Genomic DNA, 137,402 nt, shown 5'->3' with positions numbered 1-137,402 from the left:
GTGCTCTGCATGATCCAGGTGTGATCTGCAGGGCCCAGGTGTGCTCTGCATGATCCAGGTGTGCTCTGCATGATCCAGGAGTGCTCTGCAGGGCCCAGGTGTGCTCTGCATGATCCAGGTGTGTTCTGCATGATCCAGGTGAGCTCTGCATGATCCAGGTGTGCTCTGCAGGGCCCAGGTGTGCTCTGCATGATCCAGGGGTGCTCTGCAGGGCCCAGGTGTGCTCTGCATGATCCAGGTGTGCTCTGCATGATCCAGGAGTGCTCTGCATGATCCAGGTGTGCTCTGTAGGGTCCAGGTGTGCTCTGCATGATCCAGGTGTGCTCTGCAGGGCCCAGGTGTGCTCTGCATGATCCAGGTGTGCTCTGCAGGGCCCAGGTGTGCTCTGCATGATCCAGGAGTGCTCTGCATGATCCAGGTGTGCTCTGCAGGGCCCAGGTGTGCTCTGCATGATCCAGGTGTGCTCTGCAGGGTCCAGGTGTGCTCTGCATGATCCAGGTGTGCTCTGCAGGGCCCAGGTGTGCTCTGCATGATCCAGGTGTGCTCTGCAGGGCCCAGGTGTGCTCTGCATGATCCAGGAGTGCTCTGCATGATCCAGGTGTGCTCTGCAGGGCCCAGGTGTGCTCTGCATGATCCAGGTGTGCTCTGCAGGGCCCAGGTGTGCTCTGCATGATCCAGGTGTGCTCTGCAGGGCCCAGGTGTGCTCTGCATGATCCAGGAGTGCTCTGCATGATCCTGGTGTGCTCTGCATGATCCAGGAGTGCTCTGCAGGGCCCAGGTGTGCTCTGCATGATCCAGGTGTGCTCTGCATGATCCAGGTGAGCTCTGCATGATCCAGGTGTGCTCTGCATGATCCAGGAGTGCTCTGCAGGGCCCAGGTGTGCTCTGCATGATCCAGGTGTGTTCTGCATGATCCAGGTGAGCTCTGCATGATCCAGGTGTGCTCTGCAGGGCCCAGGTGTGCTCTGCATGATCCAGGGGTGCTCTGCAGGGCCCAGGTGTGCTCTGCAGGGCCCAGGTGTGCTCTGCATGATCCAGGAGTGCTCTGCATGATCCAGGTGTGCTCTGTAGGGTCCAGGTGTGCTCTGCATGATCCAGGTGTGCTCTGCAGGGCCCAGGTGTGCTCTGCATGATCCAGGTGTGCTCTGCAGGGCCCAGGTGTGCTCTGCATGATCCAGGAGTGCTCTGCATGATCCAGGTGTGCTCTGCAGGGCCCAGGTGTGCTCTGCATGATCCAGGTGTGCTCTGCAGGGTCCAGGTGTGCTCTGCATGATCCAGGTGTGCTCTGCAGGGCCCAGGTGTGCTCTGCATGATCCAGGTGTGCTCTGCAGGGCCCAGGTGTGCTCTGCATGATCCAGGAGTGCTCTGCATGATCCAGGTGTGCTCTGCAGGGCCCAGGTGTGCTCTGCATGATCCAGGTGTGCTCTGCAGGGCCCAGGTGTGCTCTGCATGATCCAGGTGTGCTCTGCAGGGCCCAGGTGTGCTCTGCATGATCCAGGTGTGCTCTGCAGGGCCCAGGTGTGCTCTGCATGATCCAGGAGTGCTCTGCATGATCCAGGTGTGCTCTGCAGGGCCCAGGTGTGCTCTGCATGATCCAGGTGTGCTCTGCAGGGCCCAGGTGTGCTCTGCATGATCCAGGTGTGCTCTGCAGGGCCCAGGTGTGCTCTGCATGATCCAGGAGTGCTCTGCATGATCCTGGTGTGCTCTGCATGATCCAGGAGTGCTCTGCAGGGCCCAGGTGTGCTCTGCATGATCCAGGTGTGCTCTGCATGATCCAGGTGAGCTCTGCATGATCCAGGTGTGCTCTGCATGATCCAGGAGTGCTCTGCAGGGCCCAGGTGTGCTCTGCATGATCCAGGTGTGTTCTGCATGATCCAGGTGAGCTCTGCATGATCCAGGTGTGCTCTGCAGGGCCCAGGTGTGCTCTGCATGATCCAGGGGTGCTCTGCAGGGCCCAGGTGTGCTCTGCAGGGCCCAGGTGTGCTCTGCATGATCCAGGAGTGCTCTGCATGATCCAGGTGTGCTCTGTAGGGTCCAGGTGTGCTCTGCATGATCCAGGTGTGCTCTGCAGGGCCCAGGTGTGCTCTGCATGATCCAGGTGTGCTCTGCAGGGCCCAGGTGTGCTCTGCATGATCCAGGAGTGCTCTGCATGATCCAGGTGTGCTCTGCAGGGCCCAGGTGTGCTCTGCATGATCCAGGTGTGCTCTGCAGGGTCCAGGTGTGCTCTGCATGATCCAGGTGTGCTCTGCAGGGCCCAGGTGTGCTCTGCATGATCCAGGTGTGCTCTGCAGGGCCCAGGTGTGCTCTGCATGATCCAGGAGTGCTCTGCATGATCCAGGTGTGCTCTGCAGGGCCCAGGTGTGCTCTGCATGATCCAGGTGTGCTCTGCAGGGCCCAGGTGTGCTCTGCATGATCCAGGTGTACTCTGCAGGGCCCAGGTGTGCTCTGCATGATCCAGGAGTGCTCTGCATGATCCTGGTGTGCTCTGCATGATCCAGGAGTGCTCTGCAGGGCCCAGGTGTGCTCTGCATGATCCAGGTGTGCTCTGCATGATCCAGGTGAGCTCTGCATGATCCAGGTGTGCTCTGTAGGGCCCAGGTGTGCTCTGCATGATCCAGGTGTGCTCTGCATGATCCAGGTGTGCTCTGCAGGGCCCAGGTGTGCTCTGCAGGGCCCAGGTGTGCTCTGCAGGGCCCAGGTGTGCTCTGCAGTGCCTAGGAGTGCTCTGCATGATCCAGGTGTGCTCTGCAGTGCCCACGTGTGCTCTGCATGACCCAGGTGTGCTCTGCAGGGCCCAGGTGTGCTCTGCAGGACCCAGGTGTGCTCTGCATGATCCAGGTGTGCTCCTTATTATCCAGGTGTGCTCTGCAGGGCCCAGGTGTGCTCTGCATGATCCAGGAGTGCTCTGCAGAACCCAGGAGTGCTCTGCATGATCCAGGTGTGCTATGCAGGACCCAGGTGTGCTCTGCATGACCCAGGTGTGCTCTGCATGATCCAGGAGTGCTCTGCAGAGCCCAAGAGTGCTCTGCATGATCCATTTGTGCTCTGCATGACCCAGGTGTGCTCTGCATGATTGAGGAGTGCTCTGCAGGACCCAAGAGTTCTCTGCATGACCCAGGTGTGCTCTGCATTATCGAGGAGTGCTCTGCAGAACCCAAGAGTGCTCTGCATGATCCAGGTGTGCTATGCAGGACCTGGGTGTTCTCTGCATGATAAGGAATAAGGAAAGAGTATGGTGGGTACCGTGTGGGGGTATACTCCAAGGGGCGCAAAATATGTGCTGTTTTTTTATATAGCAGCAGCTGCACTAGTGGGCTAGTTAAACCCGATATAGAGTACAATGGATAAAGGGGGTGGAACACGTGGTTCCGTGGCAGCGCTTAATTGGTAAAGAAATAAAGTTTAAGGATTGGAAGATCCTTGCAAATTATTTAATGGATATTAAATACAATAAAACCAACTGTATATTGATAGAGTTATAGTACTTAACATTATTTTATTTATATTTATTTATTTGCAGTTTCTTATATAGTGCAGCAGATTCCGTTGCGCTTTACAATAGTAAACAGTGATAAAACAAACTGGGTAACAACAGACAGACATGGAGGTAGGAGCAGGGCCGCCAAGAGAAATTCTGGGCCCCGGTACAACAACTTCCTGGGGCCCCCACGGGTGGAGATCCCCGCACACTCTGCGGACCTTGTGTTACGCCACTGTTTCCAAGGTGGATACACGTACAAAAATTTACACTGTAATGTCTATTACACATGTCACACATCCATTACATATTATACCACATGCCATAATGCTCATTACACGTTATGCCACACACCGTAATGCTCATTGCATATTAAGAAGTTAACATGCTCTACCAGGGGTTAACATGCTCTGCCAGGGGTTAACATTCTGTGCCAGGGATTAACCTGTCTGCCCTGATTTACATGCTCTGCCAGGGGTTAACATGCTCTGCCAGAGGTTACATGCTCTTTGCAAAGGATTTGCACATACCATCCAACATGGCCCATTTCATTAGGTACAAAATGCTCTGTTCCTGGACTTCCCTGCCAGTGGCAATTACAGATGTGAGCCTGCAGCACAGTCCAATATTCAAAAGGGGGGTCACATATACTGCCACCCCAAGCATCACTGTCCTGGACTCACTGGCAGTTGATGTGACTGCCCCTCTTTGAATTTTGGACTGTGCTGGAGTCCAACCTCTGTAATTACCACTGGCAGGGAAGTCCAGGAACAGAGCATTTTGTACCTAATGGAATGGGTCATGTTAGGGGTACTTGCCACCAAATAAAAAAAAAAACCTGTGTGTCCAGACCAGGGCCCCCCTGACAGGCCCGGGCCCGGGTAAATTGTACCTGCTCCCCCCCTCTCTCGGCACCCCTGGGTAGGAGGGCCCTGCTGCAAGCTTACAATACATTATATTTCTTATATCATATTAGACTTGCTAGCCAGTATTAAGTATTGCTGAAACGTATTGTATCTCTCTCTCAGACTGCTGAAACAGTTAAATATAAATGTACCTATCTCTCTAAGTCCAGTTTCCATTAGAAAAACTAGACATTACTGAAAATGGGCCCCTTTAATGTAAACCAAGATAGTACAGGAATGTGAGACCTCATATGTTTAAACAAAAGACGTATGTTCTACTTAGACTTACTGCAAGAGTCAGCATAATATAGAAGCAACTCCCAGTCTATAGAACTTCGCTCCTTTAATGGATATAAGAGATACCATTTATCTTACGTTTTCTTACGTTACTCAAGTCGAACCAAAGTTTTAATTGTTAACCCCACCTTAAGGGGTGTGTTGTATATGAATATGCATGTTTTTTTGTAATGAACACTCCTTTATGGGAGTAAAGAAATGGTGACTTTATGTATAAAAAGGCAACAGCTGATATTAAAAACACATCTCCTTCACCATCATCTGTCTGACGGTCAGCGTAACTGTGTGGTGTGATGTCTAAAGTACTTCAACTATCCTGGGGCTCAAAATACAAGCCATCATTTGGGGATCTCGTTCGGGATTGAAAATTTGAAGGAATAGAACTGTGTATTGTTCTCTGCTGAAGCTACGTTACATATCTGAGTGAGTATAATCTGTTTTCAATTATAAGACTGCTTTGCTCGCTCAGATCTGTTAGTTACCTATGTAGTAAGCAGAGTGTAAATGTACATTTCAGTTCTTCCTTGTAGACTTCATTATTATAGAACCAGAAGTACTTCGATATCACACAACATTAAGTATAGCTGTAATATTTTTGTACTGTGTTTGTATTGTCATTGTAACTATGTGTGTCTACTGTGTGTCAGTAACTGTATGTTTTATGTTGGATGACTGGACGCCATCTTCACGAGGCGTGACTGATGATCGATAAACACTGAGTATTACTTCTGGTTAACGCTCAGTTGAAAAGATCTAAAGCGTATTTGTTTGTTTGTCTGTTTGTCTGGTAAACACAATATAAGTCATAAGGTGTAACAGTGTTCACAAGACTGTTAAGACTTTGATAGAAGCTGTAATAGGCAGGACCTGGCTTTCATCAAAGACTGACCCTGGCAGTCAGTTTGAACCAATTAGGATACAGCCCTTATGAAACTAAGTGTGTTTTACGTACATGTTAAGTGTTGCCTGATTGTCTGTCTATGTGTCATTTAAACATCAATAAGCGTAAGGTGTATATAAATCAAGACAGACCTGGGACCACCAAAGATATTTCTACTTTGTAGCCTCTTATAAAGGCTAGGAACTGTCTCTTTTGTGATTACCTGGTCAATTTCATCTTGAAAAAGCCCTTATGATATAGTGTCTTGTGTCTATGTAATCATGTCTCATAATGTATCACATGGAACATGTTCAGAATGTAAATGCAGCATAGTTCTAGAATTTATTTTACCTGGCCTGCAATATAGAGAACCAAAAGTGCTTGCAGTAAAACCACAAGCACATTTTAAAGTACAAATGAAGAAATTGATATTGACAGTGTGCAGACTTTGTTAAGTGATCAAACAAACCCACACTTTAGCAATTGTTATAAGCAGCAGAGGAAGTGCTTAAACAGAAATAGACGACATCAGCACTTTGCATTAAGGACACAACACGCTCTAGATCATATTTAAAGTGCTCAGAACAGGGTGCCTGCCCAGGTTATGACAGTGGTATCATTGTATTGTCCTGATAAGTGGTTATGATATTTTGACTTAGATTGAATACAGGGAACTGAAAGCCGCATCTATATTAAACTTCAGCCAATAGGGCACAGTATACCTTTCTGCACAACATTACACACCGCTTTACGCACGTGGATATAGGCCACACCCAGAGGAAGTAATTAATCCAATGGGAGTGAACGGTGGAAGGATAATGGAGCGCTCCCCTAGAGGTTGTGGCAGAAAGGGAAGGTAAGAAATCGATCAAATCGATCGGTTTGATTTTAAGAAGGGCAAATTTTTCTAAGGATGAAATTTTAAATCCTGTCGCATGGAAGCAATTTCAAGTGACGAACGCTCATTGGCTACAGAAAAAAAGGTTATATAGATACAGTTAATATATGGCTTACAGTGTCACAAGAATTAGATGATGAGAAAAGAAAAGTTAGGGAGTTGTAATAACTTGCCAAGACATAATGCACCACCACAAGTAGATAATCAGGTAGATAATGCACCATTTGTACATCAACCACCACAAGTAATTGAGCAACCCCAGGCAATGGAGGGGACAGAGCATAGAAGAACTAGACTTGTTTGCAGCAGGGGGCACCACTCCCAAAACCACAAGTACAGCAGCAGGTAGAAATACAACTGGTATAGCCAGGTCAGGCATAGGGACTGAGGAATTGTATCCAACTTCAGATTTGCAGGCCCTTAAAATTGAAAAGTATTGTCCACAGAGGAAGTGTCCATTATGTGTGTTTTGTATACCAGAAGGAGGCACAAAATGTCCTAATTGTGGGAATTGGGTAGGGTCAGAGGTTTCTTTGTTTTTCATGTGACCCAGAAGTAAGATCTGTAATAAGGCTAAAAGATTATAACTAAAGTCCACCCAAAGATGGGTTATCTGAGGCTAGGACACGCAAGCAATTAAGAATAAAAATAAGTATCTTAAACAAAGACAGACAGTATAAAAATCCAGATAAAAATAATGGCAACCAAAGTAACTATAAGAAGAAATTAAAGTTTTGTTTTTTATTTAAAAATCCTAGGAATAAATAAATATGTGCCCAGATCAAATAACTGATCTGAGAGAAAAAAAAAAAAAACTTTATGTTTGAAAGTCTGTAAGTTGGTAATTTTGGAAAATATCCTGGCCAGGAGAATAAATAAATATTTTAAATTTTCCCTATATTACCAATGAGCAGAATCAAATGTACAGTTTTGTGTTCAAAGTAATGAACTAAAAGTATCAAGTTTGTGACATTACATGTGTGTAATGTTTAGTGTACATTTCAAATTCATATGTATGCAATTATGATCTTTGCATTTGGTGAATTTTAATACTAAAGTGTATTTGAACATTCAGTATTTAACATTTAAGCACGTTAAGGATTTAACTGACTGCATGACAGCCAAAGGTCATGAAAGGTTACGTAGCTGCAGTATGTAACAGTGAATGTCTTTTTATGTTCAATGCATATGACGTCGACAACAGCTGCTATTGTAGTACGCTAGCTAAAAGAATCATTCTTTAGAATTGAATGCGCTAACTTTAAAATTGTTTTTTTTATTTTTATTTTAGAAATCTGATCAGTATTTAAGTTGTATGTTTTATTTGTTTTTTTAAAACAATTATGTGACAGTAACATTTGTTTTTTGTCTCCTTAGTAGAGAGTTAAAGATACGAGCTGACTGCTATTTGCTGTTCTTTCTTTTATAGAATCATAGCAAACTTCAGTACAATTAAGTGTATTTTTTTGCATATCAGATATTTCTTATTTTTCATTGGGTATTACTACTTGAATTTTTCCTTAAAGTAAGAAAATATGTGGGTACATGCACACATACTCAAACACATGTGTGCATTTAATAAGAACTTAGTATTTGAAGGGAATGTTATACTTCTTTACTATGACATTATTTGGAAATTAAGTTTTTCGTTAAAAAAATGTAGTGCTAAGATAAACACAGTTCCTTTTGTTGTTCATATGTGACTATGTTATCTTTCATAGCCTAATATGAACAATGATACTTTACTGGAACATTGTTGCAAGCCACAGAGTGGCTCATTCCTGTTTTGGATATTTCGTTAGAAATTTTATGTTCTGTGTTTAGTTTGTATGGTCTCTCCGGATTAGTTTTCTAGGTTTTGCATTAATTTTTGGGGTTTTACCTTATTCAATCGTTCTTGTATCTGTGAGCACAGTTGCTCCTATGGATCTATAGCTTAAGTGTTCTGTTAGGCTGCACAAGTGTAGCTTGTGTGCTCATTAGTGGATTTTATAGTCTGTTTTGTGTCATTTGTGGGTATAGGCAGTTTCTCATTTATCACCTTACAGTCTCCACTGCTACTTTGTAACAAATATAAATCCAATATATCCAAGGACTTACTACCTCAAATAGAGGCTGTATGTGTTTCTCTCCCAATCATCTATCACAGATTCTGCTGAAGTTATCCTCCCAGACTGGATCACATCCCAAGTACTGGACAAGCTGTGGTCTAAGGGGAAGATAGACACTGGCAAGCTGAACGTACAACCTGTCCAACTACGATTAAAGTCAGGAGCAGTGCCAGTATCCGTAAAGCAATATCCACTGAATCCTGTTTAAAGAGTCGCCATCACCAAGCAACTACAAGCTTATCTACAGTCCGGCATCCTTGTTCAATGTAGATCCGAATGGTCGACGCCTTTGTTTTACGAATAATTCATGATCTAAGAGAGGTCAACAAGAGACTGTTAACTAATTGTCCCATTGTGCCTAATCCATACACCTTGCTGAATCAGATCCCACCATCAGGGGCCTGTTTTACGGTGACAGATTTGGCAAATGATATGCCTATCACTAAAGACTCTCAAGATACCAAAGACTGTTAAACAAGTCAGGTCATTTCTAGGCCTGGTGGGCTACTGCAGGGACTGGATACCTCTTGCATCAGTTTACATGCAAACATTATACAATGCAATCAAAACAGATGGTCCACATCCAACAGATGAAGAAATGGCTCAAGCAGTTCAGCAATTAAAGTTGGCCATTGCCTCTTCACCTGCCCTAGGCCTACCAGACTATTCTAAACCTTTTACCTTATATTGCCATGAGGAAAGAGGACATGCTTTGGGAGTGTTAACAACAAAGCTACGGAACAAGACAAAGACCTCTTGCTTACTATTCCAGCAGGCTTGACAACATCATTCAAGGATCACCTACATGTATTAAAGCTGTAGCAGCGGCTGCTGTATTGAAGGATAAGTGCATAGACATTGTTCTTAATCATGAACTAACCATACAAGTACCACATGCTGTAACAGAAATCCTACAACAAGCAAGAACCAAACATCTTTCAGCAGCTAGACTCACCAAGTACGAAGTGTCCCTATTGAGTGCACCCAATGTGACAATCAAGAGGTGTCTCACTCTAAATCCAGCAACGCTTCTCCCCGCCCTGTTGCCAGAACGGAAGGAGTATGAACATCAAATGTTCAAAAGGAGGGAGAATGAGAAAGAATGAGGGAACAAGCACCTTCGGGCAGCACAGTATTGTCTACAACAGCCCAGAGAATGGAAGTAGATGCAGAAGGTGACGGTGAGGACAAAGATGAAAATACTTGTACTCAAAATTTTTCTCATTACTGTCTTGCTTTGATGGAACAAGAAACCCAGACATTGCCACACGTCCAAGATATGCCGATACCCAATGCTCATTACGAACTATATGTTGATGGGTCCAGGTACTATGAAAATGGCACACCCTACACTGGATATGCCGTCACTACCGACACTGAAATAGTAACTTCTGGAGCCCTACCAGCACACTTATCAGCACAAGCAGCTGAACTTGTGGCCCTTACTAAAGCATTGGAGCACGCAGAGCATACAACAGCGAACATTTATACAGATTCCAGATATAGCTGGGGAGTGACAATGGACTATGTGTTGATCTGGAAAAAGCAGAGACTTTAAAACAGTTACAGGTAAACAGATACAACATGCTGACCTCATTAAAAAAACTTTTTCAAGCATTAATGAAGCCATACAAAGTTGCCATCATCAAGATTCAAGCACACACAAAGAATCAAACAAAAGAAACAAGAGGAAACACTCTTGCAGATGCAGAAGCTAAGAGAGCAGCAAAAGCCCAGCCAGTAGGAAAAAGACACAGATTCTACAGTAGAGAACAATCCTCATCATCTCCAGCCAGGAGATTGGGTATATCTCAAAAGACACGTTCGGAAATCACTTGAGCCCAGATTTGATGGTCCATTCCAGGTTCTACTGACTACACCAACATCAGTGAAGCTAGAAGGAAGGGATACACTCATCCCATTGTCATCAATTATGAGTTAAGTTTGATGATGCAGTTTGCTGAAATGTTATTGGGGCCCAAATCCGATAAAAGTCTATGGGGATGTATTATGTGTTTGGCAACCACAATAGTGGCAATAATATGGTTATGTACAGTACTAGAGGTACCAGATTATGCTAATAACAACAGTACAGTACAAAGCACCTCCATAGTCTATCCCAGACCACATTATGTGAGAAAAAGGGAAGTAGCAAACCCTGATCATGAATGTAGAAATTTACCACACATCTCAAGGTGTATTTGTGAGTATTGTAAACAGTCACCTGAGGAGACATGTATAGAATGGTGTAAGGCCCCTACTGGAGAAAACCGAAATATGTTGTTGCAATTACATAATTTGGTAGGGAATGCCCTTAACACTACAAACTGTTGGATCTGCTCACAAGGTCCTACCTCAGGAGGAGGAGAGTGGACATTTATCCCCATCACATATGAAGAATGGGCACTATTTGAAGATAACCGTGCAGATAGCGAACCATTCAAAGCATCAGTAAGCCAATACTTACGCAAGGAATCCCCTAAACTGCTAGCACACCTAATTACCCCAAATGTATCTTTTTGCATTGAATTGAAAAAAAAGAAAAAGGGTGAAACCATACTTGGCTTTAATAATCAAAAAGGTTTCCCCCTCAAACACCTACTTAGGAACATTTCATCCTTGCTCAAAGGCCCCTTTTAGAGTTGGTAGTGCCCCTGACACCTTCAAATTAGGAGTACCTCCATACCAAATGTTTTTAACACCATATGATGATAAACCTGCACTAAGGGAAATGTTAAATATTGGAGTGTGGCCAGGGCCAGGATTTCCTAGTTGGATGAATGAGACAGGAAGCAATCCTGACCAGTTCGTAGTTAATGGTACAGTAGCAGGAAAAGGATTGGTTAACCTAAAACAAATGTGGGATAGCATACCTCCAATTCTTCCAAATAATTTGTATTTTTTATGTGGGAAATACGCCTACAAGTGGCTTGTTTATGGCGACTATGGAAATTGTACACTAGGACGCATAGTACCTGCAGCGCAAGTGATAAAGCATGAAGATCTAAAAAACATAATCAAAGGCCAAGAAGGCCTGGTAGGGAAGTATAATCCCATACACAGGGACAGAAGGGAAATAAAAGAAGCAGGGAAAAAGGCAAGAAAGCTAATCTACACACCCTGGCATGAGAGAATGGGATTTTTGGACCTATTTGGGTCAAAATCATATTATAGAGTTGAATCACTTGCAATGTTATTAGATAACATTACTGAAATATATGATAACACCTTCAGATATGTAGGTAGAAAAATCCAAGAGGTAATAAAAAGAACAGTTACAACACAGATTAGTTCTGGACCATTTAACGGCACAGACAGGGGGCTATTGTATGACCTTATATACTCAGACAGGAATATTGTGTTGTACATTTATTACCAATGAGACTGACAATGCTCAAGAGACAATAGAAAAACATATACAAGAGATAGAAGAGGAAAAACGGATTTATGCCACTGAGCATAATACACCTGACACTCTAGGAGGAAATTGGGGCTGGCTATCATTCTTGAATCCATCCACATGGTTTTCAGGAATCAGTGGATGGTTTATGGGAATTCTCATGTTCAGCCTAAAAATTATAGGATTATGCATATTGGTTTATATTGCTTTCAAGATATTGATGTGTGTTTTCTCTGTTTGTCTGAAACAGTGTCAGTCTGCGGCAAACACAACCAAGTTCAATAAACTCATATCTGGAAGGACACAGAAAACAGAGGATCAGTCTATTCCGATGGATGTGAGCCAACGGCCAGTTTCCTTCTGACCCCAGGAAATAGTTTCCTGGTCTCAGGACTATAACCCACTAGACCCATCTGATGTGACTAGTCCTTTGCATAGTTAGGCAGTTTGTATTGTAAGATGTCCAACCACTATGAGTTTTTTCTTACATTTATAATAATTTTTTTGTGTGTTTTGTTTACTACTGTATGTAAACAATGTAATCTCAATTGTAATGTTTAATTATTATAAAAAGGAGGGAGTAAATGATAGAGTTATAGTACTTAACATTATTTTATTTATATTTATTTATTTGCAGTTTCTTATATAGCGCAGCAGATTCCGTTGCGCTTTACAATAGTAAACAGTGATAAAACAAACTGGGTAACAACAGACAGACATGGAGGTAGGAGGGCCCTGCTGCAAGCTTACAATACATTATATTTCTTATATCATATTAGACTTGCTAGCCAGTATTAAGTATTGCTGAAACGTATTGTATCTCTCTCTCAGACTGCTGAAACAGTTAAATATAAATGTACCTATCTCTCTAAGTCCATTTTCCATTAGAAAAACTAGACATTACTGAAAATGGGCCCCTTTAATGTAAACCAAGATAGTACAGGAATGTGAGACCTCATATGTTTAAACAAAAGACGTATGTTCTACTTAGACTTACTGCAAGAGTCAGCATAATATAGAAGCAACTCCCAGTCTATAGAACTTCGCTCCTTTAATGGATATAAGAGATACCATTTATCTTACGTTTTCTTACGTTACTCAAGTCGAACCAAAGTTTTAATTGTTAACCCCACCTTAAGGGGTGTGTTGTATATGAATATGCATGTTTTTTTGTAATGAACACTCCTTTATGGGAGTAAAGAAATGGTGACTTTATGTATAAAAAGGCAACAGCTGATATTAAAAACACATCTCCTTCACCATCATCTGTCTGACGGTCAGCGTAACTGTGTGGTGTGATGTCTAAAGTACTTCAACTATCCTGGGGCTCAAAATACAAGCCATCAATATACAGTATAAAAGGGGATGGGGGGGGGGGGGTGCATGACATTTCACATAAAATAAAATATATTGAATTAAAAACCACGGTACTTGTGTATTATCTGGGCGCATAGGTGCCGATTTATGTTTTTCGCTGGTGGGTGCTCAAGCCAAAAATATAGGGGAGTGGCATCATGGGAAAGAGGCGTGGTCACAAAATAATACTGATTTATATTATGCAGCACAGTTGTCTCCAATATTCAAATTAGTGCCAAATACATAAATGCCCCCACAGTGCAGGTACAAAAATCCCCCCCCCCCCCAGTGCCAAATACATAAATGCCCCCACAGTGCAGGTACAAAAATCCCCCCCCCCCCCAGTGCCAAATACATAAATGCCCCCACAGTGCCAAATACATAAATGCCCCCACAGTGCCAAATACATAAATGCCCCCACAGTGCCAAATACATAAATGCCCCCACAGTGCTAAATACATAAATGCCCACACAGTGCCAAATACATAAATGCCCACACAGTACCTGTGCCAGCGACGAGGGAGGGGGAGTGCAGTGGGACACGGGCAGGATGGGCCGCTGCTGAGCGGGTGGGTGCTCATCAATTTATGTGGGTGCTCGGGCCCTCAAGCACCCACAGAATTGGCACCTATGTCTGGGCGCCCGCGAAATCGGGCGCAAATCGCATGCAAAAATCGGTTGCGATTTAGCGGCCCGATTTATGGCCGATTTTCTGTGTTTTCCGGCCGATTTGCATGCTATTCCATCATTGCACACCCCCACTATCCAAGTCAGCCCGATGCGTGGCGAGCGGACGCGGTACGTGTCCTCCCGACTGGTTCATACCCCCACTATCCACGTCGGCGTGGAGTTGATATCATAAAGCATGGCGAGCGCAGCGATCCCCGCGCGGGAATGCGTAAAATGATCCCGAAGCGTGGCGAGCGGACACGGATTACTTGACGTGTATTCTGCATCTCCTCGCCATGCTTCTGGATCGTTTTCCGCGTCCACTTGCCACGCTTTGGGCTGACTTGGATAATGGGGGTGGGTACTTGTTTCCTAGCATGGTGCCCCCGATTTCCATTGCATCGCATCGCATCACATGCAATATAGCGGCATGCGATGCGATTTTTAATTTTACAAGCACCCTGATGGGTGCTTACAATGTTAAATGCACCCCCATTGTCAACGCCACCCCCACTATCAACGCCAACCCGAAGCGTGGCGAGAGCAGTCGAGCCCGCGAGGGGCGGCGGTACGCGTCCTCCGACCTTTCTGACATGGAATACATGTAAAGTAATCTGCGTCCGCTTGCCACGCTTCGGGCTCGATGGCTCGCTGCGCTCGCCACACTATCTAAAATCAACTCCACGCCGACGTGGATAGTGGGGGTATGAAAAGGTCAGCGAACGCGTACCGCCGCCTTTCGCGGGTAGCGTTGACAATGGGGGTGCATTTAACATTGTAAGCACCCATCAGCGAGCTTGTACAATTAAAAATCGAAGCGCATCGCATCACATGCCACTTGCTTGCATGCCTTGCTATGCGATATTTAATTGTACAATCAGGGGCATTTTCCCGAAAATCGCATCGCATACCATCGCATATGTTATGCGATGGTATGCGATGGGCGCCGTGCTAGGAAACAAGTACCTGGGGGTGTGCAAGGATGGAATAGCATGCAAATTTAATGTAAATCGCATACGATATTGCATACAATTTATCGGCCGATTTGCGATTTTTGCATGCGATTTTCGGCCGATTTTCGGCCAATTTCGCGGGCGCCCAAATAATACACAAGGACCGAATTGCTCTGCATGACACAGGAGAAGTGCTCTGCATGACACAGGAGAAGTGCTCTGCATGACACCAGGCGCCTGTCAATGCAGAGGATTGTGAATCACTTTTCCATAATGTTTCTGACCCTGGGTGTCTGGTTTGCAGCTGTGCCTTTGTGTGTGCACCGTGCAGTGTGTGCGCCGTATGGCAGATCTGAATTGCGCCAATGGGGGTAAATTTACGAAAGCTTCTGAACATGGAGAGAGATGATGTTCCCCATATCAACCAATCAGATTATGTCTAACATTTTCTAGGATGCAATAGGATCCCATTGTTTTCTCTGGGCAACATCATCACTTGTAGTTTTTCAGAAGCTGTAGTTATAGTAAATGTACCTCTGTGTGCGCCCTGTTGTCTCAGTGTGCGCCCTGTTGTCTTAGTGTGCGCCCTGTTGTCTCAGTGTGCGCCCTGTTGCCTTAGTGTGCGCCCTGTTGTCTCAGTGTGCGCCCTGTTGTCTCAGTGTGCGCCCTGTTGTCTTAGTGTGCGCCCTGTTGTCTTAGTGTGCATCCTGTTGTCTTAGTGTGCGCCCTGTTGTCTTAGTGTGCGCCCTGTTGTCTTAGTGTGCGCCCTGTTGTCTTAGTGTGCGCCCTGTAGTCTCAGTGTGCGCCCTGTTGTCTCAGTGTGTGACCTGTTGTCTTAGTGTGCGCTCTGTTGTCTCAGTGTGCGCCCTGTTGTCTCAGTGTGCGCCCTGTTGTCTTAGTGTGCGTCCTGTTGTCTTAGTGTGCGCCCTGTTGTCTTAGTGTGCGTCCTGTTGTCTTAGTGTGCGTCCTGTTGTCTTAGTGTGCGCCCTGTTGTCTTAGTGTGCGCCCTGTTGTCTTAGTGTGCGCCCTGTAGTCTCAGTGTGCGCCCTGTTGTCTCAATGTGCGCCCTGTTGTCTCAGTGTGTGCCCTGTTGTCTTAGTGTGCGCTCTGTTGTCTCAGTGTGCGCCCTGTTGTCTCAGTGTGCGCCCTGTTGTCTTAGTGTGCGTCCTGTTGTCTTAGTGTGCGCCCTGTTGTCTTAGTGTGCGTCCTGTTGTCTTAGTGTGCGTCCTGTTGTCTTAGTGTGCGCCCTGTTGTCTTAGTGTGCGCCCTGTTGTCTTAGTGTGCGTCCTGTTGTCTTAGTGTGCGTCCTGTTGTCTTAGTGTGCGCCCTGTTGTCTTAGTGTGCGCCCTGTTGTCTTAGTGTGCGTCCTGTTGTCTTAGTGTGCGCCCTGTTGTCTTAGTGTGCGTCCTGTTGTCTTAGTGTGCGCCCTGTTGTCTTAGTGTGCGTCCTGTTGTCTTAGTGTGCGCCCTGTTGTCTTAGTGTGCGCCCTGTTGTCTAAGTGTGCGCCCTGTTGTCTTAGTGTGCGCCCTGTTGTCTTAGTGTGCGCCCTGTTGTCTTAGTGTGCGCCCTGTTGTCTAAGTGTGCGCCCTGTTGTCTTAGTGTGCGCCCTGTTGTCTTAGTGTGCGCCCTGTTGTCTCAGTGTATGCCCTGTTGTCTCAGTGTGCGCCCTGTTGTCTCAGAGTGCGCCCTGTTGTCTCAGTGTGCGCCCTGTTGTCTTAGTGTGCGCCCTGTTGTCTCAGTGTGCGCCCTGTTGTCTTAGTGTGCGCCCTGTTGTCTCAGTGTGCGCCCTGTTGTCTCAGTGTGCGCCCTGTTGTCTCAGTGTGCGCCCTGTTGTCTCAGTGTGCGCCCTGTTGTCTCAGAGTGCGCCCTGTTGTCTTAGTGTGCGCCCTGTTGTCTTAGTGTGCGCCCTGTTGTCTTAGTGTGCGCCCTGTTGTCTTAGTGTGCGTCCTGTTGTCTTAGTGTGCGCCCTGTTGTCTTAGTGTGCGCCCTGTTGTCTTAGTGTGCGTCCTGTTGTCTTAGTGTGCGCCCTGTTGTCTTAGTGTGCGCCCTGTTGTCTTAGTGTGCGCCCTGTTGTCTTAGTGTGCGCCCTGTTGTCTTAGTGTGCGCCCTGTTGTCTTAGTGTGCGCCCTGTTGTCTTAGTGTGCGTCCTGTTGTCTTAGTGTGCGTCCTGTTGTCTTAGTGTGCGCCCTGTTGTCTTAGTGTGCGCCCTGTTGTCTTAGTGTGCGTCCTGTTGTCTTAGTGTGCGCCCTGTTGTCTTAGTGTGCGTCCTGTTGTCTTAGTGTGCGCCCTGTTGTCTTAGTGTGCGTCCTGTTGTCTTAGTGTGCGCCCTGTTGTCTTAGTGTGCGCCCTGTTGTCTAAGTGTGCGCCCTGTTGTCTTAGTGTGCGCCCTGTTGTCTTAGTGTGCGCCCTGTTGTCTTAGTATGCGCCCTGTTGTCTCAGAGTGCGCCCTGTTGTCTTAGTGTGCGCCCTGTTGTCTTAGTGTGCGCCCTGTTGTCTTAGTGTGCGCCCTGTTGTCTTAGTGTGCGCCCTGTTGTCTTAGTGTGCGCCCTGTTGTCTTAGTGTGCGCCCTGTTGTCTTAGTATGCGCCCTGTTGTCTCAGAGTGCGCCCTGTTGTCTTAGTGTGCGCCCTGTTGTCTCAGTGTGCGCCCTGTTGTCTTAGTGTGCGCCCTGTTGTCTTAGTGTGCGCCCTGTTGTCTTAGTGTGCGCCCTGTTGTCTTAGTGTGCGCCCTGTTGTCTTTTTATTTCTTCAGTTCTACATCAGGAATTGACCATTAAGGACCCAACTTTCAGATACATAAGAAACTGACGTTACTGGAACATCCCCCACGCTCCTTACACTCGTACACTTCCCATGGTACCGCAGCTCAGTACAAAAGTTTTTTTCCTGGCCCAATCCTCAATAATATAGTGTTGCCCACCTTGGAAGGAATGCCACCTTATCATATACGATGGGGTGGCCAAGCTTAATTCTTGTAGCAGTCCCGGGCAGTGCTGGGGATGGGCCAGCAGTACATTACTTACCAGTGCATTCTGGGAACCATTAGTGCGGAAGCCGCAAACTGAGATTCTTCTTGGTGCATTCTTATTGGTACCACCCGCCGCCCCACCAAATGCCTCGCCCGCCTCCCCTCTCTATCATGCAAGGGAATGTGTACAAGAACACACCCACTCACATGTGGACAATGGGGCGAGACCATCACTGACCATCAAATGATTTGTCTGAACTGACTTTTATTACAGACGGAGATGGCCGAATTTGGGGCGGGTGCTGGCGCCATGTGACCAGCGTGTTTTCCACTGCTCCAGCCCCCTGCCCGCTCCTTCCCGCCTCCTCCGGAGCGAACTGACCTTGTGTGAAACTCGCCAAAGCCGTTCGTTCCTGGGGCTTGTGCATGTGGATATTCGTGCATGCACATATGCAAACGATATTTTATTGTACAACATCGTATACCTTATTTAGTGTAATGGTATTCGATGCGATGGGCGCCGTGCTAGGAAACAAGTACCGGAAATAGAATTATGAATTGCTATACATGGGGAAACAATCACAAAGTTTAGAGAAAGGGAGAGCACGCTGCTTCCTCGGTCTTATTTTTAGCCGCCATTGATAAGTACACACACGCAGTGCGCTGAACAGCTTAGGGGTGTATGGTGGAAATCCATAGTCAGTAACACAGGAATACAAACGCTACCACATGTGATTGTGACTGCAGATGGCGTACGGGAAGAATAGGGCTGTCAGTCATCTCAGTGGGGAAGTCAATGCCTCCCTCATAGTCAGATTTATAACTTTTACAGTCGCCTAATGGCAATCCGCCTACAGCTCGTAGCCGGCTGCTGCGATATCCAGGCTTTCATATAAAGAGGTTTCTGTTGGACTTCGGTAATTATGACCATGGGGAATAGAAAGAGACTAATTCATTGCAACACATTTTTTAGAAGACAGTTATATAGTCATGCAAAACCCAAAACCTCAGAGTCAAATTTACAGTTAGGCACAGGTCATTGTACATTACCCACAGCAAATAAGAAAGCATTTGCTATTGGTAGATTCCTACAAGTTGTTAAGTGAGCAGTGGATGTGAGCAAGGAGGGTAGTCCACACATGGATACCTAAACCAAGGAATTTTTTTTGGAAGATAACAGGATACATGTGATAGAAGGTAAACAGCAGTCAGTATGAAAAGGTATCAATCTTCCCAGGTCTAATACTCTACAGCCATACAGCACTGTGATGTTCCAATAGCACAGTGACAGACTTTATAGAGCCAAATAAACAACATGCACCTGCACTCTGACCTTTAAGTCCAAGAAGCGATGTTATTGTGGCTGATGAGTCATGCAGAATAATGCTCACTTAAAAGATAGCTCGCAGTGCTTAACTATTTCACTACATGTATACAGAATCAGATCTTGGCAGGCAGAAGTACTCTCATGGCAGCTCATAGAGCACTGCCCATGCCTGCTTAGTGACTGCATCATGATTGCAGCATTGCCACAAAACCAAACCCCCTTTTATTGAGGCCATTCCCCCTTATGGGTCCCCCCAAAAAGCGTCCAGTGAAAATTGGCACAGTTGGGAGGTATGGTGTAGGGACAGTTAAATTTTTTGATCGAAATATGAACAAAATCCCCACACATTTATTTACTACATACACAAATATTTGCTGTATATTATTGTTAGCGTGGAAGTCTTATGTTTTGTGTACGTATATGGCGTTAATATTGCCATGCAGCTGGTACCATGTACAATGTAGGTAAAACCAAGTGCGGGTATACTTCTTTTCTGCTTTGTGCCATCATGTCTGCTTTCAGTCAAGACTATGGACAACCTAGTAGTGTGGTATAGCTGTTACCCCTGTATCTGGCAGGTGAGTGCATTTCACTGCAACGTAATGGTATATACTGACATACCCTTCCGGGTCCTCCCGGCCCCCTGGACGGGTGGGCAAGCCCCCTGCATTTAGCGGAACCCCCGCATCAGCCCCTGCATCCTCTACCGGTCAAATAAAGGTCAAATACAGGCATTTGCAGCTCTTTGAGGGAGGGGGTGGGGCTAAAATGACGCAAATCATGTCATTTAGTTATGGGAAGGCTGCTAATTTGTTATTAGTGTGGAGTTCAAATTAAGTAAAAATGTTATATTTTCACCTTATCTGATTTGTTTTTAAAATCCTTCATCATTACTTATTAACACTTTCCAGACATTACTGTAATGTGTATGTGCTGTGTACAGTGTTTTGCCCATCCGTGTGCTCTCAGTGAAGCCACACCTCCTGTCGTATTCCTGACGCATCTGCTCCTGTTATTTGTATAGAGAGGGAGATACAAATTCTACCTACACCACACCTCCCAACTTTCTTCATGTTTATATCGGGACCAGCCGCGCCTCTGGCTTAAAAAGGGGTGGAGCCATAGGAGGAATGGGTGAGGCTCTTTCATCATTATAGGGTGCTACCCAAGCGGCTGGGCAGCCTCCGGCTCCCCTCCCTGCTAGATGCCATGCGTGATATGTTGGCACAACTAATAATGTGTCACCAGTGAGGTATTTCCCTGCCAGTTAGTGAGAAGCCCCTGGCAATGGGCATATAACCCCCTACCATTTAGTGAGAAGCCCCTGGCAATGGGCATGTAACCCATAGCAACAAGCACAAACATGCTGCACAAATTCATGAGCCAATCAGCGGGCCCTAAAGAATGATGATGATGATGATGATGATAGGCAGCGCCGAAACAGGGTTCACCCCAGAAGACAGGAAGCCACATGAGCGGATGAGGTCAGTGGAGGAGTAAATGTAGGGCTGATTACGCCCTGGATAATGGCATCACTTGCACACCCGTATGGCACTACCAAGAGGTTCTGGATTGGTTGCAGCAGCAAAAAGGCCCTGAGTTAAGGAAAGCTGAGGACCTTTTTGGAATACAGGATTCTTTAAAGGGACAAAAAATATGACCTCTGACCTTCCGCATCATAAGATAAAAATGCTTCACGTTTCTACTATGTTATATAATGAGAGAAAAAGAAGCATAAGCAATAATATGGTGTAATGGTTAGCATTACTGCCTCACAGCGCTGAGGTCATGGGTTCGATCCCCACCATGGCTCTAACTGTGCGGAGTTTGTATATTCTCCCCGTGCTTGCGTGGGTTTACTCCGGGTACTCCGGTTTCCTCCCACAATCCAAAAATATACAGATAGGTTAATTGGCTTCCAACAAAAATTAACCCTAGAATGTCTGTGTGTGCATGTACATGTGGTAGGGAATATAGATTGTAAGCTCCACTGGGGCAGGGACTGATGTGAATGTTCAAATATTCTCTGTAAAGCGCTGCGTAATATGTATGCGCTATATAAGAAACTGTTAATAAATAAATAATAAATAATATAGATTTCTGTTATTTTGTGATAGTCTCTGTAGGGTCCACTAGATGGCAGCACAAGTTTAATAAGTCCCTGAAAACGATTTGTCGTCTATATTAACTTTAGAACTGACGGCTGTTACAATAATAAGTCAACGTCACTTGGGGCCTATTTACCACAATCTGTATGGGGTGTCAGGAGAGACCTGGAGTTTCCAGGGGTAGGAGATGATGCCCTCTCCATATGCCAGCACTGCCTCTGTGTGCAATGTGAACAGCGCCGACCTGGGAATATCTCCGGTCAGTGCCACAGTGGGAACAGAGAAAGTCCTGGCTTGGAACCCTGTTACAAATCATTTGGGGACTGGTGGAAAATGGAACCAGTAAAATGTCCCAAAACACGGGGAGCAAAACCAGACATGTGAGGGTACGCGGTACATTAATTGTAAGTCCATATGCTCAGGAGTTGACCCTGACACCCATTTGGCACACCCTAATGCCCATTACACGTTATGCCACACATCGCAATGCCAGTTACACGTTACGCCAGAATGGCGTTAGCCCGGGGATGCGATGTTGATACATTGGGCTTCGCATCTCCCATAGAAACCTATGGGGGAGGCTGCGGTGCAGGGGGGATCGCAGCAGGGATCGGAGATACATTAGGGTGATACTTAATATTTTCGGCTAACCCCCAGAAACGGGTGTTTTCGGGGATTTATCCGCAAATATTGAATGATAAATGCGCCCTGTGCCACAATGCTGTGATGTGCAGGTCAGTACTGTGGGGGTATCATCGCTCGTGCTTGCTGTGGGTGCCAACACTCCATCATAGACTTTTGCGTACTTGCCGATATTGCGCCCCTTACACTTATATGCTAGTGCGGAGCTCTGAATCAGGCCCATAGGCAAAGTGCAGGTGATCCGATTCGTCTTTCTACATCTGATCTCGATTGTCACCCACTTACAGGGCTAAGGACTCCAGGAACGGGCACTACACAGAAAGCATTAACCTTCCCTGCAAACCTCCGGGGCCACAGCAAGAATAGCACAAGCTGTTACTGCTCCACACGTGGGCACTGCTCCTGAAATAGGCGCCTCGGAGAATCGGGCATCTAAGGATGAATTACCCCCCCCAAAAAAAATCCTATACATTTTTTCAAAAATATTTACAATTGACATTGAGTTACGTCTTTTCCTTGTACATTGATGACTGTATATAATTGATGATCAGAGACTTCCTATATCTCGTCCGCTGATGCCTTGGGTCTCCTATCTGTCTCCTCGGATGGAGCTTGATCATGATTCATAGCACAGGAGCCTGAAGGGTTCGGAGCCCTGGTGTTCTCATCATGTCTGTGATTCTCTCCTTCCGTCTCTGGACATAAATGTCCTTGTCAATGATATTCCTGCCGTTCTTAGCTAGATAGGGCAGTGACACGCAGGCCAATTCCTGGCCCAGATTTCTGGCGGATCGCGCTGCGCTTGGATATAAACGCTACTGGCGTGCAGCGGAGGACAATGGAAATTCCCCGTCTGCTGTAACTGATGGAGTCATTATCTGGCAGGCAGAAGCAGAAGCGCCGGCGTGTGACAGCGCGTGACAGCCTTCATTCAGGACACAAATAATGTCATTATAAAGAGTTGTCCCCAAGTGGATGTTTCAGGGTCTGAGTTTTTGGAGTGTCTTTATTTCATTTGCCAATAGCGGAAGTAGCGGACGCTTCTGTGTCCACCTCTGAGTCAGCCACATTGTGACTTTGGGCTGATTCAGACCTGCTTGCTAGGCTGTGTATATTTGCTTAGACATCCGCTCGCATGCGGCCGCACAGATGGTTACTCACCATGGAATTATTTGTCCTCTGTTCGTTGGGAAATGTAAGCCAGGACTTACTTTTCACTTGAATGGGTTTTGATGAATTGGGGGCGGGCACTGGCAGGGTGATGGTGGGGCCTGCCCAATGTTTCTGTGGGTACGCCCACCGTTTTTGTGGGCACACCCATGAAACGCTGGGTGCACCCCAGCAAATGCCCCTTGCCTGTCACTTAGGCTGCGAGTGCTTTGGCGATGAGAAACTTCGCCAATGGCGCTTGCCGTTGGGGCCTGCACATACACAACTTATACGTAGTTGCCTACTCCCCAGGATCATGCGGGAGGCTCCTATTTCAGTTATAAATCTCCTGCTGACCAGTATTGTACTTCAAATCTCCCAGATTATTATTATTGTTTATTTATATGGCGCCACAAGGGTTCTTCAGCGCCTGAAAATACATAGATTAGCACAAAACAAGAAAATAAATTACAGAACAGGGCAAATTAGTGGTAAATAAAGACAGTTGCAGGTGAAAGAAAACTTACACAATTATCAGGGTGACAGAGATAGGTTCTAAGAAAGGCATATGAGGAGAGAGGGCCCTGCTCGTGAGAGCTTACATTCTGAAGGATTTTTCAGATTCTGACAGGGGTGCCACTAAGGAGTTTCTTTGCAAGGACAGTGATTTGTTGTAATAACTTTGATTTACTGAAGTTACTCAGGAGTCTCTGATGAAAGATCCCTATCAGGGGAGACAGCGCCACATGATCACTGCCAGAGTCTTCGTATTTATTCCAAGCTGGTGTGCACTGACCCATAGCTCGCTGCTGCTGCTAGTGAGCTGTGTCTTAAGGTAAGATTTTGTTTGTTAGTATTCTTTCTTTAATTTAACATATCTGTTTATTTAGAGTATCTGGAGTCCATAATGATTTGACTAATGGTATGGTAATAAGCACATCCAATAAGTATAGGTAGTGCCTACAGTCCAGTGTTCACAATACAATAACCATTAGTACACCAAACACAGGGGGGAGGGTGTCTGGCGTGGGTGCATTTGCCTGTTCGCTAGACTGCGAACATACGCAGCCGAGCAAACAGTCCTGAATCAGGCCCTTTGTGAGAAGAGAAAACCCCATGTTGCAGACAGCAATGTTAGTATCCCTCCTGTCCTGCAGACTGCAGCAGCTACAGGCAGATAAATGCCCGGCCGTCCTCCATGCCCCAGGTTATGTCGGCCTCACCTGCTCCCTGGCAGCCTCCATAAGTGCGATACCCTTGACGGAGAAGGAACTCGGGAACTGTCCAGTATCCATCAGAATACAACTGATCCATCGGAAATCTTATTAATAGGTCATTATTAAGAGCGCTGTGCAGCCTGTGTTCTGGCGAGTCGGCATTTCCCTGAATTGTAAGTAATAAATCTGTTACAATTTTACGCTATGTGGGTCTCTCGCTCTATTTCATCTGTAAACTTTGTGCTTTCTGTTATAGGAATGTGCATAGATCTCATTAAATTCACTGTCTTCCTCTGGCGCAAATCCCGAATACCGCTCTCCCTGGACAGGCGGTAAGCTGCCGGGTGCACGCTATACGATCGATTCCTGGACGATATGCCCGATGACGATATGGTTAACGGTGTCATTGTTTACGATGGGCGCTCCCGCGGATTGTGATCGATACCCAGATCGGCCAATCTGACGATAGCGTCAGCAGCTGCATGTCAGTAGGCGGTGGTCCTGGTGACATCACTGAATTATATTGTTAACAATATCGTTCGTTTCATGGCGCCGCTGATATCAATATCGTACAGTTTGTACAGACGGGGCTTTAGTCACAGACTATAAGGGTACATTTACTGAAGCTGCTAAAAAAAATGAAAAGTAGTGATGTTGCCGTAGTAACCAATCAGGTTTTCTAGGATGCAAACGAGAAATAGAAGGCAGATTGGTTGCTATGGGCAACAGCACCTCTTTTAATTTTTTAGAAGCCTTAGTAATCCCCCCCCATGGATAGCAACAGTGAAAACATAAAAATGAGATAATAAGGCCTTCAGCCAGGGCTACAAACAGACATTATAGGGCCCAGTAGGAAGGAATAAGGCAGGGCCCCCCGCCTCCTGGATTCTTCTCCCCCATACAGATATGCTGGGCAGACACAGATATCAGGAGGAATGGGGACACTGGGACAGACTGTATAGGAGAGAGGGGTAGAGGCAGTGGCATAACCAGGGTTGCCTACCGTCCTTGAATAGCTGGGAGGGCCCCGGAAATTGGGTCAACCTCCCATCCCCCCTGGAAAGGGGGGCAAGCCTCCCGGAATCCCGGCAGCCTCCCGCTCCCCCTCTCCATGGGAGCAAATGCCGCGAATTGCATCATTGTAGCCCCACCCCTGCTGTGCAATGCCTGAAATACTGCCATTGCACGGCAGGGGCGCTGGCTATGCCCCCGCACAAATGATCCGCTAGCCGCCCCTTTCCCATTCCACCCCATCAGTGTACAGATGTATCAAATGTGAGGACGCAGGGACAGGGCTCCGAAAGGACCCCGTTTCTGCGAAGCACTGACCCGGATTATGCGCTGACCCCTCTGACCGCACTGCCGCCCGGCGATGTGTAGCCCAAAGGCTACAATTGGCAATCGCCATCTAAGAAAGCCGGTAGCCCTGGGATGCGATGTTGATACAGAAACCTATGGGGGATGCGGCCGGCGGAGGCAAAGGGGGGATGGCAGCAGAGATCAGAGATTCCTGCTGCGGTCCCCCTTTAATAAATTCAGGGAATACTTAATATTTGCAGCTAAACACCGGAAATGGGTGTTTTGGGGGGATTTAACCGCAAATATGGTTTGATAAATGGGCCCCTAGGTCTGATGACTGCACTTGCGCAGTTGGCCACCAGGGGGCCCACAGAACAAGTGTTCACTGTACACATACACCCAACGTTTAGCTTTCTAAACTCAGGACTCCCGTGTTGTGCATGCCCAAGGGGCGTGGTCTCTGCATAAAATGGGTGTGGCTTTCAGGAATGCCATGACCGCGAGCCAACGACTCCCGTTTTCCAACACTGTGACATCACTATGCCCACCGTGTTATACAAAACAATTATTTTATTGAAGGTGGAAAACACCGGAACAACATATATACTGTATACCGACACAGACACCCAAAAAATTTGAAAAATTAATGTCAACCTTTTTCCTATGTCGACCTTTTTAATGCTCCAATTCATGCTGCAAGCAGTGCATTACGCATAATTACATTTATGTAATAGTGTTTGTATGTGTATTGGTGACTATGACAATGTTATTCCTCTATACACAGTGGTCCCTGCACCTTGGCCCTATTCACACATGGGATGCAGCCGGGAGCAGGGTAGGCGGGTTGCTGGCTGTGTGAAAGGCTCCGACCCGGGATTTTTAGCCCGTCTACTCTTAAAATGTGCTTATTGGTAGTGGCGTCAGAGATGTGCTGCAGAAAAACAGACAGGCATGGCGCATTGGAAAGATGAGGTGGTCCATGAGCTGCTCGCGGTCAGAGGGGAGGAAGACATCAGAAAACAAATCACTGGCACAGTTAAGGACGCTGTAGTCTACACAAATTGCTCCGGTCTCCCCCTGGCATAACACTGTGCCAGGTAGCACAATGTAAGCACCTCTATAATGCTCTGATTTGCTGTAATCAGGTATATTGGTACAAGGCACATTGCGGGGCTGACCCGGGTTCAGTGTGAAAGGGGTCAACATGGGAATTACCCGGGTCTAATGTGCTGTGTTAAAGGGGGTCAGAAGCAAAAACCCGGGTCCTTCCCGTGTTGAAATATCCGGGAAAAACCAGGAATTTGGGGATTTTTCTGTCTGAAAGGGGTGTACATTTATCCTGCATTCCCTGGGGGAGGAGAATTGGTCCCCTGGGACTGTCAGTCTGGTTTGTGATTAGCAGAGTGAGCTCCAATAGGGATGGCCATCGATGGTTTGAAATCATTAATGGTCTATGACCAATGACCATCAGTGGGACAGAATCAGGTGGTTCCTGCGATCGATAATACAAAGCTATTGATTTTTTTTCCTCCAAGGTGTCGGTACTTGGACCCTATCTCTGCCCGCACCCATGGGCGCTGATTGGCTTGCAGTTCATGAAACACTAAAGCAGGGGGCGATCATCGGTGGGGAAAACCATTGACGGTTACCTTACAGATAGTTTCACACAGTGGTTCTATTGATGGTAACATCGATAGATAAAACACCCATCCCAGGCTTCCAATGTGAAGCCTCTGATAACTTCACCTACACACTGGGAACAGCGTACTGGGGTGAGGCGGGCTCATTGGGTGGGTGGTGAATTTTACTGGGGGGGGGGGGGGGGTGTCTGCAAATCACTTGAGAGGAGTACTAGAATTTATGAACTGTTTGGGAGTTCTGAGGACGGGTTGGGATCATTTGGGCTACAGCATGATGGTCAACAGTCATTGGGTCGACACCATTAGGTCGACATGGGAAAAGGTCGATATGGGTCTAGGCCGACCTGGGAAAAGGTCGACATGGTTCTAGGTCGAAAGGTCATTAGTTCGACAGGTCGTTAGTTCAACCAGTCGCTAGTTCGACAGGTCACTAGTTCGACAATGTCTAGGTCGACAGTCAAAAGGGCGACATGGGGTTTTTCACTGTTTTTTAACCTGAATGTTAACACAGTCGACATGGACACAGTTTAAAGTGCACGGCATCCCCTCGCATCACTCGCTACACTCGTGATGCGTCGGGCACGGTGCCTCGCTACGCTCGGCGCACTATTTTATGCTCCCACCACACCCTAGTGGACAGTAGGGCATGGAATACCGCCTGTCGGCACATGTCGGCTCAAAAAACAGTGAAAAACCCCATGTTGACCTTTTGAATGTCGACCTAGACACTGTCGAACTAATGACCTGTCGAACTAACGACCTTTCGACCTAGAACCATGTCGACCCTTTCCTATGTCGACCTTTTCCCATGTCGACCTTATGGTGTCGACCTAATGACTGTCTACCATCATGCTGTAGACCAAATGACCGCATCCCCTGAGGACCGAGTTTTGGAACCTATGATGTTATTATTCTATAATCACCCCCCCCACACACACACACACCCCCATCCATCAAAGAACACGAATCAACAAAATCTAAGGGGATGCTCTTTTCGGGCATCCGACAGGCTGTAATAATGAGGATGCTGATCTGGACCGGTCATCGTACTGACATTGGACTCTATACGGCTGGTTTGCTATTAGGAAAAGCTGGAAATCATAGTAAATTGGGTTGGGTTGGGATCATTGGATAGACAGCAAGTAGTAACAAGGGAAGAGAAGAAAGACTGTTATGTACGTGGTGCACTGTTAGGACAAGAACAATTAATAAAATGTAACCTTTAATTGTTTATTTTAAGATTTGCGACATATAAAAACAATTGCCAAGGAGGCAAAGAGGAAGAAACAAAATGTTTTTAAAAGAGGGGATATAGATCCTCTCAAATTGAACCCCAATGTCCTGTTCCCAGTGTAATTGCTAGATTAGGTGCGTGTTGCTGTATATCTTACAGTGTGTACCCACTCATGAAATGAACAAATCTGTTACAATTTTCACTTAATTAAGTTACTTTTGTTTAATATTAGTTTATAACACAGATTGCTCCCAAGAACTGTGCAGATAAATTAGGACAGCAAAGTAAATATGTCTGTTTGGTCCTTTTAAACATAAAAAAGTGTTGCCGCCTAGTATCTGCACAGATATTGCGCAGTGTGTAGCACAGTCTTAAATAATAACAGACTACGGGGCTGGCTGGTAGTATACGTGCCGTATTTCACATCTAAAGTGTACCCGTTAGATCTGATATTGGGAACACAAATCGGCTGTTAGTGTTCTCCGCCGTTTGTTTGGTTCCTCTCCGCAGGGAAAGTGGCTTGTACGTATGCCACTGTTCCCGGCTGTGCTGGTAGTGCGTCGGTGTCTGTGGGGAGATTACAGTCAGTGGTGAGGCTGTGATTCTCCAACTCGCAGACCCGCGTCGCGCCCCGTCACTTGACACTGCGCCTAACAGAGGGATGCACCGGCCGGGTGCTGTATTTGCACTGGCGTGCTGTAATCACATCTGAGTCTTGGGAGACCGTGGTCAGGTTCTGACCCCACAGCTCCTATCAGATGTGCCCTCTGTGAGTGGATACTGTAACGCCCTATACATCAATCAAAATACATTTCATGGGGGAAGGGGACATGGGGATATTTCACACACTAAGGCCCTTATTCTCGTTGGTGCGGTAATGTCCGCGTGCGGTCGGTCCGCCGATGTTTTGTGTCTGCGCATGTGCAGAGGCGTCTCTGCGCATGTGCGAGCGGGGCGTACGGCCAAATCCCGCATGAAATGTGAACACTCCGAACAGGGGGTGGAGAGGGGCATGAAGGGCTATTTGGGCTCATTACCATATGCATACGCCCTGCGTTTCATGGGCGTTCCCATGCAAACGCTGGGCGTACGTATGGTAATGCAGTCGTGACGCACGTGTAGGGGGCGGACATATGACATCGCCGGATGTCAGCTGCCCGCCCAGATCCCTGCTTTTGCACGGAAAAATGTCCGTGTGGTCTGAGGTTGCGGGAGCTGGTGGACCACTCGGTCCTGCATTCGATGGTCTGCGACCATCGAATGATGGGGGAGGTTCCCTGAGATGGAGGAGGTGTATTTCATGAAAAATACACGTGCGGTCCATTCGGCCACCTTCTTACCGCGTACGGACGGAGTTGGCGATCCGTATGGAAGGCGGGGTTTCGCACGCACGGTCCTTGCCGCATATTCGGATCCGGCCGCACCGATCAGAATAAGGGCCTAAGTGTGTCTGGTCAACGCGCGTGTCGCCACCAGCTTCATCAGGACTGGTCGACCTACTTGCTGTCTATCCAACTTCCATACCCAATACAATGTACATGGTTTCCGTCTTTTTCAATGCATTGACTATGATTTCCAGCTTTTCTAATATACTGGGATACGGTTACTAGCTCTACATGCATTAAGGTCGACATGCAGGAAGGTTGATATGGGTTAGGTCAAAAGGTCATTAGGTAGACATGGGGAAGGTCGACATTCAAAAGGTCGACATTGGGATTTTGCACCTTTTCTTTTGAGCCGACATGTGCCGACAGGCGGTATTTCATGCCCTACCATTCACTAGGCGTGGTGGCAGAATAAAATAGTGTGCCGAGCGTAGCGAGGCACCGCACCCAAAGCATGTCGACAGCAGCGAGCCCTACGAGGGGACGTGGTGCTAAGTTTCAGTGCCCATGTCGACTGTCTCGAAATTCGTGACAAAGGTGAAGAACCCCATGTCGACCTTTTGACTGTTGACCTTCCCCATGTTGACCTAATGCTTTTATCGACCTAATGACATGCCGACCTGACCCACGTCGACCTTTAGTCATGTCAACATTCCTGCATGTCGACCTTCAGTCATGTGGACCTAGTGGTGTTGACATAATGCTTGTCGACCTACTTGCTGTCTATCCAACTTTCATACCCAATACAATGTACATGGTTTCCGGCTTTTTCAATGCATTTACTATGTTTCCGGCTTTTACCCTCTTCCTACATCAGGGTACTGTGTATAGAGTATACTGTAGGTGTAGCAGCAGCAGGTATATATATAATGCTGTAATGCAGGAGGAGAATCTGCAGGCAGCCAGCACCAGGCAGGAGCAGTGTCCTTGGGCAGATGCAGTGTGACCTTGGCTGTGTGCAGCCAGGGGAGCCTCAGCCATCTGATCAGCGCGGAGAGAGCTACTGTAGGATAATGCAGCTCTGTGGGCACAATGCAGCCGACAGCTCTGTGTATGGGCACAATGCAGCCGCCAGCTCTGTGTATGGGCAGAATGCAGCAGCTGCTGATCATTGCAGGGATATAGAGGAAACGGAGATGCTGTAGCCAGCACATACATGGGGAGCTAGTCCATGTCTCTCCCCAGTCATCTGGAACATCAGCCTGCTGCTGCTGCTGGAAGATTACTGGAGGGGGGAGGAGGAGGGAGAGACAGTCACACTGAGCTCTGCATTAATGCCACCCCTCTAAGCTGGAAGAGGGGGGGACCACCAGCCTTCTTTTGCATGTTACCCACGTCCTGGGCTCTTGGAAACTTTACCCTGGGCGCAGGGCAGAGAGGGAGCCACTGAGGCAGCACAATGGGGCACCTTGTCCTCTGGATGGGGGGCTGGGCGAGGGGCTTGCCATGCTTGCACCACTGTGAATAACAAGGGCATCTTCCCCCTGCAGACCTGCGATAAATAAACAGCTTCAGAGACATCAGCATCCCTCTCCCTGGCATTGTGGTGGGGTACCCTGGGCATGGGGTACTCGGACCCCTCCTCCAGCAGGGACCTGCTGGGTAACAGAACTTTATTCTTTATCTTCATCTGTGCTTTTGCCCTGGTGACCTTGCTGCAACAGATCCTGTATGGCAGAAACTACATTAAGAGGTAAGTGCCCACTTACAGGGCATTAACCCTTAACAACCCATGTGCCAAGTCTGACCCCCACCACACACTTGTCCTGTCAGTGTAATGGTGTATTTGTGTCCCACACATGTGTAATGTACATGGGGTTGTCACGCATGTGTCTTGCTAAGGTCACAGGTTGGTAACAGTGTACCAGATGTGATGATGTGGTACTGCTGTGTTACATGGTACATGCCCGGTATGTGATGATGTGGTACTGCTGTGTTACATGGTACATGCCCGGTATGTGATGGGGATGGGGTTCCCAGGTGCACCCCCAGCACGGAGGGATGCAGCTTCTGCAGCAAAGGGGAGATGGAATTAGGGATATCACTTGTAAAACTTATTTACATCTTATCTATTGGCTTACAGCATAATGGGGGCTGCTGAGATTTAGTGGTGTATGCTGCACGCTTCCTATTCTCTGGCCCGGAGAGCTTGCAATCATATGTAGGGGATTTCTGTGCGCATGTTATTGGACTGTGTGTAACTTTCACTGAGAGGTCTGTAACAGTGTGTCGCCATACACCATGAGCGTGGGAGACATGACTGGTACCTATAGATCTGTGTACACCATGAGCGTGGGAGACATGACTGGTACTTATAGATCTGTGTACACCATGAGCGTGGGAGACATGACTGGTACCTATAGATCTGTGTACACCATGAGCGTGGGAGACATTACTGGTACCTATAGGTCTGTGTACACCATGAGCGTGGGAGACATGACTGGTACCTATAGATCTGTGTCCACAATCGGAGTAGATTACATTTCTGGTACCTATAGATCTGTTTACATCATGAGCGTGGGAGACATGATGGGTACCTATAGATCTGTGTACATCATGGTCGTGGGAGACATGTACGGTACCTATAGATCTGTGTACACCATGAGAGTGGATGACATTACTGGAGCCTATATATCTGTGTACACCATGAGCATGGATTACATTAATGGTACGTATAGATCTGTGCACACCATGAGCATGAGTATATTAATGGTACCTATAGATCTGTGTACACCATTAGAGTGGGTGACATTACTGGAACCTATAGATCTGAGTACACTGTGACAGTTTGTGACATTACTGGTACCTATAGATCTGTGTACACTGTGACAGTGGGTGTCATTACTGTGTACACCATGAGCCTGGGATGCATGAATGGTACCTATAGATCTGTGTACACCATGAGCGTGGATGACATGAATGGTACCTAAAGATCTGTGTACACCATGCGCGTTGGAGACATTACTGATAACTATAGATCTGTTTACACCATGAGCGTGGGACACCTTAATGATACCTATAGATCGGTCTACACCACACACCATGAGCGTGGGTGACATGAATGGTACATAAAGATCTGTGTACACCATACGCGTTGGAGACATTACTAATAACTATAGATCTGTTTACACCATGAGTGTGGGAGACATTACTGGTACCTATAGATCTGTGTACATTGTGAGCATAGGTGATATTATGGGTACCTATAGATATGTGTACACTGTCAGTATAGGAGACATTACTGGTACCTATATATTTGTGTACACTGTGAGTGTGCGAGACATTACTGGTACCTATAGATCTGTGTACACCAAGAGCATGGGTGACATTAATGGTACCTATAGATCGGTGTACATCACATGTGTGGGAGACCATAATGGTACCTATAGATATGTGTAAACTGTAAGCATGGACAATATTAATGGTACCTATAGATCTGTGTAAACGGTGAGCATGGGTGATATTACTGGTAGATCTGTGTAAACTGTGAATATGGAACATCTTAATGGTACCTATAGATTTATGTACACCCTGTGTGTTGGATACCTTAATGGTACCTATAGATCTGTGTACCCCATGAGTGTGGGTGACCTTAATGGTACCTATAGATCTGTGTAAACTGTAAGTATGGGTGATATTACTGGTACCTATAGATCTGTGTAATCTGTGAGCATGGGTGATGTTACTGGTAGATTTGTGTAAACTGTGAACGTGGGAGACCTTAATGGTACCTATAGATCTGTGTACACAATGAGCGTGGGTGACATTAATGACACCTATAGATCTGTGTTCCTCATGAGCGTGGGTGACATTAATGGTACCTATAGATCTGTGTATACCACACGTGTGGGAGACCTTAATGGTACCTATAGCTCTATGTAAATTGTAAGCATGGGTGATATTACTGGTACCTATAGATCTGTGTAAACTGTGAGCATGTGTGATATTACTGGTAGATCTGTGTAAACTGTGAACGTGGGAGACCTTAATGGCACCTATAGATCTGTTTACACCATGAGCCTGGGATACATGAATGGTACCTATAGATCTGTGTACATCATGGTCATGGGAGACATGTACGGTACCTATAGATCTGTGTACACCATGAGAGTGGATGACATTACTGGAGCCTATATATCTGTGTACACCATGAGCATGGATTACATTAATGGTACGTATAGATCTGTGCACACCATGAGCATGAGTATATTAATGGTACCTATAGATCTGTGTACACCATTAGAGTGGGTGACATTACTGGAACCTATAGATCTGAGTACACTGTGACAGTTTGTGACATTACTGGTACCTATAGATCTGTGTACACTGTGACAGTGGGTGTCATTACTGTGTACACCATGAGCCTGGGATGCATGAATGGTACCTATAGATCTGTGTACACCATGAGCGTGGATGACATGAATGGTACCTAAAGATCTGTGTACACCATGCGCGTTGGAGACATTACTGATAACTATAGATCTGTTTACACCATGAGCGTGGGACACCTTAATGATACCTATAGATCGGTCTACACCACACACCATGAGCGTGGGTGACATGAATGGTACATAAAGATCTGTGTACACCATACGCGTTGGAGACATTACTAATAACTATAGATCTGTTTACACCATGAGCGTGGGACACATTACTGGTTCCTATAGATCTGTGTACATTGTGAGCATAGGTGATATTATGGGTACCTATAGATATGTGTACACTGTCAGTATAGGAGACATTACTGGTACCTATATATTTGTGTACACTGTGAGTGTGCGAGACATTACTGGTACCTATAGATCTGTGTACACCAAGAGCATGGGTGACATTAATGGTACCTATAGATCGGTGTACATCACATGTGTGGGAGACCATAATGGTACCTATAGATATGTGTAAACTGTAAGCATGGACAATATTAATGGTACCTATAGATCTGTGTAAACGGTGAGCATGGGTGATATTACTGGTAGATCTGTGTAAACTGTGAATATGGAACATCTTAATGGTACCTATAGATTTATGTACACCCTGTGTGTTGGATACCTTAATGGTACCTATAGATCTGTGTACCCCATGAGTGTGGGTGACCTTAATGGTACCTATAGATCTGTGTAAACTGTAAGTATGGGTGATATTACTGGTACCTATAGATCTGTGTAATCTGTGAGCATGGGTGATGTTACTGGTAGATTTGTGTAAACTGTGAACGTGGGAGACCTTAATGGTACCTATAGATCTGTGTACACAATGAGCGTGGGTGACATTAATGACACCTATAGATCTGTGTTCCTCATGAGCGTGGGTGACATTAATGGTACCTATAGATCTGTGTATACCACACGTGTGGGAGACCTTAATGGTACCTATAGCTCTATGTAAATTGTAAGCATGGGTGATATTACTGGTACCTATAGATCTGTGTAAACTGTGAGCATGTGTGATATTACTGGTAGATCTGTGTAAACTGTGAACGTGGGAGACCTTAATGGCACCTATAGATCTGTTTACACCATGAGCCTGGGATACATGAATGGTACCTATAGATCTGTGTACACCATGAGCGTGGATGACATTAATGGTACCTAAATATCTGTGTACACCATGCGCGTTGGAGACATTACTGATAACTATAGATCTGTGTACATCCTAAGCGTGGGACACCTTAATGGTACCTATAGATCGGTCTACACCATGTGCGTGGAAGACATTACTGGTACCTATAGATCTGTGTACATTGTAAGCATGGGTGATATTACTGGTACCTATAGATCTGTGTACACTGTGAGCATGGGAGACATTACTGGTACCTATAGATCTGTGTACTCTGTGAGCATGGGAGATATTACTTGTACCTATAGATCTGCGTACACCATGAGCGGCGACAGTACTGTAACCTATCTGGGTACACCATGAGCATGGGTGACATTAAGGGTACCTACAGATCTGTGTATACCATGCTCATGGGAGTCCTTAATGGTACCTATAGATCTGTGTACACCATGAGCGCGGGTGGCATTAATGGTACCTATAGATATGTGTACACCATGAGCGTGGGTGACATTAATGGTACCTATAGATCTGTGTACACTGTCAGCATAAGAGACATGACTGGTACCTATAGATCTGCATACACTGCGAGAATGGGAGAGATTACTGTTACCTATATATCTGTGTACACCATGAGGGTGGGTGACATGACTGATACTTATAGATTTGTGTATACGGCAAGAGTGGGTGACATTACTGGTACCCATAGATCTGTGTACACTGTGAGCGTGGGTGATATTACTGGCACCTATAGATCTGTTCACACTGCGAGAGTGGGAGACATTACTGGTACCCATCGATCTGTGTACACTGTGAGCATGGGTGATATTACTGGCACCTATAGATCAGTGTATACTGTGAGAGTGGTAGGCATTAACATCACCTATATATCTGTGTACACTGAGAGACATTAATTGTACCCAGTACAATTTTTCTGGAAAATAGGTCCAGGAGCTCCATATCTGGGGGTGGATCAATCAAATAAAGGTAGAAAGAGAAGGAAAGATAGGGGGCGAAATGTAATAGGGTGCGATTTTTTAGACATGTGCGATTTTTGGTCAAAAACGGCCGAAATCGCACATTTTCCGAAAATCGCACATTTAATAGGTTGAAAATCGCGGTAAAAAATCGCACTTTTTACCGCGAAATCGCATCTCATTACATATGCGAATTCGCGGCAAAAAACGCGATTTTTAAAGGTGCGATTTGGTGCGATTTTTTTTTAGTCTAAAAAAACGCACCCTATTACATTTCGCCCAGGGGGAGAGAGAGAGAGGGATGTATATATTGTATTTAGAAATAAAGGCACACACAGGGGACACAGGATACAGGATAATACGTATCTTATAGAAATTATATTCTGGCCTAGAACAGGTTTGGGAACCCAGTTCCTGATGATTTAGCTAGAGTTTCAGGAACTGAATTCCTGCTGGTTCCTGCTGAAAAATAGCACTGCTTGTACCTATAGATCTGTGTACACTGCGAGAGTGACTGACATTACTGATACCTATATATCTGTGTACACTGTGAGAGTGACTGACATTACTGATACCTATATATCTGTGTACACTGTGAGAGTGACTGACATTACTGATACCTATAGATCTGTGTACACTGTGAGTGGGTGACATTACTGGTACATGTATACGTCTGTGTATACTGCGAGAGTGGAGGACATTACTGGTACCTATAGATCTGTATACACTGCAAGAATGGGAGTCATTACGGGTACCTATAGATCGGTGTACACTTCGAGAGTCAGTGTAATTATCATCACCTATAGATTTGTGTACACTGCAAGACATTACTTGTACCTATACATCTGTGGACACTGTGAAAGTGGGCGGCATTACTGGCACCCATAGATCTGTGTACATTGTGATAGTGGGTGACATTACTGGTACCTATAGATCTGTGTACACTGCAACAATGGGAGACATGACTGTAACCTATAAGATCTGTGTACACTACAAGAGTCAGTGTCATTACCATCACCTATAGATTTGTGTACACTGGGAGACATTATTTGTACCTATAGATCTGTGGACAGTGGGGAAGTGGGTGACATTACTTGCACCTGTAGATCTAAGTACCCTGCGAGAGGGGGTGACATGGGTACCTATAGATCTGTGTACACCGTGAGAGTGGGTGACATTACTCGTACCTATAGATCTGTGTACACTGTGAGAGTCAGTGACATTTCTGGTACCTATTGATCTGTGTACACTGCGAGAGGGGGGGTTACATTACGGGTACCTATAGATCGGTGTGCACTGCAAGAGTAGTTGACATTTCTGGTACCTATAGATCTGTTCCCCCCCCCCCCCCCCCCCTGCGAGTGGGAGAAGTGGGAGATATGGCTGGTACTATAGATCTGTGTACACTGTGAGAGTGGGTGACATTACTGGAACCTTTACCTTTAATGAACACCATTACCTATAGGTGTATGTACATTGGGTGAGTGAGCAGCAGTACCATTACCTGTAGCTCTGTGTCCACTGTGATTGTAGGTGGCAGTATCATTACCTATAGATCTGTGTACACTAGGAGAGCGGGTGGCAATTCCATCACCTATAGATCTGTGTACACGGCAAGAATGGGTGACAGTACCATAATCTATAGATCTGTGTACACTAGGAGAGCGGGTGGTAGTACCATCACCTATAGATCTGTGTACACTAGGAGAGCGGGATGCAGTACCATTACCTATAGATCTGTGTACACTAAGAGAGTGGGTGGCAATTCCATCACCTATAGATCTGTATACATGGCAAAAATGGGTGACAGTACCATAATCTATAGATCTGTATACACTAGGAGAACGGGTGGCAGTACCATTACATATAGATCTGTGTACACTGTGACGGTAGGTGGCAGCACCATCAGCTATAGATCTGTGTACACTAGGAGAGTGGATGGCAGCACCATCAGCTATAGATCTGTGTACACTAGGAGAGCGGGTGGCAGTACCATCACCTATAGATCTGTGTACTCTAGGAGAGTGGGTGACAGTACCATCACCTATAGATCTGTGTACTCTAGGAGAGTGGGTGACAGTACCATAATCTATAGATCTGTGTACACTGTGAGAGTGGGTGGCAGCACTATTACATATAGATCTGTGTACACTGGGAGTGTAGGTGGCAGTACCATCACCTATAGATCTGTATACACTGCAAGAGCGGGTGGTAGCACCATTTCCTATAGAAATACTGTAACAGCGTGTCTCTGGTGATAACGCAGAGAGAGGTAATTGCGCATGTAGGATTATTACTCCTGTTTGCAGTGTCACATAGCTGTGCGCAATCCAGGGGTGAACATCTGCGACACTGATGTAATTACGGCGGACCTGTATTAAGCTCTGCTGAGCCACCAGTTCCTCACCCCTATGGATTTATCAGGGATTAGGTGAAATCCGGAACAGCCTGGACTCCGGAACATCGGGCCACACCAGCTACCTACAGCACACGACTCCTTGTGCATGCACGCTACAATCCATACACATGTGCACGAGCAGGTCGTCTGAATGACCCCCACTAATCACTACACAATCAGTATCCTCTACTGGATCATGCCGCAGTCACACAGACATGGAGGCGCGCTGCAGGAAGGGTTGCCTGGGTGCAATGAGAGTTACAGGCCAATTCCGGAATGTGCCCCTCTCCCATGTATCCACATCGCTCAAATGTAAAAAATTCGGTACTTATGTAATATCTGGGCTCCCGTTTTTCTTATGAGACCGCGTCCCCTCGCCACGCTTCGGGCACGGTTGCTCGCTGCGCTCGCCACACTATATAAAATCAACTCCATGCGTAGTTGGATAGTAGGGGTATGAAAAAATGGGTTGCATTTAACATGGGAGCCCAGATAATACATAAGTACCAATAATTCAAATAAGAAAACTGTAAAGTGAATAATAAATTCCCAACAATAAAACACAGAGTGCTGCTGGCCGCAGGGGAGAGTCCCGGGGATATAATCTCCGCTTGGCAGCAGCGTGCAGCTTTGTATGAGGATATTTGGGGGGAAAGCTGCATTTTGGCTGCAGAGCGGGTGTTCTGCGGTGTACAAGTGACTTCTGCTGGGATGGAGGGAAGTTTCCTTTCTAGGCGAGAACGTTTCTATTTATATAACTGGAAAGCGTTCGTGTAAGCGTCTGCTACCTCTTGTAATTACACAGGCGGTCACGGCTGCTGCAGCTCCCTGGACTGTTCTATGCTAAAACTATTAAGACAGGACATTGGCTTTAAAGCGGTTCCCGATTTTCGGGACCCTCCCGGCCATTCCGGGAGGGTAGACAACCCTGAGATAGATAGATAGATAGATAGATAATCACTTGTTAAACGCATGTATGTTGAGACTTGTCATGTATCAGTAGGCTTATCATGTGACTAGATGACATCATAAACAGCCTTAGGATGTTATTCAGCGGGGCTCGCTGCGATCGCCACGCTTCGGGCTCGGTGGCTCGCTGCGCTCGCCACACTTTCTATTCTCAACTCCACGCCGACGTGGATAGTGGGGGTATGAAAAGGTCGTAGGACGCGTACCGCGTTGCCGTTGATAGTGGGGGTGGTACAGTGTGAAAAATGACATTTGGGGTGCATTTTACATGATGTCAACTCATGTCAATAATTTCTGTGAAAAATGACATCGCATCGCATCAGATCGCATGCGATTTTATAAAAATGCAGAAAAACACGGGGAAATCGCATCGCATGCCATCGCATGCCATCGCATGCCACTACATATGGCATGCGATGGCATGCGATAGGAGCCGTGAAAGTACACAAGTACCTCCCAACATCCTGCGTCGGGGATACAGTACGCGGTTTCTCCCACACCTGCTACTCTGCATTGCAGACACGAGAGAGGGGGGGGGGGCAGTAGTGACGTCACCTGCTGATGCGTGCAGTTAGGGGGTCAGTAAGTGCTCTGTATTAGAGAGCAGCGATCCTATTTATAGACACTGTCATGTGACCAGATCACTATAGGCTGACATGTTATTACAGGGTACCGTGTCTTCCCGTATACCCCCCTCCGGGGACTTAGTATCCGGTGTCAGACCCAGGAACTGAGCTATGGAGGCTGCTACTATCCTGATGGATCCATTACATTATATCGATTAATTTACTACTATCCACGTGTTCTGCTGTGTAGTTACATACAGGCGTGCCCGCGTAGCACCATGTATCCCGGCTGCAGGAACACCATTCATCCTATATGCAGCCTTGTGTGGACATTGTAGAGCCGAAGTTGTCAGTGGGGAAACCATGAACATAGGACCTTATTCAGGCTCGTTCGCACGGGGTCGATGTTTATTGTATGTACATGCACTGGGTGCGTGCGGCCACGGCAAACAAACATCTTCATGGCCGGTGGCTGGGGGGGGGGGGGGGGGGGTGGCAGCAGTGGGGGGGGGGGGGAGGGGGGGTGGCAGCGGTTTCTGGGCGTTCTCCTGCTAATGGGCTGATGACGCGGGGTGGGGAGCGGGCAGCTGACCGCCCACTTCTCTCAGAATGTGCACGCAGATCTAAGTTTGCACTGAACGAGATATGGTCGGTTGGTCGACCTAAAGATAGCCCAGTCATTAGGTTGACACCACTAGGTCGACATACTGGAAGGTCAACAGGGGTCTAGGTCAACATGGCACAAGATTGACAGGTCATTAGGTCGACATGGTCTAGGTTGACATGGGGGTTTTTCACTGTTTTTTGAGCCGACATGTGCGGTATTTCAGGCCCTACCATCCACTAGGTCGTGGTGGGAGAATAAAATAGTGTGCGAGGGGACGCGGTGCACTTAAAACGGTGTCCATGTTGACTGTGTCGACTTTCGGGTCAAAAAAACAGTGAAAACCCCCATGTCGACCTTTTGACTGTCGACCTAGATCAAGTCGACCTAACGACCAATCAGCACTGAAGTAACTGTTATAGGCTGGAGAGAAGTGCCCAGGTGAGTTGTAAAGTGAATAAAGTGCAAATATAATGAAAAATAAATGAATAGTGCCACGTCACAATATATGCGTTCCGTGGGCGAGTTATGGCAGCGTTGCAGTAGCGTCAGTGCAAGCAGCGGCCTTCAGAGATGCGTCGGGATAGGAGTCACACGGAGAGACCATTTCTGGCACACTTACCCACATCCTGCCCGTATTGTACTTTAACCGTGTCTGCGCCAATATCCTTTACGCCTGCCCACTCAGAACAGCCGGTCATTGCCCCCTAGGTGCCCAGATGCAGGTGGGACGCACACAGGAACACTACGAGCAACGTGAAAACTCAGACATGAGCGTTAGAGCACAAAATCCAACTAGCACCCAAAGTAATTCTGCCAATCCTGCGTATGGCTCTGAATGAGGCCCACAGAGGTTCATTTACTAAGGGGGTGATTCAGAACCGCTCGCTGCAGGCCGAATTCGCTGTCCCGGCCGATGTTTGGGGTATGCACATGTGCAAACCCCCGGAGCGACCGTCTACGGCAAGTTTTAAGCTCACGGAAGTGTTCGCTCCAGGATGGGTGGGCAGAGGGCGGGCAAGGGGAACGTCCAGCGTTTTATGGGCGTGCCTTAGAAGCGCTCGGCGTACCCCTGCGAACACGAGCTGATGCCTTCTTAGGCAAACACATCCGCTCGCATGCTAGTGAGCAGATTTGGGGGGGGGGGGGGGTTACCTGCCCGGCCCTAAGATGGGAGTTCTATTGAAGATGGGTTGTTGGTCATATATATAATCGATAGAATCTGCATTCTTAGATATAGGGCGTGGCTTATTGAAGGTCACATGACTCTTTACCGCCTTGCCAGAGAATGCAGTTCACTAATTGGGGGTCCGCGTGCTCAAAAGTACAAATTTACACCCTAAAATGGGAAAAACTCATGTCAACCTTATCATGTGTCGTCAATTCCTGTGTCGACCTCTTTGCCATGTCAACCTTGTGCATGTCAACCTTTTGGGGGCTATATAGACACTCTCGACCTAATTGCTGTTGGCACTATGACCGCACACCCAAACACTGAGGGGTAAATTTACTAAACCTTCTAAACGGGAAAAGATGTGGTTTCCCCTAGCAACAAATCAGATTCTGTCAAGCATGTTCTCTGATGCAATAGAGAAATGATGGACAAACTGGTTGCTATGGGCAACATCACCTCTTTACATTTTAAGAAGTTGGAATAAATGTACCCCTGAATGTATATCGAGCGACATTGGGCCTGATTCAGCTGCGGTGAAGTTGCTATCGCTGCTGCTTACATGGAATGCGGCACTAGGTGGCGCCACCCCTCCTGCGGCGTTACCAATTCGAGCTGCGTCCTGGCATGCAGCATGGCATTATCGGTGACGCCACCGCCTGCCTGTATGAACCCCCCCCTCCCCCGTATGTGTATGCCAATGTGATCCGATCAGCGCAAGTCTGTGGGCCAGATGCACTAAGCTTCAAAAGTGATAAAATGGAGAATGATAAACCACCAGCCAATCAGCTCCTACCTGTCATGTCACAGGTTGTGTTTGTAAAATGTCCGGCAGGAGCTGATTGGTTGATTGTTTATCACTCTCCATTTTATCACTTCTGAAGCTTAGTGCATCTGGCCCCTGTTTTATCACCAATATAAATGAGGGGAACTGAAATAAATAATCTATTCGAAGTTTTAGACTGGTGATGCAGAACCGCAGTGGCGCTGATCCGCCAGAATCCCCGGAAGTTCAGCCAGAGACATCTGGATCGGGCCGAGTCGTTATTTTGTAAGATGTCAGCTCTGTGTTCCCCAGCGCCTGCGAGTCTATATTCAGCTCTCTCCTGAGGTAAAAGATTTTCATTTTCTTCCAAAACAGCTTTGGCTCCATTACGCTGGGTAACAGCAGCCATTTATCAGGCGTTGTGCGGTGTTTTTTATTTTTACCTTGATTTATATTCTCCTTGGTGGGGCTGACTCAGCTCCGTGCTAAGCGCTTTTATCTGTCGCTGTAGCCGCAGTTAGATCAGGGCTTTTACCTCTGCTTGTTAAATAATGCAGTTATTATCCGTTATTTATATGGCGCCACAAGGGATGCAGAGCGCCAAATTACAGTGTACAGAAATGAGTAAAGTACAAGAGCGAGCAGGCGACGTCTCAGGCCCTCGGTGAGCTGCAATATTCGCAACTTACAGAACCAACCTGAATAAGGGCCTTTGTCCGATTACGACACATCTGACTGGCAAATCTGATGAAAAGTGTCACATGGGTCGGCTCCTCCCATCCGTTTTGCAGTCCCGTGTCAGATATGCCCGAACTACACATCTTTGGCGCTGTACCAAGGATTTATCGATTCTGAAGAAGTCTGGTGCTCTTTGGAGTGTTTGTTTGGTACTTGTGTAGTTTCACGGCGCCACTGCCCCCGGATCGTATCGTATGCAAATCGAAGAAACGTGGTACGCGTCCTCCTGACCTGTTCATACCCCCACTATCCACGTTGGCGTGGAGTTGACTGTATAAAGTGTGGTAAGCGTAGTGAGCAAATTCGGAAAAATGAGCCTGAACCGTGGCGAGTGGCCGCAGATTATTTGCTGTGTATTCTGCGTCCCCTCCCGGGGCTCGCTGTGCTCGCCACGCTTTGTGCTCGTTTTCCGCCTCCCCTTGCGGGGCTCGCTGCGCTCGTCACGCTTCAGGCTCGGTGGCTCGCTGCGCTCACCGCACTTTATAAAATCAGCTCCACGCCGACGTGTATAGTGGGGGTATGAACAGGTCGGGAGGATGCGTACCGCGTCCCCTCGCAGGGCTCGCTGCGCTCGTCACGCTTCAGGCTGACGTGGATAGTGGGGATGTGCTAAATTGCATTTGCATACGATGCGATCCGGGGCAGTGACATCCTTAAACTACAAAAGTACTTTTTGTTTTTATTTATTTCAGATGAATTGCATCAGAATCTTCTGAAGTGTTACTTGTCCACCCTATTATATTTATGTTGGATACACACTCTAAGATTATCTTTCCAATCTGACTGGTTGGAATGAAAATCTGGTCATTTCTGGCTTATCGACTGGGTTGGAAGGTCGACACAAGTATTAGGTCGACAATGGCAAGGTCGACAATCAAAAAGTCGACATGAGTTTTTCTCATTTTTTGTCCCAAATGTTGACATAGTTGACGTGGACACCATCAAAATGCGCTTGGCACACTATTTTATTCTCCCTATTATTTGTGTCAGTGTCAGCAACTGTGGACACGGACACCTCTCAGTGCCTCGCTACGCTTGCCAGCTTTTGGGAGAAACCCATGTCGACCTTTTTGACTGTCGACCTTCCCATTGTCTACCTAATGCTTGTGTCCTCCTTCTGACCCTTAGCCATGTCGACCTATTTTATGTGTCGACCTAAGCCTTGTCGAACCTAATGTATGTCGACCTTTTGACCCATGCCGTTCGGCCAGGTGGCGGTGGAGGAGCACTACTTAGCGAGCGCTACTGAATCAGACCTTTGATGGGAGATTTGGTGTTTATCAGGGATCAGCACCAGTGTGTACTGGACAGGGATCACAGGGATCTCCCAGCTGACCGTTCCCAGGCTGCTGTCCCTTATCATAGGAGGTTATTCTGATCGTAGCGGCCAAACGTGCGTACGTTCGCTATTAACGTACGCTATCCGCACGCGGCCGTTGGGGTTAAGTCCACCCACAACTCAGCCGCATACGTACGGCCAGAAACAACGTCAAAGGGGAGTGGCGTACAATTGAGCGTACGCCAACGTACACGGACGGGCCAGCCCTTACACTCCGACAACTGGCGTACAACAGAGCGTACGCCACCGTTTACGGACGTCTCTCGTCCGTCTTCCCACCGACTTCTTGCGGCTATCTGAGCGTACGCCAGCTTGCACGGACGGGTCCCTATTGTTTTCAATAGAAAACTCAGCTTATGTCACCGCTCGTGAGAGTGAGCGTACGTCCGTGTACGCTGGCATACCCTTCACATATATGGACCTGCAAATCTTGCCTTTGAACTATAATTATGAAAATTAATTAATTGATTGAATTAATTAATGTGCAAAATAGTGGCCATGGGCTTAAAACATTGCTGAAACATCCTTTGTAGGTGTTAGATGTGGTTTATGTTATTGTATCATAAATACAAAACCTATGTTTGTATTAGAGTGAACACGTTGACACATGTCGACTTGTGTAGATTGAGTGTGCTACTGTGTAAAGTCTATGAAAGCACGTAGTGAATGTGTCTAACTGTTTAACAAATACCTACCTTAGCATATATAAGCAGGTCTTAAAAAGATTCTTACCTTAAATTAAACAAACCTTTAAATGTCGAGAAGTATAGAAAGATAAGCTTCCAATGTGTTTGAGTGCTGTGTGTGGCTTGCAGGTAGTAAAATCATGGTTTGGACTTAATAGACTGCAGCATTGCTTATTACATTCAGGTGTATGTGTTTGGTAGTAATCAGCGTAAATTAGCAAACCCAGGCGCACGCTGGCATGCGGTATCTGTAGGGGTGGTTTGAGATGGCGGTTGGCGGCCGCCTGTTTTGTGTCCGAAATGAACGGTGCTTTAGTCGATCGTGCGGTAGTAGCACCGCTCATTTTTGGTGCACACCCTTGTGTACGCCCATGTTTACGCCCATTTTCCCTCATTATTTCGGCCGCTCCCCTCAACACGCCCCTATGCCGCCCCCAATGCCCGTACACTCGCGTACAGGTTTTTTCGCACGTAGAGACCCGTCCGTAAGCGTTGTGGAGTGTTCGCGCCTGCGCATTAGCGAATGTACGCATGCGCAGATCATAAAAAACCCCGGGACGTACGCGTACGGCCCGGCCGCACCAACCAGAATAAGGCCCAAAGTCTGGTGAGAGAGAATTGGGAGAGGTAAAGGGGGCGATTCAGGTTGGTTTGCAAAGCACATTTGGGGGGGTCAGTCGCTAGACTGAGATTATGGCCCCATTCTGATGTTTGGGGCTCTGCACATGGTCTATTTTGCGCATGTGCAGCTCCCCTTTGCAAGGAACGGGGCAGGCACGGGGCGGATGGCGGTGGGGACCGCCCATTCCTCTGGGTGTTCCCATGGGTGGGCGAACAGGACAATGTGTGCCGGAGCGGGCGGCTGACGTCACAGCACAATAGACGCCCGTACCATCTTTGGCCTGTCGCACGCAACTAAAAGTCAGTTCCCAGTGACTTCCAATTGCGAATCCAGGAGAAATCATTTGATGATCGGTGACTATGCAGCGGAGACATCCCCGTGTATGGTAGCGAGAGGAAACGGCAGCGGCAGAGGGGGACAGGCATGTATTTGGCAGGGTGGTGTCTCAGAAGCTTGGTAAGCTGCCATCCTCTGCAGTTTACCGAGCAAACCATAATGAGAGCCTTGGCTTGCTAATGGACAAAATCCATGCTGCACCGCAGTTGGGGCAGATGTAACATGTGCAGAGAGAGTTACATTTGGGTGAGGAGTGTTTAATCTGAAATCTATATTTCCGAGTAAAAATAATGCCGCCAGTGTTTACCCTGCACAGAAACAAAATAACTCACCGAAATCTAACTCTCTGCACATAACATCTGCCCCACCTGCAGTGCAGCATGGTTTTGTCCATTAGCAAGCCAAATGTGCTTTGAAAACTATCCTGAATCACCCCCAAAGTACCAGCCAAGCAACTTCTGTCTTACATGTTACAGGCTCTGTTTGAATAATGACAGTTAGGGGCCGCTCCATTGGTAACTTATCTCTCAAGATTTTATTTTTCCAAGCTTTGATAACTTGTATGTTCTGCCACATATGGAAAGGAACGTTAACTGTATTTTATGTGAGCGTTTTAACGCTGTTGGCAGCATAACTGTTTACAGGTGTCCGGATGGCTGACAGACAATGGGTGTAATTCATACCGGATCATTGGACTGCTAATTTACATATCCCTGTGATCAGGTGTATGCCGACCTATCAAAATGAAATACCGCCCAGAGCAAGTTTACATCAGCTTCTGAAAGTATCACAGGCCTGCGAATAGCTAGAAATCCATTTAACAGCCGTACACCAGACTGCGCATGCCTACGTTATCTCAGGCAGGCGGTTGCAACCCCTCTGGAGGAGCAGAACCCGAGATTGTCATGTATACTAGTTTCAGTTGCTGCACCTGCTCCATCCCACACATGCCACAGCATAGGTCTAAAGGCAGGCTGCGAGCAAACATGCGCTGTTCCCCATCAGATCTGGACCTAAACCATCAGGTATGCGTTCAAATCTGAGTCAGGCCACAATGTTCTTGTCGCCACCATATCCTCACAAAAAATCTATTGGATTCTAAAAAAATTTTTTAAATATATTAATTCTGGTGATAATATATATATATTGCTTTCCCTTCATCTCTGACGCACCGACAGCTGTGGTACTTGGGTGGAGCTGACGTAAAAACAGATTTCAAATTTAAATTTTCCCGTAAATAAATGATGCCGGCGAGGACTGTGGAGGCTCTGTAACACACACACACACAGGGAGATACACTCTATTGTCATCCGCCTTCATGTACAAAAGAACCCGTTCAGTCTTATCTCCTGCCAGCATGTGCTGACCTTCATTCATGTCTCTGCCCTCTGGATAATGTGCCGCAGTTTGCTGAGGTTTTGGACTGAGCGGCGGAATGAAGCATTCCCAGCAGCACAGCCTGTTTCGCCAGCGCTGGTCCAGAGACGGGGAAAAGGATCCAGATTCTTCTTCCCTTGTGTCTTCTGAGCTAAGACTGGTATCGCAGGAGACGGCTTCCCAGCAACAGCCAATTAGCTGGAGGGATGCATGTGTGCCCCCTAATGGCGCCAGCGCTGCGGAAACATCAGAATGGTTGGGTCTGTCGTGCTCTATAAGGGTCGGTTTTCTGGGTATGGATAAAGCATAGACAGTGTCGACATGCACAAGGTCAACAGACGATACAATCAAAAGTTGATGCATTAAAAGGTTGACATGCGGTGGTCTCCTTTTTCTGGTGTCTATGTTGACCCCTGAGCTTGTGTACCCCCAATCGGTGTAGCAGGTACCCTCTCATGGCTTGCCATGCTTCCTAACACTTTACCGTTTCCAGTCGGCATCCACGTAGATGTTAAAGTATGTAAAAGTTCACACACAAAAATTGTGAAAAACTTGTGTCAACTTTTATGTGTGGGCCATTGCTGTTAACAATTTGTGTCAACCTTTTGTCAATGTTGACCTAAGCTAATGCGTGTTGACTTTTTGTCAGTGTCGGTATTGTGTTGACCTTTTCATGTGGGCCTATTGACTGTTGACCGATTATGCGGATCCCAGTTATAAATTGCGCCCGAGGGGAGGGCTTTGGTCCAGCATTAAGCAAACGTCTGCTGCCTAGCAATCCAACCTGAATCACCCAATAAGTGCCCACACAGCTGCTGCTTGTGCCTCCATTGATACATTTTTGTTCTCATAGAAGGGGGGTGGCCAGGTCCTGACAGTATCAGAGCTTGTTCAGTTTGGGCGTCTTATCTACAGCTGTCTCTATTACACAGAGTTGTAGCAAAGTTGTGATAGTAACACATTGGGTATCCCTTCGGCAGGTCAAAAATGTGTAGGTCGACCACTAATGGTCGACAGTGAGTACGTCAACACCTAAGAATGGTCGACATATACTAGATCGACATATACAGAAATTCGACAAAAGCAAAAGGTCGACACGGACGAGACACTGTAGACCATTTATCCAAGAAACAACACATTGGGGGAGATCCGGGGATGCTATGAGAATCCCTGCGTTACACAGGGGCAGATGGAACGTGCAGAGAGATTCACATTTTGGAGGGGTCAGGGGCATTTAAGAGACGAAAGAGCCCATCTATAGGCCTTATGAGGACCCCCTCCTCTCTGACAGCTGTGCAGATATGTGCAGGAGTTTACTGTACATGGGCCCTTTCTCTGGTTGACTCGCAAGGCTGCGAGTTTGCCGTGGCCGCAGGCACTCTGCGCACTTCAAGAACATCGTTCCCGCATGCAAATTCGCATGCAAAGGAACGAACCTGAATAACCCCAATGGTCCAGTCTCCAAGAACATGGCTCCCGTGCCTTGTTCCCAGGGACATCTCTATTGCACATGCAGGGGAAAAAAAGAAAACACTGGGAAAATGGTCGTCATGTCATTTTCCCAGTGATTTTTTTTCTGCAGCGCCCCGGGACTCAGAAAGGGGTAAGTATAATTTTATGGCTGCCGTGTGGGGACCGCACATCTTGCACTCAAAAACAAAGCTGCTCCGCATGTGCTACATGCAAAAGCAGCCAGTACTGTATTTACCATGCATACAAAAACAAGAAATGCATGTCCCCCTCCTTGCATTGCAGCTTGGTATAATCCAGGTGCAAAGTTACCTGCTCCGTTTGTTTTGCTGCCATCTCAGAATCAGCCCCATAAAATAATGATGTCCTCGCCGCGTAGCACAAAGGGAATGGAAGACGCTGAGGCCTCTGAGTCAGCAGAAACCCAGTTTGGAAACATTGACGGCTTTTCTCGCAGTAAATTACCAGGTTCCTCTCCGGTGACTGCATGTAAATTGCAGCCTGGATCTGAGCACATAATTACCTTCTATCTAGTTGTAGATGGATTTGGGGAGTTCTAGGAACAGGGCCCAGTATCTGGAAACAATTATAAAAATCATATAATGTGTCAATCACTTGTCTCTCGCTCTGAGTGTCAGGAAACCCACAGACAAAGCGTTACTTGTCTGCACATAGAAGGGCGTTTGTGCTGCGTGTTATAGCGGGCACGTTTATTGCAAGGAGCAATACACAAACTACAGGCGACATTGAGGCATGATGAGGCCCTCCGTACCTTAAGCCTCAGTCAAGTCGCCAGTGTCTGGTGCAAACACGGGCCTCGAGGCACCAGTCCAGGTATTAAGGATAGGCATACATAATTTGTACCTGAGTTATTCCCCCCATGGGGTGCCGCAAAAGGGGTGTTACCAGTTTCCAGACCATAATTTATATGTTCAATACAACAGTAAAAGCCTAAGGGGGGTATTCAGAGATGTCCGATAAGTGTATAAAATGCGATGTGTTTTATTTTTCGGTTAATTCGCAATGCGCAGTGATTTCACTTATGCGAAGTTTTTGTGTATTCAGACTTGAAAGGTGAAAAGATATTCACCCGCGAAATGTGACCAATGAGGTGAAAAGAGGGAGTTGCTCTTTCCGCATTTCCGCCCTACGCAGTCTATATAAGAATTCGCTCCTCGTGATTAGACGCCATTTGCCGAAGAGGGAGGAGTACTTCGTACACGGACTGCGGACTGCAATCCTTTCGATAGATATCAGCGTGTGGTCCCGTTCCTGTGTGGGAGTGGTAAGAACAAGCATTCTGGGTTTAAAAATGGATCACATGTCAGAACAGAGCATCATGGGAGAAAAATAATATTACTTTAAAATTAAATATATATTCAATAACATAAATTCTGGTAAAAAGAACGGGAAAAATTAAACTAATGCATTCAAAGGAACAAACGAATATAACAAATATGAACAAATAAAAAGGAGAATGGTAATATAACATGGTAACGCGGCAGAAAAAAAGCGCTAACAGAATCCCGTAAATACACCGAAAAAAGTGCGAAGACAAGTTCGTTAAAAAAGTGTGAATAAGAGAAAACATTCCAAAGTGAAAATTACACTGATATTACGAAAAAGCGAAATGCGAAAATCTGAAGTTTTCGCATAAATAAGGTCGAAAGAAACGAAACTTTCACAAAAATCGCGAACAACGATTTTGTGGAAAAATCAAAGTTTGAATACCCGATAAGAGTTCGCATTCGAAAAAATAAGAAAAAGTGAACAGATTACGCTTAACACTACCTAACGCAAAAGTCTGAATACCCCCCTAAATATATCAGTTATTATTTTTTTTTAGCAATTACTTTTTTTTAACCCTTTGAGCGCCAAGGGAGTTTGTCGAAATAGGTGCTCAAATTGCCAAGCAAACATTGTTATTCATCATAATGGCCTGTAATGTTACCTTATATAGGGAATATAATCAAACATTTTTTTGATTTGAATCTATATAACAAATGTGAGCGACGCCGGCATTTTTAGCGGATATTTTGCGCATCTCTCGCAGAGATTTTGGCACTCGAAGGGTTAACCAAACACTGAATCCAAACCAAGACACATACCAGAATATGATGATGAATTACAAAGAAACAAAACCAAAACCACCTGTCTGCATTCCCCTCCCCCCCATCCCCTGCTGCCACACACAACCCCCCAGCAGCAGGCAGCGGAGTGGTAGGGTTCGATGATGTGTTCCATGGGTCATTGTGCATACCTCCCAACTTTCTGGTCGCCGGACACGGGACACTGCTGATGCAGTGGCCTATACTCGCGGCTCTCCCGCGAGGCCACGCCCCCATTTTGCCGCTATGGGGGCATGACCCAGAGGCTCTGTGAGCCTCTAGCCATGCCCCCAGCCCCCTGGCTGCGGGAATAGATGCTGTGCGCATGCGCACAGCATTTATTCCCCGCTGCTTGGCAGCCGACAGGGGGGACTCCCAACAGCCCCCCCTCACCGCGGGACACTGCCGCCCGCGGGTGGGACAGCGGGACAGGCCCTAATAATCGGGACTGTCCCGCTAAAATAGGGACTGTTGGGAGGTATGCATTGTGGCCCTGTCCCTTACCAAACAGTGGGCCAGATTCTCTAAGCTTCAAAAGTGATAAAATCCAGAGTGATAAACAGCCAGCCAATCAGCTCCTACCTGCCTTGTCACAGGCTGTGTTTGAAAAATGTCAGGTAGGAGCTGATTGGCTGGTTGTTTATCACTCTCTATTTTATCACTTTTGAAGCTTAGTGCATCTGGCCCTGTGCCTGTAATCTTAGCATTGCGTCACTGAGTCTGGTGTGTGGTGATGCTATTTTGCGGACACGCCCCTTGCCCCGCCCCCCTGCCCAGCATCAGACTCCTGCTGGGGAGATGACGGTGGCTACCGTTGGGTCTGCTTCCATGTTATGCAGCTTTGTTGTAGCCCCAGCTACCGATGTAGGATGCCATGTGGATAACATATCCCTTATGTGTACAGACTGTTATGTTGTTGTGTAGGTTTGCATCTCTAGTTCTGCTGGGAGAATGTGTTTTCCCATAAGGAGCAACAGTTGCCACCACCGTCATCCATAGGGGAACGGGCCTAGTAATCCCTAGTAATCCCTGTGCAACCTTCCATGTTACATTATACTTGCCTACTTTTGAAAATGAGTTTCAGGGAGAATATAGTTGGTAGTAGAATTTTGCACAGGTTGAGGGGGCGTGTCATGCTCCACCCAAAGGGCGTGTCTAGTTCCATATATGGAGAGATTGTGAAAAGAGATTGGTAACGTGGCACCTAGAAGCGTGGGTGTGCACTGCTACATCTGGGAGGGATCTTTTAAAATAGTCATTTTATAATGTATATTATATCCAAATGTAGATGAGCCCCAAAGCAGTTAGTAAGAGCTACTATACGTGGTAATGGTAACGTGCTGGGAAATGGTGCTGATGATTCAATGTAAATGTATCTATCTCTCATTCCTTTTTTCCCCAAAACATTTAACAATGTAATCTGGGTTAGGTGACATGAGGGAGATTGCTAGACTAATGAGGGAGAGAGGGAGATTGCTGCTATTTCAGGGAGTCTCCTGCAGAATGCAGGAGGGTAGGTAACTATGATGTAACACTAACAGTGTAATGTGGGCTAGGTGACATGAGGGAGATTGCTAGACTAATGAGGGAGAGAGGGAGATTGCTGTTATGTCAGGGAGTCTCCTGCAGAATGCAGGAGGGGAGGTAACTGATGTAACAGTGTAATGTGGGCTAGGTGACATGAGGGAGATTGCTAGACTAATGAGATAGAGAGGGAGATTGCTGTTATTTCAGGGAGACTCCTGCAGAATGCAGGAGGGGAGGCAACTATGGTGTAACAGTGTAATGTGGGCTAGGTGACATGAGGGAGATTGCTAGACTAATGAGGTAGAGAGGGAGATTGCTGCTATGTCAGGGAGTCTCCTGCAGGAGGGGAGGTAACTATGATGTAACAGTGTAATGTGGGCTAGGTGACATGAGGGAGATTGCTAGACTAATGAGGGAGAGAGGGAGATTGCTGCTATGTCAGGGAGTTTCCTGCAGAGTGCAGGGGGGAGGTAACTATGATGTAACAGTGTAATGTGGGCTAGGTGACATGAGGGAGATTGCTAGACTAATGAGGGAGAGAGGAAGATTGCTGCTATGTCAGGGAGTCTCCTGCAGAATGCAGATGGGGAGGTAACTATGATGTAACAGTGTAATGTGGGCTAGATGACATGAGGGAGATTGCTAGACTAATGAGGAAGAGAGAGAGAGAGACTGCTGCTATTTCAGGGAGTCTCATGCAGAATGCAGAAGACGAGGTAACTATGATGTAACAGTGTAATGTGGGCTAGATGACATGAGGGAGATTACTAGACTAATGAGGGAGAGAGGGAGATTGCTGCTATGTCAGGGAGTTTCCTGCAGAGTGCAGGGGGGAGGTAACTATAATGTAACAGTGTAATGTGGGCTAGGTGACATGAGGGAGATTGCTAGACTAATGAGGGAGAGAGGGAGATTGCTGCTATGTCTGGGAGTCTCCTGCAGAATGTAGGAGGGGAGGTAACTATGATGTAACAGTGTAATGTGGGCTAGGTGACATGAGGGAGATTGCTAGACTAATGAGGGAGAGAGAGAGACTGCTGCTATTTCAGGGAGTCTCATGCAGAATGCAGGAGGGGAGGTAACTATGATGTAAGTGTAATGTGGGCTAGGTGAAATGAGGGAGATTGCTAGACTAATGAGGGAGAGAGGGAGATTGCTGCTATGTCAGGGAGTCTCCTGCAGAATGCAGGAGGGGAGGTAACTATGATGTAACAGTGTAATGTGGGCTAGGTGACATGAGGGAGATTGCTAGACTAATGAGGGAGAGAGGGAGATTGCTGCTATGTCAGGGAGTCTCCTGCAGAATGCAGAAGACGAGGTAACTATGATGTAACAGTGTAATGTGGGCTAGGTGACATGAGGGAGATTGCTAGACTAATGAGGGAGAGAGGGAGATTGCTGCTATGTCAGGGAGTCTCCTGCAGAATGCAGGAGGGGAGGTAACTATGATGTAACAGTGTAATGTGGGCTAGGTGACATGAGGGAGATTGCTAGACTAATGAGGGAGAGAGGGAGATTGCTGCTATGTCAGGGAGTCTCCTGCAGAATGCAGGAGGGGAGGTAACTATGATGTAACAGTGTAATGTGGGCTAGATGACATGAGGGAGATTGCTAGACTAATGAGGGAGAGAGGGAGATTGCTGCTATGTCAGGGAGTTTCCTGCAGAGTGCAGGGGGGAGGTAACTATGATGTAACAGTGTAATGTAGGCTAGGTGACATGAGGGAGATTGCTAGACTAATGAGGGAGAGAGGGAGATTGCTGCTATGTCAGGGAGTCTCCTGCAGAATGCAGGAGGGGAGGTAACTATGATGTAACAGTGTAATGTGGGCTAGGTGACATGAGGGAGATTGCAAGACTAATGAGGGAGAGAGGGAGATTGCTGCTATTTCAGGGAGTCTCCTGCAGAATGCAGGAGGGGAGGCAACTATGGTGTAACAGTGTAATGTGGGCTAGGTGACATGAGGGAGATTGCTAGACTAATGAGGGAGAGAGGGAGATTGCTGCTATGTCAGGGAGTCTCCTGCAGGAGGGGAGGTAACTATGATGTAACAGTGTAATGTGGGCTAGGTGACATGAGGGAGATTGGTAGACTAATGAGGGAGAGAGGGAGATTGCTGCTATGTCAGGGAGTCTCCTGCAGAATGCAGGAGGGGAGGCAACTATGATGTAACAGTGTAATGTGGGCTAGGTGACATGAGGGAGATTGCTAGACTAATGAGGGAGAGAGGGAGATTGCTGCTATGTCAGGGAGTCTCCTGCAGAATGTTACAGACTGTTGTAAGGCAGGAGCTGATTGGTTGGTAGTTTATCACTTTTGAAGCTTAGTGCATCTGCCCCCCAGTCTGTTATCTTGTAGAAGGTGCTAAATAAGTAGATTATGATTGGTTACTATGGGCAACATCCCATTGAAATAGTACTCTCATCTAGCACAGGCACAACGTGTGGGCATATATACTGTACCAGATACCCATACCTCCCAACTTTCTATGCTGCTGTAGAGGGACCTTTGCGCGTGGCTGTGCTGCAAGCCCAAAATTTGGGGGCGCAGCCTCGTGGAGAGGGGGCAGGGCCTTCAAATCGCGTCACTTGTGTGAGGCCACGGCCCCATTTTGCCGCTGCTGCCCCTCTGCCTGTGGGAATAGACGCACACAGCGTCTCCAACTCCCAACTGGAGGATACAGCATCATATACTATCCTGGGGCACCCACTGCGGCATACCTCCCAACTGTCCCGCTTCTGCTGGCTGGCCCCCACAGCGGCGAAAACAGGTGCGTGGCCTCACAGCAGCACCGCAAGTACAGGCCATACACCCTTCCCGCTAGGCCACGCCTCCCCCATATCTTTGGAGGGATGAAATGTTGGGAGGTATGCCCTACGGTCAGGTACCCTCGCTGCTGCCCAGTTTGGGTTTTCCATCTATTAGTAAAGACAGTCAGTTATCAATTGTTCTATGGACCATCTTTGTTTATGACTCCCCCTCATGATAAATGTGAGCAAATATCAATATTTCTATGCAAATTATCTTCTGTTCATATACGTTTCTGAACTATTATCCAAAAAACTGGTAAATGACGTAAAATCATTTACAAAAAGTCCTTTAAAGGAGAAACGTAGAATGTGACGGCAGATAAGAGCCACTTGGCCCATCTCGTCTGTACAGTATATACACCATATTTGCCATCCATTCCCGGAGGCTGCGGGAGGCTTCCGATTTTTGGGTTTTCTTTCTAGTAAATTGGGCAGGATTGTATGTAACTCACAGCAATGACTGGCGCTGCAGGAAGGAGGCGGAGCTTATTGACTGGATTGCATCATTGAGCCCCGCCCACTCACCAAGGGTGGGTGTTTCCCTGAGTTGGAACCATTCTTCCTTACACAGTAGGTTAGTATGACTCACATACACACTAGGGTTACATTTTTGTTGGGCGCCAATTAACCAACCAGTATATTTTTGGATTGTGGGAGGAAACCGGAACTCTGGGAGGAAACCCACGTAAGCATGGGGAGAACATACAAACTCCACGCAGTTAGGGCCATGTTGTAAAATTTACTCAAATGTCTAGTTTGCTGATGAAATCAGCATTGTTGTAACCTATACAGAGGTTATATCACTTATGAATTACACAGGTTCTGTGGCTGATTAGAACCGGGTGAAATGCATGCTTGAATTAAGGCAGCCACAGAACCTGTGTAATTCATGAGCGTTCCTGGTTTAAAGGGACAGCATGGTAAACCTACCCATACAGATATCAGTATAGATTACATCTGTCACCTGTGATTGGTGGGATATACAGTAACTGGAACGTGCTGCAGTTATGAATGCCCGGTGGTAATTAAAGGGTTCCATGCTTGGCGTGAGTGTGTGTGAATATTCTGCTCTGTATTGTCACTGAATGGCACTGGGCAGGAGAACAGACGGTGCCCCATGTAAACTGCCTCCTTCTCTCACTAGAGGACTGCAGTTTAGCTGGCAGAACGGAGGAGAGGAATTGGGAAATTGGACTGGGATCTTTAATTTCACGGATGACGGAGCGGTGAAGACTGGGAGTGACGGAGGCGGCAGGTACAGACTCGCACGGAATAACAATGGGATGGGAGAGTACAGTGGACAAAGCGCTGCTTCTATTACAGTCTGTCTCTGCAGCTCAATGTGAGGCATCAAAGCTTGAAGAGAGATAAAGTGGAGAAACGTAAAGTGCTGACCGACTGGCTCCTAACTGCCATGCCACGGCTTTAAAATGGCAGTTGGGGGCCAGTTGGTTGGTACTTTGAGGCAAGTGTACTAAGCTTTGAGAGTGATACTGTGGATAAAGCATCAACCAATTAGCATCTGTTACATGCTGTGTTTGAAAAATGACAGGAGCTGATTGGTTGATATCTATTTATCTATACTGGTCCAGGGCGGCCTTAGACTACTGAGGTACAACTCCCAGTATCCTCTGCCTGATGGCAACATTACATGCTGGGAGTTGTAGCTCACCAACTGCACAGGTTTGCTGAACCCGCTTATGCACAAATAAATGCCCACACAGAGGGGTTAATCCCGATCTGGAGGATTCTGGGTAGATTTGTGAAAAGTTCTAAAAGGAAAGTCGTGGTGTTGCCCATATCAACCAATTAGATTCTAGCTATTATTGACCTAGATTATAGAAAAATAATAGCTAGTACCCCAATGTTTGCTATGGAAATCGCATCCACTCTTCCCTCTTGGACGTATTAGTTTATCCAGAATTCCGCAAAATCTGCTACTGCAGGCCAGATTTTCAGGATATCCATGCATGAGCACAGGTGATTTAAGGTAGAGGCACATGGCGGCAATAATTACCCCAGTCTGCCTCTGCTCCTACTTGGCTAGCACTGGTAGCAGGCAGTGCAGTGGCACAATTTGTGGGTGTTTAGGGGGCATGGCCTAATGCTGGGAAGTGCCTGCCCCCATCAGAGACCTGCGCTGTAGTTGGTCCACCTCCCTCTCTCTCCGTTACAATCTCGTGGTCCTCTCTGTCTCTCTCTCTCCCTGACTCTTTCTCTCTCTCTCTCTCTCTCTGACAGCATCTCTCTCTATCTCTCCCTCTCCCTGACACTCTCTCTCTCTCCCTGACTCTCTCTCTCTTTTCCTCTCTCCCTCTCTCTCCCTCTCTCTCCCTCTCTCCCTGACTCTCTCTCTCTCCCTGACTCTCTCTCTCCCTGACTCTCTCTCTCTCTCCCAGACTCTCTCTCTCTCACTGACTCTCCCTCTCTCTCTCTCTCCCTGACTCTCTCACTCTCTCTCTCCCTGACTCTCTCCCTCCTCCTCTCTCTCCCTTTACCCCTCCTCTCCCTCTCTCTCTCCCTCACCCCCTCCCTCTCCCCCTATCTCTCCCCCTGTCCTCCTCCCTCCCTCCTTCCCTCTCTCTCTCTCTCTCCCTGACTCTCCCTCTCTCTCTCTCCCTGACTCTCCCTCTCTCCCTGACTCTCTCTCTCCCTCCTCCTCTCTCTCTCCCTCTCCCCCTCCTCTCTCTCTCTCTCTCCCTCTCCCCCTTCTCTCTCTCTCCCTCTCCCCCTATCTCTCCCCCTCTCCCTGTCCCTGGCACTGTCTTGCTCTCTCTGACAGTGTCTCTTTCCCCTCTCACTCTTCCTGACACTATCTCTCACATGTTTCTCTCTCTGACACTGTATCCCTCTCTCTCTCTCCCTGACTCTCCCTCTCTCCCTGACTCTCTCTCTCCCTCCTCCTCTCTCTCTCCCTCTCCCCCTCCTCTCTCTCTCTCTCCCTCTCCCCCTTCTCTCTCTCTCCCTCTCCCCCTATCTCTCCCCCTCTCCCTGTCCCTGGCACTGTCTTGCTCTCTCTGACAGTGTCTCTTTCCCCTCTCACTCTTCCTGACACTATCTCTCACATGTTTCTCTCTCTGACACTGTATCCCCCTCTCTCTCTTTTGAACACTCTTTCTCCCTCACACTCTCTCCCCTGACACTGTCTTTCGCTTTCTGTCCTCAACACTACCCTGCTCTCTCTGACACTTTCCATCTCTCTCTTCCTTAAGCTCTCTCTCCTTGAAACTGTCTCTCATCTCTCTCCCTGACACTGTCTCATTCTCTCAGTGTTACTCTCCCCCACTCTTCCTGGCACATTTTGTATCTCCTTTCCACCTCGTTCTCCTCCTGACACTGTCTATCTCTCCCTCTCTTACATTGTCTTCCCCCTCTCTCTCTGACGCTGTCTCACACCCCTCTAACTTTCTCCCCCTGACACTGTCTCTCTCTCTCTGGCACACTTTCTACCTGACATGGTCTCTCTCTCTCTCTCTCTCTCTCTTCCTCTCTGACGCTTTCTCTCTTTCTGACACTGTCTCACACCCCTCTTTCTCCCCCTGACACTGTCTCTCTCTTTCTGTCCCTGACACTCTCTCTCTCTCTGACACACTTTATCCCTGACATGGTCTCCCTCTCTGACACTGTCCCTCTTTCTCTCTCCTTCATTCTCTCCTTGACATTGTCTCTCTCATCTTTCTTTCTTTATTCCTGACACTGTCTCACTCTCTTTGATAGTGTCATTCTCTCTCCCTCTCTCTCTCTGACACTGTCTCTTCCCGCATCTCTGTCTCCGACACACTTTTCCTGGGACTTTTTGTCTCCCCATCCCACCTCTCTCTCTCTCTCTCTCTCTTTCTCTCTCTCTCTCTGACATTGTCTTTCTTTTTCTAACTTTCTCTGTCCATCTCTCTTTCTAATCACTGTATTTCTCTCTCCCCCTAGCAGTCTCTCTCCCTCCGACTGACACCCCCCTCGTCTCTAAGTCCCTTCACTCTCTCTCTTGCTCCCCTAAGGGCCATTGTAGTGACAGTGGGGGAGGGGCTTTCACATTTTTGCTTTGGGGCCCACAATGTTCTATTTACGCCTCTGCCTGTTGCTATGCCTTGTCTCCCCTGGCAACCAGCACCTGCATCCAGAGTTACCAGTTAAATATATATTTTCAATACAAAATTACTGTGATTTTTTTGTTTTAAAAGAAAAACGATTTCTAGCTATAAATAAGTTCCTTTTATACACCTGCCGGATCCTACCTCCTGCACCTACCATCAGGGTCTAACATCTTCCCTAGCTGCCCTCTTCCTCATCACGATGCCCGTCTGCCACCGACTATGGGTATTCGGGTTGACCTATTGACCTTATTACTGTCATCCTGCCGATGGCATCCCCTGTCACCCAGATACTCGCCATCTCTTATCTCCGTTGCTTTCATCATCCTGACACCTGGTATAGTCTCCCTCTTCTAGTCCTAACTAACCACCCCCATTGCTGTTACTGTGTGTGATATGTACTTAGCCATGAAGAGAGATAAATGCACAAAGATAAAGTACAATCAGCTCCTAGCTTCCATGTTACAGGCTGTATTTAAAAAATGACAGTTAGGCAGTGGTGCCATAGCGGGGGTACGGACCGCACCGATGCACCGAACTGCCGGCTCCTCCTCTGTGACAGGAGCCAGATGCTGCAATGTGACATTATATGCAGCACCTGTCACTGTGTAGGAGCCATTACTGCACACACACACACACACACTGGTCTCCGGAGCAGCCTCTAGATGACAGAATGGGGGTTCGGGCCGTGAGGCGACACCCACTACACGTGAGCCTGTACCCCTTACTCCCAAAGCCACGAAACACAGCGTGTCCCCTCTATTAGTGACGCCCCTGCAGCTAGGAGCTGGTGGATTGGTACTTTATCTCCATCCACTATCTCTCTCTGAGGCTTAGTACATAGACCCATTATCTCATTCTTGAAGAAGTTGCTTTGATTTTGCCACTGTATATCCCATTGATCAATGTCTCTGGTAATTGTGACACTGTACTGCTGCCTTTATCACTATTGTCATTATCATTTTGTCACTGTATTATTACGTTTGTCATGTTGCCAGCACATTTACAGTATATCGCAATACTGTGGCGGAACGTGTGAGTTATGGGCCTAGGTGCAAAAATATCATTAAGGCCCCCCTCCTCCATTAGGCCATTCATCCAACAAAATTGTCTGCAGGAGCGCCGGGGGTAACTCATTGGTGGTTTTGGCAGCAGGGGGCCAGGAGCCCTGGTGCAATGCACCTGCTACACCAATGGAAGTTCCACCACTGCCTCCATATATTCTTCTACAATCATCCAGTTCTCCGCCACATTCTCACCTACTACCCCCCTCCTCTGTGCTATGTTACTCATGCCTTACCTCTCACTCTTCTCATCCTTACTCTCCACTGAGTCCACTCCCCATTTCCCTCCACCAATCCCAGCCTTCCCAAGCGTACCTGCAACCCCTCCAACCTCATCCACACCCCTCCACCCTCTCCAGTGCACCCCCTAGGAGGCCAAACCAGTCTGCAATAAATGGATTCCCACAAATGACCTATTCGTAAAATAGGCGGATGCAACAATTTTTATTAGGGGGTGCACCATCAAAGGGGCGTGTCTAGTAACACTATTGGGCAGAACTACCTCTGCCCATTGGGTGTGTCTAACACCACCAATCAGGCGTGGCTACCTGGCTACCAGGCGTGGTTGTATCAGACACGCCATAATCTCCTGCATATTTCCGTTTTACTCTAATTACTATGTGTAACAGTGCATGCAAAAAAGTCAAAAACAGACATGGATGATGAAGGTACAGTGTCTAGTGATAGGACAATGGTCTAGTGCAATTAATAATGCAAAACACACATAGCGGTGTATTGAATGCGGCCAGCGAGGGGGTTAAATAGCGAAGATCGCTGAAAACAAGCGATTCTCGCTGTTTAACTGGGATATGGTCGGTTGGTCTACCTAATAATGGTCGACCGTCATTAGGTCGACACTGTTGGGCCGACATACTGCAATATCAACATGGCTCAAGGTCGACACGTGTCTTGCAGTATGTTGACCCAACTGTCTCGACCTAATGACTGTCGACCATCTTTAGGTCGACCCAATAATCCCAACCCATTTAACCCCCGCGCCGGCCACTCACAGTATTCAATGTTCCGGGTTAATCCTCGCTGTCAGAGGCGTGGCTCGCGGCTAATGCCCCACTCACCACTCAATGGGGTAAATTTACTAAGATGTGAGTTCTGTTTCTGATGGAATGTTGCTATGGGCAACCAATCAGAATCTACTTGTTTATTTAGCACCTCCTAGAAGATATTAAATAGTAACTGATTGGTTGCCCATAGCAACATCCCATCTGAAATAAAACTGCCATCTCAGTAAACTTCCGCCAACATCTCCCTCTCACTTCCCCTCCTACAAGATGAAATCTAAGTCTGTGAGTACATACCCCTGATCACCTACCTCCACCCCTCCACGCCTTCAGGATTTCTCCTATGCCAACCCTGGGAATGTCTTTCATCACTGACTTGCCACCAACCTTCCTGCCTTTCAATATTGCACTAAGGGCGGTATTCATTTGTTTTTCACAAGCATTTCCGTCGCTCTCCCCAGGGGTGGTGAGCTAAAATCAGGGGTGCAAGTACGGCGGTACGGGGTGGTGAGCTGAAATCAGGGGTGCAAGTACGGCGGTACGGGGTGGTGAGCTGAAATCAGGGGTGCAAGTACGGCGGTACGGGGTGGTGAGCTGAAATCATGGGTGCAAGTACGGCGGTACGGGGTGGTGAGCTGAGATCAGGGGTGTAAGTACGGCGGTACGGGGTGGTGAGCTGAAATCAGGGGTCAAGTACGGCGGTACGGGGTGGTGAGCTGAAATCAGGGGTGCAAGTACGGCGGTACGGGGTGGTGAGCTGAAATCAGGGGTGTAAGTACGGCGGTACGGGGTGGTGAGCTGAAATCAGGGGTGCAAGTACGGCGGTACGGGGTGGTGAGCTGAAATCAGGGGTGTAAGTACGGCGGTACGGGGTGGTGAGCTGAAATCAGGGGTGCAAGTACGGCGGTACGGGTGGTGAGCTGAAATCAGGGGTGTAAGTACGGCGGTACGGGGTGGTGAGCTGAAATCAGGGGTGTAAGTACGGCGGTACGGGGTGGTGAGCTGAAATCAGGGGTGTAAGTACGGCAGTACGGGGTGGTGAGCTGAAATGCAGAAATGCGCGGCTAAACCTGACCATAATGAGGGCAATATGCGCAAAAAAATAGATCAATTGAATATCACCCTACGGTCATTCCAACCACTGCTCTCTGCATTTCTATCTCTATTCGGCAGTCCCTCTCTGTGTCTTCCCATCCCCTACGTTCTTGCCAGCATGTTGGGGTAATGAACTTGAGGGCAGTTGACAGATAAATGTAAAATTGGGACTTTTGCAAACACACATTGTATTTGTCTACCTGCATTTCGAAGGCTGTGTTTCAAGTTGCATCTTTGCATTGCTACATATGAAAATGCGTCATTTTTTGTTTGGTGCATCCCGCCACTGGACTGCTAGTGCTCCTTGAGGATTAAGTTTGAAACCGCTGATGTATCTAAGGTGAGGACACAGGGCCTTAAGCCCTGTACACATGTATCGATTTTTCCCGATTTTCCATTCGATTTTGCTTATAGAAGCAAAATTACCTCGAATCCTAAACGAAATCGAATGGTTTTTGTGTCACTTTCGATCTGCATTCGATACGATACGCGCTCCTGTTTTTACAAAATCAAACAGAAAAATCTACTGGCAGCCAAGGAAATATTGAATTCGATCTAGTAAATCGAATGTGTACAATGTTCCATGAATGTATATCGAATTCGATATCTAATGCAAAAGTACAGCTCTAATGCCAAATCGAATGGGAAGATCTCATGCCAGATCTAATAGAAAATCGAATCTAACATCGAATCAAAAGCAAATCGATGTGTGTGTACGGGCCCTTATTCAGATCTGAGCTCAGTACAAATTTGTTCAGAAAATGGGTAAAACCATGTGCACTGCAGGTGGGGCAGATGTAACCTGTGCAAAGAGAGTTAAATTTGGGTGGGTTGTGTTGAAACTGAAATCTAAATTGCAGTGTAAAAATAATGCAGACAGTATTTACCCTGCACAGAAACAAAATAACTCACACAAAAATAACTCTCTTTATACATGTTACATCTGCCCCACCTGCAGTGCACATGGTTTTGCCTATTTTCCGAACAAATTTGTATTGAGCTCAGATGTAAATAAGGCCACAGTGCAGCCGGCAATGACTCATCTCTGGCAGCGGCATATACTCACTTTCATCACTCAGAAAGGTTGCTACTGGAACATTCCAGATTCAAGGGCGTCTGACTGTATTAGGGATGTCACTGTCAGGCACAGCGACCTCTTATCTAAGTGCGGCTACCACCTGTCTGCCCGCTCCATTATCTACAGGTCAGTCCGTCCGTCCGGCCAGCCACAAACCCCTAGGAGTCTGTTTACTAAGTGAAAGCTTTTCATTTCATTTGTCACTATATAAAAATAAAGAAATGTGTGGCCTTTTCTTATAACACTGCCCCTATTGGTTTCCATAGGGACTGCGCACATACTGCATATCAGTGATGGAAGGGAAGCTTCTCTGTGATAATAATATCATCTCAGGATGGCCTTATGTTTGTCCCCAGGGGAGAAAAGAAGGAATAGACCATTCTCTACCTGTTCTCTCCCATACATAATTGTGCCCCTTTGCCCTTCTGCCACCATTTGATGGTCACTGACCAATGGTTGATTTCTCTCCGTTCCGATACTAACAGTCAGTCTAAACGAGCAGTCCTGAATCAGCCGCATAATCTCCCAATTTTGAACCCGCAAAGGCTGCTGGACCAACCTTTGGAAATATTTTTACTGACAAGTGTATAAGAATTGACTGACACAAGCGTCGGTTGACCCTAGTAACCCAAACTCCAAGTCAATGGTATATGGAATGTGACGTGTAACTTAATCATGTCAAAGGCTAGCGTGTGGGACTTTGGGTTGACGGTAATTAATCTTGACAGTCAATAGGTTGACCACTATTGGTCGACAATGAGAAATGTCAACATTGTGAAGGTCGACACGCGCAAAATGTCGACATGGAAATTCTCGACACAGGAAAAGGTCGTCATGCGTTTTTTTAAAAATGATGTGCTGGGCGGATCCCCCAAGGTTCGACCTATACATACTCTTAAGTCCAACCCCCGAACTCCTGTGAAACTAACCAATGGGAGTCAAGGGGTGGGCTTATAAAGCGTGTGAAGGCTTACTTTGATTCCGGAGCACCCGATGCATACAGCATTGCCGGTCACTATGAATCCATCCAGCACATACATTATATACATGATAACACGTATGTTTATATGTGCTTAGCGATGGTCGGCTCCGAATCCGCAGCTGTTTCTTCTTTTGAGCAAATCCCTGAAGGAAAAACGGCAAATATTGTTTACAAAGACATTTTGTGATCAGTGATGTGGAGGGGAAGGGTGTGTTCTTTTTTTACCCGGGCCCGAGTCTGTTGGAGGGTCCCTGGTCTTGCTTCCCCCTCCCCTGTTGCAGGAAGCCAGACAGTAGGGAAAGAGATGACAGCACAGCCTCTCTCCCCAGCTCAGCACATGCACTGGGTGGACACGCACTAGATGGACACAAGCAAATGGTTAACAGGGGAATGAATGAAAAGGTCGATATGAATTTTTCAAATTTTTTTGTTTTAATGTCAACACCTGTTGACATGGATCCCCAATTAGTGCAACGCGTACCCTTGCATGGGGCCTTATTCTAGTTCACTTTTCTGACAAAATCCTTCTTAGATGGACAAAACCATGTGCACTGCAGGTGGGGCAGATGTTACTTGTGAAGAGAGAATTAGATTTGGGTGGGGTTTTACTTCAAAGTGAGATCTATATTGCAGTGTAAAAATAAAGCAGCCAGTATTTACCCTGCACAGAAACAAAATAACTCACCCAAATCTAATGCTCTCTGCACATTTGACATCTGCCCCCCTGCAGTGCACATGGTTTTGTCTATCTAAGAAGGATTTTATCAGAAAGAGTGAACTAGAATAAGGCCCCATGGTGCCTCACTCCGCTACTAATGCACCGAAAATATTGAACACTTCAGATGTTATTTTAGGATTAATATAGAGAGATATACTGTAGTTATACTGGCCGAGGAGAAGGAAGACCACACGCTGCAGCCCCCATTACATCAGGTATGTAGCTGTGATGTGACGTTATTGCCCCAGCCCCCATCCTCCTACGTCCCCGGGAAGAATCTGGCTGTGGGCGCTGGAGCTGTTCCCAGGTGGATTATTCAGAGTCTAATAATAGGGAGCGTAAACCGTTCACAGCTGTTCCTCTTGTCATTTACACACCTCCAGCCAGGGAGAGACACCTTATACCCCTCTGATGTATCTGCAGGTCCCTGTGACAATGCGGGTTCCAGATAATAACCCAGAGTGCGGGGGACGGGTACTGGCATCCAGACAGGATAAACTGTTCTGGGCAGTGGTGCTTTCCCTGTCACTGCAGCAGAGTCACTAGGAGGATGTGACCTTATGGGCAGTGGTGCTTTCCCTGTCACTGCAGCAGAGTCACTAGGAGGATGTGACCTTATGGGCAGTGGTGCTTTCCCTGTCACTGCAGCAGAGACACTAGGAGGATGTGACCTTATGGGCGGTGGTGCTTTCCCTGTCACTGCAGCAGAGACACTAGGAGGATGTGACCTTATGGGCAGTGGTGCTTTCCCTGTCACTGCAGCAGAGTCACTAGGAGGATGTGACCTTATGGGCGGTGGTGCTTTCCCTGTCACTGCAGCAGAGTCACTAGGAGGATGTGACCTTATGGGCGGTGGTGCTTTCCCTGTCACTGCAGCAGAGTCACTAGGAGGATGTGACCTTATGGGCGGTGGTGCTTTCCCTGTCACTGCAGCAGAGACACTAGGAGGATGTGACCTTATGGGCAGTGGTGCTTTCCCTGTCACTGCAGCACAGACACTAGAAGGATGTGACCTTATGGGCAGTGGTGCTTTCCCTGTCACTGCAGCAGAGACACTAGGAGGATGTGACCTTATGGGCAGTGGTGCTTTCCCTGTCACTGCAGCAGAGACACTAGGAGGATGTGACCCTATGGGCGGTGGTGCCTTCCCTGTGACTGCAGCAGAGACACTAGGAGGATGTGACCCTATGGGCGGTGGTGCCTTCCCTGTGACTGCAGCAGAGACACTAGGAGGATGTGACCTTATGGGCAGTGGTGCTTTCCCTGTCACTGCAGCAGAGACACTAGGAGGATGTGACCTTTGGGCGGTGGTGCTTTCCCTGTCACTGCAGCAGAGACACTAGGACGATGTGACCTTATGGGCAGTGGTGCTTTCCCTGTCACTGCAGCAGAGTCACTAGGAGGATGTGACCTTATGGGCAGTGGTGCTTTTCCTGTGACTGCAGCAGAGACACTAGGAGAATGTGACCTTATGGGCGGTGGTGCTTTCCCTGTCACTGCTGCAGAGACACTAGGAGGATGTGACCTTATGGGCAGTGGTGCTTTCCCTGTCACTGCAGCAGAGACACTAGGAGGATGTGACCTTATGGGCGGTGGTGCTTTCCCTGTCACTGCAGCAGAGTCACTATGAGGATGTGACCTTATGGGCAGTGGTGCTTTCCCTGTCACTGCAGCAGAGACACTAGGAGGATGTGACCTTATGGGCAGTGGTGCTTTCCCTGTCACTGCAGCACAGACACTAGGTCGGATGTGACCTTATGGGCAGTGGTGCTTTCCCTGTCACTGCAGCACAGACACTAGGTCGGATGTGACCTTATGGGCGGTGGTGCTTTCCCTGTCACTGCAGCACAGTCACTAGGAGGATGTGACCTTATGGGCGGTGGTGCTTTCCCTGTCACTGCAGCAGAGACACTAGGAGGATGTGACCTTATGGGCAGTGGTGCTTTCCCTGTCACTGCAGCACAGACACTAGGTCGGATGTGACCTTATGGGCAGTGGTGCTTTCCCTGTGACTGCAGCACAGACACTAGGAGGATGTGACCTTATGGGCAGTGGTGCTTTCCCTGTCACTGCAGCACAGACACTAGGTCGGATGTGACCTTATGGGCAGTGGTGCTTTCCCTGTCACTGCAGCAGAGACACTAGGAGGATGTGACCTTATGGGCAGTGGTGCTTTCCCTGTCACTGCAGCACAGACACTAGGAGGATGTGACCTTATGGGCAGTGGTGCTTTCCCTGTGACTGCAGCAAAGACACTAGGAGGATGTGACCTTATGGGCAGTGGTGCCTTTGCTGCAGTCCCTGTGACTGCAGCAAAGACACTAGGAGGATGTGACCTTATGGGCAGTGGTGCTTTCCCTGTCACTGCAGCAGAGACACTAGGAGGATGTGACCTTATGGGCGGTGGTGCTTTCCCTGTCACTGCAGCAGAGACACTAGGAGGATGTGACCTTATGGGCAGTGGTGCTTTCCCTGTCACTGCAGCACAGACACTAGGAGGATGTGACCTTATGGGCAGTGGTGCTTTCCCTGTCACTGCAGCAGAGTCACTAGGAGGATATGTAGGAGCCGGACTTGAGGCAAAGCCTAGGGGTAGGCTCCCCTGACAGGGTTTGTAGGGAGCTGATTAGCAGGTTAGTCATAGAAGGGGTGTCAAAGGAGAGGGTCATAGGGGGAGGGGCTTAACGGGGTGTTGGAAGGGTTTATAAGCAGGGTTCAGGCGGGAAATAGGGGTCACTGGGAGAATTTTTTCAACAGCTCCCACCCACCCTCCCTATTTTTAGACGATTTTAGGTAAAATAATTGATAGAATGTCTTTTTTGTCACAGTGGCCTGTGCGGAGGGGGGTCCTCGAGGTTAGTGGCATTGAGGCTTAATTATGCGGCGGGGAGGGCCCCATGAGGGGGCTGGACTCCCCTGGGTGAGGTTAAGTAATGAGCACTGGGTGTTGACAATTGGTGCCCTCGAGCCAATCGCTATCGGCTGGGGGTAAGAACTCCTGGAAGTGCTTGAACGTGTGGATAGATTTATTGAGGGCCTCGGGGACCACCTCCGTGGGGAATGTTTTGGTTATTGTTAAACTTGTATTGTTTCAATAAAGATGGCTGCTGTGGCCAATTTTATCCAACAGGAGAGTTGTGTCATTTTTTGGTGGATATATGGGCACAGCGATTAAACAATACCCTGTCATGACCTTATGGGCAGAGGTGCTTTCCCTGTCACTGCAGCAGAGACACTAGGAGGATGTGACCTTATGGGCAGTGGTGCTTTCCCGGTCACTGCAGCACAGACACTAGGAGGATGTGACCTTATGGGCGGTGGTGCTTTCCCTGTCACTGCAGCAGAGACACTAGGAGGATGTGACCTTAGGGGCAGTGGTGCTTTCCCTGTCACTGCAGCAGAGACACTAGGAGGATGTGACCTTATGGGCAGTGGTGCTTTCCCTGTCACTGCAGCAGAGACACTAGGAGGATGTGACCTTATGGGCAGTGGTGCTTTCCCTGTCACTGCAGCAGAGTCACTATGAGGATGTGACCTTATGGGCAGTGGTGCTTTCCCTGTCACTGCAGCAGAGACACTAGGAGGATGTGACCTTATGGGCGGTGGTGCTTTCCCTGTCACTGCAGCAGAGACACTAGGAGGATGTGACCTTATGGGCAGTGGTGCTTTCCCTGTCACTGCAGCACAGACACTAGGAGGATGTGACCTTATGGGCAGTGGTGCTTTCCCTGTGACTGCAGCAGAGACACTAGGACGATGTGACCTTATGGGCAGTGGTGCTTTCCCTGTCACTGCAGCAGAGACACTAGGACGATGTGACCTTATGGGCGGTGGTGCTTTCCCTGTCACTGCAGCAGAGACACTAGGAGGATGTGACCTTATGGGCAGTGGTGCTTTCCCTGTCACTGCAGCAGAGACACTAGGAAGATGTGACCTTATGGGCGGTGGTGCTTTCCCTGTCACTGCAGCAGAGACACTAGGAGGATGTGACCTTATGGGCGGTGGTGCTTTCCCTGTCACTGCAGCAGAGTCACTAGGAGGATGTGACCTTATGGGCAGTGGTGCTTTCCCTGTCACTGCAGCAGAGACACTAGGAGGATGTGACCTTATGGGCAGTGGTGCTTTCCCTGTCACTGCAGCACAGACACTAGGTCGGATGTGACCTTATGGGCAGTGGTGCTTTCCCTGTCACTGCAGCAGAGACACTAGGAGGATGTGACCTTATGGGCAGTGGTGCTTTCCCTGTCACTGCAGCACAGACACTAGGTCGGATGTGACCTTATGGGCAGTGGTGCTTTCCCTGTCACTGCAGCAGAGACACTAGGAGGATGTGACCTTATGGGCGGTGGTGCTTTCCCTGTGACTGCAGCAGAGACACTAGGAGGATGTGACCTTATGGGCAGTGGTGCTTTCCCTGTCACTGCAGCAGAGACACTAGGAGGATGTGACCTTATGGGCAGTGGTGCTTTCCCTGTCACAGCAGCAGAGACACTAGGAGGATGTGACCTTATGGGCAGTGGTGCTTTCCCTGTGACTGCAGCAGAGACACTAGGAGGATGTGACCTTATGCGCAGTGGTGCTTTCCCTGTCACTGCAGCACAGACACTAGAAGGATGTGACCTTATGGGCAGTGGTGCTTTCCCTGTCACTGCAGCAGAGTCACTATGAGGATGTGACCTTATGGGCAGTGGTGCTTTCCCTGTCACTGCAGCAGAGTCACTAGGAGGATGTGACCTTATGGGCAGTGGTGCTTTCCCTGTCACTGCAGCAGAGACACTAGGAGGATGTGACCTTATGGCTGGTGGTGCTTTCCCTGTCACTGCAGCAGAGTCACTAGGAGGATGTGACCTTATGGGCGGTGGTGCTTTCCCTGTCACTGCAGCACAGACACTAGGAGAATGTGACCTTATGGGCAGTGGTGCTTTCCCTGTCACTGCAGCAGAGTCACTAGGAGGATGTGACCTTATGGGCAGTGGTGCTTTCCCTGTCACTGCAGCAGAGACACTAGGAGGATGTGACCTTATGGGCAGTGGTGCTTTCCCTGTCACTGCAGCACAGACACTAGGTCGGATGTGACCTTATGGGCAGTGGTGCTTTCCCTGTCACTGCAGCAGAGACACTAGGAGGATGTGACCTTATGGGCAGTGGTGCTTTCCCTGTCACTGCAGCACAGACACTAGGTCGGATGTGACCTTATGGGCAGTGGTGCTTTCCCTGTCACTGCAGCAGAGACACTAGGAGGATGTGACCTTATGGGCGGTGGTGCTTTCCCTGTGACTGCAGCAGAGACACTAGGAGGATGTGACCTTATGGGCAGTGGTGCTTTCCCTGTCACTGCAGCAGAGACACTAGGAGGATGTGACCTTATGGGCAGTGGTGCTTTCCCTGTCACAGCAGCAGAGACACTAGGAGGATGTGACCTTATGGGCAGTGGTGCTTTCCCTGTGACTGCAGCAGAGACACTAGGAGGATGTGACCTTATGCGCAGTGGTGCTTTCCCTGTCACTGCAGCACAGACACTAGAAGGATGTGACCTTATGGGCAGTGGTGCTTTCCCTGTCACTGCAGCAGAGTCACTATGAGGATGTGACCTTATGGGCAGTGGTGCTTTCCCTGTCACTGCAGCAGAGTCACTAGGAGGATGTGACCTTATGGGCAGTGGTGCTTTCCCTGTCACTGCAGCAGAGACACTAGGAGGATGTGACCTTATGGCTGGTGGTGCTTTCCCTGTCACTGCAGCAGAGTCACTAGGAGGATGTGACCTTATGGGCGGTGGTGCTTTCCCTGTCACTGCAGCACAGACACTAGGAGAATGTGACCTTATGGGCAGTGGTGCTTTCCCTGTCACTGCAGCAGAGACACTAGGAGGATGTGACCTTATGGGCGGTGGTGCTTTCCCTGTCACTGCAGCAGAGACACTAGGAGGATGTGACCTTATGGGCAGTGGTGCTTTCCCTGTCACTGCAGCAGAGTCACTAGGAGGATGTGACCTTATGGGCGGTGGTGCTTTCCCTGTCACTGCAGCAGAGTCACTAGGAGAATGTGACCTTATGGGCAGTGGTGCTTTCCCTGTCACTGCAGCAGAGACACTAGGACGATGTGACCTTATGGGCAGTGGTGCTTTCCCTGTCACTGCAGCAGAGACACTAGGACGATGTGACCTTATGGGCAGTGGTGCTTTCCCTGTCACTGCAGCAGAGACACTAGGAGGATGTGACCTTATGGGCAGTGGTGCTTTCCCTGTCACTGCAGCAGAGACACTAGGACGATGTGACCTTATGGGCAGTGGTGCTTTCCCTGTCACTGCAGCATAGACACTAGGAGGATGTGACCTTATGGGCAGTGGTGCTTTCCCTGTCACTGCAGCAGAGACACTAGGAGGATGTGACCTTATGGGCAGTGGTGCTTTCCCTGTCACTGCAGCAGAGTCACTAGGAGGATGTGACCTTATGGGCGGTGGTGCTTTCCCTGTCACTGCAGCACAGACACTAGGAGGATGTGACCTTATGGGCAGTGGTGCTTTCCCTGTCACTGCAGCAGAGACACTAGGAGGATGTGACCTTGTACACGCCGACATACGGTGTCGATCTATTGACTGGATACCATGGTCTAATGGCCTTTAAGATGTATGCTTTATTTCGGCATATGTGCTCAGTAGTAATACGTATATGGGGTGCCTTGCGTGGGGCAATGGTGGGTGTAAAAGTTGGGTAAGTCCCAATGTTACGTAGTGACACCCCCAACTTTCTGCTATAATATACCTGTACACCAAGCAATGACATTTGGATTTTCACCCTGCATATAACCTGACACATTACTGGAGTCAGGGTGGCATTGTGCTGGTATAGTGGTACACATTACTGGTGTCAGGGTGGCATTGTGCCGGTATAGTGGTGCACATTACTGGTGTCAGGGTGGCATTGTGCTGGTATAGTGGTGCACATTACTGGTGTCAGGGTGGCATTGTGCTGGTATAGTGGTGCACATTACTGGTGTCAGGGTGGCATTGTGCCGGTATAGTGGTGCACATTACTGGTGTCAGGGTGGCATTGTGCTGGTATAGTCGTGTGCACATTACTGGTGTCAGGGTGGCATTGTGCTGGTATAGTGGTGCACATTACTGGTGTCAGGGTGGCATTGTGCTGGTATAGTGGTGCACATTACTGGTGTCAGGGTGGCATTGTGCTGGTATAGTGGTGCACATTACTGGTGTCAGGGTGGCATTGTGCCGGTATAGTGGTGCACATTACTGGTGTCAGGGTGGCATTGTGCTGGTATAGTGGTGCACATTACTGGTGTCAGGGTGGCATTGTGCTGGTATGGTGGTGCACATTACTGGTATCAGGGTGGCATTGTGCCGGTATAGTGGTGCACATTACTGGTGTCAGGGTGGCATTGTGCCGGTATAGTGGTGCACATTACTGGTGTCAGGGTGGCATTGTGCTGGTATGGTGGTACACATTACTGGTGTCAGGGTGGCATTGTACTGGTATAGTGGTGCACATTACTGGTATCAGGGTGGCATTGTGCTGGTATGGTGGTACACATTACTGGTGTCAGGGTGGCATTGTGCTGGTATGATGGTACACATTTCTGGTGTCAGGGTGGCATTGTGCTGGTATAGTGGTGCACATTACTGGTGTCAGGGTGGCATTGTGCTGGTATAGTGGTGCACATTACTGGTGTCAGGGTGGCATTGTGCTGGTATAGTGGTGCACATTACTGGTGTCAGGGTGGCATTGTGCTGGTATAGTGGTGCACATTACTGGGTTCAGGATGACATTGTGCTGGTATGGTGGTGCACATTACTGGTATCAGGGTGGCATTGTGCTGGTATAGTGGTGCACATTACTGGTGTCAGGGTGGCATTGTGCCGGTATAGTGGTGCACATTACTGGTGTCAGGGTGGCATTGTGCCGGTATAGTGCTGCACATTACTGGTGTCAGGGTGGCATTGTGCTGGTATGGTGGTGCACATTACTGGTGTCAGGGTGGCATTGTGCTGGTATGGTGGTGCACATTACTGGTGTCAGGGTGGCATTGTGCTGGTATAGTGGTGCACATTACTGGTGTCAGGGTGGCATTGTGCTGGTATAGTGGTGCACATTACTGGTGTCAGGGTGGCATTGTGCTGGTATAGTGGTGCACATTACTGGGGTCAGGGTGGCATTGTGCTGGTATAGTGGTGCACATTACTGGTGTCAGGGTGGCATTGTGCTGGTATAGTGGTGCACATTACTGGTGTCAGGGTGGCATTGTACTGGTATAGTGGTGCACATTACTGGTGTCAGGGTGGCATTGTGCTGGTATAGTGGTGCACATTACTGGTGTCAGGGTGGCATTGTGCCGGTATAGTGGTACACATTACTGGTGTCAGGGTGGCATTGTGCTGGTATAGTGGTGCACATTACTGGCATCAGGGTGGCATTGTGCTGGTATGGTGGGGCACATTACTGGTGTCAGGGTGGCATTGTGCTAGTATGGTGGTGCACATTACTGGTGTCAGGGTGGCATTGTGCTAGTATGGTGGTGCACATTACTGGTATGTGGGTAGCATTGTGCTGGTATAGTGGTGCACATTACTGGTGTCAGGGTGGCATTGTGCTGGTATGGTGGTGCACATTTCTGGTATGAAGGTGGCATTGTGCTGGTATGGTGGGGCACATTACTGGTGTCAGGGTGGCATTGTGCTAGTATGGTGGTGCACATTACTGGTATGTGGGTAGCATTGTGCTGGTATAGTGGTGCACATTACTGGTGTCAGGGTGGCATTGTGTTGGTATGATGGTACACATTTCTGGTATGAAGGTGGCATTGTGCTGGTATAATGGGGCACATTTCTGGTATGAGGGTGGAATTGTGTTGGTATGATGGTGCACATTTCTGGTGTCAGGGTGGCATTGTGCTGGTATAATGGGCACATTTCTGGTACGAGGGTGGAATTGTGTTTTGGTGAATATATGGTATATACAGAGAGTATATAGGTAGAATTTAAATAATGAATGCAGGGTCCTAATATGGTACATGGGATACAGCACATAACATGAAGCCCAATTCTTGAATACTGGGATAAGACTGCTCAGTGCCTCAGTTACATTAGTGACCCCATTCCTGCTACAATCCAAGCAATGTAACAATAAAATCTTTCTGTGTAATAATGTTACCTTAGAATAGAGGGGGGGTCAGAGACCTTGTAGGACAATGCTGCGTAATGCAGGGCGGTTTATCCTTATTCTCAGGGCTATTTTTGTGCAGGCTCCAGCAGGAACTGTGGCCCTTATTCTAGTTCACTCTTTCTGACAAAATATTTCTTAGATGGACAAAACCATGTGCACTGCAGGTGAGACAGGTGTTACTTGTGCAGAGATAATTAGATTTGGGTGGGGTTTTACACCTGACTCACCTGCAGTGCACATGGTTTTGTCCATCTAAGAAATATTTTGTCTGAAAGAGTGAACTAGAATAAGGGCCACAGTTCCTGCTAGAGCCTGCACAAAAATAGCCCTGCTTATTCTCATTACTAGTTTTTTCTTATAGACCACAACCTGAGGCTGTATACTCAGGGCTATTTTTCAGCAGGCTCCAGCAGGAACTGAGGCCCTTATTCTAGTTCACTCTTTCTGGCAAAATCCTTCTTAGATGGACAAAACCATGTGCACTGCAGGTGGGGCAGATGTAACTTGTGCAGAGATAATTAGATTTGGGTGGGGTTTTACTTCAAAGTGAGATCTATATTGCAGTGTAAAAATAAAGCAGCCAGTATTTACCCTGCACAGAAACAAAATGACTCACCCAAATCTAATTCTCTCTGCACATTTTAGATCTGCCCCCCTGCAGTGCACATGGTTTTGTCCATCTAAGAAAGATTTTGTCACAAAGAGTGAACTAGAATAAGGGCCTCAGTTCCTGCTGGAGCCTGCTAAAAAAAATAGCCCTGAGTATAATACACCAGTAGCATCTTCTGCTGTGGGTTACACAAATGCTTGTGTCCTTTCTTCATACGCGTGCGACCGAGAGACGCATCTACCAGCTACATGTGATCCCTCGGCCTCTGTAAGACGGGGACACGCAGTCGCTGGATGCACAGGAAATAATTAGCATCGCTCGGGGTTGTTGGAATAATAATATCCGTCCTATTAGTGTCTGCAGAAGTGTCAGTTCTAAAAGTAGTCCGGAAAATTCCTGTGAGCCGCCGACGTGTGCGACATGTGAGTCTCAGACACCTCATTCAGCCAGCAGGTGCTGACGCAAGGACGGAAGGGGACAAATATTATCACCCTCAGCTTCCGGAGCTTCTCCCGAGGTTACCATACTATGTGGGGAGGTTTGGTAAAGGTTGGAGAGAGATAAAGTACCAGCCAATCAGATCCTGTTATTTGTTAAACATAAGAAGTGTTTTTTTTTTTTCAAAGCTTGGAGAGAGATACAGTGAAGAGAGATAAAAAGTATCAGCCAATCAGCACCTAACTGTTGTTTTTCAAACACAGTAGTTACAGTGGGAGCTTATTGGTTGGTTCTTTCTCTACTTTATCTCTCTCTCTATGACAAATCTCCCCCATGGTCTGTAAAGGGGATGGTGGTCGACAGTCATTAGGTCGACATACTGCAAGGTCGACAAATGCGTTAGGTTGACATGGGTTAGGTCAACATTCAAAAGATCGACATGGGGTTTTTCATGTTTCAAGTCCCATGTCGACCCAGACCCCTGTCGACCTTGCAGTTTGACAACCCAACGGTGTCGACCATCATTAGATCCCAACCCCTGTAAAGTGGCAGATGCTGACTGGTTGGTACTTCATCTCTCTCTCCTTTATCTCACTCAGAGCTTTGATACATATCCCCATAAATTGACAGCACTGGTATGGTTGACTTGTCCACAGTGAAAAGGTCGACAGTCATTAGGTTGACCATTGTTGGTCAACAGGTCAAAGGTCGACACAGCAAAAAAAGGTCGACGTGCATTAAGTCAACATAGACAAAAGGTCAACACCAGAAAAAAAGGTCGACATTGACAAAATGTCGGCACAAGCAAAAGGTTGAAATGGAAAATGTTGACAAGAAAAAGGTCAACATGGGGTGTGTTTTTTGTTGGGGGTGTCTATGTCGACAAATGCCGAGATGGACACCGTATAAGTGTACCGCCTCCCTCGCACGGAGCACTGTTATATTCACCTGCATGTCCACTGGGGTGGTATAGTACGAACAAGTGAAAAACTCATGCCGACCTTTCCCATGTTGACCTTTTGCTTCTGTCGACCCTGTGTTTATGTTGACCTAATGCATGTTGACCTTTTTGGTGCATCGACCTTTGGCCTGACGACCAGCAGTAGTTGACCTAATAACTGTCAACCTTTTCACATCAGGATGCTGGCGTCGGCATTCTGGCCGCTGCATCCCCACCGCCGCTCATTCCTGTACACCCAATAGGGGAAATTTACTAAAGGAAATTTGTAAAAAATAGGTGTATTTGTATCCAGAAATACACTTATTTTTGACATTTACTATCCCGAAAATACGGCAATTTGTAGTCGTTTTGATGTGCTATCAATACGAATACGAATTGCCATATTTTCGGGATAGTAAATGTCAAAAATAAGTGTATTTCTGGATACAAATACACCTATTTTTTACAAATTTCCTTTAGTAAATTTTCCCCAATGTCTGGTATGTACATGTGTGTATGTTGGTGTGTGCACCTAAAAATGTCTATGTTACAGGTCTATGTCAGTTGTATTATTTCTATGCATGTGTACTGTATGTATTTATTTATTTATTTATTTATGGTCTTTCTAGTACAGGCGTGGCCAAACCGGTCCTCGAGATCTACCACCGGTCCAGGCTTTCCAAATCACCTAGCTGGTGCACAGCTGTAGTCATTACTAACTGTCACATGTCCCAGATCACCTAGCTGGTGCACAGCTGTAGTCATTACTAACTGTCACATGTCCCAGATCTCCTAGCTGGTGCACAGCTGCAGTCATTACTAACTGTCACATGTCCCAGATCACCTAGCTGGTGCACAACTGTAGTCATTACTAACTGTCACATGTTCCAGATCACCTAGCTGGTGCACAGGGTAGTCATTACTAACTGTCACATGTCCCATATCACCTAGCTGGTGCACAGGGTATTCATTACTAACTGTCACATGTCCCAGATCACCTAGCTGGTGCACAGCTGTAGTCATTACTAACTGTAACATGTCCCAGACCACCTAGCTGGTACACAGCTATAGTTATTACTAACTGCCACATTTCCCAGATCCCCTAGCTGGTGCACAGCTGTAGTCATTACTAACTGTCACATGTCACAGACCACCTAGCTGGTGCACAGCTGTAGTAATTACTAACTGTCACATGTCACAGATCACCTAGCTGGTGCACAGCTGTAGTCATTACTAACTGTCACATGTCCCAGATCCTCTAGCTGGTGCACAGCTGTAGTCATTACTAAATGTCACATGTCCCAGATCACCTAGCTGGTGCACAGCTGTAGTCATTACTGTCACATTCCCAACTCACCTAGATGGTGCACAGCTGTAGTCATGACTAACTGTCACATGTCCCAGATCCCCTAGCTGGTGCACAGCTGTAGTCATTACTAACTGTCACATGTGCCAGATCACCTAACTGGTGCACAGCTGTAGGCATTACTAACTGTCACATGTCCCAGATCACCTATCAGGTGCACAGCTGTAGTCATTACTAACTCACATGTCCCAGATCACCTAGCTGGTGCACAGCTGTAGTCATTACTAACTGTCACATGTCCCAGATCTCCTAGCTGGTGCACAGTTGTAGTCACTACTAACTGTCACATGTCCCAAACCACCTAGCTGGTGCACAGCTGTAGTCATTACTAACTGTCAAATGTCCCAGATCACCTAGCTGGTGCACAGCTGTAGTCACTACTAACTGTCACATGTCCCAAACCACCTAGCTGGTGCACAGCTGTAGTCATTACTAACTGTCACATGTCCCAGATCACCTAGCTGGTGCACCACTGTAGTCATTACTGTCACATGTCCCAAACCACCTAGCTGGTGCACAGCTGTAGTCATTACTAACTGTCACATGTCCCAGATCACCTAGCTGGTGCACCGCTGTAGTCATTACTGTCACATGTCCCAAACCACCTAGCTGGTGCACAGCTGTAGTCATTACTAACTGTCACATGTCCCAGACCACCTAGCTTTTGCACAGCTGTAGTCATTACTAACTGTCACATGTCCCAGATCACCTAGCTGGTGCACAACTGTAGTCATTACTAACTGTCACATGTTCCAGATCACCTAGCTGGTGCACAGCTGTAGTCATTACTGTCACATTCCCAACTCACCTAGATGGTGCACAGCTGTAGTCATGACTAACTGTCACATGTCCCAGATCCCCTAGCTGGTGCACAACTGTAGTCATTACTAACTGTCACATGTTCCAGATCACCTAGCTGGTGCACAGCTGTAGTCATTACTGTCACATTCCCAACTCACCTAGATGGTGCACAGCTGTAGTCATGACTAACTGTCACATGTCCCAGATCACCTAGCTGGTGCACAACTGTAGTCATTACTAACTGTCACATGTTCCAGATCACCTAGCTGGTGCACAGCTGTAGTCATTACTGTCACATTCCCAACTCACCTAGATGGTGCACAGCTGTAGTCATGACAAACTGTCACATGTCCCAGATCCCCTAGCTGGTGCACAGCTGTAGTCATTACTAACTGTCACATGTGCCAGATCACCTAACTGGTGCACAGCTGTAGGCATTACTAACTGTCACATGTCCCAGATCACCTATCAGGTGCACAGCTGTAGTCATTACTAACTCACATGTCCCAGATCACCTAGCTGGTGCACAGCTGTAGTCATTACTAACTGTCACATGTCCCAGATCTCCTAGCTGGTGCACAGTTGTAGTCACTACTAACTGTCACATGTCCCAAACCACCTAGCTGGTGCACAGCTGTAGTCATTGTGAGGGTACGAGTTCCTCAATCACTCAGACACCGAGCAGATGAAACCAAAATATGGTTTATTTTTATCACAGCACACGAAAGTAGATGAAGACAGGAAAAAGAGTCAAATGTAGCATATAAACGTTATCGGGTAGCAGTCCAATGGAAGTCCTTGTAGCAGCAGTTCCAAAGCACAAAACTATCACTTAATCCACACAGCAGTGATAGCCGAAACCTGTGTAAATCCACACAACACAGACGCTCCACACCAGAGCTTGGTAGGATGCCCCCTTCCCGGGCAAACGATGTGTTCCACAAGATCCAGTGAAGGGTAGGACCCCTGAGACCGGATTGCGACTAACATACTGAGCTGGCAGGTGTACAAGTCATTTTAAAAACTTCCAAATTCCCACGGTTCACAAACCAAAAGTGGGCTTGCAGTGGATCTTGATTGGTGGATTCAAGAGTCAGGTATCATCCCCTCCCAGCTACTGCTGCTTGCCCCCCCCTGCTGGGTCGGTTCCAGTAAGTCTGGAAGTGGCCAGGATATGCAGATGCAGTGTCAACACAAGATACAAAACAGTCTGATTACATTATGTGGTGATCACCCCCTGTGGACAACCTTCCTATTGATAGCAGGGGCATTTGATCACCCCCTGTGGTGCCTGGTTCCACAAAGTCTGCTAGAGCCCAGAGGTTTACAAAGAATTGTAAACCCCCCCTGTGGAGATGGTTCCTCTGCTATCTCTTTCCTGTGATAGCAGGAACAAAAGTATGGTAATTGGACATAACCTTTTGGTGACTTATTTCCTGGGTATTTCCTGGCAGACCATATTAGGGCAAGAGCGATCTGATCTGGAAATACACACAGATTTGGGGGATAGAAACATCTATGGAGAATAAGAGGGTACCGACGGACTAAAATAGTACATTAATTACTACACCTAATAAAATATAGTAATTACAGATTTACAGTGAATCTGATAACCTCACATTCCTTCCCCTACTATTGTAGTCCCGGTACCAAGCTGTTCAGGAACCAATAACAACCTGGAATAGCGGGATGCAGAGCCGAGAATCTGGGGTTTGGATATACCACCTGAGTCCCACAGGGTGACATCATACCAAACCCATCTTGTAAAAGGCGGCTGGTTTGCAGAACCAGCAAGGGCATGATTACAGTCTAAGTCATACATTGGAACTAACAAGGGCTGTAGCGATTCCTCTTCTTCGGATTCTGGGTACCCCCCCTCTGCAACATTGTAACCTACTAATACTTTTGCCTCGGGCACAATGGGGCAGGGACCACTTTCCACCTCCCCCTCTTGCCCAAGGAACAGGGGCCAAACAGCAGGCCAATATAGGGGCTCTGGCCCTGGCACTTCCACCACCCCGTCATGTCCTTCCTCCCCCAAACCCAAACTAGGGGCATGGCAAATTTCAGTCCAGCATTTGGTCTCAATGTCCAGGGCTGAGGAGGGACCCTCCATCACAAACAATTCCGCTGGTGGCTGCAGGACAGGCTGTGTCAGCTCTGTCCCCTTAAAAGCCAGACGCTCACCTGCAGCTACTTCTGCGCACACCTCCTTCTCCGCGATAGCCTCCTTCCCCAGCTGAGTATGCTGGGCAGCCCGAAACACGACGTCATCTGTGACTGGTGGGCTGGTGGCCTGGATGTTGTCGGATACTCCTCTAACCACGGCGATCTCTTCTTGGACGCAGTCCTCATAGATCCCCTGGCAGCAGGATAATAGCTCTGCATCTCCCACCTCAGCAAAAGGGAAGCAGTAGTGCAGCTCCTCCTGAATAACCTCCTTCACTTTGGGGATAACCTCCCCCTGCAGAGAACACTGAGCAGCTTCCTCCCTAGGATGGGGGAGAAGCAATTGCAAACGGTGCCTTTCATCACGCCCCCTGCGACACTGATCTTGCCATGCTGGGGTATCCAGGAGCCCCCGATCAATCGCCTCTTCCTCTGCCACCACGAAGCACTCCTCCAGACACTGCAATTGTTCCCACACACTCAACTGGGCACCGAAATGGAGGATCCAGGCTCGATAATCAGCAAATGCATTTGTAGGATCTCCCTGATCGTGAAGGATCTGCTGAAGGATTTCCCCGCGAGTGCAGGATTGGATGGGTATACCTCGCAGCTGACCTTCTGCTATCAGCTCCTCCATACTCATTTCTTCAAGGGCAGTTAGGGGCCCCCCTGACAACGACCCTTCTCTTGCGGTAACAATTAATTCTGTGGCAGACCCCTCGGTTGTCTGCCCAGATTGCAGTAGCCCCCTTCTAGACCTTTCCTCTGGTTCTATCTGGGGCATCAATTTATTCTGGACTTGTCCTTCAGCCTCAGAATATTGTCCTCTTTGTAGCATCTGGGTAACTGTAGCAATCACTTCCTCTGTAAATTCTACAAACTCTGGCTCTCCTAGCAGATTCCAAGAAGTGGCCTCACCTTTACAGTGCAGGAATGCATCCCCCAGGTAACACACTTTGTCCTGTATGCTGGATACTCTCCACCCGCTGACCATCTGCTGAGCGTCTTCCCAGTACTTCCAGATATACTGCATTTTCCTGACAATAAATAACAGATCCGGCTTCCCAGCCTGCCGATACACTGAAGAACCTCCATCCCTGAGCTCCTCTGCTACAGGGGTCTTGAGGCATCGATTTTCTTTCCTTGGAAACATTTTCCCTTTCACAGGAATGACACCTGCTCACTTGCTGAACATCACCTTATTGCATTTTCCGTTTCCTTACATATGGTCTGATCCTCTGTTCTCTGTGCTTTCTGTGCTCGATGGTTGGTGTCTGAATGATCCCACTGTCGCTGCCGCCAAATGTGAGGGTACGAGTTCCTCAATCACTCAGACACCGAGCAGATGAAACCAAAATATGGTTTATTTTTATCACAGCACACGAAAGTAGATGAAGACAGGAAAAAGAGTCAAATGTAGCATATAAACGTTATCGGGTAGCAGTCCAATGGAAGTCCTTGTAGCAGCAGTTCCAAAGCACAAAACTATCACTTAATCCACACAGCAGTGATAGCCGAAACCTGTGTAAATCCACACAACACAGACGCTCCACACCAGAGCTTGGTAGGATGCCCCCTTCCCGGGCAAACGATGTGTTCCACAAGATCCAGTGAAGGGTAGGACCCCTGAGACCGGATTGCGACTAACATACTGAGCTGGCAGGTGTACAAGTCATTTTAAAAACTTCCAAATTCCCACGGTTCACAAACCAAAAGTGGGCTTGCAGTGGATCTTGATTGGTGGATTCAAGAGTCAGGTATCATCCCCTCCCAGCTACTGCTGCTTGCCCCCCCCTGCTGGGTCGGTTCCAGTAAGTCTGGAAGTGGCCAGGATATGCAGATGCAGTGTCAACACAAGATACAAAACAGTCTGATTACATTATGTGGTGATCACCCCCTGTGGACAACCTTCCTATTGATAGCAGGGGCATTTGATCACCCCCTGTGGTGCCTGGTTCCACAAAGTCTGCTAGAGCCCAGAGGTTTACAAAGAATTGTAAACCCCCCCTGTGGAGATGGTTCCTCTGCTATCTCTTTCCTGTGATAGCAGGAACAAAAGTATGGTAATTGGACATAACCTTTTGGTGACTTATTTCCTGGGTATTTCCTGGCAGACCATATTAGGGCAAGAGCGATCTGATCTGGAAATACACACAGATTTGGGGGATAGAAACATCTATGGAGAATAAGAGGGTACCGACGGACTAAAATAGTACATTAATTACTACACCTAATAAAATATAGTAATTACAGATTTACAGTGAATCTGATAACCTCACAGTCATTACTAACTGTCACATGTCACAGACCACCTAGCTGGTGCACAGCTGTAGTAATTACTAACTGTCACATGTCACAGATCACCTAGCTGGTGCACAGCTGTAGTCATTACTAACTGTCACATGTCCCAGATCCTCTAGCTGGTGCACAGCTGTAGTCATTATTAAATGTCACATGTCCCAGATCACCTAGCTGGTGCACAGCTGTAGTCATTACTGTCACATTCCCAACTCACCTAGCTGGTGCACAGCTGTAGTCACTACTAACTGTCACATGTCCCAAACCACCTAGCTGGTGCACAGCTGTAGTCATTACTAACTGTCACATGTCCCAGATCACCTAGCTGGTGCACCGCTGTAGTCATTACTGTCACATGTCCCAAACCACCTAGCTGGTGCCCAGCTGTAGTCATTACTAACTGTCACATGTCCCAGATCACCTAGCTGGTGCACCGCTGTAGTCATTACTGTCACATGTCCCAAACCACCTAGCTGGTGCACAGCTGTAGTCATTACTAACTGTCACATGTCCCAGACCACCTAGCTTTTGCACAGCTGTAGTCATTACTAACTGTCACATGTCCCAGATCACCTAGCTGGTGCACAACTGTAGTCATTACTAACTGTCACATGTGCCAGATCACCTAACTGGTGCACAGCTGTAGTCATTACTAACTGTGACATGTCCCAGATCACCTATCAGGTGCACAGCTGTAGTCATTACTAACTCACATGTCCCAAATCACCTAGCTGGTGCACAGCTGTAGTCATTACCAACTGTCACATGTCCCAGATCACCTAGCTAGAGCACAGCTGTAGTCATTACTAACTGTCACATGTCCCAGATCACCTAGCTGGTGCACCGCTGTAGTCATTACTGTCACATGTCCCAGATCACCTAGCTGGTGCACAGCTGTAGTCATTACCAACTGTCACATGTCCCAGATCACCTAGCTGGTGTACAGCTGTAGTCATTACTAACTGTCACCTGTCCCAGATCACCTAGCTGGTAGCTGGTGCACAGCTGTAGGCATTACTAACTGTCACATGTCCCAGATCACCTAGCTGGTGCACAGCTGTAGTCATTACTAACTGTCACATGTCCCAGATCACCTAGCTGGTGCACAGCTGTAGTCATTACTAACTGTCTCATGGCCCAGACCACCTAGCTGGTGCACAGCTGTAGTCATTACTAACTGTCACATGTCCCAGACCACCTAGCTGGTGCACAGCTGTAGTCATTACTAACTGTCACATGTCCCAGATCCTCTAGCTGGTGCACAGCTGTAGTCATTACTAACCGTCACATGTCCCAGACCACCTCCGTTTGCTTACTATTATAAGATCATCAAACTCACCTGTGACTTCTAATATCTGTAAATATGGGCATTATCCATATTATCCATGTCAACCAAAGGCCTGTCAACCAATAGTGGTCGACCTTCTTATGTCGACCCTATGACCCATACCCCAGGAGACCCCCAACCCTTCCCGGCTAGGGACCCAAAGTCTTATGATGTGATAATACTGTAACTGACATGTGACTTCTCTCTGTGTCCTTACCGTCCGCACAAGGGCGGCTCATGCACTAATCAACTCTGCTTCATTTCAGGTACTTTGAATTCTATGAAGGGCCTTTGGATTTCAACTCTACGAAATGCCTGGACCTCAGACAAGACCTCATGGCTGTGAAGGTTCTCTCTATGTAAGTGTATTACAGCTCCGGTATCCTCTGTGGTCCATCGGGGCCAATTGAAGATCATTATGGGATAGTGCCAGTCAGATCAGTTTCCAGGGACTCAGTTGAATGTAATTGTTTCCTCCGGGCGTTCCAATCAGTTTATTAACATTTCCTTGCAGGGTATTGTGGGCATGGATCTTTGGTATGGCATGGTATACTGGGACCACTGTGGTGAAAAAGGGCCTTATTCAGAGATGTGCGCAGACCCGATGTTTGTGGCACTGCACACGTACAGAATGGGACCTGCGCCGACACACGCTGTGCCACCTTTTGCCGTTAGGTGACGGAGGGCGTGTCCAAAGGTACAGCTGCTTTTTGAACTGCGCCAATTTCTGGGTCAGGCCCCACACTGTCATTTTTCTGACTAGTCCAATTGCCACGCTGTAGGCGGTGTAAGGCTTCTCAGCACCCTAGGCAAAAATTCAACCTACTGCCCCCCCCCCCAGATCCCAGCGCCCTAGGTAGCTGCCTAATGGTAGAGCCAGCCCTGTGTACATTATCCTGATGCCATCACAGAGGGCAATGTCGTCACAGCTGAGATTTAGGATCTTATTCTGGTCCATTCGCGGCAGGGCTGCGTTTGAACGGGAGCCAATGTTTTTGTTCTGTGCATGCGCATTTCTGCACCCAGGACAGCGAGCGAGGTGCCCCCCCCCCCGCCTGGGGCACTCCTGCCCATGGGGAGGGGCTGCAGCACAGTTAAAATTTCAAATAGGGGAGCCAGACCAACTGCCATTCCAAACCGACTCACTGGCAATGGGTGTGACTCCTATTTAGAATTTTTAACTGCGCCACAGCCCTTTCTCTGGAGCCGCCACTGGTTGTGCAATTGAGTCACCAATCCCTGTTACGGCCCCTAGCTTTCACTCACTTTGTGAATACGTCATGTCTTTGACCGATGTTGCAAGACTGCCACGGTACATGCACAATGAGATTAAGTGCGGTGGCAAAAACTATCACTCCGCTATGTATGACATCATCATTGTGTCATCTCTGAATCAGGAAAATAGCTCCTAACTGTCTGGCTAATCGGGACATTGCAGCCCCGGTATGGGGACTGTCCTGCGCAGAGTGGGGACATCTGGGAGGTGCCAACTTGTGTCATTCTTTACACATAAAAACCGAAATAGACATTTATTGCCATAAAGGCTGTTTACAGTGTCATATTGGTAGTACACACTTATCATCTATATATATGTCTACTGTCCGTGTGGCTCTGAAAAACTGCCATCTGTTGGCAGCAAGTGAAACTACATTTACTAGCTTTCGAAGCATTAGCTTCGTGCGGGCTTACTATAATAATAATTATTAGAATAAATCACAGTTATAGGCATTGAGGTCAGAAGTGTTTGTTCTACCGTGTTGTGAGTACACTCCTTCCCAGGCTTCTGCATTATTTCTGACAAACCAGTAACTTATTACATGTTTGATGTTCTGTAAATATGTTGCTATGGAAACGGCGTGATTCAGCCTTTACATCCAGCTTTTCTGCGTGAGCGCCTCTAGCGTGTGCGTAGTGTTTTCTCAGTTGTGGCTTGACATTGGGTTTGAGTAATGGTCCCTGTGTTTTTGTCAGGAGCGGTGTGTTGTACCGGCTGAACCTGTCTGTCTTCTTGCATATGCTTATGAGACCCGGGGCGAGCCCCGCGGATTGTGTGAATGTGTCTCAGGTGTATACGGCTCCGGATTCCACCAAGTTGCTGGAAATTGCATATGCTCAGCTGCGGAGATGGCACAGTGCGAGAAACCGCAAGATCTGTCCACAAAACGGAGTCGCGTGCAACTCTGACAGAGCATCGGACGTCATTCTCAAATCCGATGCCATCCCCCAAATTTGGGCATTTTGCATGAGAATAAAAATCACATTTCCGGGTCTTTCAATGAAGCTCATTGTATCTTGCAAGTGAATTGTTAAAGTTCTGCCCTTGAAAATAAAGTAAAGAGTTTAAAAAAAGTGTTAGACTACTTATCCATCCATCATATAGAATGATGTCCTAACGAAATCGGGTGCAGATCATAGATCTGAGACTGCAGTCAGTTTAGCTGCTGTTACATCACTGGTTCTGCCCCTTGCATGGATCCTCCCACTGGCATCACTAGGGTGGTGACAGGGAGCGGAGTGTATTATCGTACTACACCTGGGTTCTGTCACTGAGCAGAAACCAGAAGGGAAGGAAGAGCCTCAGGAGTCTTCAGGACTGGAGGGCATGTGCAATAAGGCCACACCCCTTCACACTCAAGACCACACCCTCTTATCAATGACACGCCTCAATGCGAACACACGCGCCTGTGGTGCACGCTGGGAGTTTATCTGGTGCTCTGGGTGTCACCGGAGCTTGCTGCCACCACCAGGCTCCTACGATTGGCACTTGGAACGGCTTACTGCTGTGTATGAGTGGACAGGCGGCTTCTACTTTCCTTGTTTGGTGTCGGCTGATTGCCACTGGTGCCTTACCATGGACCAGACCCTGCACAGTAGCTGGCAGAGGGTGGTGCTTGGAGTCGCTGTGCCCAATCCAGAAAAGCCAGAGATAGCTTTTGGCACAATTGTGTTGGTTGCAGGATACAGATACAGTCATCTTAGTGGCAAGATGTTTATTGCTCAAACAGTCTTCAATAAGCCACGGGGGTACTTTTCTCACCTGCCACTGGACCTAGAATATTAGGGGATTCTCTCTTATTACCTTTTACTGACTCCACCCATTGCGCATTTAGCGGGTAATGTGATGCCACCGCAGGCTCCTACAATCGGTGCCTACAGTATGTGTGGGTGGACATGCTGCTGCAGCACCTCTTAGTTGGTGTCTGCTAATTACCACTGGTGCTCACTATAGATCAGACCCCCTTGGTAGCTGGCAGAGGGTGGAGCATGGGCTCACTGCAGTACAGCTGGAGCATGGAATAACATTTTACGGAATTCTGTTGGTCGCAGGATACAGCGAATGAAGATTTCTTAAGTCCCAGTCCTGTGGCAATCCCAGAATGCTCTGCTCTATCACAGCAGCACAAGTACATTGCCCAAAGAGCCAAGATCAGCTTCTCTCATCAAACCTCCCACAAATGGGGACCAAGGGCACTGCTAAGCCAGGGTTTATATACAGATGCAACCTCTACAACTGCTTTGCCAGAGATGGGCACATGCCTATCTGTGCCGAACATATTATTGAGGTTACAACACGGCCTATTGTGTAATAAATAAATATTTAAGTAGCTAGGCCTCCAATAAAGCAATACGAGGTCTATAAAGGCTACAGAATATCCCATTACACACAGGTTCAGACCTTTATTCGGTACTCTTTACCTAGCACGGCGCCCGCGATTACAATCGCGGGCGTCGGGGGTAAAAAATCGCGGGCATCGCGGGTAAATCAAAAACGGGTGCGACGCGATGCCCGCGATGCCCGCGATTTTCCCATAGGGATCAATGTTAAAAGTCAGATTGGTCGCGATTTTAGCGTTAATTGGCTCAATGCCCGCGATTTTTACATAGGAAACAATGTTAAATGGGCCACAGAGCCCTAATAGTCCCCCTGAAGTGTGAAATGGCCCCCACAATTTTTAACGCCACCCCACGATCAACGTGAACCCGAAGCGTGGCGAGCGTAGCGAGCCCGCGAGGGGCGGCGGTACGCGTCCTCCGACCTTTTCATACCCCCACTATCCACGTCGGCGTGGAGTTGAGAATAGAATAGTGTGGCGAGCGCAGCGAGCCACCGAGCCCGAAGCGTGGCGAGCGCAGCGAGCCCCGCGAGGGGACGCGGATACCTTCACAGTTATACGCGTCCCCTCACGGGCTTCACAGGTGTCCGTGGCGACGCGGACACCTGTGAAGCCCGCGAGGGGACGCGTTTACCTGTGAAGGTATCCGCGTCCCCTCGCGGGGCTCGCTGCGCTCGCCACGCTTCGGGCTCGGTGGCTCGCTGCGCTCGCCACACTATTCTATTCTCAACTCCACGCCGACGTGGATAGTGGGGGTATGAAAAGGTCGGAGGACGCGTACCGCCGCCCCTCGCGGGCTCGCTGCGCTCGCCACGCTTCGGGTTCACGTTGATCGTGGGGTGGCGTTAAAAATTGTGGGGGCCATTTCACACTTCAGGGGGACTATTAGGGCTCTGTGGCCCATTTAACATTGATTCCTATGTAAAAATCGCGACCAATCTGACTTTTAACACTAAAATCGCGACCAATCTGATTTTTAACATTGGTCCCTATGGGAAATCGCGGCCATCGCGGGCATCGCATCGCACCCGTTTTTTAGTGCATGCGATGGTCGCGATGGTCGCGATGGGCGCCGTGCTAGGTAAAGAGTACCCTTTATTCTGTATATGAGATCTAGATTGTCTCTTGGTTGTCACCGACCAGTATAACGCTTGGTAAGAGGGACCTGTGTGGTGAATCTTACGCTGACCTGGACTTTTTCTGCCGCAGGGTCAAGGAGACAGAACTGTTTGATCGTTGGAAAAGTCTTCAGATCTGCAAGTGGGAGATAAATGTGACAGAAGCCAATATATTCAAGTAAGAGAAACGAGCATTGTACAGTGCATATGTCAGCATGTGTGGATGGTGACTCGCTACAGCATGCATGGCTGGTTTATAATGAGGCATGGAGGCGGTGGGGGGGGGGGGTCATATCTGGGATATGATTAATAATATGGAAGGTTGGAGTCTTATTGTCAATTAGCAAGGAGGGGAGTGCAGATTTGGGATGTGATTGTTAATGTGTTTCTTGAATAGGTTGGCACCATACCCACATTAGATATATCACATTCGCTTTCGATAAACCACACCCACTATTGATAGACCACATTCACATTAGATAAACCACACCCACATTAGAGAAACCACACCCACATTAGTTAATCCACACCCAAGTTTGATAAACCTCATTCTCTTTAGATAAACCACACCCACATTAGAAAAAACACACCCACATTAGATAAACCTTATTCACTTTAAATAAACCACGCCCACCTTAGATAAAACACACCCACATTAGATAAACCACATTCACTTTGGATAAACCACACCCACATTAGAAAAACCACACCCACATTAGATAAACTGTATTCACTTTAAATAAACCACGCCCACATTAGAGAAAACACACCCACATTAGATAAACCACATTCACTTTGGATAAACCACACCCACATTAGAAAAACCACACCCACATTAGATAAACCACATCCACTTTGGATAAAAAACACTCACATTAAACAAACCACACTCACTTTAGATAAACAATACCCATATTCCATAAACCACACACACATTCATTAACCCCTTCAGTGGTGTTTTTTTTTTTTTTTTGGAGCGCTCCCCTCTGGGTGAGTTTTTTAAGGGGAGCGCTCCCTTAAAAAAAAACACCACTGCCTCCCTGGGTCCGGGCAGCGCTGCTGAACTGTCAATCAACCGCTGCCCGGACCTGCGCACCCATTCCCTGTCCCTGTCCCCGGCAGCCGGCTTGTCATAAACCGGCGCCGGGGACTTCAATAGAAAACCCAGAGGGGAGGGGGGAGGAGGAAGAGGCGCGGTGGAGGGGAGGGAGCCGGTCAGCGTTAAAACAAGCTGAGTTCAGCTATGAACTCAGCAGCGCTGCCCGGCGCTAAACACTGGGAATCCCGAGAATTTTCCAGGCTTGCCAGTCTGGGCATTAAGGCATAGCCCGGAAAATTCTTGGGATTACCAGTGAAGGGGATAAACCACACACACACATTACATAAAATATACCCACACTAGATAAACCAACTTGCATTCGACAAACAGCACCCGCATTAGAGAAACCACTCCTGCAAGATTTGTGTCTTAGGCCCTTATTCTGGTTGGTGCGGTCAGAGCCGCACACGGGGCTCCGACCGCACAAACCAAGGGCCGCCCACCGGACGGATCGCCACGGCCGTCCATACACGGACGGCTGGCGATCCGCACAAAAATGGTGGAGGCTACGCCTCCACCATGGTGGGAGCTGCCCCCTGCCTTCGATGGTCGACGACCATCGAAGGCAGGCCCGCACGCCGCGGCAGCTCCCGCAAGCTCAGACCACACGGACAATCGTCCGTGTGGGAGCTTGTAAGAGGGCTGAAAGCTGACATCCGGCGACGTCAGCTTTCCGCCCCCATGTCATGGTAATGAGGGCGTCATGCCCTCATTACCATGCATACGCCCCGCGTTTTCATGGGAACGCCCATGAAACGCGGGGCGTACACATAGGGAAATGAGGGGCTGAAGCCCCTCACGCCCCTATACGCCCCCTTTGCGGCGGACGAAATCCGTCTGCGGCGAAGGGGGCTGCACATGCGCAGAATGACCTCTGCGCATGTGCAGACAAAAAACATCGGCGGTACGGCCGCACGCGGGCCGTACCGTGCCGATCAAAATAAGGGCCTTAGTTTGCTGGCAGAAAACCCAGGACCACATCCTTGTGTTTGCCCCACAGGATAAAAGTTGCAGGCCTCTGCGGGGACATAGCAGAATGTTTGTATAAGGATATGCGTGTTTGGATAAGACTTAAATGCTAGTTATTTAATCATTAATATTTATATAATTGTCCAGGAGCCTGATAGGCTCTGCACAGCTCCATATTAGCCCATGTTATGAATTTACCATGGGCTTCTATGGTGGGAACCGGCAACTCAGGCTGACCGCGAGTTCCCTCAGTGGGGTCACACTTGTGGCTCCGCAGTCCGCTGGAGTCGGGTATTGGTTTGTTTGTTTTTTGACAGGTCTACGTTGGACCCTATAGGTAAGTTTGTATGAATGTGTGTATTATGTATTAAAGTTTTATTATAACAGGTGTGTGTGTATATGTTCCCATTTATGCCCCACATGCTGTGAATTGTGGTTCTCCAAGTCCCAGCATGCCTGGGAGGCTTGCTGAGCACTGTAGTTCTACTACAGAACCCAATATCTATTTATAACACTTTCCTTTTTACATTTTTTTACACCATCATCCCCCCACCCATAGCCCGGTGGTGGGGGACAGCCCAGGCCGTGGGTCCCTTGAAGGACCCCTTTATTGGGGGCTGACCAGCCCCGGTGCTCATGCTTTGGCCGGGGGACCTTATGCAAAAAGTGTCCCCCAGCTGTGGCATGACACTGCTGTCTTTTTAAAGTCCAGTGCTGGTTTCCGAAATACGGGGGACCCCTACACCTTTTGCCCCCGTATTTTGGAAACCATGACGGCCAAGAGCCTGGAGCTGGTTATAGAAATACAAGGGAACCACATTTGATTCCCCTCCCTGTATTTCTGCGGTCACGAGCGGCTCAATGAGCCCAGGCTGGTCAGGCTCGTGGGGGAGAACCGATCCATGCGATGCTGGTGGCTTGTACGCATTTGGCTGCCGGGAAACTTAGCAGCCAAATACGAATCACTTCACCATCAGAAAATACGATTCCAGAGAATACGGCAGCTTTGTAAATTAGCCATATTCTCTGTTCGTAATTATGGCCCATCCCGGTCGTACCCGGTTGTTCACAGGATCGGCCATAATCGTCCGTCTTAGTAAATACCCCCCTCTGTCTCAGAAGATCAATATAGTATAGAATAAAAACTTCACATATAACAATAACCATTGAATAATAAAATAACATATAGGCCTAAAACATAAAAATAATAATAACAATCTCACTATAGTGTCCACAAGCGACGAGTTTCGCTGGTCGCGGCCCACTTCCTCAGGCAGGTCATTAAACCTTGTAAGACGATTACCACAATGCCATCTTGTGTTCTGTCTTAGATCCGCACTGACGCGGTGCTGCAATGCTCCGTCCTTCCTGTTCACCACCCAGAAGAACACGCCGCTGGGGACGAAGCTCCGATATGAAGTTGACACAAGTGGTATATTCCAGATCACCCCTGAGATATTCAATATATTCCCTAAGGTACCAAGGAACGCCTGTAGTGTGTCCGCTTGATAGCTGCCCGTACAAAGGACTATAATACTATATAATGATGTTATTCTCCTTTATTCCAGGACATGCCTTATTATCGCTCACAATTTAAGAAGTGCGCGGTGGTTGGCAATGGCGGAATACTGAAGGACAGCAAATGCGGGAAAGAAATAGACGGCGCAGACTTTGTCTTCAGGTAAATCAGTCCAGTGCCACGCTGGCTGCGGAGGCTAGTACGCCCATCTAGGGGCGACGTAGAGTCACGCGGAACTCAGTGGCATCTCCACCTGCAACCTGGGGGTTCCGGCATTGAAAGGATCGCCGCGGGTATCAGTGATAACTGCTGCAGTCCCCCCTACATACATTCAGGGGGATGCTGAATATTTTCGGATAACCCCGATAACCTTCATATATACAATCATAAATGGGCCCCTATACCTATAATTCTGTCTCTGTAAAAAGGGGGTGTGGCTGATGCAGATTTGTGTCATTTAACCCCGCCCCTTCATGGATTTCACTCTGGCGGAGCGGCGGCTGAATCAGGCCCATCATTCCCTAGCGCATGTTGTTTGTCCGCTGCCCGCTGACTGACCAGTAGGGGGAGGGGGGTGGGATTCAAGTGACGACCTCAGGTCTGTGAGGCAACAATACTAACCACTGTGCCACTGTTCACTCTGCCTTGTGACTTTTCTACTATCTTTTCAGATGCAACCTGCCCCCTATATCTCAGCAATATGTGGAAGATGTCGGTATAAAGACCGATGTGGTGACAATCAACCCGAGTATTATAACAGACAGGTCAGTCACGCCATGCTGCAGGATTAGCTAATCTGTAGTAACTGGACAAAGATGGAGCCATTTATGCGATATATATATATATATATATATATATAAGGAAGTACGGGATGGGAGGATATGGCGTTAATGTCACTGTCTTGTGCCGTGCGGATCACATTGTCAGCAGTCCCCTGCAGCTGGCTCCGGGAAGTCTTCTAGTGCACAATATCATACAATGAGGTCCCACTTATCCGCACAATGCAGCCTGATTGCCCCGGTGTCCCTGCAGCTACAGACATCTCTCGGCTGTAACCCTTCCCAGTCTCTCTGGGTGAACCATATATCCCTTCCTCTACCTGAGTAATACAGATGAAGGCTCACAGATGTAAAGGCCCCCATACATTAGGCCGACTTGTCCTAAGGACAAGTCAGACCCAATTCTCCTGTGAGCCGCCCGGCAGCTCCCGAAATCTGGTGAAATCGGCCCAAAATCGCATAGTGTACGGGCACCTTCAGTGTAACTAGCATATCGGGCACCATCATTAGCCAGGATGCAGGGCGGCCATCTTGTCCCGGAAAGAAAGGGGCAATTGTGACCAAGAAAGGTCACACAGTAGCGCTGATCTTAACTGGTGTTACTTTTATGTTTTAATAACTAAATTGTTATTATCCCAGTATATAACTAAAGGAACAATTTATTTTAATGTTGGAGTGTGGTTGCAAGCCTTCTTTTTAGGAGGATTGTGTACCTCCTACACTCATAAACAAAGGGAGTTATAGTGGCAATCAAATGATTGTCACTAAGAAAGCGCAACTGCACTCCAATAATACACAATATTTAATCAATCAAGATGAAAATTTATTTAAAAATACATATTATAACAATTCATGCATGAAATACAATTCATAATAAAAAACACACACACAAACAAGACATACAACATATAACATAAAGAGTCCTGTTTCTAGGCTGATTTTTAGTCTCTAGTGAGGCTTAATGAGGCTTTTTTATGGCTTTACGATATATAGAATGAGTGAGGCAAAGATCGTTATAGTTACCAGTCCCAAACTCGGCTTATTAAAGCTGTCTCCTCTGAATGATTGTGTCACCACAAAAGTCCTTTTTCTGAGTTTGCTCTCTACCTCCACTGAGGGTGAGCACTCCAGGGATTGGGTGTAGAACCAGGTGCTTTACCCAGAATTGCCGGCAGATGAATACCGCAGAGTATTGAGACTCCTCTTCAGATGGCCACGGGTACTGGAAAGATGATGGGGCTCCACATACGCGTTTCTCCGCCTTAAAACTGTGTCAGCGGCTTCCTCAGATGAATCCCCATTAACACTGACGCTATTTTTATAGCCGGCGTGTTCGCAGCCACTCGATTTCTGTTACTTCCGCGATTTGTGTTCCACGCCTCGTTATCGCCGCCTCTATATATAGACAGCGGCGGCCATATTTGCAAACATATTCAAGCCTCATTCTCAGTCCACCAATCTTAGATCCGTTGGCAGCCATTTCAACCTCGTTTTGCCTCTATGCCTCTGGATACAAGATACTGGATACAATTATGGAGGCATAAGGATTTAAATATGTATGGATACGAGGCATAGAGGCAAAACGAGGTTAAAATGGCTGCCAACGGATCTAAGATTGGTGGACTGAGAATGAGGCTTGAATATGTTTGCAAATATGGCCGCCGCTGTCTATATATAGAGGCGGCGATAACGAGGCGTGGAACACAAATCGCGGAAGTAACAGAAATCGAGTGGCTGCGAACACGCCGGCTATAAAAATAGCGTCAGTGTTAATGGGGATTCATCTGAGGAAGCCGCTGACACAGTTTTAAGGCGGAGAAACGCGTATGTGGAGCCCCATCATCTTTCCAGTACCCGTGGCCATCTGAAGAGGAGTCTCAATACTCTGCGGTATTCATCTGCCGGCAATTCTGGGTAAAGCACCTGGTTCTACACCCAATCCCTGGAGTGCTCACCCTCAGTGGAGGTAGAGAGCAAACTCAGAAAAAGGACTTTTGTGGTGACACAATCATTCAGAGGAGACAGCTTTAATAAGCCGAGTTTGGGACTGGTAACTATAACGATCTTTGCCTCACTCATTCTATATATCGTAAAGCCATAAAAAAGCCTCATTAAGCCTCACTAGAGACTAAAAATCAGCCTAGAAACAGGACTCTTTATGTTATATGTTGTATGTCTTGTTTGTGTGTGTGTTTTTTATTATGAATTGTATTTCATGCATGAATTGTTATAATATGTATTTTTAAATAAATTTTCATCTTGATTGATTAAATATTGTGTATTATTGGAGTGCAGTTGCGCTTTCTTAGTGACAATCATTTGATTGCCACTATAACTCCCTTTGTCCCGGAAAGCACTTTCCTATATATAGAGCAGCAAATTCCGTCGCACTTTACAACTGGAAACATCAGTGATAAATCAGATAAACAGTGGGGATGTTAGAGGTCATAGGGCGAGATGCACTAAGGCTTGAAAAGTGATACAATGGACAGTGATAAACCACCAACCAATCAGATCCCACCTGTCATCTTTCAAACACAGCCTGTGAAATGACAGGCAGGAGCTGATTGGCTGGTGGATTATCGCTCTAGATTTTATCACTTTTTAAGCTTAGTACATCTGGCCCCTAGAGATACGAGGGCCCTGCACACAAGCTTACATTCTATAGCAGGAACGGTGCAAGGGTGTTCGGCGCCCCCCCTGCAAACTATGAGTTTGCACCCTTCCATAATTTGCAATGGAACAGCATTATAGGGGTAATTCAGAAATGCACTGGTCTGAATCAGACCCTATATATGTAAGCTTTGATACTACTGGATGCGTTATATGTCATACAGTGTGACAGGCGCAGCTGTAGCCGGCAGGAATCAGCGGTGGGGATACAGAGCAGGGAGAGCACCTCTGCAGCCTGGCGCCTCTCTGCTTTGTATCCTTTGCTGAGCATCTAGCGCCGGTCCTGCCCAATAGGGAAATAGGCATGTGATACACAAGGGTAGGTGCTATCTATTTGGTAATAGGCCACCATATTGCAGAGGTTCTTGGTGGTCTGTATCATACGGTCACACAGCAATGTTGGTCTGGGGTCAGGAGGATGGGAAAGCGAGAGAGAAAATATATGGACTTGACTCATGTCTCGGAAAAGAGAAGTTCTCCTCCCACTGCGCAGTTATTATATCAATTAGTGGAATAGAATAAAAGAAATTAATTCAAATGAAATAATAATTATGATATAAAATTCCAAAGTAAATGTTTTTCCTGCCGTAGACCGAATAAAAATATCGATGAAGTAATACACGTAGACAAATGGAACTTATTATAATATAAACTAATGGTTTTACTACTGTCAACAGGAGGGGTCAATATGCCATTAACCAATCAGATAGGTAATTATAACCGCTGAGTCTTGTCAAACACATTGTGGGCCGCGAGACATCTGTGACCTTGCGGCATTCCCATAAGGTCCGGTATCTCAAGGGTGATGCGCCGAGATGCTGAACGCGGCTGCGTACTCAATCACATACCCAATTATATATCACATCTAGGCCAAGCTATCAAGATATTGCATTGTGAGATTATGATTACATGAAGCTGATGTTAAAGTGATTATGCGGAAAAGAGAAAGGAAACAATGGTACCTCTGCTTACTGGCACCATCATAGAAATTAGGCAAAGCCCTCCGGAACGAATACTTTTGTGAATTTCTTAATGTGATCTTGACGAACTTATAGATATTCCATCTCTCCATGACAGGTTTCAGAGACTGGACAAGTGGCGGAAACCTTTCTACGAGGTTCTGCAGCGCTATGAAAATGCTTCTATCGTCCTCCCCGCTTTCTACAATACCCGGAACACGGATGTCTCGATCCGGGTAAAGTATGTCCTCGATGACTTTGAGTCTCAGCAGTCTGTGTACTATTTCCACCCCCAGTACCTCATCAATGTCTCCCGGTTTTGGCTGATCCAGGGCGTACGCGCCAAACGCATCAGCAGCGGTCTGATCCTCGTCTCCGCTGCCCTGGAACTGTGCGACGAGGTCCACCTGTACGGCTTCTGGGGCTTCCCAATGAACCCATCAGGGGTCTTCATTACTCACCACTATTATGACAATGTCAAACCCCGACCTGGCTTCCATGCCATGCCTTCGGAGATATTCAACTTTATTCACCTGCACAGCAAGGGCATCCTGCGGGTCCATACGGGCTCCTGCTGCTAAGGAGCCGCGGCCATGCGCACAATTTGCGCGCTGAACATTTAAACTAAAATTATGCAATAATGCTTACAGCAGACTCTGTAGGATGAGGCCTCCTGGCGCGCCCGCGGTGGGTGCAAGCGCCACTGCAAAGACTTTTCTCCCCTGATGAAGTAGATCCAAACTACAAAGAAACGCGTCGCCATCAGCTCTGGTTTGATAGCCACAAATGAACAAAGCACACGAGAAGACAGCACACATTGTATCTACCAGCATCAACCATTAACCTACCACAAGACTGGAGGAGACCGGAAGGCAGCGGCCTGCCTGGCATTGATCTCACAATCACCTCAGTGCTCCTTATCAGCCATCTTGTGCATTTTCTGTTTAACCCTTTAAAACCCAACACAGGGTATAGCGCTGCATCACAGGTTATAGTGTAAACTATTTGGGTATTGCCATTCTCTGTAAGGGGTCAGTAACCACCATAATGGTACAATCCACCTTTGTGCTCTGTTCACTGTTCAGTATCACAGGGCAAATTACACAGACCTTGTGTTTAGGCCCTATTTCAGACAAGGCCAAACTGTGGCCCTCCAGCTGTTGTGAAACTACACATCCCAGCATGCCTTGCCATAGTTTTCACATTCCCTAGTAGCAAAACTGTGACAAGGCATGATGGAACTTGTAGTTTCACATCTGGAGGGCGATAGTTTGGCCATGTCTGCCCTAATTGGATAATAGCGATGACTTAAAAATACATTGAATTGAGAAACAAAAATGATAGAATCTATGTCAAAGGAGTTTATGCCATTTTATGCCTTTCCCAAAAGGAATTATCCTTCAGTCTCTCAAAAAATGATCTTCTATTTTTTTTTTGTCTTATAAATGTCTAAAAAAAAAAAAAGGGAATAAATAATATATGAGACCGTATTCTATTTGTAGATATAACTCAGGAAATATTCACACAACTTATACTGACAAACGTGATTTTTTTTTTAGTCATTTTACCTCAGAAAATTATATTTATTTAAAAAAAAGAAAAAAATATATATTCTCGAAAATCAATATCTGTAAAAATCTGAGGTAAAGGTAAATAGCCATTGTGGTTCTTACATAGTGGAACTGTGGGTGAGGCTAATATTTATTTTGGTATAATAACAAGAAATGGATGGAACAGTTATTAGTTACCGTTCTACCTGATGTGTATGTTTCGTGTCAGTGTTAAGCTGTGGACGCACGGTGCGATTTTGGCTATCGATTTTGACTATATAGGCAAAATCAAATAGAAATTTAGTCTGAATCACACAGTGTTCGGCCACATTCGCAAAAGGTTGACATGGTCGACACAATCATTTTTTCACTTGTTTGGGGACTTGTACATGCTTCTTGATCCACATGAACTCTAATAGGGAGCAGTAAAGTTTGCTACATTAATTAGAGGTCCAGGGCATCAACATTGTCTTAAATAAATGTAAAAAGTGCATGTCGACTTTTCATGTGTTGACTGTACACATGTCGACATTTTGTCAATGTTGACCAAATGCATGTCAACCTTTTGCTGTCGACATATTGACACAGTCAACCCTATTATCCACACCTGTTACTGTAATGTAATGTGTTCTGTACACAGCATCATTGACTGAAAGAACAGTCTACTCTCTGGCTCCCTCTAGTGGAATCAGAAGCAATTTAAAAATCTGTCCTGAAAGGTGAAACAGTCAACATGACTTTCGGTCGACAGGTCGCGAGGTCGACGTGGGTTTTTTCACTAATTTTTTGACCCGACATGTCCCGACAGGCGGTATTTCTTGCCCTACCATCTACTAGGGCGTGGTGGGAGAATAAAATAGTGTGCCGAAGCCATGCCCAATGCATTGCGAGCGAAGCGAGGGGCTGCGGTTCACTTCCAAACAGTAAAAAAAAAAAAAAAACCATGTCGACCTCGTGACCTGTCGACCGAAAGTCATGTTGACTTTTCCACCAGTACATTCTATATGTCGGTATTTTGACCTTGTCGGGATTTTAAATGTCGGGATTTTGACCTTGTCGGGATTTTGACCCATTTGGGATTTTGACCTTGTCGGGATTTCATACCGAATCCCTTCCAATTACAGTCAGACTGTTTCACACTGTGTAGAGCTCATCAGTGTTGGATAAGATTTTCTGCTGAGCTTGTGAGTGCGGTAGAGAAACAAGAACACGGAAAGGGATAGATGCAGGAGGTGAGGTGCATGGTAGCTAGGTGATGGCGCAATTCACATTATCACCGCCATGTCCCCAACGCGCAATGCCGGAATTTGCATCATCGTTTCACAAGGGGTGAAGTGACATCGTCGACACTGTATTACATAACTACCCGACGGGTTCCCGGGTGGCAGGATCGGATACGATACACCGTATGTGCTCTTTTTGCAAACGATATATAGTATGCAATGCCAATGACTGCCCCCGGTTCTACCAAATCCTTGTGGCAGCTATGGCGATATCCGGTGTGAAGCGCAGGGGACCGCGCATCAGATCTGATGGCCCGTTTCATGTTAATGATAGTTGTCTGCGCTCAGATGTAACGATTGCTACCTAACTGACAGGACTCAGCCGTAGTGGTGTAAAACAAGCAGTTCACATGAACAGGTGAGCTGATTCCAGAATAAATGGCCGCAATAACGTTCTCATCAATTCCCCGTCATTGGCAATCACCAATTGGTTTTCATTTCTGTAGTTGCACATTTTATGGTGTGCTCACTGTTCCCCTGAGGTGAGCAGAATGGAATTTATTGTGTTAAAGCCTAAAAATTACAGTATTTGTAAGAGTCCATTGCGCAGAGTTGCACTGAACAGTGGATTCGAGATTAGTGACTGAGTCCCCATTGACCTACAATAAGCTTTTTCCTGTAAAGCTGGCGATACATCAGGACCACCTTCATATGACATGATCATAAGCAGGGCATGGACAGTGACATCACTAAGACTGTAGCCTAACCATTCACTAGAGGACAATGACATCACTGAGACTGCAGCATAACCATTCACTAGGAGACAGTGACATTGCATAGAATGCAGCCTATCCATTCACTGGGTACCAGTGACATCACTGAGAATGCATCCTATCCAGTTACTAGTAACCAGTGACATCACTGAGAGTGAAGGCTATCCATTCACTAGTAGCCAGTGACATCACTGAAATCCAGTCTATCAAATAACCAGGAGACAGTGACGTCACTGAGAATGCATCCTATCCAGTCACTAGTAACCAGTGACATCACAGAGAATGCTGCCTATCCAGTCACTAGTAACCAGTGACATCACTGAGAGTGCAGGCTATCCATTCACTAGTAACCAGTGACATCACTGAGAGTGCATGCTATCCAATCACTCGGGACCAGTGACATCAGAGAATTAAGCCTATCCGCCGACTAAGTCTCAGCGACGACGTTCAGGCAATAAGCGATGCCGCTGGTTCCTACTACATTGATCAGAATCTGGGGTCCTAGTATATAGTGCTCTACATTTAGGGTCTCTTTCACATGTTTGTCTTTTGTTACATTTCAAATACATGAAAAAATTTTAGTAAAAAAGACTGAATCCGATGTTGCCACGGCGAGTGCCACGGCGCACGGTGCCTCATTCTTTATCTCTCAGCCGCATTTTTCAGTCTCATGAAGTCTAATTGGTCAGTTTGTGAAATCCACACATATATTCCTGGCTGTGATAGGAAATTGCATACTGGAATATTGTAAATAAATGTATAGTACATTGTATGTGTTGGGTGTGGTACATGTCTTCTGGGAAATATGCTACCTGTAAATTGTGGACCGAAAGACCTGTGTAACCCAGTGAATTTTGCAGCTGCTTTATAATGGACTACTGTATGATATAATCCCCACAGCCTAGCCCTAACCTCACCCTCCTGCAGCCTAACCCTAACCTTCCCCTCCCCGCAGCCTAACCCTGACCTTCACCTCCCCGCAGCCTAACCTTAACTTCCCCTCCCCGCAGCCTAACCTTAACCTTCCCCTCCCCGCAGCCTAACCCTAACCTTCCCCTCCCCGCAGCCTAACCTTAACCTTCCCCTCCCCGCAGCCTAACCTTAACTTCCCCTCCCTGCAGCCTAACCCTAACCTTCCCCTATCCACAGCCTAACCCTGATCTTCACCTCCCCGCAGCCTAACCTTAACTTCCCCTCCCCGCAGCCTAACCTTAACCTTCCCCTCCCCGCAGCCTAACCCTAACCTTCCCCTCCCCGCAGCCTAACCCTGACCTTCACCTCCCCGCAGCCTAACCTTAACTTCCCCTCCCCGCAGCCTAACCTTAACCTTCCCCTCCCCGCAGCCTAACCCTAACCTTACCCTCCCTGCAGCCTAACCCTAACCTTCCCCTCCCTGCAGCCTAACCCTAACCTTCCCCTCCCGCAGCCTAACCTTAACTTCCCCTCCCTGCAGCCTAACCCTGACCTTCCCCTCCCCGCATCCTAACCCTAACCTTCCCCTCCCTGCAGCCTAACCCTAACCTTCTCCTCCCCGCAGCCATCCCTGACCTCCCCCTCCTGCAGCCTAACCCTAACCTTCCCCTCCCTGCAGCTTTACCCTAACCTTCCCCTCCCTGCAGCCTAACCCTAACCTTCCCCTCCCTGCAGCCTAACCCTGACCTTCCCCTCCCCACAGCCTAACCCTAACCTTCCCCTCCCTGCAGCCTTACCCTAACCTTCCCCTCCCCACAGCCTAACCTTAACCTTCCCCTCCCCGCAGCCTAACCTTATCCTTCCCCTATCCGCAGCCTAAACCTAACCTTCCCCTCCCCGCAGCCTAACATTAACTTCCTCTCCCCGCAGCCTAACCTTATCCTTCCCCTCCCCGCAGCCTAACCTTATCCTTCCCCTATCCGCAGCCTAACCCTAACCTTCCACTCGCCGCAGCCTAACCCTAAGCTCCCCACTAGTGCCTAAACCTAACCCCCTAGTAATAGTGCATTCTGTTACTACACACTAGACAATATATTAAACTATAATAATGATATTTTAGTGCATATCATCTAGTGTGCCCCGTGGGTCATTAGCGGTGTCCTCCGTCGTGTGTACATGCAGGGCGATGGATATCGCTAGCGAGAGCGATGCTGTGGAATGCAGTATGGCCCCCACAGTGTATGATGCCGGCTCCCCTGCCGGGTCCTGTAGCTCCTGATATGTATCCCCCACAGCCCAATAGCACACTGGTGAGGGAATCGGCTTCCTGCGTCCTTATTTGCTGGAGGTTTATAGTCCTTCCTCTGAATACGTCCTTGTTTTTGTATATAGTCTGCGTGTGATTTTATGCTGGTCTGTTATTTATGTTGTGTGTTTCTTTTGTTCTCCTTTTATGCTGCTAAATGGCGTTAGTAGATTTATAATGATCATGTAACCAAATTAAGTTGTATGGTAAATTATGATAAGATATTAAATAGAATGTGCAATAATGATGCTTTTGTATGAAAACAGACAATATGCATAACGTATAATACTAATAAGCCGTGATAACGTGGAGTGAGATAATGTACCAAACAACCAGCTTCTAACTGTCATCTTGCTAAACAGTCTGTAGCATGGCAGTTAGGAGTTGTTTGGCTGGTACATTATTTCTCTATATTCTATCACTCTCAGGCTTAGGGCAGTATTCACTGAGACAAATTCTCCGTGTTTTATGGCGAGTTTGTGCTTTTCTCGCGTTGGACGGAGACTTTTGCTCTCAAAAAGCAAATCACCCTATTCAATGTGCACTTCTCGCCGTCTTTATAAGTGATTTTCACCGTGTCTCTCTGTGTAGCAATTCTCCATGTTTTCATGGAGAAGTGGAATGTGAACTATTACAATAAAAGGTTTTTTGTTTTAATTTTGGTGTCAAAAAATCAGGAATGTTATTCTGTGAAGGGGCATGCTATTTTTTTCATGTGCACATGAATATATATTTTAATCTTAAAAAAAATATATATATATTATTTTTTTTACACAGAGCAGCCAGCAGGGGGCCAAGAGTCGAGCCGCTCATTAGATATTCATATATTCACTGCACCCGATCATTACATATGCATGATCGGGAGCAGTGAATATACCCGGTCCCCTGCTGGCTCTGGGGGGGGGGCAGCTTGTGCTGCCTGGGTCCCGGGGAGCCCACCTCCCCCCCACATATGTTCTGGGGCAGGCAGGGAGACTTCAATCTCCCTGCCTGCCACCGTCCCACGGCTCCCTGCCGCGGACGCTCATCCGCTGCAGGGGTTAAGATTCGCTGCGAGGGGCAACTCGCCCCTCTGACATTGAATACGGAGAGAGCGAGTGGCAGCCAGCCCTCCGTAACACAGCGAGTGTGCCGCGAATCCTAAACAGGATTCGCTGCACACGGCGAAATTTCACATTGAATACTGCCCTTAGTACATCTACATCTTTTTGTGCATGCCCAGACGTGTTTTGCACATATGCAGATTTGCGGCAAATCTGACACTTAGAGGGTCAGGAAGGGGAGGCAGTGGAGGGGAGCAGGGGAGGGTAGCGGTAGGGATAGGCAGTCAGGCCATGGCAGGGGAGGGGAGAGGCGGGGAGGGGGAGGCAGAGCAAGCTAGGGCAGGGGAGGGAGAGGTAGGAAGTAGGGGGCAGGGGAGGGAGAGGAAAATCACAGCTGGGTGGGGGAGAGTCAGATCAGGGCAGTGTAGGCGGGGAGGGCAGAACAGAGCAGGAGATGGCATGGGAGGGTAGGAGTGGTCTAACACAGGGAATTAGTGCATTTTGGAACTTGGTAAATGGGGCATACTGTATGTCGGCTCTGGAAGGAATGAGAAATTGCTTCAGAAACTGTTTGGGGGATTGTAATTTGCACCCACAGTTCACAAATAATTATATTTAGTCTCTATGTACTAAAACAGATGCAAAGCTTTACCCTGACGTAACCATGCCAACATGTCTCAGACATCTGGTTTGTATGGGTCACTGCACTGTGTGGGTGTGCATTAATCCCAATCAAACAACTCCACAGATTACTTGTGAATCATATACTATATATATATAGCATAAAGTATGTGTGTATTTGGCTGTATGTGTCTGATATATGACATGCCATAATTACTGTACTGTAGAAGATAAGGAAATTATGGCCATGTGTGTGTGTGTGTGTGTTTGTGTGTGTGTGTGTGTATGTATGTATGTGTGTGTGTTTGCGTATGTGTGTGTGAGTGTGTGTGTGTATGTATGTGTGTGTGTTTGCGTATGTGTGTGTGTGTTTGCGTGTGTGTTTGCGTGTGTGTATGTGTGTGTGCATTGTCATTTATTATTAATATCTTACTGTAACAAGTATGACAATCATATTCCTTTCCTGCCTTGATACCGGAACAGCCATATAGTATTATATTATATCCCGTGCTCATTTCTGCTCTGTATAAAGAAACTTTTCAGCTGCCTTTAAATCACTTTTTTGTAAATACAACAATGATGTATTGTGTACTGTATGTGTCAGCATAGTAATGCCATTCTATGTCTAGTAATTATCTACATATGTGTATCCCCTACCCCGCAGCCTAATCCTAACCCTCCCACCGCAGCCAAAGCCTAACCCCCCCACCACAGCTAACCCCTAACCCCCCCACAGCCTTACCCCTAACCACCCCACAGCCTAATCCTAACCCTCCCACCACAGCCTAACCCCTAACCCCCCCACAGCCTAACCCCTAACCCCCCACCACAGCTAACCCCTAACCCCCCCACAGCCTAACCCCCCCACAGCCTAACCCCTAACCTCCCCCTCGTTGCCTAACCCCAACCCTGCCCCTTATTGCCTAACCCCCCACACAGCCTAACCCTCTCACCGCAGCCAAAGCCTAACCCCCCACACAGCCTAACCCCCCCACAGCCTAACCTCTATCCTCCCCCCAAAGCGTAGTCCAAACCTCCCCCTACAGCCTAATCCCAACCCTCCCCCCGCAACCTACTCCTAACCCTCTCACCACAGCCAAAGCCTACCCCCCCCACACAGCCTAACCTCCCAAAGCCTAACCCCTAACCTCCCCCCCTCATTGCCTAACCCCAACCCTGCCCCCTTAGTGCCTAACCCCCCACAGCCTAATCCCAACCCCCCCTCCTCCCAGAGGCGTAACTCTGGGAGGCAATGGAGTTATCTGCTGCCGGGCTCCTGCTCCCAAGGGGGCACCTCTAATCCCTTGTCTGTTTGAATCAGTTAATTGAAAGCCATCGATATCACTTCTAGGGCTGACTCCCTGTCCTAACATCATTTTTGAAAGTGTCACACCCTATATTAGAACCTAAGGTGTCTTACTGGAGACAGACACCTTACTGATTGAGATTTTGGGGGGCACCACTGACTCCTCCCACAGCCTAACCCCAACCCTCCCCCCTTAGTGCTTAACCCTAAAATCCCTCCCACACAGCTTAACCCTAACCCTCCCCATCTGCAGCCTTCCCCCTCCCCAACCTTCCCCCCTCATTGCCTACCCCCAACCCTGCCCCCTTAGTGCCTAACCCCCCACAGCCTATCCCTAACCTTTCCTCTCTGTAGCATAACTCTCCCCACTTAGTGCCTAACTCTAACCCCACATTTTTAGTGTCTAACCTTAACCACAACACCCTAACCTCCCAACCCTAACCTCCTAACCCTAACCTCCCAACCCTAACCTCCCAACCCTAACCTCCTAACCCTAACCTCCCAACCCTAACCTCCTAACCCTAACTCCCCTCTAGTGCCTAAACCAACGCTAACAGACTCCAGTATACTTCCCATCGGTTTGCCAGCTGTTGGCATCTCCACTGATGTCAGGATTCCGGCGCTGGTGTTGAGGGCCAAGTGGTTCCTATCTGCCGTACTCTGGACCAGGCAGCGCCGTTATACTGTACCCCTTAGTTACAGACATCAGATATAACTAGGACAAATTTCCAAAATAAAAAAAATGCTATTTGTTTATTATGATAATGATTTGTTTTATATTATAACACCCAACCCCATCTCCCCAACCACAACTATTATTATTATTATTATTATACTCATTTGAAAATCACAAACCATCCTACAGAACCGATTTAAGAAATAAACTGACACTGATGCCACTGAGGTGAATAAGCCCCTCTTTGCGCAACGGGTGGGCTACAAATATCATTGCTGCAACCATCGCTGCCCAACCCCGAACCACATGAATCATGTAAATGTTGTATCTCTCTAAAATACAGTACAGAACAGCCGGCTGATTGGTCAGAAATCTACTAATGTATGGACAAGAAAAAAGTATATAGAATATTTGCGCCTCCTGGTGGTCAGTTCTGGAACTGCAGCTTTACAGTCTAATGAAAGTGAATATATTATTTTACGGACTAGGATTCACTAGAAAACAACCTACATATCCATTAAGAAACAGTGGCGGCACTGAGGCACAGGGGGCAGCACAGGTCCCAGTGACATCAGAGATTGTGGCGTGGGCTGATGATGTCATTTTATATTTACTGCCCAAAATAAAAATGCAGAATGATTTCTGAGGGTTAATGCAAAATGTTGTTTAATATACATATTGTTTAATCTATACATGTTGCTTAATCCTGCATATGTGTTGTTTTATCTGACATATGGGGAGATGTACTAAAAGTTGGGGAGTAATACGACGTAGATATAAAGTAGCAACCAATTGGCTCCTAACTGTCATTTTAAACACAACCTGTAACGGAGTTAGGAGCTGATTGGCTGGTACTTTATCTCTCTCCATTTAATCACTCTCCAAGGCTTAATACAAACGATAAATGTACTGACAGCACTGTCTACGTATGGCAGGAAAATACTCTGCTACGGCTTATTATCTGCTCCGGCAGAGGTCATGTGATGTAAGCCATAAACCTCAGGCCCCACGGGGTTAATGCTCATCCTTCACTGTGCTTGGAAGAAAATGATCTTTGTGGCCATGATGGGGTTAAAATAAAGTTTTATGCAGATTAGATGCAAATATTTGTACTGTGTTTTGTTGTCTGGATTGGAGAAGATGTAAGCCTTAAAAAAAAGAGTATTGCATGGGTGATCAAGAGCCTACACAGAGACACACAGCCTGTGGCAGTTAGGAGCTGATTGGCTGGATGTGTATCACCCTATATATATATATATATATATATATATATATACATATATATATATATATATATATATTATACGTCAACTCAGATCCATGAGACCTTTTTTCCGCCTGGTGCTTTTACTGTATTTGGTCCCAAATCTCAGTGACATATAATATATCCATACCATTTACATTATCCCTTATACCAGGGGTGCTCAAACTGTCCCACAAGATCTACCAGCAGGTCATGTTTCACAGACCACCTAGCTGGTGCACAGGTGCATTCATTACTGTCACATGTCCCAGACCACCTAGCCGGTGCACAGCTGTATTCATTACTGTCACATGTCCCAGACCACCTAGCCGGTGCACAGGTGCAGTCATTACTGTCACATGTCCCAGATCACCTAGCTGGTGCACAGGTGTAGTCATTACTGTCACATGTCCCAGACCACCTAGCTGGTGTACAGGTGTAGTCATTACTGTCACATGTCCCAGACTACCTAGCTGGTGCACAGGTGTAGTCATTACTGTCACATGTCCCAGATCACCTAGCCGGTGCACAGGTGTAGTCATTACTGTCACATGTCCCAGACCACCTAGCTGGTGCACAGGTGCAGTCATTACTGTCATATGTCCCACACTGCATAGCTGGTGCACAGGTGTAGTCATTACTGTCACATGTCCCAGACCACCTAGCTGGTGCACAGGTGTAGTCATTACTGTCACATGTCCCAGACCACCTAGCTGGTGCACAGGTGTAGTCATTACTGTCACATGTCCCACATCACCTAGCCGGTGCACAGGTGTAGTCATTACTGTCACATGTCCCAGACCACCTAGCTGGTGCACAGGTGTAGTCATTACTATCACATGTCCCAGATCACCTAGCTGGTGCATAGCTGTAGTCATTACTAACTGTCACATGTCACAGACCACCTAGCTGGTGCACAGCTGTAGTAATTACTAACTGTCACATGTCACAGATCACCTAGCTGGTGCACAGCTGTAGTCATTACTAACTGTCACATGTCCCAGATCCTCTAGCTGGTGCACAGCTGTAGTCATTACTAAATGTCACATGTCCCAGATCACCTAGCTGGTGCACAGCTGTAGTCATTACTGTCACATTCCCAACTCACCTAGATGGTGCACAGCTGTAGTCATGACTAACTGTCACATGTCCCAGATCCCCTAGCTGGTGCACAGCTGTAGTCATTACTAACTGTCACATGTGCCAGATCACCTAACTGGTGCACAGCTGTAGGCATTACTAACTGTCACATGTCCCAGATCACCTATCAGGTGCACAGCTGTAGTCATTACTAACTCACATGTCCCAGATCACCTAGCTGGTGCACAGCTGTAGTCATTACTAACTGTCACATGTCCCAGATCTCCTAGCTGGTGCACAGTTGTAGTCACTACTAACTGTCACATGTCCCAAACCACCTAGCTGGTGCACAGCTGTAGTCATTACTAACTGTCAAATGTCCCAGATCACCTAGCTGGTGCACAGCTGTAGTCACTACTAACTGTCACATGTCCCAAACCACCTAGCTGGTGCACAGCTGTAGTCATTACTAACTGTCACATGTCCCAGATCACCTAGCTGGTGCACCACTGTAGTCATTACTGTCACATGTCCCAAACCACCTAGCTGGTGCACAGCTGTAGTCATTACTAACTGTCACATGTCCCAGATCACCTAGCTGGTGCACCGCTGTAGTCATTACTGTCACATGTCCCAAACCACCTAGCTGGTGCACAGCTGTAGTCATTACTAACTGTCACATGTCCCAGACCACCTAGCTTTTGCACAGCTGTAGTCATTACTAACTGTCACATGTCCCAGATCACCTAGCTGGTGCACAACTGTAGTCATTACTAACTGTCACATGTTCCAGATCACCTAGCTGGTGCACAGCTGTAGTCATTACTGTCACATTCCCAACTCACCTAGATGGTGCACAGCTGTAGTCATGACTAACTGTCACATGTCCCAGATCCCCTAGCTGGTGCACAACTGTAGTCATTACTAACTGTCACATGTTCCAGATCACCTAGCTGGTGCACAGCTGTAGTCATTACTGTCACATTCCCAACTCACCTAGATGGTGCACAGCTGTAGTCATGACTAACTGTCACATGTCCCAGATCACCTAGCTGGTGCACAACTGTAGTCATTACTAACTGTCACATGTTCCAGATCACCTAGCTGGTGCACAGCTGTAGTCATTACTGTCACATTCCCAACTCACCTAGATGGTGCACAGCTGTAGTCATGACAAACTGTCACATGTCCCAGATCCCCTAGCTGGTGCACAGCTGTAGTCATTACTAACTGTCACATGTGCCAGATCACCTAACTGGTGCACAGCTGTAGGCATTACTAACTGTCACATGTCCCAGATCACCTATCAGGTGCACAGCTGTAGTCATTACTAACTCACATGTCCCAGATCACCTAGCTGGTGCACAGCTGTAGTCATTACTAACTGTCACATGTCCCAGATCTCCTAGCTGGTGCACAGTTGTAGTCACTACTAACTGTCACATGTCCCAAACCACCTAGCTGGTGCACAGCTGTAGTCATTGTGAGGGTACGAGTTCCTCAATCACTCAGACACCGAGCAGATGAAACCAAAATATGGTTTATTTTTATCACAGCACACGAAAGTAGATGAAGACAGGAAAAAGAGTCAAATGTAGCATATAAACGTTATCGGGTAGCAGTCCAATGGAAGTCCTTGTAGCAGCAGTTCCAAAGCACAAAACTATCACTTAATCCACACAGCAGTGATAGCCGAAACCTGTGTAAATCCACACAACACAGACGCTCCACACCAGAGCTTGGTAGGATGCCCCCTTCCCGGGCAAACGATGTGTTCCACAAGATCCAGTGAAGGGTAGGACCCCTGAGACCGGATTGCGACTAACATACTGAGCTGGCAGGTGTACAAGTCATTTTAAAAACTTCCAAATTCCCACGGTTCACAAACCAAAAGTGGGCTTGCAGTGGATCTTGATTGGTGGATTCAAGAGTCAGGTATCATCCCCTCCCAGCTACTGCTGCTTGCCCCCCCCTGCTGGGTCGGTTCCAGTAAGTCTGGAAGTGGCCAGGATATGCAGATGCAGTGTCAACACAAGATACAAAACAGTCTGATTACATTATGTGGTGATCACCCCCTGTGGACAACCTTCCTATTGATAGCAGGGGCATTTGATCACCCCCTGTGGTGCCTGGTTCCACAAAGTCTGCTAGAGCCCAGAGGTTTACAAAGAATTGTAAACCCCCCCTGTGGAGATGGTTCCTCTGCTATCTCTTTCCTGTGATAGCAGGAACAAAAGTATGGTAATTGGACATAACCTTTTGGTGACTTATTTCCTGGGTATTTCCTGGCAGACCATATTAGGGCAAGAGCGATCTGATCTGGAAATACACACAGATTTGGGGGATAGAAACATCTATGGAGAATAAGAGGGTACCGACGGACTAAAATAGTACATTAATTACTACACCTAATAAAATATAGTAATTACAGATTTACAGTGAATCTGATAACCTCACATTCCTTCCCCTACTATTGTAGTCCCGGTACCAAGCTGTTCAGGAACCAATAACAACCTGGAATAGCGGGATGCAGAGCCGAGAATCTGGGGTTTGGATATACCACCTGAGTCCCACAGGGTGACATCATACCAAACCCATCTTGTAAAAGGCGGCTGGTTTGCAGAACCAGCAAGGGCATGATTACAGTCTAAGTCATACATTGGAACTAACAAGGGCTGTAGCGATTCCTCTTCTTCGGATTCTGGGTACCCCCCCTCTGCAACATTGTAACCTACTAATACTTTTGCCTCGGGCACAATGGGGCAGGGACCACTTTCCACCTCCCCCTCTTGCCCAAGGAACAGGGGCCAAACAGCAGGCCAATATAGGGGCTCTGGCCCTGGCACTTCCACCACCCCGTCATGTCCTTCCTCCCCCAAACCCAAACTAGGGGCATGGCAAATTTCAGTCCAGCATTTGGTCTCAATGTCCAGGGCTGAGGAGGGACCCTCCATCACAAACAATTCCGCTGGTGGCTGCAGGACAGGCTGTGTCAGCTCTGTCCCCTTAAAAGCCAGACGCTCACCTGCAGCTACTTCTGCGCACACCTCCTTCTCCGCGATAGCCTCCTTCCCCAGCTGAGTATGCTGGGCAGCCCGAAACACGACGTCATCTGTGACTGGTGGGCTGGTGGCCTGGATGTTGTCGGATACTCCTCTAACCACGGCGATCTCTTCTTGGACGCAGTCCTCATAGATCCCCTGGCAGCAGGATAATAGCTCTGCATCTCCCACCTCAGCAAAAGGGAAGCAGTAGTGCAGCTCCTCCTGAATAACCTCCTTCACTTTGGGGATAACCTCCCCCTGCAGAGAACACTGAGCAGCTTCCTCCCTAGGATGGGGGAGAAGCAATTGCAAACGGTGCCTTTCATCACGCCCCCTGCGACACTGATCTTGCCATGCTGGGGTATCCAGGAGCCCCCGATCAATCGCCTCTTCCTCTGCCACCACGAAGCACTCCTCCAGACACTGCAATTGTTCCCACACACTCAACTGGGCACCGAAATGGAGGATCCAGGCTCGATAATCAGCAAATGCATTTGTAGGATCTCCCTGATCGTGAAGGATCTGCTGAAGGATTTCCCCGCGAGTGCAGGATTGGATGGGTATACCTCGCAGCTGACCTTCTGCTATCAGCTCCTCCATACTCATTTCTTCAAGGGCAGTTAGGGGCCCCCCTGACAACGACCCTTCTCTTGCGGTAACAATTAATTCTGTGGCAGACCCCTCGGTTGTCTGCCCAGATTGCAGTAGCCCCCTTCTAGACCTTTCCTCTGGTTCTATCTGGGGCATCAATTTATTCTGGACTTGTCCTTCAGCCTCAGAATATTGTCCTCTTTGTAGCATCTGGGTAACTGTAGCAATCACTTCCTCTGTAAATTCTACAAACTCTGGCTCTCCTAGCAGATTCCAAGAAGTGGCCTCACCTTTACAGTGCAGGAATGCATCCCCCAGGTAACACACTTTGTCCTGTATGCTGGATACTCTCCACCCGCTGACCATCTGCTGAGCGTCTTCCCAGTACTTCCAGATATACTGCATTTTCCTGACAATAAATAACAGATCCGGCTTCCCAGCCTGCCGATACACTGAAGAACCTCCATCCCTGAGCTCCTCTGCTACAGGGGTCTTGAGGCATCGATTTTCTTTCCTTGGAAACATTTTCCCTTTCACAGGAATGACACCTGCTCACTTGCTGAACATCACCTTATTGCATTTTCCGTTTCCTTACATATGGTCTGATCCTCTGTTCTCTGTGCTTTCTGTGCTCGATGGTTGGTGTCTGAATGATCCCACTGTCGCTGCCGCCAAATGTGAGGGTACGAGTTCCTCAATCACTCAGACACCGAGCAGATGAAACCAAAATATGGTTTATTTTTATCACAGCACACGAAAGTAGATGAAGACAGGAAAAAGAGTCAAATGTAGCATATAAACGTTATCGGGTAGCAGTCCAATGGAAGTCCTTGTAGCAGCAGTTCCAAAGCACAAAACTATCACTTAATCCACACAGCAGTGATAGCCGAAACCTGTGTAAATCCACACAACACAGACGCTCCACACCAGAGCTTGGTAGGATGCCCCCTTCCCGGGCAAACGATGTGTTCCACAAGATCCAGTGAAGGGTAGGACCCCTGAGACCGGATTGCGACTAACATACTGAGCTGGCAGGTGTACAAGTCATTTTAAAAACTTCCAAATTCCCACGGTTCACAAACCAAAAGTGGGCTTGCAGTGGATCTTGATTGGTGGATTCAAGAGTCAGGTATCATCCCCTCCCAGCTACTGCTGCTTGCCCCCCCCTGCTGGGTCGGTTCCAGTAAGTCTGGAAGTGGCCAGGATATGCAGATGCAGTGTCAACACAAGATACAAAACAGTCTGATTACATTATGTGGTGATCACCCCCTGTGGACAACCTTCCTATTGATAGCAGGGGCATTTGATCACCCCCTGTGGTGCCTGGTTCCACAAAGTCTGCTAGAGCCCAGAGGTTTACAAAGAATTGTAAACCCCCCCTGTGGAGATGGTTCCTCTGCTATCTCTTTCCTGTGATAGCAGGAACAAAAGTATGGTAATTGGACATAACCTTTTGGTGACTTATTTCCTGGGTATTTCCTGGCAGACCATATTAGGGCAAGAGCGATCTGATCTGGAAATACACACAGATTTGGGGGATAGAAACATCTATGGAGAATAAGAGGGTACCGACGGACTAAAATAGTACATTAATTACTACACCTAATAAAATATAGTAATTACAGATTTACAGTGAATCTGATAACCTCACAGTCATTACTAACTGTCACATGTCACAGACCACCTAGCTGGTGCACAGCTGTAGTAATTACTAACTGTCACATGTCACAGATCACCTAGCTGGTGCACAGCTGTAGTCATTACTAACTGTCACATGTCCCAGATCCTCTAGCTGGTGCACAGCTGTAGTCATTATTAAATGTCACATGTCCCAGATCACCTAGCTGGTGCACAGCTGTAGTCATTACTGTCACATTCCCAACTCACCTAGCTGGTGCACAGCTGTAGTCACTACTAACTGTCACATGTCCCAAACCACCTAGCTGGTGCACAGCTGTAGTCATTACTAACTGTCACATGTCCCAGATCACCTAGCTGGTGCACCGCTGTAGTCATTACTGTCACATGTCCCAAACCACCTAGCTGGTGCCCAGCTGTAGTCATTACTAACTGTCACATGTCCCAGATCACCTAGCTGGTGCACCGCTGTAGTCATTACTGTCACATGTCCCAAACCACCTAGCTGGTGCACAGCTGTAGTCATTACTAACTGTCACATGTCCCAGACCACCTAGCTTTTGCACAGCTGTAGTCATTACTAACTGTCACATGTCCCAGATCACCTAGCTGGTGCACAACTGTAGTCATTACTAACTGTCACATGTGCCAGATCACCTAACTGGTGCACAGCTGTAGTCATTACTAACTGTGACATGTCCCAGATCACCTATCAGGTGCACAGCTGTAGTCATTACTAACTCACATGTCCCAAATCACCTAGCTGGTGCACAGCTGTAGTCATTACCAACTGTCACATGTCCCAGATCACCTAGCTAGAGCACAGCTGTAGTCATTACTAACTGTCACATGTCCCAGATCACCTAGCTGGTGCACCGCTGTAGTCATTACTGTCACATGTCCCAGATCACCTAGCTGGTGCACAGCTGTAGTCATTACCAACTGTCACATGTCCCAGATCACCTAGCTGGTGTACAGCTGTAGTCATTACTAACTGTCACCTGTCCCAGATCACCTAGCTGGTAGCTGGTGCACAGCTGTAGGCATTACTAACTGTCACATGTCCCAGATCACCTAGCTGGTGCACAGCTGTAGTCATTACTAACTGTCACATGTCCCAGATCACCTAGCTGGTGCACAGCTGTAGTCATTACTAACTGTCTCATGGCCCAGACCACCTAGCTGGTGCACAGCTGTAGTCATTACTAACTGTCACATGTCCCAGACCACCTAGCTGGTGCACAGCTGTAGTCATTACTAACTGTCACATGTCCCAGATCCTCTAGCTGGTGCACAGCTGTAGTCATTACTAACCGTCACATGTCCCAGACCACCTCCGTTTGCTTACTATTATAAGATCATCAAACTCACCTGTGACTTCTAATATCTGTAAATATGGGCATTATCCATATTATCCATGTCAACCAAAGGCCTGTCAACCAATAGTGGTCGACCTTCTTATGTCGACCCTATGACCCATACCCCAGGAGACCCCCAACCCTTCCCGGCTAGGGACCCAAAGTCTTATGATGTGATAATACTGTAACTGACATGTGACTTCTCTCTGTGTCCTTACCGTCCGCACAAGGGCGGCTCATGCACTAATCAACTCTGCTTCATTTCAGGTACTTTGAATTCTATGAAGGGCCTTTGGATTTCAACTCTACGAAATGCCTGGACCTCAGACAAGACCTCATGGCTGTGAAGGTTCTCTCTATGTAAGTGTATTACAGCTCCGGTATCCTCTGTGGTCCATCGGGGCCAATTGAAGATCATTATGGGATAGTGCCAGTCAGATCAGTTTCCAGGGACTCAGTTGAATGTAATTGTTTCCTCCGGGCGTTCCAATCAGTTTATTAACATTTCCTTGCAGGGTATTGTGGGCATGGATCTTTGGTATGGCATGGTATACTGGGACCACTGTGGTGAAAAAGGGCCTTATTCAGAGATGTGCGCAGACCCGATGTTTGTGGCACTGCACACGTACAGAATGGGACCTGCGCCGACACACGCTGTGCCACCTTTTGCCGTTAGGTGACGGAGGGCGTGTCCAAAGGTACAGCTGCTTTTTGAACTGCGCCAATTTCTGGGTCAGGCCCCACACTGTCATTTTTCTGACTAGTCCAATTGCCACGCTGTAGGCGGTGTAAGGCTTCTCAGCACCCTAGGCAAAAATTCAACCTACTGCCCCCCCCCCCAGATCCCAGCGCCCTAGGTAGCTGCCTAATGGTAGAGCCAGCCCTGTGTACATTATCCTGATGCCATCACAGAGGGCAATGTCGTCACAGCTGAGATTTAGGATCTTATTCTGGTCCATTCGCGGCAGGGCTGCGTTTGAACGGGAGCCAATGTTTTTGTTCTGTGCATGCGCATTTCTGCACCCAGGACAGCGAGCGAGGTGCCCCCCCCCCCGCCTGGGGCACTCCTGCCCATGGGGAGGGGCTGCAGCACAGTTAAAATTTCAAATAGGGGAGCCAGACCAACTGCCATTCCAAACCGACTCACTGGCAATGGGTGTGACTCCTATTTAGAATTTTTAACTGCGCCACAGCCCTTTCTCTGGAGCCGCCACTGGTTGTGCAATTGAGTCACCAATCCCTGTTACGGCCCCTAGCTTTCACTCACTTTGTGAATACGTCATGTCTTTGACCGATGTTGCAAGACTGCCACGGTACATGCACAATGAGATTAAGTGCGGTGGCAAAAACTATCACTCCGCTATGTATGACATCATCATTGTGTCATCTCTGAATCAGGAAAATAGCTCCTAACTGTCTGGCTAATCGGGACATTGCAGCCCCGGTATGGGGACTGTCCTGCGCAGAGTGGGGACATCTGGGAGGTGCCAACTTGTGTCATTCTTTACACATAAAAACCGAAATAGACATTTATTGCCATAAAGGCTGTTTACAGTGTCATATTGGTAGTACACACTTATCATCTATATATATGTCTACTGTCCGTGTGGCTCTGAAAAACTGCCATCTGTTGGCAGCAAGTGAAACTACATTTACTAGCTTTCGAAGCATTAGCTTCGTGCGGGCTTACTATAATAATAATTATTAGAATAAATCACAGTTATAGGCATTGAGGTCAGAAGTGTTTGTTCTACCGTGTTGTGAGTACACTCCTTCCCAGGCTTCTGCATTATTTCTGACAAACCAGTAACTTATTACATGTTTGATGTTCTGTAAATATGTTGCTATGGAAACGGCGTGATTCAGCCTTTACATCCAGCTTTTCTGCGTGAGCGCCTCTAGCGTGTGCGTAGTGTTTTCTCAGTTGTGGCTTGACATTGGGTTTGAGTAATGGTCCCTGTGTTTTTGTCAGGAGCGGTGTGTTGTACCGGCTGAACCTGTCTGTCTTCTTGCATATGCTTATGAGACCCGGGGCGAGCCCCGCGGATTGTGTGAATGTGTCTCAGGTGTATACGGCTCCGGATTCCACCAAGTTGCTGGAAATTGCATATGCTCAGCTGCGGAGATGGCACAGTGCGAGAAACCGCAAGATCTGTCCACAAAACGGAGTCGCGTGCAACTCTGACAGAGCATCGGACGTCATTCTCAAATCCGATGCCATCCCCCAAATTTGGGCATTTTGCATGAGAATAAAAATCACATTTCCGGGTCTTTCAATGAAGCTCATTGTATCTTGCAAGTGAATTGTTAAAGTTCTGCCCTTGAAAATAAAGTAAAGAGTTTAAAAAAAGTGTTAGACTACTTATCCATCCATCATATAGAATGATGTCCTAACGAAATCGGGTGCAGATCATAGATCTGAGACTGCAGTCAGTTTAGCTGCTGTTACATCACTGGTTCTGCCCCTTGCATGGATCCTCCCACTGGCATCACTAGGGTGGTGACAGGGAGCGGAGTGTATTATCGTACTACACCTGGGTTCTGTCACTGAGCAGAAACCAGAAGGGAAGGAAGAGCCTCAGGAGTCTTCAGGACTGGAGGGCATGTGCAATAAGGCCACACCCCTTCACACTCAAGACCACACCCTCTTATCAATGACACGCCTCAATGCGAACACACGCGCCTGTGGTGCACGCTGGGAGTTTATCTGGTGCTCTGGGTGTCACCGGAGCTTGCTGCCACCACCAGGCTCCTACGATTGGCACTTGGAACGGCTTACTGCTGTGTATGAGTGGACAGGCGGCTTCTACTTTCCTTGTTTGGTGTCGGCTGATTGCCACTGGTGCCTTACCATGGACCAGACCCTGCACAGTAGCTGGCAGAGGGTGGTGCTTGGAGTCGCTGTGCCCAATCCAGAAAAGCCAGAGATAGCTTTTGGCACAATTGTGTTGGTTGCAGGATACAGATACAGTCATCTTAGTGGCAAGATGTTTATTGCTCAAACAGTCTTCAATAAGCCACGGGGGTACTTTTCTCACCTGCCACTGGACCTAGAATATTAGGGGATTCTCTCTTATTACCTTTTACTGACTCCACCCATTGCGCATTTAGCGGGTAATGTGATGCCACCGCAGGCTCCTACAATCGGTGCCTACAGTATGTGTGGGTGGACATGCTGCTGCAGCACCTCTTAGTTGGTGTCTGCTAATTACCACTGGTGCTCACTATAGATCAGACCCCCTTGGTAGCTGGCAGAGGGTGGAGCATGGGCTCACTGCAGTACAGCTGGAGCATGGAATAACATTTTACGGAATTCTGTTGGTCGCAGGATACAGCGAATGAAGATTTCTTAAGTCCCAGTCCTGTGGCAATCCCAGAATGCTCTGCTCTATCACAGCAGCACAAGTACATTGCCCAAAGAGCCAAGATCAGCTTCTCTCATCAAACCTCCCACAAATGGGGACCAAGGGCACTGCTAAGCCAGGGTTTATATACAGATGCAACCTCTACAACTGCTTTGCCAGAGATGGGCACATGCCTATCTGTGCCGAACATATTATTGAGGTTACAACACGGCCTATTGTGTAATAAATAAATATTTAAGTAGCTAGGCCTCCAATAAAGCAATACGAGGTCTATAAAGGCTACAGAATATCCCATTACACACAGGTTCAGACCTTTATTCGGTACTCTTTACCTAGCACGGCGCCCGCGATTACAATCGCGGGCGTCGGGGGTAAAAAATCGCGGGCATCGCGGGTAAATCAAAAACGGGTGCGACGCGATGCCCGCGATGCCCGCGATTTTCCCATAGGGATCAATGTTAAAAGTCAGATTGGTCGCGATTTTAGCGTTAATTGGCTCAATGCCCGCGATTTTTACATAGGAAACAATGTTAAATGGGCCACAGAGCCCTAATAGTCCCCCTGAAGTGTGAAATGGCCCCCACAATTTTTAACGCCACCCCACGATCAACGTGAACCCGAAGCGTGGCGAGCGTAGCGAGCCCGCGAGGGGCGGCGGTACGCGTCCTCCGACCTTTTCATACCCCCACTATCCACGTCGGCGTGGAGTTGAGAATAGAATAGTGTGGCGAGCGCAGCGAGCCACCGAGCCCGAAGCGTGGCGAGCGCAGCGAGCCCCGCGAGGGGACGCGGATACCTTCACAGTTATACGCGTCCCCTCACGGGCTTCACAGGTGTCCGTGGCGACGCGGACACCTGTGAAGCCCGCGAGGGGACGCGTTTACCTGTGAAGGTATCCGCGTCCCCTCGCGGGGCTCGCTGCGCTCGCCACGCTTCGGGCTCGGTGGCTCGCTGCGCTCGCCACACTATTCTATTCTCAACTCCACGCCGACGTGGATAGTGGGGGTATGAAAAGGTCGGAGGACGCGTACCGCCGCCCCTCGCGGGCTCGCTGCGCTCGCCACGCTTCGGGTTCACGTTGATCGTGGGGTGGCGTTAAAAATTGTGGGGGCCATTTCACACTTCAGGGGGACTATTAGGGCTCTGTGGCCCATTTAACATTGATTCCTATGTAAAAATCGCGACCAATCTGACTTTTAACACTAAAATCGCGACCAATCTGATTTTTAACATTGGTCCCTATGGGAAATCGCGGCCATCGCGGGCATCGCATCGCACCCGTTTTTTAGTGCATGCGATGGTCGCGATGGTCGCGATGGGCGCCGTGCTAGGTAAAGAGTACCCTTTATTCTGTATATGAGATCTAGATTGTCTCTTGGTTGTCACCGACCAGTATAACGCTTGGTAAGAGGGACCTGTGTGGTGAATCTTACGCTGACCTGGACTTTTTCTGCCGCAGGGTCAAGGAGACAGAACTGTTTGATCGTTGGAAAAGTCTTCAGATCTGCAAGTGGGAGATAAATGTGACAGAAGCCAATATATTCAAGTAAGAGAAACGAGCATTGTACAGTGCATATGTCAGCATGTGTGGATGGTGACTCGCTACAGCATGCATGGCTGGTTTATAATGAGGCATGGAGGCGGTGGGGGGGGGGGGTCATATCTGGGATATGATTAATAATATGGAAGGTTGGAGTCTTATTGTCAATTAGCAAGGAGGGGAGTGCAGATTTGGGATGTGATTGTTAATGTGTTTCTTGAATAGGTTGGCACCATACCCACATTAGATATATCACATTCGCTTTCGATAAACCACACCCACTATTGATAGACCACATTCACATTAGATAAACCACACCCACATTAGAGAAACCACACCCACATTAGTTAATCCACACCCAAGTTTGATAAACCTCATTCTCTTTAGATAAACCACACCCACATTAGAAAAAACACACCCACATTAGATAAACCTTATTCACTTTAAATAAACCACGCCCACCTTAGATAAAACACACCCACATTAGATAAACCACATTCACTTTGGATAAACCACACCCACATTAGAAAAACCACACCCACATTAGATAAACTGTATTCACTTTAAATAAACCACGCCCACATTAGAGAAAACACACCCACATTAGATAAACCACATTCACTTTGGATAAACCACACCCACATTAGAAAAACCACACCCACATTAGATAAACCACATCCACTTTGGATAAAAAACACTCACATTAAACAAACCACACTCACTTTAGATAAACAATACCCATATTCCATAAACCACACACACATTCATTAACCCCTTCAGTGGTGTTTTTTTTTTTTTTTTGGAGCGCTCCCCTCTGGGTGAGTTTTTTAAGGGGAGCGCTCCCTTAAAAAAAAACACCACTGCCTCCCTGGGTCCGGGCAGCGCTGCTGAACTGTCAATCAACCGCTGCCCGGACCTGCGCACCCATTCCCTGTCCCTGTCCCCGGCAGCCGGCTTGTCATAAACCGGCGCCGGGGACTTCAATAGAAAACCCAGAGGGGAGGGGGGAGGAGGAAGAGGCGCGGTGGAGGGGAGGGAGCCGGTCAGCGTTAAAACAAGCTGAGTTCAGCTATGAACTCAGCAGCGCTGCCCGGCGCTAAACACTGGGAATCCCGAGAATTTTCCAGGCTTGCCAGTCTGGGCATTAAGGCATAGCCCGGAAAATTCTTGGGATTACCAGTGAAGGGGATAAACCACACACACACATTACATAAAATATACCCACACTAGATAAACCAACTTGCATTCGACAAACAGCACCCGCATTAGAGAAACCACTCCTGCAAGATTTGTGTCTTAGGCCCTTATTCTGGTTGGTGCGGTCAGAGCCGCACACGGGGCTCCGACCGCACAAACCAAGGGCCGCCCACCGGACGGATCGCCACGGCCGTCCATACACGGACGGCTGGCGATCCGCACAAAAATGGTGGAGGCTACGCCTCCACCATGGTGGGAGCTGCCCCCTGCCTTCGATGGTCGACGACCATCGAAGGCAGGCCCGCACGCCGCGGCAGCTCCCGCAAGCTCAGACCACACGGACAATCGTCCGTGTGGGAGCTTGTAAGAGGGCTGAAAGCTGACATCCGGCGACGTCAGCTTTCCGCCCCCATGTCATGGTAATGAGGGCGTCATGCCCTCATTACCATGCATACGCCCCGCGTTTTCATGGGAACGCCCATGAAACGCGGGGCGTACACATAGGGAAATGAGGGGCTGAAGCCCCTCACGCCCCTATACGCCCCCTTTGCGGCGGACGAAATCCGTCTGCGGCGAAGGGGGCTGCACATGCGCAGAATGACCTCTGCGCATGTGCAGACAAAAAACATCGGCGGTACGGCCGCACGCGGGCCGTACCGTGCCGATCAAAATAAGGGCCTTAGTTTGCTGGCAGAAAACCCAGGACCACATCCTTGTGTTTGCCCCACAGGATAAAAGTTGCAGGCCTCTGCGGGGACATAGCAGAATGTTTGTATAAGGATATGCGTGTTTGGATAAGACTTAAATGCTAGTTATTTAATCATTAATATTTATATAATTGTCCAGGAGCCTGATAGGCTCTGCACAGCTCCATATTAGCCCATGTTATGAATTTACCATGGGCTTCTATGGTGGGAACCGGCAACTCAGGCTGACCGCGAGTTCCCTCAGTGGGGTCACACTTGTGGCTCCGCAGTCCGCTGGAGTCGGGTATTGGTTTGTTTGTTTTTTGACAGGTCTACGTTGGACCCTATAGGTAAGTTTGTATGAATGTGTGTATTATGTATTAAAGTTTTATTATAACAGGTGTGTGTGTATATGTTCCCATTTATGCCCCACATGCTGTGAATTGTGGTTCTCCAAGTCCCAGCATGCCTGGGAGGCTTGCTGAGCACTGTAGTTCTACTACAGAACCCAATATCTATTTATAACACTTTCCTTTTTACATTTTTTTACACCATCATCCCCCCACCCATAGCCCGGTGGTGGGGGACAGCCCAGGCCGTGGGTCCCTTGAAGGACCCCTTTATTGGGGGCTGACCAGCCCCGGTGCTCATGCTTTGGCCGGGGGACCTTATGCAAAAAGTGTCCCCCAGCTGTGGCATGACACTGCTGTCTTTTTAAAGTCCAGTGCTGGTTTCCGAAATACGGGGGACCCCTACACCTTTTGCCCCCGTATTTTGGAAACCATGACGGCCAAGAGCCTGGAGCTGGTTATAGAAATACAAGGGAACCACATTTGATTCCCCTCCCTGTATTTCTGCGGTCACGAGCGGCTCAATGAGCCCAGGCTGGTCAGGCTCGTGGGGGAGAACCGATCCATGCGATGCTGGTGGCTTGTACGCATTTGGCTGCCGGGAAACTTAGCAGCCAAATACGAATCACTTCACCATCAGAAAATACGATTCCAGAGAATACGGCAGCTTTGTAAATTAGCCATATTCTCTGTTCGTAATTATGGCCCATCCCGGTCGTACCCGGTTGTTCACAGGATCGGCCATAATCGTCCGTCTTAGTAAATACCCCCCTCTGTCTCAGAAGATCAATATAGTATAGAATAAAAACTTCACATATAACAATAACCATTGAATAATAAAATAACATATAGGCCTAAAACATAAAAATAATAATAACAATCTCACTATAGTGTCCACAAGCGACGAGTTTCGCTGGTCGCGGCCCACTTCCTCAGGCAGGTCATTAAACCTTGTAAGACGATTACCACAATGCCATCTTGTGTTCTGTCTTAGATCCGCACTGACGCGGTGCTGCAATGCTCCGTCCTTCCTGTTCACCACCCAGAAGAACACGCCGCTGGGGACGAAGCTCCGATATGAAGTTGACACAAGTGGTATATTCCAGATCACCCCTGAGATATTCAATATATTCCCTAAGGTACCAAGGAACGCCTGTAGTGTGTCCGCTTGATAGCTGCCCGTACAAAGGACTATAATACTATATAATGATGTTATTCTCCTTTATTCCAGGACATGCCTTATTATCGCTCACAATTTAAGAAGTGCGCGGTGGTTGGCAATGGCGGAATACTGAAGGACAGCAAATGCGGGAAAGAAATAGACGGCGCAGACTTTGTCTTCAGGTAAATCAGTCCAGTGCCACGCTGGCTGCGGAGGCTAGTACGCCCATCTAGGGGCGACGTAGAGTCACGCGGAACTCAGTGGCATCTCCACCTGCAACCTGGGGGTTCCGGCATTGAAAGGATCGCCGCGGGTATCAGTGATAACTGCTGCAGTCCCCCCTACATACATTCAGGGGGATGCTGAATATTTTCGGATAACCCCGATAACCTTCATATATACAATCATAAATGGGCCCCTATACCTATAATTCTGTCTCTGTAAAAAGGGGGTGTGGCTGATGCAGATTTGTGTCATTTAACCCCGCCCCTTCATGGATTTCACTCTGGCGGAGCGGCGGCTGAATCAGGCCCATCATTCCCTAGCGCATGTTGTTTGTCCGCTGCCCGCTGACTGACCAGTAGGGGGAGGGGGGTGGGATTCAAGTGACGACCTCAGGTCTGTGAGGCAACAATACTAACCACTGTGCCACTGTTCACTCTGCCTTGTGACTTTTCTACTATCTTTTCAGATGCAACCTGCCCCCTATATCTCAGCAATATGTGGAAGATGTCGGTATAAAGACCGATGTGGTGACAATCAACCCGAGTATTATAACAGACAGGTCAGTCACGCCATGCTGCAGGATTAGCTAATCTGTAGTAACTGGACAAAGATGGAGCCATTTATGCGATATATATATATATATATATATATATAAGGAAGTACGGGATGGGAGGATATGGCGTTAATGTCACTGTCTTGTGCCGTGCGGATCACATTGTCAGCAGTCCCCTGCAGCTGGCTCCGGGAAGTCTTCTAGTGCACAATATCATACAATGAGGTCCCACTTATCCGCACAATGCAGCCTGATTGCCCCGGTGTCCCTGCAGCTACAGACATCTCTCGGCTGTAACCCTTCCCAGTCTCTCTGGGTGAACCATATATCCCTTCCTCTACCTGAGTAATACAGATGAAGGCTCACAGATGTAAAGGCCCCCATACATTAGGCCGACTTGTCCTAAGGACAAGTCAGACCCAATTCTCCTGTGAGCCGCCCGGCAGCTCCCGAAATCTGGTGAAATCGGCCCAAAATCGCATAGTGTACGGGCACCTTCAGTGTAACTAGCATATCGGGCACCATCATTAGCCAGGATGCAGGGCGGCCATCTTGTCCCGGAAAGAAAGGGGCAATTGTGACCAAGAAAGGTCACACAGTAGCGCTGATCTTAACTGGTGTTACTTTTATGTTTTAATAACTAAATTGTTATTATCCCAGTATATAACTAAAGGAACAATTTATTTTAATGTTGGAGTGTGGTTGCAAGCCTTCTTTTTAGGAGGATTGTGTACCTCCTACACTCATAAACAAAGGGAGTTATAGTGGCAATCAAATGATTGTCACTAAGAAAGCGCAACTGCACTCCAATAATACACAATATTTAATCAATCAAGATGAAAATTTATTTAAAAATACATATTATAACAATTCATGCATGAAATACAATTCATAATAAAAAACACACACACAAACAAGACATACAACATATAACATAAAGAGTCCTGTTTCTAGGCTGATTTTTAGTCTCTAGTGAGGCTTAATGAGGCTTTTTTATGGCTTTACGATATATAGAATGAGTGAGGCAAAGATCGTTATAGTTACCAGTCCCAAACTCGGCTTATTAAAGCTGTCTCCTCTGAATGATTGTGTCACCACAAAAGTCCTTTTTCTGAGTTTGCTCTCTACCTCCACTGAGGGTGAGCACTCCAGGGATTGGGTGTAGAACCAGGTGCTTTACCCAGAATTGCCGGCAGATGAATACCGCAGAGTATTGAGACTCCTCTTCAGATGGCCACGGGTACTGGAAAGATGATGGGGCTCCACATACGCGTTTCTCCGCCTTAAAACTGTGTCAGCGGCTTCCTCAGATGAATCCCCATTAACACTGACGCTATTTTTATAGCCGGCGTGTTCGCAGCCACTCGATTTCTGTTACTTCCGCGATTTGTGTTCCACGCCTCGTTATCGCCGCCTCTATATATAGACAGCGGCGGCCATATTTGCAAACATATTCAAGCCTCATTCTCAGTCCACCAATCTTAGATCCGTTGGCAGCCATTTCAACCTCGTTTTGCCTCTATGCCTCTGGATACAAGATACTGGATACAATTATGGAGGCATAAGGATTTAAATATGTATGGATACGAGGCATAGAGGCAAAACGAGGTTAAAATGGCTGCCAACGGATCTAAGATTGGTGGACTGAGAATGAGGCTTGAATATGTTTGCAAATATGGCCGCCGCTGTCTATATATAGAGGCGGCGATAACGAGGCGTGGAACACAAATCGCGGAAGTAACAGAAATCGAGTGGCTGCGAACACGCCGGCTATAAAAATAGCGTCAGTGTTAATGGGGATTCATCTGAGGAAGCCGCTGACACAGTTTTAAGGCGGAGAAACGCGTATGTGGAGCCCCATCATCTTTCCAGTACCCGTGGCCATCTGAAGAGGAGTCTCAATACTCTGCGGTATTCATCTGCCGGCAATTCTGGGTAAAGCACCTGGTTCTACACCCAATCCCTGGAGTGCTCACCCTCAGTGGAGGTAGAGAGCAAACTCAGAAAAAGGACTTTTGTGGTGACACAATCATTCAGAGGAGACAGCTTTAATAAGCCGAGTTTGGGACTGGTAACTATAACGATCTTTGCCTCACTCATTCTATATATCGTAAAGCCATAAAAAAGCCTCATTAAGCCTCACTAGAGACTAAAAATCAGCCTAGAAACAGGACTCTTTATGTTATATGTTGTATGTCTTGTTTGTGTGTGTGTTTTTTATTATGAATTGTATTTCATGCATGAATTGTTATAATATGTATTTTTAAATAAATTTTCATCTTGATTGATTAAATATTGTGTATTATTGGAGTGCAGTTGCGCTTTCTTAGTGACAATCATTTGATTGCCACTATAACTCCCTTTGTCCCGGAAAGCACTTTCCTATATATAGAGCAGCAAATTCCGTCGCACTTTACAACTGGAAACATCAGTGATAAATCAGATAAACAGTGGGGATGTTAGAGGTCATAGGGCGAGATGCACTAAGGCTTGAAAAGTGATACAATGGACAGTGATAAACCACCAACCAATCAGATCCCACCTGTCATCTTTCAAACACAGCCTGTGAAATGACAGGCAGGAGCTGATTGGCTGGTGGATTATCGCTCTAGATTTTATCACTTTTTAAGCTTAGTACATCTGGCCCCTAGAGATACGAGGGCCCTGCACACAAGCTTACATTCTATAGCAGGAACGGTGCAAGGGTGTTCGGCGCCCCCCCTGCAAACTATGAGTTTGCACCCTTCCATAATTTGCAATGGAACAGCATTATAGGGGTAATTCAGAAATGCACTGGTCTGAATCAGACCCTATATATGTAAGCTTTGATACTACTGGATGCGTTATATGTCATACAGTGTGACAGGCGCAGCTGTAGCCGGCAGGAATCAGCGGTGGGGATACAGAGCAGGGAGAGCACCTCTGCAGCCTGGCGCCTCTCTGCTTTGTATCCTTTGCTGAGCATCTAGCGCCGGTCCTGCCCAATAGGGAAATAGGCATGTGATACACAAGGGTAGGTGCTATCTATTTGGTAATAGGCCACCATATTGCAGAGGTTCTTGGTGGTCTGTATCATACGGTCACACAGCAATGTTGGTCTGGGGTCAGGAGGATGGGAAAGCGAGAGAGAAAATATATGGACTTGACTCATGTCTCGGAAAAGAGAAGTTCTCCTCCCACTGCGCAGTTATTATATCAATTAGTGGAATAGAATAAAAGAAATTAATTCAAATGAAATAATAATTATGATATAAAATTCCAAAGTAAATGTTTTTCCTGCCGTAGACCGAATAAAAATATCGATGAAGTAATACACGTAGACAAATGGAACTTATTATAATATAAACTAATGGTTTTACTACTGTCAACAGGAGGGGTCAATATGCCATTAACCAATCAGATAGGTAATTATAACCGCTGAGTCTTGTCAAACACATTGTGGGCCGCGAGACATCTGTGACCTTGCGGCATTCCCATAAGGTCCGGTATCTCAAGGGTGATGCGCCGAGATGCTGAACGCGGCTGCGTACTCAATCACATACCCAATTATATATCACATCTAGGCCAAGCTATCAAGATATTGCATTGTGAGATTATGATTACATGAAGCTGATGTTAAAGTGATTATGCGGAAAAGAGAAAGGAAACAATGGTACCTCTGCTTACTGGCACCATCATAGAAATTAGGCAAAGCCCTCCGGAACGAATACTTTTGTGAATTTCTTAATGTGATCTTGACGAACTTATAGATATTCCATCTCTCCATGACAGGTTTCAGAGACTGGACAAGTGGCGGAAACCTTTCTACGAGGTTCTGCAGCGCTATGAAAATGCTTCTATCGTCCTCCCCGCTTTCTACAATACCCGGAACACGGATGTCTCGATCCGGGTAAAGTATGTCCTCGATGACTTTGAGTCTCAGCAGTCTGTGTACTATTTCCACCCCCAGTACCTCATCAATGTCTCCCGGTTTTGGCTGATCCAGGGCGTACGCGCCAAACGCATCAGCAGCGGTCTGATCCTCGTCTCCGCTGCCCTGGAACTGTGCGACGAGGTCCACCTGTACGGCTTCTGGGGCTTCCCAATGAACCCATCAGGGGTCTTCATTACTCACCACTATTATGACAATGTCAAACCCCGACCTGGCTTCCATGCCATGCCTTCGGAGATATTCAACTTTATTCACCTGCACAGCAAGGGCATCCTGCGGGTCCATACGGGCTCCTGCTGCTAAGGAGCCGCGGCCATGCGCACAATTTGCGCGCTGAACATTTAAACTAAAATTATGCAATAATGCTTACAGCAGACTCTGTAGGATGAGGCCTCCTGGCGCGCCCGCGGTGGGTGCAAGCGCCACTGCAAAGACTTTTCTCCCCTGATGAAGTAGATCCAAACTACAAAGAAACGCGTCGCCATCAGCTCTGGTTTGATAGCCACAAATGAACAAAGCACACGAGAAGACAGCACACATTGTATCTACCAGCATCAACCATTAACCTACCACAAGACTGGAGGAGACCGGAAGGCAGCGGCCTGCCTGGCATTGATCTCACAATCACCTCAGTGCTCCTTATCAGCCATCTTGTGCATTTTCTGTTTAACCCTTTAAAACCCAACACAGGGTATAGCGCTGCATCACAGGTTATAGTGTAAACTATTTGGGTATTGCCATTCTCTGTAAGGGGTCAGTAACCACCATAATGGTACAATCCACCTTTGTGCTCTGTTCACTGTTCAGTATCACAGGGCAAATTACACAGACCTTGTGTTTAGGCCCTATTTCAGACAAGGCCAAACTGTGGCCCTCCAGCTGTTGTGAAACTACACATCCCAGCATGCCTTGCCATAGTTTTCACATTCCCTAGTAGCAAAACTGTGACAAGGCATGATGGAACTTGTAGTTTCACATCTGGAGGGCGATAGTTTGGCCATGTCTGCCCTAATTGGATAATAGCGATGACTTAAAAATACATTGAATTGAGAAACAAAAATGATAGAATCTATGTCAAAGGAGTTTATGCCATTTTATGCCTTTCCCAAAAGGAATTATCCTTCAGTCTCTCAAAAAATGATCTTCTATTTTTTTTTTGTCTTATAAATGTCTAAAAAAAAAAAAAGGGAATAAATAATATATGAGACCGTATTCTATTTGTAGATATAACTCAGGAAATATTCACACAACTTATACTGACAAACGTGATTTTTTTTTTAGTCATTTTACCTCAGAAAATTATATTTATTTAAAAAAAAGAAAAAAATATATATTCTCGAAAATCAATATCTGTGAAAATCTGAGGTAAAAGTAAATAGCCATTGTGGTTCTTACATAGTGGAACTGTGGGTGAGGCTAATATTTATTTTGGTATAATAACAAGAAATGGATGGAACAGTTATTAGTTACCGTTCTACCTGATGTGTATGTTTCGTGTCAGTGTTAAGCTGTGGACGCACGGTGCGATTTTGGCTATCGATTTTGACTATATAGGCAAAATCAAATAGAAATTTAGTCTGAATCACACAGTGTTCGGCCACATTCGCAAAAGGTTGACATGGTCGACACAATCATTTTTTCACTTGTTTGGGGACTTGTACATGCTTCTTGATCCACATGAACTCTAATAGGGAGCAGTAAAGTTTGCTACATTAATTAGAGGTCCAGGGCATCAACATTGTCTTAAATAAATGTAAAAAGTGCATGTCGACTTTTCATGTGTTGACTGTACACATGTCGACATTTTGTCAATGTTGACCAAATGCATGTCAACCTTTTGCTGTCGACATATTGACACAGTCAACCCTATTATCCACACCTGTTACTGTAATGTAATGTGTTCTGTACACAGCATCATTGACTGAAAGAACAGTCTACTCTCTGGCTCCCTCTAGTGGAATCAGAAGCAATTTAAAAATCTGTCCTGAAAGGTGAAACAGTCAACATGACTTTCGGTCGACAGGTCGCGAGGTCGACGTGGGTTTTTTCACTAATTTTTTGACCCGACATGTCCCGACAGGCGGTATTTCTTGCCCTACCATCTACTAGGGCGTGGTGGGAGAATAAAATAGTGTGCCGAAGCCATGCCCAATGCATTGCGAGCGAAGCGAGGGGCTGCGGTTCACTTCCAAACAGTAAAAAAAAAAAAAAAACCATGTCGACCTCGTGACCTGTCGACCGAAAGTCATGTTGACTTTTCCACCAGTACATTCTATATGTCGGTATTTTGACCTTGTCGGGATTTTAAATGTCGGGATTTTGACCTTGTCGGGATTTTGACCCATTTGGGATTTTGACCTTGTCGGGATTTCATACCGAATCCCTTCCAATTACAGTCAGACTGTTTCACACTGTGTAGAGCTCATCAGTGTTGGATAAGATTTTCTGCTGAGCTTGTGAGTGCGGTAGAGAAACAAGAACACGGAAAGGGATAGATGCAGGAGGTGAGGTGCATGGTAGCTAGGTGATGGCGCAATTCACATTATCACCGCCATGTCCCCAACGCGCAATGCCGGAATTTGCATCATCGTTTCACAAGGGGTGAAGTGACATCGTCGACACTGTATTACATAACTACCCGACGGGTTCCCGGGTGGCAGGATCGGATACGATACACCGTATGTGCTCTTTTTGCAAACGATATATAGTATGCAATGCCAATGACTGCCCCCGGTTCTACCAAATCCTTGTGGCAGCTATGGCGATATCCGGTGTGAAGCGCAGGGGACCGCGCATCAGATCTGATGGCCCGTTTCATGTTAATGATAGTTGTCTGCGCTCAGATGTAACGATTGCTACCTAACTGACAGGACTCAGCCGTAGTGGTGTAAAACAAGCAGTTCACATGAACAGGTGAGCTGATTCCAGAATAAATGGCCGCAATAACGTTCTCATCAATTCCCCGTCATTGGCAATCACCAATTGGTTTTCATTTCTGTAGTTGCACATTTTATGGTGTGCTCACTGTTCCCCTGAGGTGAGCAGAATGGAATTTATTGTGTTAAAGCCTAAAAATTACAGTATTTGTAAGAGTCCATTGCGCAGAGTTGCACTGAACAGTGGATTCGAGATTAGTGACTGAGTCCCCATTGACCTACAATAAGCTTTTTCCTGTAAAGCTGGCGATACATCAGGACCACCTTCATATGACATGATCATAAGCAGGGCATGGACAGTGACATCACTAAGACTGTAGCCTAACCATTCACTAGAGGACAATGACATCACTGAGACTGCAGCATAACCATTCACTAGGAGACAGTGACATTGCATAGAATGCAGCCTATCCATTCACTGGGTACCAGTGACATCACTGAGAATGCATCCTATCCAGTTACTAGTAACCAGTGACATCACTGAGAGTGAAGGCTATCCATTCACTAGTAGCCAGTGACATCACTGAAATCCAGTCTATCAAATAACCAGGAGACAGTGACGTCACTGAGAATGCATCCTATCCAGTCACTAGTAACCAGTGACATCACAGAGAATGCTGCCTATCCAGTCACTAGTAACCAGTGACATCACTGAGAGTGCAGGCTATCCATTCACTAGTAACCAGTGACATCACTGAGAGTGCATGCTATCCAATCACTCGGGACCAGTGACATCAGAGAATTAAGCCTATCCGCCGACTAAGTCTCAGCGACGACGTTCAGGCAATAAGCGATGCCGCTGGTTCCTACTACATTGATCAGAATCTGGGGTCCTAGTATATAGTGCTCTACATTTAGGGTCTCTTTCACATGTTTGTCTTTTGTTACATTTCAAATACATGAAAAAATTTTAGTAAAAAAGACTGAATCCGATGTTGCCACGGCGAGTGCCACGGCGCACGGTGCCTCATTCTTTATCTCTCAGCCGCATTTTTCAGTCTCATGAAGTCTAATTGGTCAGTTTGTGAAATCCACACATATATTCCTGGCTGTGATAGGAAATTGCATACTGGAATATTGTAAATAAATGTATAGTACATTGTATGTGTTGGGTGTGGTACATGTCTTCTGGGAAATATGCTACCTGTAAATTGTGGACCGAAAGACCTGTGTAACCCAGTGAATTTTGCAGCTGCTTTATAATGGACTACTGTATGATATAATCCCCACAGCCTAGCCCTAACCTCACCCTCCTGCAGCCTAACCCTAACCTTCCCCTCCCCGCAGCCTAACCCTGACCTTCACCTCCCCGCAGCCTAACCTTAACTTCCCCTCCCCGCAGCCTAACCTTAACCTTCCCCTCCCCGCAGCCTAACCCTAACCTTCCCCTCCCCGCAGCCTAACCTTAACCTTCCCCTCCCCGCAGCCTAACCTTAACTTCCCCTCCCTGCAGCCTAACCCTAACCTTCCCCTATCCACAGCCTAACCCTGATCTTCACCTCCCCGCAGCCTAACCTTAACTTCCCCTCCCCGCAGCCTAACCTTAACCTTCCCCTCCCCGCAGCCTAACCCTAACCTTCCCCTCCCCGCAGCCTAACCCTGACCTTCACCTCCCCGCAGCCTAACCTTAACTTCCCCTCCCCGCAGCCTAACCTTAACCTTCCCCTCCCCGCAGCCTAACCCTAACCTTACCCTCCCTGCAGCCTAACCCTAACCTTCCCCTCCCTGCAGCCTAACCCTAACCTTCCCCTCCCGCAGCCTAACCTTAACTTCCCCTCCCTGCAGCCTAACCCTGACCTTCCCCTCCCCGCATCCTAACCCTAACCTTCCCCTCCCTGCAGCCTAACCCTAACCTTCTCCTCCCCGCAGCCATCCCTGACCTCCCCCTCCTGCAGCCTAACCCTAACCTTCCCCTCCCTGCAGCTTTACCCTAACCTTCCCCTCCCTGCAGCCTAACCCTAACCTTCCCCTCCCTGCAGCCTAACCCTGACCTTCCCCTCCCCACAGCCTAACCCTAACCTTCCCCTCCCTGCAGCCTTACCCTAACCTTCCCCTCCCCACAGCCTAACCTTAACCTTCCCCTCCCCGCAGCCTAACCTTATCCTTCCCCTATCCGCAGCCTAAACCTAACCTTCCCCTCCCCGCAGCCTAACATTAACTTCCTCTCCCCGCAGCCTAACCTTATCCTTCCCCTCCCCGCAGCCTAACCTTATCCTTCCCCTATCCGCAGCCTAACCCTAACCTTCCACTCGCCGCAGCCTAACCCTAAGCTCCCCACTAGTGCCTAAACCTAACCCCCTAGTAATAGTGCATTCTGTTACTACACACTAGACAATATATTAAACTATAATAATGATATTTTAGTGCATATCATCTAGTGTGCCCCGTGGGTCATTAGCGGTGTCCTCCGTCGTGTGTACATGCAGGGCGATGGATATCGCTAGCGAGAGCGATGCTGTGGAATGCAGTATGGCCCCCACAGTGTATGATGCCGGCTCCCCTGCCGGGTCCTGTAGCTCCTGATATGTATCCCCCACAGCCCAATAGCACACTGGTGAGGGAATCGGCTTCCTGCGTCCTTATTTGCTGGAGGTTTATAGTCCTTCCTCTGAATACGTCCTTGTTTTTGTATATAGTCTGCGTGTGATTTTATGCTGGTCTGTTATTTATGTTGTGTGTTTCTTTTGTTCTCCTTTTATGCTGCTAAATGGCGTTAGTAGATTTATAATGATCATGTAACCAAATTAAGTTGTATGGTAAATTATGATAAGATATTAAATAGAATGTGCAATAATGATGCTTTTGTATGAAAACAGACAATATGCATAACGTATAATACTAATAAGCCGTGATAACGTGGAGTGAGATAATGTACCAAACAACCAGCTTCTAACTGTCATCTTGCTAAACAGTCTGTAGCATGGCAGTTAGGAGTTGTTTGGCTGGTACATTATTTCTCTATATTCTATCACTCTCAGGCTTAGGGCAGTATTCACTGAGACAAATTCTCCGTGTTTTATGGCGAGTTTGTGCTTTTCTCGCGTTGGACGGAGACTTTTGCTCTCAAAAAGCAAATCACCCTATTCAATGTGCACTTCTCGCCGTCTTTATAAGTGATTTTCACCGTGTCTCTCCGTGTAGCAATTCTCCATCTTTTCATGGAGAAGTGGAATGTGAACTATTACAATAAAAGGTTTTTTGTTTTAATTTTGGTGTCAAAAAATCAGGAATGTTATTCTGTGAAGGGGCATGCTATTTTTTTCATGTGCACATGAATATATATTTTAATCTTAAAAAAAATATATATATATTATTTTTTTTACACAGAGCAGCCAGCAGGGGGCCAAGAGTCGAGCCGCTCATTAGATATTCATATATTCACTGCACCCGATCATTACATATGCATGATCGGGAGCAGTGAATATACCCGGTCCCCTGCTGGCTCTGGGGGGGGGGCAGCTTGTGCTGCCTGGGTCCCGGGGAGCCCACCTCCCCCCCACATATGTTCTGGGGCAGGCAGGGAGACTTCAATCTCCCTGCCTGCCACCGTCCCACGGCTCCCTGCCGCGGACGCTCATCCGCTGCAGGGGTTAAGATTCGCTGCGAGGGGCAACTCGCCCCTCTGACATTGAATACGGAGAGAGCGAGTGGCAGCCAGCCCTCCGTAACACAGCGAGTGTGCCGCGAATCCTAAACAGGATTCGCTGCACACGGCGAAATTTCACATTGAATACTGCCCTTAGTACATCTACATCTTTTTGTGCATGCCCAGACGTGTTTTGCACATATGCAGATTTGCGGCAAATCTGACACTTAGAGGGTCAGGAAGGGGAGGCAGTGGAGGGGAGCAGGGGAGGGTAGCGGTAGGGATAGGCAGTCAGGCCATGGCAGGGGAGGGGAGAGGCGGGGAGGGGGAGGCAGAGCAAGCTAGGGCAGGGGAGGGAGAGGTAGGAAGTAGGGGGCAGGGGAGGGAGAGGAAAATCACAGCTGGGTGGGGGAGAGTCAGATCAGGGCAGTGTAGGCGGGGAGGGCAGAACAGAGCAGGAGATGGCATGGGAGGGTAGGAGTGGTCTAACACAGGGAATTAGTGCATTTTGGAACTTGGTAAATGGGGCATACTGTATGTCGGCTCTGGAAGGAATGAGAAATTGCTTCAGAAACTGTTTGGGGGATTGTAATTTGCACCCACAGTTCACAAATAATTATATTTAGTCTCTATGTACTAAAACAGATGCAAAGCTTTACCCTGACGTAACCATGCCAACATGTCTCAGACATCTGGTTTGTATGGGTCACTGCACTGTGTGGGTGTGCATTAATCCCAATCAAACAACTCCACAGATTACTTGTGAATCATATACTATATATATATAGCATAAAGTATGTGTGTATTTGGCTGTATGTGTCTGATATATGACATGCCATAATTACTGTACTGTAGAAGATAAGGAAATTATGGCCATGTGTGTGTGTGTGTGTGTTTGTGTGTGTGTGTGTGTATGTATGTATGTGTGTGTGTTTGCGTATGTGTGTGTGAGTGTGTGTGTGTATGTATGTGTGTGTGTTTGCGTATGTGTGTGTGTGTTTGCGTGTGTGTTTGCGTGTGTGTATGTGTGTGTGCATTGTCATTTATTATTAATATCTTACTGTAACAAGTATGACAATCATATTCCTTTCCTGCCTTGATACCGGAACAGCCATATAGTATTATATTATATCCCGTGCTCATTTCTGCTCTGTATAAAGAAACTTTTCAGCTGCCTTTAAATCACTTTTTTGTAAATACAACAATGATGTATTGTGTACTGTATGTGTCAGCATAGTAATGCCATTCTATGTCTAGTAATTATCTACATATGTGTATCCCCTACCCCGCAGCCTAATCCTAACCCTCCCACCGCAGCCAAAGCCTAACCCCCCCACCACAGCTAACCCCTAACCCCCCCACAGCCTTACCCCTAACCACCCCACAGCCTAATCCTAACCCTCCCACCACAGCCTAACCCCTAACCCCCCCACAGCCTAACCCCTAACCCCCCACCACAGCTAACCCCTAACCCCCCCACAGCCTAACCCCCCCACAGCCTAACCCCTAACCTCCCCCTCGTTGCCTAACCCCAACCCTGCCCCTTATTGCCTAACCCCCCACACAGCCTAACCCTCTCACCGCAGCCAAAGCCTAACCCCCCACACAGCCTAACCCCCCCACAGCCTAACCTCTATCCTCCCCCCAAAGCGTAGTCCAAACCTCCCCCTACAGCCT

General features: G+C 47.5%; 2 protein-coding genes across 4 annotated transcripts; both read left to right on the top strand.

Moving 5' to 3' along the window:
• The first annotated feature begins 30,911 nt into the window (after nucleotides 1-30,911).
• Nucleotides 30,912-104,910, top strand: ST8SIA5 (ST8 alpha-N-acetyl-neuraminide alpha-2,8-sialyltransferase 5). Of its 3 annotated transcripts, none has more exons than XM_083155332.1 (8): nucleotides 30,912-31,607; nucleotides 57,076-57,186; nucleotides 85,367-85,459; nucleotides 89,924-90,010; nucleotides 93,232-93,376; nucleotides 93,469-93,581; nucleotides 94,091-94,183; nucleotides 97,949-104,910. In XM_083155332.1, exons 1-8 carry the CDS (start codon nucleotides 31,477-31,479, stop codon nucleotides 98,409-98,411), a joined length of 1,236 nt encoding a protein of 411 aa, XP_083011458.1. In that variant the 5' UTR covers nucleotides 30,912-31,476; the 3' UTR covers nucleotides 98,412-104,910. The 3 variants fall into 3 exon arrangements, with proteins under 3 accessions (XP_083011458.1, XP_083011459.1, XP_083011460.1); XM_083155333.1 differs by lacking the exon at nucleotides 57,076-57,186 and adding an exon at nucleotides 77,769-77,834 and having other exon boundaries at nucleotides 30,913-31,607; XM_083155334.1 differs by lacking the exon at nucleotides 57,076-57,186 and having other exon boundaries at nucleotides 30,915-31,607.
• Nucleotides 104,911-113,580: 8,670 nt separating this feature from the next.
• Nucleotides 113,581-136,005, top strand: LOC146023033 (alpha-2,8-sialyltransferase 8E-like). Its single transcript, XM_083155331.1, has 6 exons — nucleotides 113,581-116,554; nucleotides 121,019-121,105; nucleotides 124,327-124,471; nucleotides 124,564-124,676; nucleotides 125,186-125,278; nucleotides 129,044-136,005. Exons 1-6 carry the CDS (start codon nucleotides 116,532-116,534, stop codon nucleotides 129,504-129,506), a joined length of 924 nt encoding a protein of 307 aa, XP_083011457.1. The 5' UTR covers nucleotides 113,581-116,531; the 3' UTR covers nucleotides 129,507-136,005.
• Nucleotides 136,006-137,402: the final 1,397 nt, after the last annotated feature.

Source organism: Crinia signifera, chromosome 1 (genome assembly GCF_055691185.1).
Source record: "Crinia signifera chromosome 1, ASM5569118v1, whole genome shotgun sequence".
In the NCBI taxonomy this organism is placed as follows: domain Eukaryota; kingdom Metazoa; phylum Chordata; class Amphibia; order Anura; family Myobatrachidae; genus Crinia; species Crinia signifera.
Note: the sequence above shows the minus strand (reverse complement) of the source record. Positions and strands in the feature narration are given on the sequence as shown.

Coding starts and splice junctions, on each gene's coding strand:
- ST8SIA5 (XM_083155332.1), top strand. CDS start 31,477: ATGGGGTACTCGGACCCCTCCTCCAGCAGGGACCTGCTGGGTAACAGA. Junction 31,608..57,075: donor GGCAGAAACTACATTAAGAG/GTAAGTGCCCAC, acceptor TTCTCTCACTAG/AGGACTGCAGTTTAGCTGGC. Junction 57,187..85,366: donor GGGAGTGACGGAGGCGGCAG/GTACAGACTCGC, acceptor GCTTCATTTCAG/GTACTTTGAATTCTATGAAG.
- LOC146023033 (XM_083155331.1), top strand. CDS start 116,532: ATGGCTGTGAAGGTTCTCTCTAT. Junction 121,106..124,326: donor ACAGAAGCCAATATATTCAA/GTAAGAGAAACG, acceptor GTTCTGTCTTAG/ATCCGCACTGACGCGGTGCT. Junction 124,472..124,563: donor TATTCAATATATTCCCTAAG/GTACCAAGGAAC, acceptor CCTTTATTCCAG/GACATGCCTTATTATCGCTC.